Source organism: Vitis vinifera, chromosome 1, assembly GCF_030704535.1.
Source record: "Vitis vinifera cultivar Pinot Noir 40024 chromosome 1, ASM3070453v1".
Taxonomy (NCBI): domain Eukaryota; kingdom Viridiplantae; phylum Streptophyta; class Magnoliopsida; order Vitales; family Vitaceae; genus Vitis; species Vitis vinifera.
The window spans coordinates 21,927,107-22,047,985 of NC_081805.1; the positions used below are offsets into that span (position 1 = coordinate 21,927,107).

Below are 120,879 nucleotides of genomic sequence, written 5' to 3' on the forward strand. Positions count from 1 at the left end.
TTTTTGGTCAACTTGAGTTTAGTTTGAGGGAAAACATGTAGATAGACTATTGCATATGATATCAGCCTTGCAAGTTAGTTCCTTACTCAACAAAGATTATCAAGAGTTTTTGGCCTGTGTGGTGATTGAAAAGATACTATGTCCTATTATTGTCAGGTTGATAAGGTCTAGTAAAACAATCTTAGTATTCGAGAGGTCACCTATAGAGAAAGGGATACAAGAAAAACATCCTCATTTATTTCAAGACTCATGTATGTCAAGTTTAGAGGACTAAACTTCTATTAAAGAGGAGAGAATGTAATGCCCCAAACCCAATTTAAGGGTAAAATTGTAATTTAGAAAATTATAATTAATTGAATTAATTTAATAAGGGTAAAAAGGTCTTTTCATATTAAAAACCCCTAGATATAGATTAGATTTTTCTTTTCTTCTCTATCTAGAAATAAAAAAATGTAGGGCTAAAGATTTGGAAGTCTAGGGTTTGAAGTACATATTTTCCAGGTAAGATTTCAACCCTTAAATTATTTTTAAAAAAAAATTCATTCATTAGTTTTGATCCGTTTAAAATTTATTTAAAAGATTTTAATTTTAATTATGGTTTTTTTATTTAATCTTTTTAGATTAAAAGATTGAAAATTTATGAATGCATATTGATTTATTGATGAAGATCGGAAAATTCTAAATATTCAATTGAATAGATAATAAATAAATGAATAAAATAGTTCAATTATGTGGGCTTTAGATTAAAAAAATAATAAATAAATAAATCATTGATTGTGAGATTTTTTTTTTTTTTTGAAAAAGAAAATAATAAAAAAATAATTATAATAATAGGGATGTGGAATGGTAGTGTAGTGAAAGGTTAAAAAAATGGAAGAAAGAAAAAGGATGTGTGTGCCTTGGAAAGGAAGTTGGGTAGTAATGATGACATGGGAAGAAACTTTGTTTTTTATTTTGGGTTTTGTGTATGCATTGAATTTGAAAATTAATAAAAATAATTATTATTATTTTTAATAAAAGTTTTAATTTAGTTTAAATATATAAAAGAAATAAATTGTTAGAATTAGATTAGAAAGAAATATGAGTTTTATAAAAATTGGAGAACTTATTAATTTAAATTATTAATGTTTAGGAAGTTGGATATAATAATATTGAAATAGGAAATTAGTTAGGATTTTTAATACTAAATAAAATATTTTTAAAATTGTCAAATTTGGACTTTTAGATAAATAATCAATAATAAATGTTGTGTATGATATTATGTTAGGTGAGGAATAAATTCTTCAAGCTAAATTTTCCAAGGTTTTTAAGTGTTTTTTTAGGTAAGGGAAATCAATGTAGATTTTATAAAAGAAAATAATTTCATTTTTATATTGTATTTTGAAATGTGTAGAAATATTAATTTTATTTCTATGCATGGATCAAATATATGTTTTGTATGAAAAATATGTTTGAACATTTTCTTTGTTTATGAAAAATGAAAATTATGGAGATATAATATTTTGTTTTGTAAGTTTGAATTAATAAAATGACATGTTTGACTTTGGTTTTTATGACCCTAGTCAACGGGTTATAATTGTTGATATATTCAGTCATAATCAATAGATTATAATAGTTGATATTATATGACCCTAGTAAACGAGTTATAATAGTTGACTTTATGGTCTTAATGAACGAGTTATAATTGTTAACTTTTGGTTTTGTTCACCTTAAATGAAACAAATTTGAAACTAACCACTTATTTGTGGAATCCCGCCTAACTGGGAACCATTTGTTATTCAATAATAAGAGTAAAGACATTTTGAATGTATTTGATTTAGTTTTGAAGAAAAATTGTTTTGAAATAGATATGAGAAAGTTTTGTTGAAAAGTTTTCAATGTATTAGTACATCAATGTGGCTTAAAACACCAGGGTAGTTAAAGTTCTGTATGGCCTTACAATTCCTTTTAGTCATCTCAATTGACATGGATAGAAGCTCATCCAATATATACTTATGTTGGGAATTTTTATTATATCCATTAATTTTTTTTCTTTTGGGAATTTATCCATATAATTTTTTCTTTTCATAATGAAGTTGTGTGTATTGTTGAGATGGTATTAGCATTCAAACTGTCAGATGTAGATATTGTCATATTCTTTCAAAAGCTTCTCAACCTAACATAAGAATTAACAACAAAAACAGAAGAAGAAAACAACAAAACAAAACAAAGATCAATATGAATGAACATATAAATCAAAAGTTGTGAGATTGTTTAAGAAATCAACATGGCTTTGGATTTTGAATAGAAAGAACTAGTGAAATTGCATTTGTCTTCCTTCTTAAACACGATATATGAATCTATAGGATGTGCAACATCATACTCAAAAGTACAATGAGAATCATAATACATCATTAAGATAAGGACCACTATTGTATGTTACCCATGCACCTGAATGGAAACTTGGGCAATTCAATATCATATTTTCTCTCATTCCCAAACATGGCCAAACATGTAAGTTTTATTCATGTGGAAATTTTAATTTTCGAAATTTAGAATTTACTTCAAGTAAATTAGAAAACACAAATAATAGCAAATCTTCAAAATTTCTCTAATTCAACAACAATTCCTAAATCCACGTGAATATTTTTTTATTTTCAAATCAGGGTTATAATACCATATTAAGAATTTTTGTCCATAATTTAAGTCTAATAAGTCAATTAGATTCAATCCCCTCTATTAGTTTAATGTCTTATATGGTAAATAGTTGAATAAGACAAATACTTACAACTTAATATTAACTAATCCTAATTTAACATAGAATTAAGGTTAGCACAATTATGTACATTTTATTTATAGTATAGATTTATTCATAAAATATTTTAGAAAATAAATGGTAAGTTCATTCAATATTTATTAATTTGAAATCAACAAAATATATATTTATAGGATAACTAATTAAAGGGACAAAAATCCATCAATATTGTAAAACTAACCCCTCACTTTTAATAGCCTCCAAAATGACCCAATCTGGACAAAAATACCCCTCAACTACATCAACTCCTTTTTCCCTCTCATTCTAATTTTATTTCCCTCATTTCACCTCTTTTTTATTCTTTCTTCCACTTTTTTTTTTCTTTTTCTTCTATTATTCCCGTTTTTCTCTTTTCAACACATTTCTTCAAGTTTCACACATAGTTTCTCTTCAAATTTCTTCAACTTGAAGCGCTTAAAGTTGTGGCTGGATAAATAGTGCATAAAGTTATGACTGGATAAACAGTGTACGTTTATTTATTTTCTTTCATGTTTTATTTGTTGAATATTTTCAAACATTTAATGAGATGTAGTAATTATTTAAATAAGTTTGAAATTGCTATAGTTTTCTTAATATCATTTACAGTCATGAAAAAAAGGGTTAAAAGAAGGAAACAATCAACTTAAAAAGTGTAGTGTGGAGAAACATTGTCCATATGGAAAAATCAAATAATGGTAAGTAATAAAACTTATGGAATTTTGTGATGGTTTTGGTATTGTTTGCGTATTTGTTCTTTATATAGATGTAAATATATGTGTTAATAGGGTTTTGATATAATATATAAAGTTATCTTTTTTTAGTTATATACCAAAACCTTACGGATATTAAGTTGAACTTGACGTAAGTTAAGATTATATATACTTATTTCACAGTAACATTATATTATTGTTATTTTATTTAATTATACTCCATTTGAGTTGAATCATTTGCAAATTACCCTTGACATTGAATGAATTACAACATAACCAATCTTTTAGTAAATAAATATATTTTTATTGTTTAAAATAGTTGAGAGTTACAATATCTGAATTTATTTAATAACTATATACATTGTATTTCTATAGCATTATTGGTATTATTTGAGGTAGTAAAGATGATTAATACTATTATTTATTTGTTTTTTATTAAAAAAATAAATGTGTGTAATGCAATAATATGTATTTAATAATGAATGAGTTTTTTAAAATTAATACCCACTTATTGACGGTAATGGTATGATGTAACTAAAAAAATATTCTAATATTGTATGTTGATGCCAGTAATTGAATTATTTGTTATTTAAGTGGTTGATGAAGTAGGAATAATGCTTTTATATGAAGGTGAATGGGTACAAGATGGAAATGCTTTCTATTTCGAAGGAAGTAAAGGTAAAGGCATTGAGGTCCCAAAAACTATATCATATAAAGAGTTATTAGGAGTTGTTCATCATATTCTAAAGCTAGATCCAATGAATTGTTTTCTTTCAATGAAGTATGTATTCAATGCCAACATACTCACAAGTCCTATACAACTAACTAATGATGGGGATGTGAAATTCTTTATTGGTTTAAATTGTACAAATGGTAAGTTGTCTGTTCCATTGTGCATCACAATTGAAAAGAGAATCGATAATCATAGTCAGAAATCAATTTGCAATTCTTATTTCAAATATCATGTCTTCTGAGATTGATAAGGAATTGAATGATGACTCAATGTTGATGCATAAAAGTACACACATTCATTGTGAATCAGTTGAAACTCTTACTGTTGATGGTGAAAATGGACCAAGATTTCAAAATGAGTCACTTGACGAGTATAAAGTTCATGATTGGAACATGAATGAGATTGCAATTAATAGGGAGGATTATATGACGGATATTAACCCTACTAATGATAAGCAAGTGACCCAAATTAGCTCATTTAGAATTGGTTCAGCTCAAAGTGTAGAAATCTTAACCATGATTAATACAAATGATGGTTTCATACATGACAATCCCACTACAATCAAAGGTGTAGCAAATGAATGACAAAACATGATGCAACAACCTATAGTTAGTGGAATTAGTGATGACCATCTAGAAGAGCACCAAATATACTCAAGTAAGAAAGAATTACAAAGGAAGTTGTATATGATGGCTCTCAAAAGGAAGTTTGAGTTCAAAACAACTAAATCCACTACTAAGTTATTGCTTGTTGAATGTTTTGATAAAGAATGCAAGTGGCGAGTTCGTGCTACCAAGTTGGGGATTTCTAATATGTTTCAAATAATGAAATACTATTCAACACACACTTTTCGGTTAGATATGATGTCTCGTGACAATCGACATGCAAGTAGTTGGTTGATTGGTGAGAGTATAAGAGAAACATATCAAGGGGTTGGTTGTGAATTTCGACCAAAAAACATTGTAGCAGACATTCAAATGCAGTATGACATTCAAATAAGTTATGATAAGGCGTGGAGAGCCAGAGAACTTGCTCTAGGTTCTATTAGGGGATCACCTGAGGAGTCTTATAACACTTTACCATCCTATTGCTATGTTTTAGAGAAAAAAAATTTTTGGTAACATTACTGATATAGTTATTGATTGTGATAATCAATTCAAATACTTTTTTATGTCGATTGGTGCATCTCTTGTTGGGTTTCACACATTAAAAAGGCCTATGGTTGCAGTTGATGAGACATTTTTGAAAGCAAAGTACTTAGGGACTTTATTTATTACAGGGTGTAAAGATGGCAACAATCAGATATACCCTTTAGCCTTTAGGATTGGTGATTCAGAAAATGATGCCTCATGGGAGTGGTTTTTACAAAAATTGCATGATGCAATTGGACACATTGATGATTTGTTTGTGATATCGTATCGACATGGTAGCATTGAGAAAGCAGTACATAAAGTATTTCCCCATGTGAGGCATGGTGTCTGAACTTATCACGTTGGATAAAATTTGAAGACAAAGTTCAAGAATCCTGCAATTAGTAAGTTATTCCATGGTGCTGCCCATGCTTATCATGTTTCAGAGTTTAATTTTATATTTAGGCAACTAGAGATGATTGACCCAAGAGCAACAAGATATTTGATGGATATAGGAGTTGATCGATGGGCACGTTCATATTCTACCAGAAAAAAGATATAATATCATGACGATAGGGATCGTTGAAAGCCTTAATACTGTGTTGAAAAATTCTAGAGATCTTCCAATTTGGTAATTGGTTGAAGAATTGAGAAACTTACTTCAAAAATGGTTTGTGACTCGTCAACAACAAGCAATGTCAATGTCAACTGAACTTACCATGTGGGCTTATAGAGAACTTCGTTCAAGGTATAATATGTTAGCAACATATCTAGTGGAACCTATCAACTCTAAGGAGTGTAATGTTAAATATGTTGGCCTTAGTGCTCAAGTGAATTTAGATACTCGGTCATGCACATGTCAACAATTTGATCTTGATCATATTCCATGTGCACATTCTATTGATGCTTGTAGATTTTACAACATTTCAATATGTTACACTTCGTGCTCCTAGTATTTTACTACTAAAGCATTGTTATTTTCATATTCAGAGTGTATTTATCCAACTGGAAATGAAACAGATTGGGTAATATTGATCACATTCGTAACAAAGTTGTGTTACCACCTAAAATGAGATGCTCAACAAGAAGACCTAGAAAAGTAAGAATCCTTATGGTGGAGAGGGTAAGCGGACATCTCATTGTAGTCGATGTGGTCAATATGGGCATAATCGAAAAACATGCAAACGACCAATCCCTTGATATCATGATAGCTTTGGCACTCTATGAACTTACATGGAATGAAAATTGTAATAGTGAGCTTTTTTTTTTTTTTTTTGGTACCCATGTGAACGGAAATGTAAGTTACTTTTTTGTATAAGGTGATAGGATAAGCACATAGATGAATACTGTAATAATGATCCCTTTTTTTTTTTTTGCATACCCATAGAAATGAAGATATTTGTTTCTTTTGTACATATATATTATGATGAGTTATGTTTAAAGTATGAATGAAAATTGCATGTTTATTCTCAAACTATGAACTCAACTATCCTCACGTTTATTGATAAGGAACTTGACAATAGTTAAGTTCAAGTTTTGTCTGAAAACTGTGGACTTAACTACCTTCAAGTTTGTACATAAAACAACTTGACAATAGTTAAGTTCGGGTTTTGTTTGAAGACTGTGGACTTAACTATCTTCAAGTTTGTACATAAAACAACTTGACAATAGTTGAGTTCAAGTTTTATTTGAAGACTATCAACTTAACTATCTTCAAGTTTGTACATAAAACAACTTAACAATAGTTAAGTTCAGGTTTTTTTTGAAGACTATGGACTTAACTAGCTTCAAGTTTGTTCATAAAACAACTTCACAATAGTTAAGTTCAAGATAAAATGGCAACTGTAGACATAACTTCCTATGAGTCTATACTATATCAACTTCAACTTGATACCTGTTAAGTCCAAATTAAATATGTTATTTTGGAATAGACTTCGACTTAATATTTTTCAAGTTTGTTCACAGTTAACTTGATAGTAGTTAAGTTCAGGTGTTCTATTAAGATTGTGGACTTAACTACCTTCAAGTTTGTACACAAAACAACTTGACAACATTTAAGTTTAGTTTAAAAGGTCAATTTTATACATAACTATCGAACTACATTCATCAAAATATCCAAGTATATCAAGCTGTCCAACTACATTTATCAAAATGTCTAACTACATATATCAAGCTATCCAATTACATATAACAAACCATCCAACTACATTATCAAAATGTGAAATATCAACATGAATTCATTACATAGGCAAGTATTTCATATAAAATAACTCTGCTGCCATTTTTTTCCCGAAACTAGTCCATTCGAGCACTTGTTAATGACTTCAATGGATGGTTGTGCATTAAGTATTCAACATATTTGATAATAAACATGTCACAATCACCACTACATGGTACACATATAATTAATGTTAGAGCTATTATTAAAGATTAAGTGTATAAGATATGAAAGTAAATTTAAGATCACTTACACATGTTCCTGTTGAGGAATATCTTGCAGTCTTTCAATTTCCCATTCCTAGTAGTTAACTTTTGTGTCACCATAAAACCTATAATATGCTATGGCATTCAATATATGTGGCAACAATTTGGCTAATGGTTTAATGGCAACTTGCAATCTTGCATTATTATTGATGCCCATCAATGAGTCATATACATATATAATCCTTCGACGAAGGTGGACAACTCCTAATACCCAATGACTAGCCCGAACATTGATGGGGACATGCACAATGTCAACATCAGTCCATTTGACATAATAAAGAGGTTGCGAACCATTAGCATAATCAATAAGAATGTCATTCTCTGGTAATTTGAATTGGTTCCATTTCTTGTCATACTTAATCCATCTTACTTGAGCATTTTGCTACATAGAATAAAGTTAACTTGCATAAATAAATAATCAAGATCATAAGATTCATTATTACAAAAAATTAAAAATGATAATTGAAATTCAAACTACACATACCCAAAACATAATATCCATTGTGGTAAGCTTTTGGGAAAACATATGAGGATTTTCTATTCGCCGCTTTCGGAAAAAGAAGAAGGCAACATCAATGTGCTAACAATTATAATAAAGTAAATTAGTTATATTATTTAGTTGTAAGTTGAACATAATAATAAATAAAAATAAAAACAAAATGCAACATTTACAAATCGTGTCAGCAAGCCATGAACCATGATTAGACAGTGATTGAAACCATTTTTTATCTATATGCATGTAGTCAATGTCAATTGTGGACCTTTGACATCAAAGTATAAAAAAACATTAGTAATTCTATAACTTGTGAAGAACACAAATTTACAAGTATGGATGTATACAACTCACCCTTGGTCATCACTCATCCATTTTCGAAAGGACTCTAATGCTTCTTCAGAGGTTGGACGCAAAGGATCAAATAAAGTTAATGGTTCCTCATTTCTTTTCTTAGTTTCTTTCTCTTGGTGGGATCTGTAAAAGGGTGTTGCAAGATACAAGATTTTTTAATCTCACATCTTCGCTTAAAAATGGTAGAAGATAAATGGTGAGGTATGACATATACTGAAAACTCGTCTGACATAGTTGGGGTACCAAACAACTTGGCAATATCAATAACCGAATCATCATTAGAGTAATCATCTTTCAACTCTTTAGTCATGTGTTTTTCTACAAGCTGAAGGTTTCTAGAAGCTTCCACGCCAATGTTCACATCCATGGGAATGTCATTCTTCTCCACTTCATCATCTATTACATCCTAAAAAATTCTAGTTTGGAAATCAAAGCCCATATTGTCATTTTCCTTTGTACTAGATTTTGTGAATTTAGTGTCATGCATAACATGTTCCTCATTCGAACTCTTAACCTAAAATTGCATACACCACCAATAATAATAAATATGAGAAAACACAAATGTCAAAACATTGAAGTATTAGAAAATATAAACATAGTAAACATGTCACTAACTTCTAATAAAAGTTGTTTCAATTCATCCATCTTCAAGTTGAGTCATTCAATTTCTTTCTTTAGATGACTGAAATTTAACTTTGAGTTTTGTTTGAATTTCACAAACTCCATCCATAATTTCTGCACATATTGCACATAAATGAAATATATATATATATATGACAAGTTTGTTCACTTTGAAATAACACACTTGTTAAATTTAGGTTTTTCATGATCCCTACAGACTTAACTTCCTATAAGTTTATTTATAATGAACTTAACACTAGTTAAGGTCAGGTTCCACATGTTAATTATGGAGTGAACATCTTGTATTAAATAAAGTACAAAAAAAAAACATGCATGCATTATTTATGATGGCTAAGTTTAGGTTAAGTTACCTCTATTGATGGGGCAACTATATCATTTTTTGTTTCTTCTGCCATTGCAATAGTAGCAGCAACAACATATGTAGCAGTGTCAGATGAGTTTTTTTCATGCCTTAAGTCATCCTTCTTGGCATCTTGTGAGGCCTTTGATTGGTGCAACATTTCTGCTGAAACTCCTTGTTTATCTACATGCTTGCAATAGTCTTGTTGTTGCTCCTCTAAAGTGGGTGTTAGGAGCGAATGAAAAGTTAACTACAAAATCCAAATCAAATATAATTATTAATAAACAATAATACAATAATATTTACAATTGCATTCTTAAAATTTAAAGGTAAAGAATTACTTACATTAGGCTCTAGAAAGACCTTTTCATACCTTAGTAGAACTTGGAGCACTAGTTGCACTCCAATTTAATATTCGAGGATAGCTCTTAGATACATGAGTGACATATTTCAATCCAATAAGTGGAATAGCCTCGTATGCCCAAACCTAGAAGGTATATGGAAATCCAACAAGACTATATGCTTCAACTGCAACTTCTCCCTTTGCTTTCTTCTTATCTTGGTATTTGGATACCCGGTTCTCCAAAGCTCTTTGCAAACCAAATAGTGTTCTCTCATAACAAATCCCCCCCATGGATACTTGTTAAAAGCCTTCAAATTATCAACCAAAGCAACCCATTCCATATCTATTAAAATTTTTCCTTATTTCCCAAATAAAACATGCTCTAAAAAAATACAAAAGTGTCAACTTTATCACTTCTTCATCTTTAGATTCTTTTTTATTTATTTATTTATTTTTTACCTCTCCTAAAGAAAGAAAACTTTCTCCAACTCATCATTACGCACCTTGTTTTCTCCTTTAAAGTATGTGTCCCTTATTCGTAATGATTTTTTGTCACATTTTGGAATATGACCAAAACTTAAGTCTGTAATCAATGCAAACTCTTCTTTACTAAATCTTAAGCCCTTTGACTTTAATAAAATCAATATTTTATTGTCTTTTTTGGTTTCATATTGACGTAACAACAATTGATGAACAATTTGGGCTGAAAATCTAAGTTCGGGAAGGAGTAAAAAATGACCAAAACATGATTTTCTAAACATCTCCAATTGTGGTTCAGTCAATTTCTTCTTAATATTTTGAATGGCTACCAAGTGAGACAAACATGCAATTTTTCCAGGAAAGTACTCTTTAGGTATTTTAGATCAATCTACAAGATAATAACAAATAGTAAAAATATCAATATAATTTGAGTAAAATTATATTACCAAACTTATCCAACTATGTTAAATCCATCATTTCGCATTACTTCTTAACATAGACTTTATTTTCATATTATTTAAGGATGTCATGTCAAATGCTAATATTCTAAAGATATTATTTTACTAATGCAATTGAAGCTACTATATTTTACTAAGTTGCAGACAAAAAAAATGCAAACATTATTCTAATGTTTATTGAAATTTGAAACAAAACCAAACCATTTTGAAATTGGAACCTATTGACAATGAACTTGATAAATGTTAAGTTCAATTTTTTCTTAACATATATATTTAAATTAAAACTCTAAATATTTGGATAAAATAATTTCATAAAAATTATATTCAAATACGTTATAAATTCATAACAAATAACTTCATTACACAAAATTTCAAAACCTTTTGATTGTGAACTTGATAGTAGTTTAGTTTTTTCTAATCATTCAAATATTGCTTTAAACCTTGGACTATAACCTCACTGAGAAAATTTTCAACTTCAATTCCATAAAAGTTTTATTCAATTAGAATATCAATTCATGAAAAATAAATTCATTAAAAAGAGGATCATCGATTAAAAGGGTTAAAATTAAAAACCAAAATTTCAAGTAGAAAATTAATGTTTACTGAATCAGTTGATTTCTTCTCATTTTCTGATGACGATGACGAGGTTTCAAAACCTTGATTTGTTTCACTTCCCTTTTTTCCCAAAATTTTATACCTCTTCCGTTTCACATTTTTCATCAGCGAATTTTCTTCTTCCACCATTTTCATAAATTGAATCAACACACAATATCAGAAAGATGAAAAATAGGGTTTGATTTAAAAAAAATAAAAGGAACCAAAATAAGACACTTAGGTTTCTTCTCATTTCATAGATGAAGGTTCATATATATAGTTTGAAAAACTGAAATCAAAGAAAAAATAGTGAAACTTACTTTCTATTTTTTCCTTGTGTTGTGTTGTCTTTTTGTTCTCTTGCAATGAACGGAAAAGTCCTTCATGGTTTCTTTCTTGCAGGTTAACAAATAGAACAAACAAATGGGTTTGCAAGGTAATAAAGGGACGCAACACGGGGGAAATTGGAGTTGGAGAGAAAATGGGCTAAAGAGATAGATTAGGGGTATTTGTCGAGTTGAGTCATTTTTAGACTTAAATAATTAGGGGGTTAGTTTTACAATATGGACCGAATTTTTTCCCTTTTAATCTGTTAATCCCTATATTTACTAACTTGGCGCCGCTTGAGTTGCCATGTTAGAGTTGATATCATTGTCTTTACATCGAGGGATCATCGCCCGCCTGTTACTCAACCCACCAACCATTTTCCTTAATTTCCTAGAAGCAACTTCGCACGTGTACCAAACGACGCTTCAAACAAACCTCTGTTTGTTGTTCCATCACTTTCATTTTTAGTCCCTCCTTCAACCCCGCTGCTCTGCACCTGGTTTGTGCTGCACTATATTTGAAGATATTTTAATTTTAGGTTTTCCTTTTTCTGAATATCTAATAGATTTTTCAACAGAATTAGAATCTTTTAAAATTTCCCAGGCTCAAGAAACTTTAGAATATGATATTTGTGGGATATGATTTCCAAAACTAAACAAAATTCTTTAAATCCTTTGGGTAAAATAACATCCGGTAATTGATATCTTTGAAAATATGGTTTATTCACATAAAACGCACACAAAAAATATGGTAATTGAAATCTTTGAATTAGCATTTTTGTTGATAAATTCTCTTTGATTCAGAGAAATATACAAATTTACATCACTTTGGCTGCTGCTTTTTTGGTTTCCCTCCGTTTCCGCCAACTCTGTAACTATCCAACATGTCATTCCTAGCGCCCAAAACCGTATGAAACATCCCATTCACGCCGTTATGTAATCCGTCCAAACCCTCCGAAAAAGTTTTTGTTGCCGTTGCCAGCTCCTTAACGGCGTCCTTCAACCGCTCCTTTTTGTCCTTTTCCGGATCTCCTCTCGCCACGTCATCAACGGCGTCACACACTGTCCGTATCCTCGTCTCCACGCCGTTGAGCTCTCCAATCTTTGACCCCTTGATCTTTTCAGAGATCGTCGTCTGGAGTTCGGCGAAGGAGTCAGCCCATGCGAACTCGGCCGGAATTTGGATGGCAACGAGATCTGGAAGTCCGTACAGAGAGAAGACCACAACTCCGGCGAAGAACACCGTCATCGCCCCGACGGTGTAGACCGTCCGGCGGACGAGTCTCTCCACGCTGGAGATCTTGCCACGCGGCGCATTTCCAAGCCCTCGCGCGAGATCGTGGATCAAAACCTTGACATCGTTCTCGAATCTCCGTTTCGTGAACCCTCGGGGACAGTTCGCCCAATCCGCTAGGGAATCCCTAGCTTTCTTGAGCTTCTCCGGGGCCGGACCCTCGCCGGAGAAGTCGAGCAAGTGAATAACAAAATTGATCAACAAACGGCGTTGGCGAAGGCGTTCGATCTCTGACGAAATCGAATTACAAACGTCTAAAAGCTTCACGCTATCATCCAAGAAGCAGGCGAGGGAGTCATCGGACGCAGACGGCTTCAGATTGGAGATCAGGCTTCGCACCTCCGCATGAATGGTGGAGAGGAAATCGACAGCGAGGGAGAGCCAAGAGAGGGTAAGAGAAGGCGGATTTAGAGCTTTAAGGCGGCGGATGAGGGCATCGTCGAAGGAGCAAGAAAGGAGTTCAAAGTTGTTGGGAAGAGAGCAATTTCTTGACCCGGAAAACGGTGAAAAAGCAGAGAAGCGTGAGACGCCCACCTGAAACATACTGAAGTTTATAACAGGAAAGAACCGGCCGGCGGACCAAGTCGAAAATAGAATTGAGCGTTGGCTGCTGCAGTCGTATGATATATATATAGAGAGAGAGAAGAAGGGGGCTTCCAAGTGGGCGAGCGAGGGCAGTCACGATGAGGCTCGGAAGTTACAAAATCACCCCCATGACATGAAGCTGAAAAAGTAAAGGGCATTATTGGTAATTCGAAAAAAGAACGGACACACGGGAGGATGGTGGAAAGGACCGGGCCGTATGAAAAATAGGATAAGAGTGTAGAGGGGGAAAAGACGATGGGATTGCTGAATGGTGGGTGACGTTAGTTTGTTGGAATATTTTTTTTTTCTTTTTTTAATAAAGAATATTGAACTTTCATTTTATTCGCCAGGCCCTTCCTCGGGTGCGTGGACTGTTGTTGCATGCGGATACGGCGTTCGTGTTTCAGACCTTTTTGACAACCTGAAAGCCTTTTCTTTTGGGTGGCAGCTGGCAAGGACAAGTGGATTGGCGGCGTGTTTAGAGGGCTGACAACCTTTGCGCTTTTCAACTGATCATGTTTCAACAGCCCTCTATACTCATTCATACTATGTATTTCCATCTCCATCCGTCTAGAGTTGTTATACTTTAGAACATTTCAAAATTAATTTCATTATGCTGGAGGAGATTAAAAATTTTTGACTTTTGCAAATATAGTACCTGCAAATTTACCATATAAAAATTCTTGTCATATTCCTTCTCATAATTTCTAAATCACACAAATAAAACAAAATAATAAAATTTACAAGTGAAAGAACAAACTGATATATATATATAAAAGAGTAAATTGAAGACTTTGGCATGCATCATGTAGTCAAAGTCAAATTACATTCAAAATTTCCTTTAATGAAGCAACAATAAAATTTGATTCCCTCTAGCTGTGGAAAGACACTGTTGGCTTCCCATAAATGACCTAAAGGCATCTTTCATAAAAAATTTAATAAAAATTAAGTTTTCCTCTTAACACTATAAATTTTCCAAATATCTTTAAAAATTAATTTTGAGGTGGGAAATCTTTTTTGATATCTCAATTTTTTTAAAGCTATCTTTAAAATTATTACTTCTATAATATAAATCTACTATTTAAAAAAAATAAAAATAAGAAAGAGGTGTATCCAAGTGGATACTAAATTTTAAAAATTAAAAATATTATTTTTAGAAGAAAAAAAAGTTTATTCAAAGGATACTAAATTTTAAAAAATATTAATGAATTATGTATATTTATATATAAATAATTAATCTTGTTTTCATGATAATAAAACAAGGCTCAGATGTAATGTTTTATATTTGAGTGTATTAAGCAAGAATTATTTCCAAAGAAACAATCAAGAAAACATCAAATCCAAAGGAAATCAAGAAGAAAGAGAAGATGTAAAAGCAAAGGTTCATCAATTTTTTTTTTCTTTTAAGATCTGTATGTAAGGTTGAAGGTACATTATTTGTTAGGATAGAGCTCTCGAAAGTGTTGACATGATGTAATATTTGGATTTTATTTTACATGATATCAAATTTTCATTTACTAACCTATTATGCGTAATGATACATTTGAGTATATCAAGATTTAATCACTTGAATTGTGCATGGCTTCAATACATTGAGAGTTGTATAGAAGATTCAAATGATAGGTTCCTTACAAATTGATAATTTTGTTCATATCTTATTCATGGACTTTCATAATCCATTAGACATTGTAGTGCACCACTTCCTAATTGATGGGATGACTTAATTAGGTTATTGGAATGATTTTTCCATGGTAGTTATACTAGTTTGTATGCTTATACATTGGATGAGACCTACAAAGCGTCTTGACTTATGATTATCAAATTGTCATATCTTCTCTAAACTACAATGTTGCATGGGTTCTCAACCTTGAGAGAATATTGCATTAGTGTTGAGACTATTAGCTACTTTAACTTATGGGTAGGATCCTAGAGTGATCATAGATTCCCTATGGATTGAGTGACTAGTGATTTTAGGTAGGTGGTAACATATATTCTCAATAGAGGTACCATGATATCTCATGAATTTGAGACTGTATGTCCATTTGGATGATCTTAAGGATTCATGATCATGTAGTCTATGACCATAGAATTTCCTTTAATGGAATTTGACAGATATCCCATTATGGATAAGAGAATGTCAATTGAAAATGATATAAAAGGATATGAGACTCAAGAATTGAGAGGTAATCCTGAGAGGTTGATAGCTACTATTTTATTGGATTATAGATATCAATTCATAAGAAACTTTCATGCAATGAATAGTGAGTCATGAACTTGAGAAATTAATTAATTTGATTTGAATTTAACATCAAATGATACTACAGTGCAATTGACTCTCTTTAGTAGAATGTTGAGTCTTTAAAGTTGGATTATGAGATAGTCAATATTTTTTTATGAGTTGCATAAGGGTGCATAAGCGTAAGCAATTAAGAGGTTTTGTTCAAGGACAAGTTTGCATAAGTGGTTATGATTAAGTGCTTTTAGTTTCTACTTGGGTTATTTAATTAATTGGAGTCTATTATGACTAATTAATTAAATAGGACTCATAGATGCTAGATTAAGTGACCTAAGCCAATGATGGGTCATAACTACTGAAGCTCGGTTGCACTTTATATAAGCCTTTTGAGGTTTTAAGGCTAATTGACTTGATTCTATATTCTTTCATCTTCCACATTAGAGAGTAACAAAGTAGAAACCTTAGCCACTATTCTTAAGGAAGGGTAGCAACTTAACTCTAGTGCCAAGGAGAAAACAAACTATTATATTCTTAAACAGGATTGAAAAGAAATAGGTTATTCCCTTACCTCCAAGTATTGATATCATTTGGTAAAGTCCAAAGAGATCAACAACCTAAAAGGGCTCTAAATTATCTTGGATTTAAAGAAAGATTCTTTTTATCATAGTAGTGGAAGGTAATCGGTAACTCTTGATAGCCCTTCTTGAGTGATCAGGTGGAAGATATATGGTCTATGGAATCACCTTCAATACTTGGAATTTAAGGTTTAGGAGCATCTAAACCTAAAGTTTAGTATTTTAACCCTAAAAATTCAATTTACAAAAATTGACATTGCTTTTGCTATGCATAGATCTAAGATGCCAACACTATGATTATAATGTATGGGATTTTTCATTTATGCACCTAATTCTTCAAAGTTCATCTAAGTGCTAAATTGGTTGTATATTTTCATAAATTGAATGAAAAAACTAAGTTTAAATTTGGTTAAAATCTTTCTAAAAGGTTTTTCAAAAGTAAATGAGATAGTATTTATTATTTTTTGGTTTCGTTTCAATCTTAAAACTTACATTTTCTTCAAACTGGTTAATATATGGGGGAATTGGTTGAGCTAATTAAGCCTAATTGACCGAGGGGGTTAAATGTCCTCTTAGGGTCTAGAAGGACTTATTATCAATTGGTTGACTCCAAACTATACCTAACAACTAATTTGGGTCTCCAACTCCTATTTAAAGCCTTGAAACTTCTTTCATTGCATGGGAATAGTTCAAAATCATTCTTGAACATTATTTACTATAAGAAGGTGTGTTTGGGTGCATATTGTTTCAAAACTTGCATTTCATGTTACTGCACTTCAATCTTAGTTTCTTTGTATCTAATTGAGCTAAAAATTGTATTCTAGGATCAATCATCTTTCAGATCTAATCTTATGAGGTATTGCCAAGTGTAAGATCACTTAGGGAGCTCAAGAATATGGTAGAGGGTCCATTAAAACCATAATCCAAGGGTGATAGTTTGGAGAATTTCACTTCAAAAGTCTTATTATTGTAAAGGATTACTTGAAACCATAATTTAGGTATAAAACTTGAGGGCTTTGGTTAGAAGCCTCATTAATGGAACCCTTAACATGATTGAAGTTTAAAGAAAGTGGATGTAAGTCAAGTTGCATCAAATATAAAATCTTGTGTTTGCATTTTTCTATTCCTTACCTCTATTCGCTATTATATGTAACTATTGTAGGGAATCTTGAATCACTCTATTCCCTATCCTAGGACTAAGTTAAGTTCATGTGAATCTTGGTCTTTCTAAATCTTATACACAACAAAAACATGCAATGGAAGAACTATTCTAGGATTTAAATATTAAGCTTAGTGTGCTTACCTTTGATTTAGATGTTCCCAAATCAAATTCGTGTGGTGAAGATGAAGCTTGAAGTCTCCGAAGGTCTTGAATACTCAAGATTTTTTTCTTGATGACTCTCTCTTATTCCTTAACACTCAAACGATGGGGAGGTTTGGGAGGTTAAGGTTAAGGCTCTCTCTTCTCTTTGGATGGTGGAAGATTACTAACTTGAAATCCTAACCCTTAAGGGGGTATTTACAGGGTTCCCTAATTGGGTTTAAGTAAGCCCACATGGGTTTGGGTTACTTAATTTAGTCCAAAATGGGTCCCAATTGATTAATTAACCCTATTGGACCATCTAGCCCCATCCAAAGATGTTGTTCATCAACCCCTATGCAACCTTGTGTAATGACTAAAATGACCTTATGCACAAAAGTGAATAAAAAAGGTAATCCAACCTTCATAGACCATGCTAACATGGCATATGAGCTCGAGCAGGGACCATTGGGACTCATTTGATAATATTGACTTCCTCATAATTCAATTTTGAAGTTGATTCAACATTCTACTACAAAGAATCAACTACACTTAAATACCTTATGTAAATAACAACGAGACACTAAGTGCTCAGGTTCGTGACTTACCATCTATTGCATGCAGTTTCCCTATGAACTAGTGTTTACAATCTAATAAGGCAAAAACCATCAACTTCTCAAGACTTCCTATACTATCCTTGAGTTACAGATCCTCCTATTGTGTGATCAACTAACATGTCTTAGCTTACAAAAACCTTATGTCAAGTTCTACTTAAGGAACTAGTATGGTTATAGTTTACGTGAACACACCTTCTTAGGATCATCCAAAAGGGCACATTGTCTTAATCTCATGAGATCTCATAATTCCTTTATTGAGAATACCTATTACTACTTATTTTGATCAATAGTGATCTAATCCATAAGGAATATATGATCATTTTAGGATCTCATGCATAGGTTAAATCGTTGAGAGGTAATGCAATGATGCAGCTTGGTGAAGTCATGACTACTTGATAACCTCATGTCATGACTCATCATAGGTTTTATCCAATGTGTAACCATACACACTAGTGTACTCACCATGAGAAACCTATTCTAATAGCTAAAACCAATCATCCCTCCAATTAGGAGGTAGTGCACTACAACCTCTAATGGGTTACCTAAACCCATGAACCGACTGTGAACAAGTCATCTACTTATAAGAAATCTATGCCTTGGATTTTTCGTGTAATTCCTAAAGCACCCAAATCATGTACAATACAAAAGATGTAAGTTTGAATGCTTACAAAGTATAATGCATGAAATGAGTATAGATCAAAGTGAAACAAAACTTTATTAATAAATAATAAATTCCAAAGTTTAAATCATGGGTCTACAAGACTTCTAAGAACATTGATTTGATTCTTCAACACTTGGATTCAAGGTTTGAGAATATCCAAACCTAAATGTTAATGCTTTAACCTTAAAGATCAATTATTTAAAAAATTGGTATTGTTTTTGTTGCTTAAATCTAAGATGCCAATTACTGGTATCAGAATATAAAATTATAAGCAAGCTTAGATCATTGTTTAGGGTGTGCAAACCTTTTTTTTTTTTTACAGCCTTGATATTATCCCATGGCAAGGGATGCATGTATGTTTCTTTTTTATTATCATGTGTTGACTAAATGGGATAATTGTTTTCTTTCTTTGTTTCTGCACAGATTTGGTTGTAAGCTCCATTATAGGAGCATAAGATTTAATTTTATGATGTAAAGTTTTTATTTATTTTTTTATTTTTTAATCTATGGAAGGCTACATGAGGAGAATTCCTCAAGGATGTCAATAAAAGTTGATCTTTATCGGAGCATCATCTATGAAGAATCAAGGAGTTTAATAGTTGTAGAAGAAAGGATGAATCTTTTATTTGAATGAATTGAATAAAATAAATAAATAAAGAGTTTTATCTTGTAGATGGAGAGATCTATTCTCCATCACTAAGATATCCAATCATGGCCTCTCTCAGTATAGATTTACCTTCAACATTTTGAGATTAGACCAAGTTTTGTGGTAAAATCACACCTCTAATATGTTTGGATTATTGGCTTATTGCATTGATAGTAATGATATTTGGCATAGTGTGACCCCTTATTTTCTTCCACATAGTTGAGTGGTATAAGCCAAATTTAATATTGTGCTAGTTGGGTATGTGCCTTAGCCAATGATATTAGCATCAAACTACATTCTAACGACTTACAAGATTGACATAAGTTGAATTGGCGATTAAGCCTCAAGACTATGTTCGGATGTGAGAAAACATATCATTCATGTTGTTGATAGTAAGGTAGCATTAAGACTTATTAAGACCCTTTCATGCAGTGGCATCATTCCATCATAGATAGATTTTTTATTTGACATGCATTTTTTTATGAGTTAATGATTATTTCAATAATACTACTTCTTTGTTGCTTCTTTCACCTTTGTTTTTTTTTTTTTTTTTCAATTCTAACTACTACTTTAGATGTGTAGAGAAATAACATGGTCATATACAAGTTGTTTTATCCTTATGATCTATATAGAGCTATGAGACATATACACATGGTGTCAAACAAGGCATAGGAGATAGATCTATTGGCTTAGTTGAAAATTGACTCTTTGACTATAATTACTTCTCATGTGCCTACTCAAGGGGATTAGGGGGTGAGGCGGAGAGGATAGGACATAAGGAACTTACAATGACACAATAATATTGTCTTCATACTCCTATAGCACCTATTATTTAGGACTAGAGCCATATTTAGGATTAACCATCTATATCATTCCATACTCTTATTTAGCCTCTCAGTACCTCCACAACATATCATCTACTCCAAGTCTAGTTGCACCTAATAGAGACCGAGTGAGAGCATGATGCCAAGGACGAAGGAGAGCATGTAGATGATGCAAAGGATGTCCATGTTCCTCCTAATTTATAGTTTGATCTTGATGCTCACATTGCTCATAATTTCAACATTGCTCCTAATGTCATGTTTGATCTTAATGTAGTAGTTGAGGGACTCTTAGCTACAACATAGATATATCAAAAGCATCTAGCTCATAAAAAGAGATCTCACCACGTGATTTATGAAAATTAGTGCAATATTTGATAGGTTTATATTTCTTTGTTTAATATGTTGTTATGCTTTTATTTATTTATTTTGTATATAGTTTTTGATATGTTAGTTCTTTTAAATATAGTTTAATAGAATAGTTATGAGGATTATGCATTATTAAATTTGAGTTGATTGTGCCACATTGATTTTTTATTAGTTAAGAATAAGTCCACTTGATCCACATTGATTACTTGTAGAATAATCACAAAGGTTGAGTTCACTTGATTATTATGGATGACATGAGATTGAGTGATTTTTTTTATTTTTTTTTAAATCCAAATCGAGTTAGAATTTTATTTCTCAAATATTGAATGTTGGATGGGTTGAGCATTTATCTTGATTTCATTTGTAGATATTGAATTTTGGAGAGGTTAAGATTATTGTGATGATTTCATTTTATAGATGTTGAATTCTTCATAGATTATATGCTTGCAATAATATGTAAGTAAAATAAATTCCTTGGCTTTTAAGGACACAAGTTTCTCTTTAATAAAAAGAAAAAAAAATTATGTTGGACTTGTGTTAAAGTTGTCTTAGGAAGAAACAAGTTCAATGCAAGTGATTACTTTTGGTAAAACTAATATGGAACTCGTCTATTCAACAAACAAGTTTAGATTTTTTTTGTTTTTTATTTTTATTTTTATTTGCATTGTTTCTCTATGCTGACATAAAATGCCAATTTTAAAAAAAAAATTATTTTATTTAGTGTACCTGTCCATTTAGCCAAATGATTTACCATCAAACATACAAAATTAACCCAAGTGGTGAATGGTTGAGATTAGTCTTAATGCTGAATAAATTAGAAGATAAAATTGGAAAAGCAAAGAGTAAATAATGTTGGTGAGGCTTGTTAGAAACTTGTCTCAACTTGGAGCTTTTCATTTGTGAAACACTTTTTCTTGGGCGCGTGGATTCTTGTCACACGCATCTTATGATGCACCCCCCCACCCCTCCCACAATCTATATCTCCTTTTTGGGAAATGTCTGTTGCTTCTCCGATTCATTAGATGGGTTTCCTCATCATTTATTTAGAGGTTTCTTAGCCAACTTTATAAGAAGACTACAAGTGAAAATGAGATTGGTCCAATAAAATAAAAGTCTTACCATAAAAGCTCCCTCATACCAATTTCCTTCATCAAATCCATCATCACCCCATATTGTCTTTTAAACAAATGTGTAGGGAGAAACAATCTTGGCTTGGTTCATCATCCTTTCCTCTGAATATCTTGGCTTGGTTCACCATCCTTTCCTCTGAATACCTTGGCTGATCATATATATTTACTGTTGTTGAATGGCCTACCCTACATAACTCATCAATCATCCATAACCCTTCAACTGCTAGGTGGCTTGTATTGTTGCTTTTAGCTTTCAAATATGTGAGACTTGTGAAGCTGTATTATCATGTGGTTCCCATGGCTACCTACCATATCATTTATCTAAGCTAATGTATTACAAGAATACCCAGAACATGGCTGGTTCTCAGAAGCACACTACACACCCATCCTTCCAAGTGTGATTGATACTGCTTATAGGGTTGCTTCTCCAATTTGTTCTGTTTGAACATTTCCACAACATTCATGACATAAGCTAAGGTTTGACATTATGTAATTAACTCAATTAATATAATCATTTTTTTAATAGGAGGTTTCTTGGGAACTTAACAAGAGTAAAATTGAAAATTGAGGCATGGGGATAAGGGTTAATTTTGGGTTACTTGGAAGGATAAAGAGATATTGTTTGTAATTGAAGCTGGGGTGGAAAGACTGAAACATATCCTTAGTTTTATCATTGGTTATTAACACCTTTCCTGTTTTTATGGTTCAATGTTCTGATTGATAATGATGGGGTTCTCAATCTCAATTCTTGAGGTAGCTTCAAACTTCAGAAAAGAAATGTCTGTTGCTATTGCTTATGGGTTTCTTCTCCAATTTGCTTTTGAACATTCTTCTTATGTTTGAATATTTGAACCAACATTCATCATATCATGTTTGACCTGATCGAATAGAAGATGGCTTGAAAATTAGATAATCCCCACAGAAGAAAAAATAGATAAACCCTGTACTTAATCACAGATGAAACAATCTGGGAGAGATCTGACTTGGGTGGCAATGGGCTGAGCTGGGTGCAGGTGCAGTTTCTATGAGAACACCATAGACTCGATTCAATTACAGTAGGTTTACTGAGAAATTTGGAAGAGAAAGGGGGTGTTTTTCCGTAAAATATTTTCAGTAACAAAAAACATATGAAGAACACTATTATGTTTGGTTCTCGAAAAGTACCAAGGAAAGAAAAAAGTTATTAAAGAAAATAATTTTCTTATATTTGATTGTTTTATAGAAAATAATATATAAGTAAAACTAATTAAAAATTTACATATTTTCAAATTATTTAATGTTTATATTGGAAAGTGAAAATAAGTAAAAATGAGTTTGAAGTAGCATGTGAAAATAATTTATTGATTTTAAATCCATTGTTATTTTCCCTCGTTTTTTCTTTCCTTTCATTTTTCCTTTTTATTTTCTTTCCCTCGCATGTTCTCTTATATTTTCCAGAAATTAAACATAGCCTATAAAAACTTAAGCATTACACATAAGGGTGTAATATCTTCATGGAGAATAAACCGAGAAAACTGTTATTCACATTCACATTCCCAAACATAATTTTCTTCTTAAAAATAATTGCAAACCTATAGAAACCGTTTTTTAAAAATTGTTTCACACTTGTGCTTTGTTCCGGAAGAGTCCGGCTGCCACTACTAGTTATGGGTTGCTTCTCCAATTTGTTTTCTACGGTTTTGTTGTTGAATACTTGCCAAGCTTTCATAATATCAGGTTTGACCAAGTGCAAATAATTTAAAATTTTTTTAGTACAACCTTGGGCAACTTGAAAATATTACAACTCAAAATGGGTTGAAAATAAGATTTTCCCGGAAAAGAGAGGAACTCTATATTTGAGTAAAGTGGTTACCCTGGCAAGGAAGCCATCTTAAATGGGGTCCTAATGGAGACTACAACCTAGGAATCTTCTATTGAGACCCAAAAGATTAGTCTACAAAGAAAGCGTCTACCCATGAGCAACTGAACAAATGTGCAACTCTAATTTTATTGCCATCCTCTAGCTTAGTTGACCACCATTGCTTCCTGCCCGTGTTTTACATGATGTTTGCCCACAGCTCATGTTTTAACACTAGAGACTTCACAATGGGCACCAGATGAAAAACTCTAGTCCAAACAAAAAACATCTTATCCAAACTCAATCTAAATGGATTATCATTCTTAAAAACCATCAACTGCTGGACCGACCTAAACACATTCGCCCTGAGCCAAATGCATACCTCTAAGATGCTGATTGTCTAACTTAACTTGAGGAGTTCTCTCCTCCTACACTGTAAGCTATATCTTTGCATGCTTATTATGTACTACCCTAAATATCATATTAACGTATGGTTGCATCTCAAGTATGATGATTCCAAACTCATTGAAGTACCACATCAACACCCAAGTTTGACATAAACCAAGGTTTGAGTTCTGATGAATTTTACAGTTCCCATCAGCCATTTCAAAAGTTTTCAACATCTAATGCTTATACCCTTTTAACCCATAGTACACTTTAAAATCTGTTGAAGGCCCAGGGCTCCATTTTTCAAGCTTAAGTACTATTACAACAATGAAAACGAAATCTTAAATCCCAACTGGGGTTGGCTACATGAATCCTCTGTGAACTATTGCTCCTTTCTCTTTGCCTCCACCCAAGCTCTTTTGTATCTTCCCCTTACTGCTTGAGCATCTTTAACTTGAATCAAATCTCTCATCCTCACCGGGACTCTGTTGTACATGTTCAAACCATCATAAATATTTCTCACTGAATTATTTCGACTAAAACTCAGTCCTGCCCCTGCACACTTAAAAGATGGAATATATTTATTATTTTATGACAGAAAAATTTCCTTAAGTTCCCAAATTCAGGCACAGAGATCACTAGGAAGTTGAAGCACTTAGATATATGAGGCAAATATATTCATTTTTCCAATTAGGCAAATACAGTCTTGAAGTTCAAGAAACCAAAATGCTATCCATCATGATCTGAGCCAAATACTGAAATGGGAAGACAAATTTTCAAGAGGTGGACCAATATATAAATCAAGCATGAAGCTCATTTCATTTACCAAAATAAATAGTAAAGGTCCATATATGCAGTTTGTGTGCATATGACAAAAAAAAATTTAATAATGTATTTACAAATATATGATGGTCATGTTTTAACTCTGGTGAAAAATGCATCTAAAAAGCTAAGCCAAAATATTAAAATGGTACCTTGAGATTGATAATTTTCAAGGTACACTAAAATACAACCAAGATTCTGCCAGAAGCTCCGTTCGTTTAACAAAATCAATAGCAAAAGCCTATATATGCACTGCTTCTGCACAGAACATAAAATAGACAAAATATTACAAACATAAAAGAGCAACTTCTACTTATCTCTCTCTATCTTCTCCAGTGTTTGGCCGCTCTTTCAGAATTCCCATATGGGGAACTCCAAAGCTGTATAATGTTAGATATGACCCAAAGCTGTTAATTATCACCTCAATGGCCAATCTAACTGTCCCATATTATCATCAGTTATGTTCCAAGCTCCTTCAGCAATCTCATCAAATAGCTGGTCCCAACCCCAATTTGAAAAACCCACGAAAAACCAATACTCGCTAACAGATTCGTTTCCTGACTTCAGCCCTTCAATTTCCGAAACTGTGGCAGACTGATCAAGAAAGTAAACACCAGGTAAGACTTCTGGGTGCTGATCTTTAAAAACCCTTCGAGTTAAAGCAACAAGAGGCTTTCCACGTTTTACGACTGGGCCTCCAAAGGATAAAGGAGCCTCTTTCAGGTGATCTACACCTTCTGCCAATTCATTGAGAGATTCCCAATTGATATGTTTGTTGATAATCAAACCATGAAATCCTGTAGCCTGATCTGCCTTCACAATGAGAATTGTGGATTTATCAAATGGATGGGCATCAAGAAGCTTGTCAGTAGCAACAAGGATTGAACCAACAACCACATGATAGGCTGCTTCATGTGATCTGCTTGATGTGTAAGATCTTATCCGGTTGTATTTATATGCTCTTTTTGGATTTCTGTTCTTCAATAGGACTTCATGCTGTTTTTCCTTTGCGGCAGGAGCTTCCTCGTGAATTATAGTTGGGGATGCTTCCTTAAATAAATTCTGATTCCTGATTTTTTTTTCTGCTTTTGTCCATAAAATGCCTAGCAAAACCCAAAAAGCACAGCTAATAAAAAGAAGCAGAACTCTAATAAGCAAACATAAGTATACCTGTAAGGATTTAAAAAGAAAAAATATAAAAGAAAAACAATTGAAAGAATATGGAGAAGAATGGATGATTCCAGAAACCCCAACTCATCATGGTAAGCCTGCCATATAATTGAAAATTATGTTATTGTCCACATGATACCTTCACCTCTGGTTTATGCCAAGAAACTATTTTAATTCTCCAATTACATCATGTCCGCATGGTAATTACAACATGCAATGATTACACTTTTTTATGTACTTAATATGAATAGGGTAGCAAAATGTTAAATCCTCATATGCATACAAGTGCTATTGCATAAAGGTGGAACTATTCAAAAAAACCAGTGAACATAACCAAGATGTAATAAATAGCTACAGCAGCATGACAAAGGTGCAATTACACAACCAATTAAGATTGCAAGTTAATTCATCTAAGTCAAGATGAAAATGAGAAATTCAATCATTCATTGAAAAAGAAAAAGAGGAAGGGAATAGAATTGCATAATGTGACTAGCAGGGGAAGTTGTGATCCATGCTTTCAACTTATAGAGTTCAAACTGAAGTTCAAAGTTTGTTTGAACAGCAGAGAAGCAGAATACCAAAGGAACTGAAGTTGAAACTGAATAGGAGCTTGGAACAGATGCAAAGAGTATTGCCAGAAAGGTTATTATGCAAATTTGATAAGGCATTTTATATTGTAATTGTCTTCTAGTACTTCTATATGCATCATGCACAAACATTACAAGTCATGGGTAAACAAGAAATTCCTGTTAACAGTTTCTAGATGGTTTGCCTACTAAATTGCAGAATGGAGATCTTAACTAGAGTGGGAAACTCATTCGGCAACACAACACCCATAACATAGGTTATGAAAAATTCTCTTTGCATAGAAGGCTATAAGAATTTAGAACTGCATGTATGTCTATCAGATATGATATGTAAACAAGCTAATCATCCACAGAAGGGGCAAAAGGAAGCAGAGCAAAGGAAGCAAAACATGTATGCAACAAGAGATTAGTAACAACAAAAACAATGGATCAGCAAAAAAGTCCAAAACCTGTTATTGTTATGATATCATTATTATTAGAAGTACACAGAATATACGGGAAGGTGTAAAATGTAAGGTAACCCCTAATCTTTTCTAAAATACCCATTTTGATCCAATCTAATTCTAATAAAAATTTATAAACAAATTCTAATTACCCTAATTAATTTCAATGTAAACTATTTCTAATTACTCAAAAATAAATCAATAAAATAAACTAATTAGCCATTAATTGAAATTAGAATGAACCCTGAATCTGATATTTAGATATGACCAGCTACCATTTTCATCATCTTCCCTATCTCCAAAGCCCTAATATCCAAATCCTGCCATTCATCATCTTCTCTTCACTTTTACTTTTCTTTTTCAAATTGTTTTTTTCTTTTTTCCCCTTTGTCAGACTTTGACTTGCTCTACAGTGGCAAACCATGCTAGCTATGGTCTATTTCTTTCATTTTATTCTTGGGAGAAATTTACCCCTATTTTCAAAGATTATCTCATCCTATTAAAAAATTAACCTTTTCATCAGGTGTTTGGTTTACCTAAAACTTCATGAAACCAAATCATCTCATTTGCTTCCATATTATTTGTATTTACTATATTATTTTCTCTTCAAGTTTTTTCATCTAAGGTTTTTTTTCTTTTCTTTTCTTTTATTTATTTATTAATTTATTGTTGTTGTCTTCCCATGGCTGTGTGAACCTCTCCATTTTCCCCCTAACACTGTAAAACCTAATTTTATTTCTCGCTTTACAATCATTTTGTTGTAAAATGAGGCTTTGATTTCTTATCTAGATCCAACACCCTAAAGCCTTTTGACTAGTGCTAATTAAGTATATGTTGAATTTTCTGCATTTAAGCAAGAAAATTGTGATACAAAATTGGGTTCTTTTTTAAATTTAAGGATTTGAAGCATGCATTTGCAAAGGTGCTTCCAATTAAGATTTTTAAAGATGCAACATATGTCAATTTGTCTGAATGACCCTCATGTCTTTAGACCTTTCGTATATATAGGAACTATACAACAAGATTTCATAACGTTTCCGCTAATTACAATAGAGATTTTCTTCCAATCCCTTAGCTGTACATACTACTCCTATATGGAAAACCCAACTATACAAAATAAAGATAATAAAGACCTACCGCATATAGAGAAAAATAGGGCTTAAAGACCTACCACAAGCCTCAATGGGCTTGGGCTCAAGCTGCGGCAAACCTAACTAATAAGTTGCCGCACATCCTATTAACATCACCCCTCAAATTGATGCGGGCGGATAAAAAAGCATCAAGTTGTCAATCATGTATTGACGACGGTGCTGAGTAAGAGCCTTCGTGAACACATCAGCAGTCTGAAGAACGGTGGAAATATGAGGAAGATTAATCACACCCCCATCAAAAGCTTCATGTATGGAATGACAATCCACCTCAACATACTTGGTCTGCTCATGAAAGACGGGGTTAGCAGCAATCTGAATAGCACTCGTGTTGTCAGCATGAAGCGGAGTAGGCTGGAGCTGAGGAAAACCAAGTTCAGCTAACAACCCACGAAGCCATACAATCTCAAAGCAAGCACAGGACATAGCACAATACTCAGACTTTGTAGAAGATTTTGAAATGCGAGCCTGCTTCTTACTCTTCCAAGAGATAAGAGCATTTCCAAGAAACATGCACCACCCTGTGACAGAATGACGAGTGTCTGCACAACCTGCCCAATCAGCATCACTATAACCGGCCAGCAGAAGAGAAGAACCAACTGGAAAGAACAATCCACATCCAGAAGTCCCCTTGAGATAGCGAATGATACGTCGAACAACAAGAAGATGAAGGTGGCGAGGTGCTTGCATAAACTGACTAACCTACTGGACAGCAAAGGAAATATCAGGTCTTGTAATCGTTAAATAGTTTAAGCTCCCAACCAATTGCTGGTAGAATGAGGGATCAGAAAGAAGTTCCCCTTCCTCTTGTTGCAATTTCAAATTCACCTCCAAAGGTGTAAGAACCAAATTTTCGTCCTGAAGACCAGCCAAAGTAATCACCTCCTGTGTATACTTGTGCTGATGCAGATATGTACCTTCTAGTGTGGTTTGAACCTTAAGGCCGAGGAAATACTGTAGATGGCCAAGATCTTTCATATGAAAGGAAGCCTTGAGGTGCTGTTGTAACTGCTCAATCAACTGGGAGTCCGTTCCTGTAATCACGATATCATCCACATAGACCAGAAGCACAACAATCCCGATAGCAGTCTTGCGAAGAAAGAGAGATGAATCAAAATTGCTTTGAACAAAATGGAAATCAAGAAGAGTGGAATGAAACTTATCAAACCAAGCACACAATGCCTGCTTTAAGCCATACAGAGACCGTTTTAGGTGACAAACATCTGAAGATGGTGTAGAAAACAGACCCTGGGGAGGAGTCATATAGATGTCCTCCTTGAGATCCCCATGTAGAAAAGCATTCTTGACATCCATTTGCAAGAGAGCCCAACCTTTAGAGGTAGCAATGGCTCCGCACCATAGTCATGTTAGCAACAGGTGCAAAAATTTCCTCATAATCAACACCATACTCCTACTGCTTTCCAAGGGCTACCAAGTGAGCCTTATACCTCTCTAAGGAGCCATCGGATCGGAACTTAATTGAATAGACCCATTTACACCCAATAGGTTTCACATTAGGAGGACAAAACACAATATCCCAAGTGCGATTGTCTTGTAGTGCCTAAAGCTCTTCTTGCATAGCTCGTTGCCAACAAGCTTGAAAAGATGCCTGAGAATAAGAATGAGGCACGACAATAGTATCCAAAGTCGCAGTGAGTGATGTATGAGGAAAACCATACCTATCCGAAGGTCGAGTGACTCTACTAGACCGTTGAGGTTCACTATCCACTGGATCAGGTGGGGAATCAGTGGCAGGAAGGGGCGTTGTTGGGCATGGACAACATTGTTGGTACACAAAGCCCAGCTTAAAGCGTTCAACAACATGGGACACATCATCAAAATTGGGAAGCATGGCAAGATCAGATTGCGAAAAAAGGTGACTGAAAGAAATGTTGATTCTCAAAGAAAATCACATTTCGGGATACACGAAGTTTGTTAGCAGTAGCATCATAAAGCAAAACCTTTCTGAGCATTACTATACCCCATAAAAGCACATCGTGCAGATTGAGCAGTAAGTTTGTGACGTTCAATGGGTGGGAGATGGACAAAACAAACACACCCAAAAGTATGAAGGGACTGATACTCAGGATGATTACCAAACAAGCGGAGATAAGGAGAGTCATACTGCAAGGTTTGCATAGGCAAGTGATTAATCAAGTAGATAGCAGTAGACAAGGCTTCAACCCAAAATTTAGATGGAACGGAGGATTCAATTAACAAAGTACGAACAACATACAAGAGATGTCGATTCTTGCACTCAGCCATCCCTTTTCTGTGGGGTGTAGGGGCAAGAGCGTTGAGAAAGGATCCCCTTCTATTGTAAGTAGTTCTGAAAATTGTGAGACATATACTCTCCCCTTGAATCAGAATGCAAGACCTTAATACAAGCTGAAAATTGTGTTTCAATTTAGAGCAACAAAGGTTTGAAACACAGAGAACAAATTTGCCTTGGATCGACGAAAGTAGACCCAGGTGAAACGACTATAATCATCGATGAAAGTTACAAAATACTTGTACTGAGCATGTGAAATAACGGGACTAACACCCTAACCATTAGAATGAATGATCTCAAAGCATTTTGTAGCACGACTGCCATGCATAGGAAAAGGTAAGGTCTTGCTTTTGCCAAGTGTACAGGTAGCACAATCGAGACACAAACTAAGAGATAAAAACTGATCTTTATTCCCCAAATGACCATGTTTCATTAGATGTGTCAATCCTATAGAATTTGGATGGCCCAATCTTTTATGCCATACCTCACTTTTATTTGCTACTGTAGTGCAAGCCAAAGACATTAAACTAGGAATAGAAAAATGAAGAGGAAATAAACGTCCCACTTTAGGCCCATTCGTGATCATCGTCCCGGACACCTGATCCCACACAATACAACCACCACAAGAAAAATGAACATCACAGTTAGCATCCACCAATTGGCCGACAGAAATCAAGTTTGTAGACAACCCCAGTGACACAAAAACATCACTAAAACCATGACCAAGAGTGCCAACAGCAGTAATAGGAAGCGTACAGCCATTGGCAATCTGAATGTGTTGGGCACCTTCATACTTGCAAATACCATGTAACATATCTGTGCTGCCAGTCATATGATTTGAGGCTCCCGAATCCACAAACCAAGAAGGTGTGAGTTTCCAACTCTTACCTTGAAGTCCAAAAGCAGAGAAAGCTGACATAATCATTTGTTGCACCATCTCGGGTGTGAGTCCAAGTTGATTAATGCCAGCTGGTCCAATTGAAGTGGATGCAACATTCTGTGAAAGATCTGAAGCCACTGGTGGGATCTGAACATCCACATGAAATGCTTGTCCTGTTTGTTTTCGGGTCGTATTGGGCATTCCTTAATGATATGGCCATCTTTCCTGCAATAGTTGCAGAATTTCTTGCTGCAATTCCATGCAATATGCCCATATTCCTTGCAGCTGTAGCATATAATTTTTGCCTGGTTTCTTCCTCTTCCCTGAGCGGCATAGGCCATGTTAACCACCTCGGAATGAATCCTAGCTTGAGTCATTCCAAGTTGAGTGGACAACCACTACTCCTCTCTTAACAATTCACTAAGACAGACATCCAATGAGGGGACAGGATCACGGCTTAGCAAACCTGCCCGTGTAGTCTCAAATTCTGATCTCAACTTCATTAGATATTGATCTCTCTGACTCTCGGCATGAACATCCTGAAGTGCACTTAGTGCTGCTTGAGGAACCTTGGCATGAACAATGCTCAAATACTCACTCCATAAGTTCAGAAATCCACCATAAAATTGTTCTAATGGACAGATTTCCTTGGTTGTAGTTAGCAATCTCCAATTCCAACTAGAACCTTCGAGCATTGTTGTCTTGATTGTAGATACGCCTCAGATACTCCCACATCTCTTTAGCAGTCGTGAAGCAACAAAGGTTATTCACGATGTGAGGCCCAATAGATCCCAATAGCCAAGAAACAATTCTTGCGTCTTTGTTGTCCCATTGAGCAAGATCTGTTCCGCCAGCAGGAGCTTCGCTCTTGCCATCTATATGGCTCCACAACTCTTTCCCTTTCACAAACATCCTAAATTGGAACTCCCATGCCAAGTAATTTTTTCCATTAAAACGCACAATAGTGTTTTCTCCTGATATCATGCAAAAGTATTGACTTCTAATGGACAGAAACTCCAGAAACGAATTCAGGCAATCCGCAACACACTAAATTACCCTCTACAGATAAAAAAGAAACCCAGAAAACTCCCAAGAACCTCCATAAATCCTTCAAGAGAACACACCACCGAGACCCACAAAATTGACTAAAAAACCAAAGAGCCCAAAAGGCTAAACCAAGAGATTATGAGAGATTGAGACAGCAAAGAGTTCTGATACCATGTCAATTTGTCTGAATGACCTTCAGGTCTTTAGACCTTTCGTATATATAGGAACTATACAATAAGATTTCACAGCGTTTCCGCTAATTACTACAGAGATTTTCTTCTAATCCCCTAGCTGTACATGCTACTCCTATATGGAAAACCCAACTGTACAAAATAAAGATAATAAAGACCTGCCGCATATAGAGAAAAATAGGGCTTAAAGACCTACTGCAAGCCTCAGTGGGCTTGGGCTCATGCTGCAGCACTTAAAGACTTGCCGCAAGCCTCAATGGGCTTGGGCTCAAGCTGCGGCAAACCTAACTAATTGGTTGCCGCACATCCTATTAACAATAGAGGCCTTTTTCATCTCCTTCTCCATTTTTTTTTTTAATTTCCTGATGTCATAAGCATGACTGTAATCCTGGCAAGGTTGGGGTTAAGATAGAATTTTTTTTAAGATATTTCTTAAAATTTGGTTCATTAATTTTTGTAGAAAATAAAGGTTGGGATGGTTTTTGAATGAGATGAAACTAAGGAAGTGCATTTGAAAATAACATGTTGAAAAATGAAATAAAAAATAAAAAATAAAAATGGTAAGAAGACAGCAAAATGTGGTTGTTCTACTACCATTTGAAGAAGATGAAGTTTGTCATTTTATACCTCCATTAATGAAAGTTGGGAGACAAAATCTAACGAGGGAGGTTAATGTTATTTCAGAAAATGAAGGGAGGTCCGTGTAATTATCATATAATAAGTGTAAAAAGGAAGAAGAGTTAATTGACTATCTGCCTCTTTAGTGTACCAAAGCAATAAACCTATGGCAGCTGGTTTTTTCTCTATTTGGAGTGGGCTCAGGTGATTCACTTTTCAGTAAGACAAAATCTCCTGAGTTGACATGGAAAGAAGCAGAAGAAAGCTTGGAGTGTCACTCCCTTATGCATATTTTGAATGTTATGGAAAGAAAGAACTAAGAGGTCATTTAAAGATGTAATATAGTTGGATCAAATAATCAAATCTTCCTTTATGTGTAACTTTTTAGATTGGGCTATAAAGCGTACATAGATGATCATTCTATGACCATGATAAGTTTTGTAGATTGATTGAGCTCCAAGTAACCAGAGGAAGTTAGTTTTTGTTCTCTCTTCCTTTTTTCTTGTTGGCTGCTGCATATTACACAATGTGTGTACTTTGGTGTGTCCTTTCTCTAGTGTTTTTAATTTATTTTTAGGTTTCTATCATAAATATAAATAAAACCAAATGAATTAAAAAATAAAAACGCCACAAGAACACTCCAAATTATATAGGACATATACAAAAGGCACCTTAAAGCACAAAAACAAGAAAAGAACCCCAACAACAACCCTCGCCCTTAACCAGAACATAACCACTCAAAGAAATCGAACAAAGACAAAGAATCAATCTTTATATACTGCTAAACAAATTTCTAGAAAAGAACATCCTCAATTGAAAAATCCTCATTCTCAAAGGCCTTGATATATTTTTCCTTCCAAACCATCCAAAATAGACATAAAGGAGCTACACTCCAAATCTTTTTCCTCCTTCTACCCATAAAAGAACCATGCCACCTTAAAAGAGTCTCTTTTACAGTAGTAGATTGCACCCAATGAATACCAAAGAGATCAAATAGCACTTACCAACGGACCCTAACCAAAGAACAATGAAGGAGGATTTGATCTATGGATTTTGCTTCTTCTTTGCAAAGAAAACACTTATTGACCAAAGACCACCCTCTCTTCTGAAATTGATCTAAAGTCAAAATATTTCCGCAAGTTGTCTCCCACGCAAAAAAGTTAACTTTCGAAGGGACTCAAATTCCAAAGTACCTGCCTTGGAAAAGACACAACTCCTCCTGGTTCCAAAGCGGCATATAAGAGTTTCACAAAGAAGTTATGACCGTGCAAGTTCATCCACCATCTTATCTTCCCCCTCTATATCAACTGCCTTTCCTTGCAACTTGACAAATAAATCCCCAATTGCATCCACTTCCCAATCATTCAAAGGTCGTGAGAAACAAGGATTCCAATGACCACTCCCCATGTTGTACCCAAAGATCTGCCACCCAAGCCTCTTTTGCAACAACTTAGGCATATAAAGAGGGAAAAGAAACACATAATGGTTCATCCCCACATCACTTATCCACAGAACGTATACAATGAGCATCAAGAGGCAAAACAAAAAACCACTCCCTCCCTTACCCAAACTAATATACAAAATCAATTAAAGACGTAGTGTTTTCATCAATGTACACATGAATCCACAGAGATAGATTGTTAAGTGTTGAATATAATGTATATATAGTGTACAGTCTTTCCTTTTTTAATATAGGTTACATGTATGGTAGTTAGTTCTCCTAGGCTTGTATATATATATATATATACTTCTCAATTGTAAGTAGTTAATCACATGAATGAGAATTAAGGTATTTCTTCTTTTTCTCTCTCTCAACATGGTATCAGAGCTAAAGGAGAAAACCTAATTCTTTCCAGTTTCCCGTGTCATCAACTCCGGGAAACCTTCCGGTGACCGTATTTCATTCCGATCACCTTCCCCATCTCCCAATACTTTCCGGTCAGTCGGATCGTCGTCAGAAAACACTCACCGCCGGCAAAATTTTCCGGCGAACTTTTCCGGTGAACTTTCCGGCAACGTCTTTTTCCGACACCAACCATACCAGAAGGAGTGCCTGGAGGAGATCTCCAACTTTTGTGAAGGCACCGGAACCAAAAGCTCATCCACGTGCCGGCCACGCGCAATTTTCCGCCCGGCGACTGCATCTCACACGCCGGCGCGTGAGGGCGCGTGAGGCCTTTTCCGGCGACGCGCCTCCTCCTCCAGCTTCGCCTAACGCTGACCAACCTCCCTACATCCCTGGTTCTCCCATCCGAGCCCTGCACGTACCTCTTTTGGGGATTTTTGTCTCCGTCGGCCCTCCAAACAGTCTTTCCGGCGAAGCTCCGGCTACTTTTTCTCTACCCCAATCCCTGCACGTGCCTTGGGAAGTGTTCTTCTACCTTTCTGGTGGTACCACGCCGCGATCTGAGGCCGTCTCCCTTTTTCGGTGGTGCCACGCCGCAATCTGAAGCCGTATTAGGGCTCTCTTCGATCCAAACATACTTCATTCTCCAGATAAGTGGATATGGCTACTAAAACTTCCATTTTTTCCTCTATCATATCTAGATCTCCTATGATTACTTCGGAGAAATTGGTTGGCAGTGAAAATTATCTTTCCTGGTCTGCCTCTGTTGAACTTTGGTTTATGGGTCAAGGATATGAGGATCACTTGGTTACCCAGGAGGTAGATATCCCTGAGGTTGACCGCGTACAGTGGAGGAAGATAGATGCATAGTTATGTAGTGTATTATGGCAATCGGTTGATCCCAGGATTCTTCTCATCTTCGGGCCTACAAAACTTGTTTTAAATTTTGGACTCAGGTCAAAGGATTATACACAAATGATGTCTAGCGTCTTTATAAAGTGGCTTCTGCTATTGTCCATATCAACCAACAGGATTTGGATCTATCTACTTATATTGGTCAGATTGCCTCTCTTAAGGAGGAGTTCTTGACTGTGATGCCTCTTACTCCTGATGTTGGGGCTCAACAAACACAGCTTGACAAGTTCTTCATGGTCCTTACTCTTATTGGCCTCCATCCGGATCTTGAGCCTATCCGTGATCAGATTCTTGGTAGTTCATCAGTTCCGTCCTTGGATGATGTGTTTGCTCACCTCCTCCATATCTCGTCCACTCAGACTTTGCCATCTGATAACACTTCCGATTCTTCTGTGTTAGTTTCTCAAACTACCTCTCGAGGAGGACGCAGTGGTACCCGAGGTAGAGGCCAACGTCCTCATTGCACCTATTGCAATAAACTTGGCCACACTCGCAATCGTTGCTATCAGTTACATGGACGGCCTCCTCGCACTGCCCATATGGCCCAGTCCTCTGATTCTCCGCTACCTCAGCCTCCGAGCTCCTCCGCATCTCAGACATCTCAGGCTTCTATTGCCTCTGTTGCCCAGCCTGGTAATGCCTCTGCCTACCTTACCCACACATCTTCTCTTGGACCCTGGATTCTAGATTCTGGAGCTTCTGATCACCTATCTGGTAATAAGGATCTTTTCTCCTCTATTACTACTACCTCTGCTTTACCTACTGTTACCTTAGCTAATGGTTCTCAAACTGTGGCTAAAGGTATTGGTTTGGCCCTTCCTCTGCCTTCTCTACCTCTTACTTCTGTCCTTTATACTCCTAAATGTCCTTTTAATCTTATTTCCATCAGCAAACTCACTCGTACTCTTAATTGCTCTATTACCTTTTCTGATAAATTTGTGACCTTGCAGGACCGAAGTACGGGGAAGACGATTGGCATAGGACGTGAGTCTCAAGGCCTCTATCACCTCACCTCGGATTCATCTGCTGCAGTTTGCATTTCCACTGATGCTCCTCTCCTCATTCACAATCGTTTGGGTCATCCTAGTCTCTCCAAGTTCCAGAAGATGGTCCCTCGTTTTTCCACTTTGTCGTCGCTTTCGTGTGAGTCATGTCAGCTTGGGAAACATACTCGTGTCTCGTTCCCAAAGCGTTTGAATAATCGGGCAAAGTCTCCTTTTGAGCTTGTCCACACTGATGTTTGAGGTCCTTGTCGGACTGCGTCTACTTTAGGATTTCAGTATTTTGTCACTTTCATTGATGACTATTCTCGATGTACTTGGTTATTTTTAATGAAAAATCGAGCTGAGTTATTCTCTATTTTCCAGAAATTTTATGCTGAAATCCAAACCCAGTTCAATATTTCTATTCGTGTGTTACGCAATGACAATGCCAGGGAATATTTTTCAGCCCCATTTACTTCGTTTATGTCTCATCATGGGATTCTTCATCAGTCTTCTTGTGCTCATACTCCTCAACAAAATGGGGTAGCTGAACGCAAGAATCGACATCTTGTTGAGACAGCTCGTACTATCCTCCTCCATAGTAATGTTCCTTTTCGTTTTTGGGGGGACGTTGTTCTTACCGCTTGTTATTTGATTAATCGTATGCCCTCCTCTGTCTTACACGATCAGATTCCTCACTCCCTTCTCTTCCCTGACCAACCACTTTATTTCCTTCCTCCTCGTGTCTTTGGTTGTACTTGCTTTGTTCATATTCTCACTCCTGGACAGGACAAGCTTTCTGCAAAAGCCATGAAGTGCCTCTTCTTGGGATATTCCAGACTTCAGAAGGGTTATCGTTGTTATTCCCTTGAGACTCATCGATACTTTATCTCCGCTGATGTCACCTTCTTTGAGGACTCACCATTCTTTTCCACCACTTCTGAGTCTCTTCCTGTTTCTGAAGTCTTGCCCCTTCCTATTGTCTCCCCAGCTGATGTCGTGCCTCCTCGACCACTTCAGGTTTATCATCGTCGCCCTCGTGTCGCTGCTCCTCTCCCTTTTGTTGAGGCACCTGCTGACTCACTTCCTACCCCTTCGACTTCTCCTGCCCCGGCTCTGTCTTCTCCTGATGATTTACCCATTGCTATTCGGAAAGGTACTCGCTCTACTCGTAATCCTCATCCTATTTACAATTTTTTGAGTTATCATCGATTATCTTCACCTTATTCTGCTTTTGTTTCTGCTATATCCTCTGTTTCTCTTCCAAAGAGCACCCATGAAGCTCTTTCCCATCCAGGCTGGCGACAGGCAATGGTGGATGAAATGGCTGCTCTGCACTCTAATGGCACTTGGGATCTTGTTGTTTTACCCTCTGGTAAATCTACAGTTGGTTGTCATTGGGTCTACGCAGTTAAGGTTAGTCCTGATGGTCAGGTTGATCGCCTTAAGGCCCGCTTAGTTGCTAAAGGCTATACTCAGGTTTATGGTTCTGATTATGGTGACACATTCTCCCCTGTTGCCAAGATTGCTTCTGTCCGTCTGCTTCTCTCCATGGCTGCTATGTGTTATTGGCCTCTTTATCAGTTGGATATTAAAAATGTCTTCCTTCATGGTGATCTTGTCGAGGAAGTTTATATGGAGCAACCTCCTGGTTTTGTTGCTCAGGGGGAGTCTAGTTTAGTGTGCAAGTTACGTTGTTCTCTATATGGCTTGAAACAATCTCCTCGAGCATGGTTTGACCGTTTTAGCTCTGTTGTTCAAGAGTTTGGCATGCTTCGCAGTACAGCAGACCATTCAGTTTTCTATCATCATAACTCTTTGGGGCAGTGTATTTATCTGGTTGTTTATGTGGACGACATCGTCATTACAGGTAGTGATCAGGATGGTATTCGGAAACTAAAGCAACATCTTTTTACCCACTTTCAGACTAAAGACTTGGGGAAACTCAAGTATTTCTTGGGAATTGAGATAGCTCAATCCAGTTCCGGTGTGGTCCTTTCCCAAAGGAAGTATGCTTTAGACATCCTGGAAGAAACCGGTATGTTAGACTGTAAACCGGTAGACACACCTATGGATCCGAATGTCAAACTTGTACCAGGACAGGGGGAGCCTTTAGGAGACCTTGGGAGATATCGACGACTCGTAGGTAAATTGAACTACCTCACCATTACTCGTCCAGACATTTCTTTTCCTGTGAGTGTTGTTAGTCAATTCCTACAGTCACCATGTGATAGTTATTGGGATGTTGTAATCCGCATTCTTCGATATATCAAAAGCACATCAGGCCAAGGTGTGTTGTACGAAAACAAAGGTCATACTCAAGTTGTTGGTTACACAGATGCAGATTGGGCTGGCTCACCCACAGATAGACGTTCCACTTCAGGGTACTGTGTTTTTATTGGAGGTAATCTAATATCATGGAAGAGTAAGAAGCAAGATGTAGTGGCCAGATCTAGCGCTGAAGCCGAGTATCGAGCTATGGCTCTGGCAACATGTGAACTCATATGGTTGAGACATCTTCTTCAAGAGTTGAGATTTGGAAAGGATGAACAGATGAAACTCATCTATGATAACCAGGCCGCATTATATATTGCATCCAATCCAGTCTTTCATGAAAGGACTAAGCATATTGAAGTTGACTGTCACTTCATTAGAGAGAAGATCGCATCAGGATGGGTTGCTACAAGTTTTGTTAATTCAAATGATCAACTAGCAGACATCTTCACTAAATCTCTCAGAGGTCCTAGGATTAAATACATTTGTAACAAGCTTGGTGCATATGACATATATGCTCCAGCTTGAAGGGGAGTGTTGAATATAATGTATATATAGTGTACAGTCTTTCCTTTTTTAATATAAGTTACATGTATGGTAGTTAGTTCTCTTAGGCTTGTATATATATATATATACTTCTCAATTGTAAGTAGTTAATCACATGAATGAGAATTAAGGTATTTCTTCTTTTTCTCTCTCTCAACATTAAGAAAAGACCTTTTGAGTCTTTAATCTGATGTCTCCATCTTCAAAACACTCTTCAATTTCTTTCCTTCCAAATAGTCTAAAAAATACATAAAGGAGTGGCTCGCCAAGCCTTTCACCTTGTACGCACAAAGGAACCATGCCATCCTAGCCTTATCATAATGAAGAAGAATGTGATCAATGGACTCAATCTCCTCTTTGCACAGAACACACCAGTTGACTAACGACCAACCACTTTTATGGAGCTGGTCCAAATTCAATGTCTTACCCCAACAAGCTTCCCAATTGAAAAAGATCACTTTAGAAGGAATCCAAGAGTTCTAAATAATCCCTAAAGAAAAGGGATGACACAATCTAGTTCCAAAAGAGAGTAAAGGGGGAAAAGAGTCCCCTTGTCTCAACCCCCTAGAGTTTCAGAAAAAAAAACCCGTGGGAGAACCATTAACCTAAACAAACAAACTGGCCATAAAAATGCACCACTTAATCCACTCTAGCCATTTTTGCCTGAACCCCATTTTGCCCATAATCGCTATAAAAAAACCTCAACTGACATGGTCATAAGTCTTTTCAATATCAAGTTTACACAACAATCCCCAGTTCTTATTCCTCAACATTGAATCAATAGCCTCATTTGATATTAGCACCACATCAAGAATTTGTCTTCCCTCCTTTAGACGTTATTTGTATACTTCCTATGTACTTTGTGGCATCCTTGGGGTGTTTTTTATTTTTTAATGAATATGATTTTTATTTATCAAAAAAAAAAAAAAATTTGTCTTCCCTCCACAAAAGCATTCTCATGCTTGGAGACCACCCTTCCTTACTATCATAATTAGGACCTTCTTATGTACTCTCCTTTATCTTTTAATGATCAATAACTCAAGAGCATAGCACTCTATCAAACTATTGTAATGCATGTATGATCATCTTATACTTGTAGTAGCTTGATGTAGTAAGCATACAAAAGAACCTAGCAACTCTAATGACACAAAAATCAACTTATTGCATAACTGATCAGGTCACCCAAATAGATGTTTGGAAATAAAAGCGGGTAGTGTTAGAAGATTAGGCTAAGAAATTAGCAATTAATTTTTCACCATATATAATTAATCTCCTACCATATTTTTCCCTTTCTTCTAAAAGTTGACCCATGATTTTTATACCAAGAATTTGGGTAAATTCCATATAGGAACTTTGCAATCAGATTGTTTGATTTCAAGGATCCTTTTTTGATAGGTAACCTAATTTAAGGGATCTTGCCGATCCTTCTTCTGTATATATATTGTAAAACAAAATGTAATGAAATGTATGGGAGATTATTTTTCATCATGGCATCTAAGTAGGAAGTTTGACACTACCAAGATCCATAGAGCCTTCATTGTTTAGTCACATACAACTTTCATTGTTGTAACTTGTTCGCTTTTTTTTATTTTTTTATATTTTTTATTTTAACCCACCTTTATTGTTGATTACTTAGTTCCCATTATAATTCCCTCGAGGTTATCTCTTGTTTGCTCTAAAAAACCAAAAACCTTGTCATTTCCCCAAAATGTCTAAAACTAGAGAAAATACACCATCCTCTCAAACAACCCTACCCTTCGATGCCTCCTCTACATTCCAAACCTTACCACCTTTATCTACCATTCATAATGACAGCCCTACACTCCAAATCACCACTCAAAAACTCAATGACTAGAATTTCCTACAATGGTCTCAATCAGCCAAACTTTTTATTAAAAGTAAAAAAGAAGATGTGCTATATCACAGGTGCCAAATCAGAACCTGACTCCACTGATCCAAGATATGAATTGTGGGATGAGGAAACTTTAATGGTCATGCCTTGGCTACTACACTCGATGCAGCTGGAGATTAGCCAAACATAATTGTTTCTCTCCACCACTAAATAGATTTGGGATGTCATCAATCAAACTTATTCCAAGATTGGAATAATGACACAAGTATATGAGTTGAAGTGTCAAATCCATGCTACTAAGCAAAGAAGTTGGTCCGTGACTAAATATTACAATAAACTACGAAGTCTATTGTTGGAATAAAGCATTACCAGAACACAGAAATGGTAATCACTGAGGACACTACTAAGTTGAAGAAGATAATGGAGCAAGAGAGAGCATTTGAATTCTTAACTGGTCTTAATCCTGAATTAGACTAAGAGTACAAATATTGGGGAAAGAACCTTATCCATCCATCTAGGAGGTTTATGCCAATGTGATTGGAGACAAAAGTCATCGAGTTGTGATGCTTGGAGGCTATACTCCAGAAATTTCAGTACTAACTAGTGCTGGAAATTTCAGGCCAATGGGATCCAGGAGAAGAAAGAAAATCAGATGATAAAAATTCACTTTGATGTAATTATTGTCACAAACCAAGACATACATGTGAATCTGGCCAAAAACTCAATGGCAAGCCTTAGTTAGGAGGTAAAGGGGGGAGCAATAGAGAAGAAAAACCCACCATAACATTTGGACAGGCGCATCAAGCTGCCACTATTGATGTCTCTTGAAAATATCCTTGCCACTAAACAATAAACTATTTTACTAAGCAAGGAGCATTATGAAAAGCTGAAAACACTTCTCAATCAGCTTGACACACATGTCAAAATTCCCACTACAAATACTACCTCATTTTCTTTCCTCCAAACAGGTGATATTGAAGCTTTAAGTGCCTCCAAGGATTATTTATCGAACATTTGGATCATTAATCCTGGTGCTACAAACCATACTGGTGCTACTGCTACTGACCATATGACAAGCCACTCCAATTTTTTTCTAGTTATACAATACTTTCAGCTAAGCCAAAAGTAAAGGTTGTTGATGGTACTTCGTCTTCCACAATTGGTCAAGGCATAGCCTCCATCACTCCTTCTCTGACCTTGCAAAGTGTGTTCATGTTTCAAACTCGTGTTGTAATCTCTTGTTTGTCAATAAAATCACTAAAGACTTGAATTGTTTTGTAACATTTCCCCTTCCCATTGCATTTCTTAGGACCAGGTAATGAGGATGATTGGGTATGGTGAGAGGAAAGGTGGACTTTACTACCTCAATACACATTGGAAGATTGGTGATTCTATCCCACAAGCTCTTATTACCACCAACCAAGGTTTGAAATATTGGTAAATACGGATATATCGGTACTTAGATTTTACGAATATATCAAAAATATCATAGAAATATCAGTGGATATTTTAACAAAAATATCAGTAAGACAAAAATTATTTAAAATTCATGGAAATATTTGGAGAAACTCCAAAAAATGATAAAATAAATAAAAAATACACATGTTAAAGTTATTTTTAAGTGTAATTGACATAGGTATGATTAAAGAGAAAAATATCAATAAGAAAGGATATATCGGTATTAATAATTTATTATTTATCTAATCAAATTAATTTTAATTTATAAAATATTTGAACTTAATTATTATTTTTTTATATTTTAGTATTTTTTTTAATAAATTTATATTTTTAATATTTTAAAATAAAAACAGTCAAAATTAAATAAAATTAAAAGGATAAATATAAAAAATTTAAAAGCGAAGTGAGTAATTTTTTAAAATAGGATTAATGATATAATGATAATACATTTAATATTAAAACTATAATTTTTTTAATTCAAATGCATTCAATAATGTAAAATAAATGATGATGCATATATGAATTTTTAATATTTATATTTTTTATATTTAATTATCATATAAATGATATTAAAATATACTTGTTAAGAAAATTATAATGGTAGTTTTTATATATTTATTAATTAATTAAATAAAATTTAAAATAACATAATTAGAATTAATTTATTTATTTTTTAATAATGAACTTTAACATATTTATTATGTATATATATTAACAAAAGAGAAGATGGCCCAATGGTAACTAAGCTTGAACCAAGGTCTTTTGGCCTAGGTTCAAATCCCTACAATAGCATGGGCTAAAAAAATTTCAGCTTTGTGGCAGGGGGTTGGGCGCTGCAAGCAAAAAATTGAAATGGAGGGCACTGCAGGCAAAAATTGACGCATTGACTGGAGGTGGTTGTTTGACTTCCTGAAATATCGGGAAATTTCCCAAAAAATCAGCAGAAATGCCTATAAACGCTGATATTTCGACGAAATTCCAGAAAAATCAGTTGACCAATAATCGGTATGGAATGTCGTGTCGGCCTTGTTTGATAAGCGAAATTTTGTCGATATTTCGAAGAAAAATCGCGACATTTCGAAGAAAAATCGCAACATTTCAAACCTTGCCACCAACAATCCCTCAAAAGTTGAACAAATATGGGTATGACACAAATAGTTGGAACACCTACCTTTCTTCCTTTTGGAAAATATGTTTCTCACATTGTTCGACAAAACTAAATCCCATGATTTTCATTGTGAGGCTTGTGAGCTTGCAAAACACCATCCTGTACCCTTTCTAATAAGAAAAAAAAAAAAGGAAACGTCTCCTTTTAGTTTAATGCATACAGATGTTTGGGGATCCTCTAAAATTCCAAACATTTTAAGTTCTAGATGATTTGTTACATTCATTGATGGTTGTTCTTATACCACTTGGGTTTATCTCCTAAAATCCAAACCAGAAGTTAATTTTATTTTCCCAGTGTTCCACAAATTGGTTTGCACCCAATTTGGTACTGAAATTCATACCTTTAAGGTTAGATAATAAAAGGAAATACTTCAACCATAATCTTATCACCTATCTCCAAAATGAAGGTATTGTGCATCAATTTTCATGTGTAGATACCCTACAACAAAATGGGGTAGTGTAGAGGAAAAACAAACATCTCTTAGAGGCTTTTAAGTCTTTAATTTTTCAAATGAATGTCCTAAAATCATATTAGGGGGAAGTCGTTTTGACTACTACATTTTTAATAAATCGAATGTCTTCTTGAGTCTTAGACTTTAAATCCCTAGTTGATGTACTTTCAAAGTCTTTTCCTAACTTTAAGGATATTGGAACACTTCCTCCAAAAATATTAGGGTGTGTATCTTTCATTCGCATTTCCAAATAATCTATAGATAAACTTGACCTAAGAGCTCTTAGGTGTGTCTTTCTTGGATATTCTCCCAATCAAAAGTGATGAAAGTGCCATCATCCACCCACAAAAAGGCCATATATCACCATGGATGCTACCTTCTTTGAGTGTCAACCATTTCACACACACTTATCTTCAGGGGGAGGTTGGAGAAATTGAAGATAAGCTATCAGAAATTTTTCCTAGGAATGGTGAGAATGCCAGGGGTGTCCTTCAACCGGTTAATGTGCCAAATGTCTCTACCTCAGACACTCAATTTCCTCTACTGTCCAAGATGTTTCAACCCCAGAATTCTAGATTCTGCACCAATACTCCCTATTATTTCAAATGTTCCAACCTTGGAGTCCTCTAATGAATCAGCTAGTGAACGTTAGAAATTCCAGCAGACTTTTAATGAAGAGCTAATTGTAGAAGATTTGCCCACTGAAATTCCAACCACTGAACTTGAGAATCAGCTCAAGGAAAGGTAATATATGTTCCCAGCAAACAGCTCCGAACTAAAAGTGTATTCGAGGAAGGGAAAATCTATAGCATCCTTTCATATCCCATTATCCAACCTTGAACTAGGTAATGAAAATACTCATTCTAGTGTGTATAATGCTTTGTATTGGCTCATTGCATTGAGGAAAGGCACTAGAAAATGCAACCAGCATCCTATTTCAAATTTCACCTCATTAAATCGTTCATCATCTACATACCAAGCCTTTAGTACCCAAATGTCTTTTGTTGAAATTCCAAACACAGTCCAAGGGGCACTTAGAGGATGAGAATTGGAGGAAAGCACTTAATGAGGAGATGCAAGCCTTACAAAAAAAGGAGACATGAGGTATAGTTGAGCTTCCCAAAGGGAAGAAAATAGTAGATTGTAAGTGGATTTTCACAATTAAATTACAAGGCTGATGGGACAGTAAAAAGGTATAAGGCTAGATTGGTAGTCAAGGGATTCACACAAACTTAAGGTATTTGACTACTAAGAGACCTTTGTACCAGTGGCATAAATGAACACTATTCATGTTCTATTGTCTTTAGTTACTAATCTTGATTGGCCCTTATAGCAATTTAATGTGAAAAATATTTTCTTACATGGCAACTTAGAAGGAGAGGTACACATGGACACTCCACTTGGGTTTGGTGACAAGGTTTGGAGGAACAAAATTTGCAAACTTAAGAAGTCTCTTTATGGACTTTAACAGTATCCAAGAGCATGGTTTGCAAGATCTACAAAATCAATGCTAAAAATGTACTACCATCAAAGCCAAGGGGACTAGACATTGTTTATCAAACATGACTCATCTAGTAAGTTGACTGCCTTGATAGTTTATGTGAATGACATTATTGTTACTAGAAATGATGAGGGGGAAACTCAAAGACTAAAAATTGATTTGTCTAATCAACTAAAATATTTCCTCGGGATTGAAGTGGCACATTCAAAAAGGGGAATATCTATTTTCCAACAAAAATATATCCTCAATTTGCTAAAGGAGACAAGGATTTATCAAAAATAAAAAATAAAAAAAATTCTAAAGGAGACAGGGATGCTTAGATGCAAACCAATAGAGACTCTAATTGAGCAAAATCATAAATTATGAGGAAAATAGAAGATGATATGGTAGACCACGACCTCTATCAAAGATTGGTGGGGAAATTAATTCATTTATCTCCCACCCGACCAAACATTGCATATGTTGTAGGTGTTGTAAGCCAATTCATGCATTCACCACATGAATCTCACATGGAGACAATATACAAAATCCTATGTTACTTAAAGTCTACACCATGCAAGGGAATCTTATTTCGGAAGACAAGAAACATGGAATTGGAACAGTGATACTAATTAGATTGGATCAATAGTTGATAGAAGGTCAATTACTGGATATTGTACATTATTGGGAGACAATCTAGTTACTTGAAGTAAAAAACAATCAGTGGAGGCTAGATCTAGCGTAGAAGTTGAGTTTACGGCCATGGCTCAAGGGATTTGTGAACTACTCTGGATAAAGATCATTCTTACTGACCTTGACATCACTTTGAAAGGACCCATAAAGCTATATTGTGATAACTAACCTACTATAAATATAGGCCATAACCTCATTCATCACGATCGAACCAAGCATGTGAAGATAGATTGATGTTTCATCAAAGAAAAGCTTGATCGTGGGCTAATTTGCACTTTGTATGTCCCCTCTTCTAAACAGTTCACAAATATGCTAACAAAGGGCCTACCCAATTCAATTTTTTATGCAATCTTAGACAAGCTAGGAATACAAAATATCTTTGCATCAACTTGAGGAGTGTTAGAATATTAGGCCAAGAAATCAACAATTGATTTTCCTCCATATATATTAGATTTCTCCTACCATATTTTTTCCTTTCTTGTAAAAGCCGACACATGATTTCTATACCAAGAATCTAGGTAAATTCTATATTAAAACCTTTTGCAAATTCCCTGTAGACCCTTGCAATCAGATTGTTTGATTTCAAGGATCCCTTTTTGATAGGTAGCCTAATTAAAGGGATCTTGTTAGTCCTTCTTTTGTATATATATTGTAAAAAAAATGTAATGAAATATACAGGAGATTATTTTTCATCAAGTAGAAACAAAGTTTGGCCCAATAGATGTTTGAAAATAGGAGGTAATAACAAAGTATTAGTATTGCACTACTTTAAATAATGAATAATGAAAGTTAAAAACTCAAAAAGATGCAAGTGCTTATAATAAATTCACTGGTTGAGGAAAAAATACCATTATCTCCCATGAGATGATGAGAATTACTTCCATGACCAGCTATAAACTTGATAACATCAGTTACAGCCATATCCCCTTCATACGATAGAGCATTCTTTGTTTCAGCAGGAAATAAAACCAGAGCCGGATATATTTCTCTCTGCATGATCAAAATACCAAAAGAATACAACATAAATGCCCCACACAACACTTGGATAGAAGAATTTTTTTGCACAGCAATGGTAACTGGAAAGTGGCATGAGAGCTTGTTAATAACTGAAGTCCATATATAGATATACAAATAATAGAAAATAAAGTAAAATAAAGACCACTTGTATATAGGTTGTTGAATGCTGGGCACAAGCCTCTATCAGACTATTGGAGGAAAAGATGCTAGTACTACAGAGTTTTAATATTTCTGCAGCATCCAGAGGCAGAATCTTTAACTGCTAAAATGAATGGCTCCACTGCTATGCATAGAGTGGCCTTTCTGGTTTTGACTTACTATTTTTTTTTTGATAAGTAAAAGGATATGCATTAATAGAGAGGCGAAGCGCCACAAAGCATACATGGAGTATACAAGGCGGCTAGGGCCTCAAAAAACAAAGACAAAAAGAATCACTTCCCCTTAAGTGGATGCTACCCACTCCAGGAAGCCTATAAGGGAGAAAGCCTCCTCACGTAAATACAATTTGGCCCAACTCCACAAATTACAAACAAAAAAATTCTTTAACTTCTGAATATTCAACACACCCCCCCTAAAGGCTAATCTGTTCCTCTCTTTCCAAACCGTCCAAAAAATACACAACGGAATAGAGTCCCAAATCTTTTTCCTTTTCTTCCCCACAAACGAGCCCCTCCAGCTAATTAAGACCTCCTTTACAGTTTCTGGAAAGACCCATTTAACATCTACTAACCCAAGGACAATATCCCACAAAGCTCTAACCACTATACAATGTATAAGGATATGATTTATATTTTCTTCTTCACACCCACACAAAAAACAACAATTCGGAAGTTGCACCCCTCTTCTTTGAAATCTATCCAAAGTAAGCAACTTCCCCCACGTCGCCTCCCACGCAAAGAAGGCGACTTTAGTTGGCACCTTAGCCACCCAAATACTTCTTGAAGGAAATCTTGTATCATTAGAATTGGTCAACAAGCTATAAGTTTCCTTGACCCTGAACTTACCATTTCTTCCTTGCCTCCAAAAGACTGAATCTTCCTCCAAAGAAAGCCTATGACCCCTCAGCATATGGAGTAAATCCCCAACCATATCTAGCTCCCAATCATTGAAGTCCCTCAAAAAATTTGGGTTCCAACCTCCTTGACCAGAATTTTGGTCCCACATTTCCTCAATCGTTGAGCTCCTTTGGACAGCCATACCGAAAAGGTGAGGAAAACAATGGGACAGCGTTGTATCAGTACACCAAATATCTGTCCAAAATCTGATCTTGTTGCCCTTCCCAACTCGGAATATCATGTTATCCCAGCACCAATCTGATTCTTTCCAAATCTCCTTCCAAACCCCTACTCCAACCGCCCCATTATCCTTCTTTGGCCTCCATCCAAGACTGTCTTGCCCATACTTCACCTTAATCACTTGTTTCCAATGATTCTCTTTGTCACAAGCATACCTCCATATCCACTTGCCAAGTAAAGCTTTGTTCAACATGACTAGCTTCCTAAGGCCTAGCCCACCCTTTTCCTTGTCTGTACAAACCACCTCCCATTTAACTAGATGAAATTTCCCCTCCATATTTCCCCCTCCCCACAGGAAGTCCTTTTGCACTTTCTCTAGCCTTCTAGCAACAATCTTGGGCATTCTGAAGATAGACATTTGATAGATTGGCATGCTAGCCAAAGTACTTTTAATTAAAGTGATTCTTCCCCCTTTAGAGATATATTGTCGTTTCCAAAGCGCGAGTCTCCTCCTTGCTCTCTCTTCCACCCCATCCCACATATAAGGAGCTCTATTAGGAGCCCCTAGGGGAAGACCCAAGTACTGAGAGGGTAAGGACCCCACCCTACAGCCTAGCTCAACAGCCAACTCTTCAATCTCCACCACCTCTCCAACTGGAATTATTTCACTTTTGGCTAAGTTAATCCTTAGACCTGAAGCTGCTTCAAACCAGAGTAAAATCCAACTTAAATGAGTTAGATGCTCCTTACTAGCCTCACAAAATACAATTGTGTCATCAGCAAAAAACAAATGGGAGATGTTCAAAGGGGATCTACTGCCACCCCCAATGTTACACCCTGATAAAAATCCCCCCTCCACGGCTCTCCTAATAAGAACATCTAGCACTTCCATTCCCATAACAAAAAGATAAGGAGATAAGGGATCTCCTTGTCTAAGGCCCTTAGTGCTAGGGAAAAAGCCAACTGGCACCCCATTAACCAACACTAAGAAATTGGCTGAGGATAAGCAACTCCACATCCACCCCAACTACTTAGACCCAAAGCCCATCTTTTGCAGAACCTTCAACAAAAACTTCCAATTGATGCTGTCATAAGCTTTTTCTATGTCCAATTTGCAAATAAGGCCCTTTTCTTTTCGTTTCTGCCACGAGTCTATCACTTCATTTGCAATTAAGGAAGTGTCAAGAATTTGTCTTCCCCTCACAAAGGCATTCTGAGAAGTGGAAACCACCTTTCCAACCACTTTCTTCAGTCTGTTAGCTAGCACTTTAGCCAATAGCTTGTAGAGCCCCCCCAGAAGACTAATAGGTCTAAAATCTCCAAGATCCCTAGCCCTGCTTTTCTTGGGAATCAAAACCAGAAAAGTATTGTTGAGGCTCTTGAGGAAGGAGCTATGCTCGTGGAATTCCTTGAACATTTAACACAATCCACAAACAAAACTTGAAAATGACATGAGAAGGTAAAAGGTTTAGAAACAAAGAAACTTCTATGAAGGAGGAATTTCAAATAAAAAACTTCCTAAATTCTAAATGAAATTTAAATACCAACCACTAAAAAACTGAAAAGTTACCTAAATACCTTTGATAGAGTAATTTAGAATTTCTTTATTTCCTTTCATTCCTTTCTTAAGTAGATCTTAAATATTCATCCCCTTCAATTTTAAGTTCAATCATATTTGTTTCATAACACAATAATGACTAAACCTATACATGACCGATTTAACTATTAGATCATGTTAACATAATTATGATTCAATCTATATATAACCTTTTTAACCTATAATTTTTTATTGGGAAAAAAAAGGAAAAAAGAAAGGCCTAGACCACAAGAATGAGGACTTCAAAAATAACTCTTCAAGTCATAGCTCTTTCAAAATCCTCCTATTGCATCCTTGCAATGCCAAAAAATAAGGCAATGTAATACCCACAAAGATCCAATCACCTCATTAATGGAGGATTTGTGATTTGCATATTCCTCACCCTGATGACACAAATACCATCAATTCAACATAGCGCTTTCCCTCCTTATTAGCAGATCTATGGTGAGAATCTATTTTCTAAATAGTTTTTCCATGCTTTTTGTAAAAGTAACTGTCCTATTGCGTTTCCTTGAGCTAATTTTATTTAAGGAGCTAAAGCTCCTCCTACAATTAAAGCTTCTGCATAGCTAATTGCCTGTGAAAAGATTAATGCTAACAATTGTTATAAAAGGAGGCTTATTCCCTACACCAAAATTCAAGCCGAGATTTTGTTCTCAGCATATTCCCCATGAAGATACTAGTTAAGGAATGGAAGACATCCAACCTTTCCAAATTGCTTACCAAATGTCATAGCCTATCAAATCCCTACCTTCCCTTGAGCAACAACCCCCTCCTAACTCCCAAAATTCTCCTTGATAAAGAATCTGCACATGACTTATGCAGCTAATGGAGGATATATATTAACCAGTAAACTATGTAGCATCACTATACAGAAATTAATCAGTACTATGTTTGGCTGAAAACCAAATATTGCATCAAAGACCAAGCATGAAGGACTGATAACATGATAGCACACTAACACTTCATAAAGTATAAGGTACTTCAAAGAGGGGTGGGGGGGAGAGGTGGCAAAAAGGATAGATGACATGTAGCAAACTCACTTACAAAAAGGTCTGGTGATATAAAGTTTGAATTTCAGAACTATTTTGATATGGCTCATAAAGTTAAATTAAAGGGCTATGTTAGTATTCAAGGTCAACACTCATTGTTATCAGTGTAAACTAAAACTCCCTCACACCTCCCTAAATCTTTCTCCACTTATATGTATTCTTGAACAGGATGGACCTCAAGTGAGTATTTAGAATATGCAACTGGAATTTAGACGTACTGCTGTGGCAAAGCTAGCTAACAGTAAGTTAGATAGGCTCAAAGACCTTATATATATAATTCTCTCTTTCTTCTGATTACCCCTCCCATTCTAGATTTTTCTTGGAATGAAAACATCGTTAGAAGCATTAACAAGGCTAACAGACAGTCAAGGCAATGTCCAAACAGGTTCAATACAACAAAGACTCTCTTCATCTCTCCCATTGCACCCCCTTGATCTTTGTTGACCTTTTTATGAGAGTTTGTTTGGTCCATTCCATCCAAGAACGAATATAAGTGGAGAAAACTTTAGAGAGTTGGGCCTATCTAACTCACTGTTAGCTAGCTTTGCCACAACAGTACCTCTAAATTCTGGGTGCATATTCTAAATTCTCACTTGAGGTCCATCATGTCCAAGAATCTATACAAGTGGAGAAAGATTTAGGAAGGAGTGAGGGAGTTCTAGTTATCACTGATAATAATGAGTGTTGACCTTGAATACTAACATAGCCCTTTAATTTAGCCTTATAAGTCATATCAAGGTAGTTCTAGAATCCAAACTTCATATCACAAGACCCTTATATATATAATTCTCTCTTTCTTCTGATTACCCCTCCAATTCTATATTTTTTCTAGGAATGAAAACATCATGAGATTTTAATATGCAGCAGTTAGAAGCATGAACAAGGCTAACAGACAGTCAAGGTAATGTCCAAACACATTCGATTTCCTCTCCCATTGCACCCCCTTTTCTTATTATCAACATTACCCCTTTCACAACATGCCTGTGAATTTTTCTAATTTTTAAGTATAAACGTAAAATGAATGTGTTGTGTCCTTTCCATGTGTCAATTCCCTTTTCTTTTTTCAAGTTTTCCATGTTGGCCTGTCCTTGTTGTGGTGTATCTTATATCTCTGTTCGATGTCCATGTCAAATTATGTATTGCACTACAAATCTGAGTAACTAATAAGTAATGAAATTCCTAATTTTTGATAACTAGTAGTTTCTCTCTGCTCGAGTCCTTACCCTATTGCACTACATGCTAGGCAAGAAGCTTTGTGGTATCCTATTGCATTTTTTATTTCTTTTTTATTAGAAATATACTGATTCACTAATATGATTGTTTAAGTACAAATGACTGAAGAGAAGTGCTTCCAAAAAGATAACTAATCGAACAAAGAAAGAAAGTGAACTTCTCAAGTAGGAACAATAGGATAACATTACATCTCAAGAATATAACACGACCTTGTACAAGTTAGAGCAATTCTACACTCCTTAAGGAGTTAAGAAATCCTCTAGAAGAGAAGCCTGAAGCTAGGCCCCTTGTTTTGCTAAATGATAGACAACACGATTTGCTAAACGAGGAGACCAACAGAGGAGCAACCCAAATTGCTAGCAACATCTAGAATTTGACAAAGCCACCCATCATATTTCCAAGTGCAATAGTAGAATCCAAATTTTTAACAATATTTTATTCAATCAATATGCCATCCTGTTTTACTCTTCTTTATAAGGGAGGTTTCTTGTCTGCTACTAGCAGAAAATATTAAGTTGTTTCCATATAGAGGTGATTGGATGGTGGATTGTTATCCTAGGCAATTGAAATGCCTAGAGAAATTTTTGGCTTGGCAATGGTTGACCATTGGTGTGGTGGGGCTGACTTTTTTCTTGAGGATGAAGGTTTCTATTAGTAATGGTTGTCAAATTTTGGCTTGGCCATTGGTGTGGTGGGGAGCTTCTATATGAATGTTTCCTGAGGTTATTTAATTTTACAGTCCATAAGAAGACTTGGGTTTTAGATTATTGGGTTGGTGCTTAATGGAATCCAAGGATAAGGAGAAACCTTTTGGATAGGTAGGTGACTTTGGTGGACTCCTTTCTACATTTGCTGAGCACTTATTCTGTTTCTAGCAGCCTGGAAGACAAATTTACAAGGAAGATTGCTAATAGGAACTCTATCACAGTCAGATCATATCATAAGTCCCAGGTATTAGGAGACCTTCACACATTCCCTACTAAGTTGATTAGAAACTCAAGATGCCTTGCAAGTTCCATTCTTCTGTGTGGGAAGTGGCATGGGAGAAGATTTGATTGTTAATCGGCTAATGAGTGGAGGTTGGAGTATGCTTAAGCTGTCTTTGCAATCAAGATTTAGAGTCTGCTGATGACATCCTCATTCATTGTAGTTGATTAGTCCACAGTCCTTGGTGTTCTCCTTGTTTGATGTTTCTTCAATCTTTCCTTGTTCAATTAAAGTTTTTCATCTTAGTTGGTTTGGTGCTTTTGTGGGAGCCAAGGGCAAGTTGATTTGTAAAGTGATCCTCTATTTATTTAGATCCATCGGGAACAGGGTAATGACAGAAGTTTGCTGGTGTGAAGAGATCACGTTTGATAGTGAAGATGTGCTTCTAAACACGTTTTTCATGTGGATAACAGGGGGCATGTGTTAGCTACCTGGCCTTTCTATGAGTTTGATGATAGTATGAGGACATTAACTTGTACTGTTGTAGGTTTCTTTCTTTACCTTAGTGTGCTGCCTGTGTCCTTCATGTATACATATGAATAGAACCCCTTTTATGTTAGGGGCTCATTCTAATATACTTTCCTATTTGCCTAAAAAAATGGTTTGGAGAAAATATTACATAAGCAAGGTCCAAGAAGCAAGAGGAACCAAACAGTGGCTGAGCCAGTTGCAATGCCTAATAGAGCCTGGGTCATGAAAAACCCAGTGCGTGAACCCATGAATCCACAAAAAATCCTAGGAAAACAAAGCAAACAAAGGCATAAATACTATATAAAATAAGCAAAATGTGGATTTGACAAGATGCACCTGATCATTTGATTTTAGAATCAAACTACATTCATTCAATGTGCAATCCATCAGGTAAATCAGTGGGAGCTTCAAAGTAGCATCCTTTGAGTTATCTGTGACATAGGTAACCACTTGTTAGGACATAAAATTTCTAGGAAGTTTTTTCTTCATTCTAACATTTCTTCCATCAATAGTATTAGAGAAAAAAGATTTTCTTGAGTTCAAATATTAAATTAGGAAAAAAAAAATAACAAATCATATTATGTCTAAAATCATGCAGTGTGTACACCAGATCAATCACTACTTCAATAGGAAACCAAAAACTTCATTATTAACAAAAAGGGAGCAAAATAGGGAAGGATAAGCCATCCTTTGAACAATAAATATCCCTGAACACCCTCCATTTAGAGCTTACAACAATATAACAAAACCAACAGAATCCGCACTCATGCAGCCATTAGAAAAGCCTCTGTCAACGCACCTTAAACCTCTAGAGAGATAAAAGAGAAAACCAAGAATAAAACTTCCAAGGTTCACTCTTTCCTTGTGAAGCCCATAGAAGCACCAGTGTTGAATCCCCCTCCACTATAAAGGCTTTCATCATAACAAGGATTTCTACTTCAATAACTAAGTCAAGACCTGCTGATCTAGAGAATATTGCCCTCATGGTTCCCAAAAGAAAGTCTTTCTGTTAGAAAAACACAAGTCTAAAACTCTGTCCATGTTAAAATAAAATTTTCTTAAGCAAAAAAAAACTGTCCCTCAGCATATGTTCAAATGAGACAAGTTAGCTGATTACCATTCTCTTTAATGAATATAATAAATAATAAAAGAGGGAGAAGCCCCATTGGCACAGTCAAAAGTATAAAAACAAAGACTCAAAATAAAGACCTGATGTAGGAGCATTCAAGAAATATGCTAAGACCAAACTACCTTAGTGCTTTAAAATACAATTGTTTTAGCACTAGAAATTCACTTGAATAAGGATTCCAAATATTTAAGTTTTTTATTCTAATTATGATTTCATCATATGGAAAATTACATTAACCTCCTCTGAGGTATGGCAAAATTACATGCAGCAATCCTTTCTTTTCAAATATTATTACACAGACCTTCCCTAACATTCCAGTCGAACACTTTGATCATCAACTGTCAACTGACCTTCCCTAACATTCAAGAAATTCCAAGATTGCTCCTCTTTACATATATTAGTAAGGCTCAACAGTAACATAAAAACCAATAAAAAAGAAAAAACAACCTTAAATATTGCCAAACCCGGTTCGTATTGCAACCCTATCATCTTCATATTCTTATCCCTTATCTTGTTTATAACATTTTATGTTCATTATTTCCGATGGAACAACATTTATCACTTAAGACAAATCTCATCCACAACAACCTCTTCATCCATCTCATTTCTTTCAACTTGACTCATACCATCCTCATCTCCATAATCTCTATCATTTTCATCATTTTCTACAGTTGGATCAAACTAGGATCCCTACTGTCCAATGATATGAGGCATTTATGTAAATTTTATCTTTGAACTTATGAATCATTCTTGTTCGCTTTTAGTGAAAACGAGTGAACATTTTTTGGGAAAAGAAAAACAAAAAAGTGCAAATTTGCATCGGGGATTCAGCTTTTGAAAATAAGGGATTAGGGTTTTTTCCAGTAATTTTTTTTAAAATTTTTATTGTTTTTAAGAAATGATTTATGTTTTCATAATTGTTTCCCCTACTAGACTTTTTGTTTATAATTATCATATTAACAAAAATCATCTTTATTCAAAATTAGCTCATCTTCATCCATTTTTCTTTGTCAATCTTTCTTCTTTTTTGAGATTTTACTCAATTATTCATTCAATAAAAATGGTTATTAAGAATCTCTCTTTCAAATTTTTTTCCAAGAAGGGATTTTACTCCTTTTTTTTTCACTTTTTTCTTATATTTTCTGCTGAGTTAAGAACCCAGCTAAGTTTTAGGGGGGCTCCAATTTTTCTATTGGCACCAGATTTCATGCATCTTAAACCTTTGCAAAGAAAATAAAGGGGAAGAAAGGCAAACAAAAAATATTTTAAGGAGAATCAGTTCATTCAACATAGAAATTGGAGAGAGAGAGAGAGGGGGGGAGGGTGGGAGGGGAGCATTCATGAGGCATGAAGTTCAAATAAACTTAGCACATTAAAGATAATTGTTGTATCATTAGAAACGTATTTAGATATATTTTATGTATTCATATTAAGAGTATTTGATTAGGATTGTTTTCCTATTATATTCAAGTATTCATATGTGTGTGTGCATACATATGTATATATGCATTTACATGTAAGTAAAATAGAAAGTACAAGAAGATGAGAGTGAAGGAAAATGGACATAATTTACAAACAGCTGGAAGATGAGAATTGTGCAGCCTATAGAACCAAATCCATTTATGGCTGAAAGAAGCAGAATATTGCCAGATTTCTCTGCTAAACAATGTACCTTTCCATAGAGTTTCCTTTCTCTCTTTGCATATGTGTCATTTTAACAACAGCATGACAGTCATTTCTATCTATAGCATTTTTGACATTTCAAGATGGAATGAGTAAGTGGGAGACAGAACATTTCAAGAGTGTTCTCTAAAAGATGTTAATAGCTCTTTGAAAATTGGGTTTTCCAGATGGAAGAACTCATTTTGGGGTTGCAAATATAAAAATATCTTCTCTTCTCTCTTTTGGATTTGAATTTTTTATGGATTTTTTATTAATATTTTTCTTTTAATTCTTCTAATAGTGGTCCATGAATTCTGATTTCAATCTGAAGATATAGAGGCCATCAATAAATTACATGCATCAATGCAGCTATCAACCATTGGATTATTATGCATGACATGGCATTGAGAAAGATTCTACAGCTTACAATTACCAGAATGAGATGGATATACCATGATTTAAACAACAGTGAGAAAATATAAAGCAGAAAAAGATGCATTTACTTGGAATGCCAATATAAGCAAGTGAAGGAAAAAGAATTAATAAAAAGAGACAATAAACTTCAGTAATTACTGACAGAAGAAAAAGTACTTACTGCTGCTAAATATCGATTGTCCATTCTCAGATCCACTCTTCAACATGTTCATGTAGCCCTTTATTGCCTGGTATATTTCACGAACAACCAGTTCCATTCTCAGGCAAAATCCACACCAATTGTTGGTGAAAAGGACCAACACATCTTTCTTCCAAGCATGGCCACCATATTGACTGCTAGATTTGTTAAAACCAAGAACCAGCTCCGAGAACGTATGGGTTGTAACTCGAGGGATAAAATCCACCTCATGAAAATCCAGATTAACAAATGGTGGACGTGGGGCCTCCCTAGGGCTTAGAACAACAGAATCAGAGTGTTGATATGGAAGAAGGCTTCCATTACAAAAACCATCAAGAAAAGTAGCCAGTGAAGAATAACTAAACACTGTATTTTCTGGAAAAACATAATGCTGCTGTAAAATAGGATCAATTATTACTGCTGATGGAATCTTTGAACCAGAAGTTAGAGCTCTAAGTAACCTGTAGCCACCATCAGAAAAGAAAAAGGAACCTTTAAAACCCTGAGAGTATTTCTGTTGTTTCCCTAATTGGTCTAACTGTGAAAAACCTTTCTCTTCCACCTTCAAATCTTCAGTTATTGTAAGTTCATGACTTGCAAGAAATTGGGCAGGTTCTATAGATGGTGACTGTGTGCTTGTAACAACATGAGTTGTCCTCTCTTTGCCATGCTCAGAAGAAGGTTCAACAACAGTAGGTTTAGATTCTTCAGCCATGTTCACAGCAGATATGCCTGCAGTATATAGTGACTGATCCTTGTCCAAATCAGCACTATTTTCAACAAGGCCTTCCACAGACAGTTCTGGTGAAACTTGACTAGACTGAGGTTCAGCCTGTGATGTTGATGTATCAGCTATTTGGACATCAAAGTCATCAGATAGAAGTTGGAATCCTACCTCCTTCGCGAGTGAGCTTAATTTTGCCTTTTTCTTATGCTGAAGCAAGTATCCCAAGATCTCATTCAAGGAACTACCTTGTAAATCTGAAGTTATGCTATCCAAACGTTTACCCTTATTTATAACCATGACAGATATCTTATCCTTTGCTTTCATCTCTTGACTTGTTGGAGATACCGATAACTTAGGATGTCCAAATTTACTCCCTGATGCATGATAAACTTGGAGAGAGGGTTTATCAGGCTTATTGTCACTTTGTCCGCCCATTTGAAATGATATCTGATAGTCCAGTGCTAATTCTCTAAAAGCATTCAGAGCTGCCTTACTCTTTCGTCTAATTCTTGATGAATCGGATGATCTATCCACAAAAAGAACAACCGATGGCTCACTCGAAGGTAAAGTAGGCTCAGTATCATGCCCATCATCTTCCATCTACAAGATAGAAAGACAGGTGAGGAATCAAAATACAGAATAAAAAACACACTAATTAATCTAGAGAATAAGAGAGAAGAGGTAGAGGCAAAATGACAAATAAGGAGGCACCTCATGGATCAACAAACATTAGAATCTGTGGATTTCATAATTGGCATATGTCATAGTCATAATTGGCACAAATGGAAGTCATACTTGGCAATCTGTAGCTTATCTATACTGTATTATAAGAAATGAGTGTCATGAAAAGGGATGGCTTGTCGCATGTAGATGATATTTTTTTCTGAAATCATTACCAGCCAAAAACATGTTTTCATGCTGAAAATATTAATCAATTATTATTTTAAAATACCATGGCCCAGCAAGATCATTGTATTTCCTACAACCAAGATAAAATTATTCTAGTGCAGACTGTAGTTCTTGAAAGGATGCACTGTGATCTGCATACAAAGATGCATCAAAAAGCAACATCCAAAACAAGAGAGAACCAGATTAAATTGAATCATTCTAATAAGAGAGACAGGGTATTCACTATATCATTGGAAGTTATTGAAAGATATGGCCCTCTATCTATCATACACTCTGCCATAAATGCATATGCAGGATTTGATCAACTATGGGACAACCATCAGGTTCAGCAGATGTACCTTTTCAAGAAACTTACAGTTATTGAGGCCATAAAAGCAATTAACTATACAACCAGCAAAGTGTCCAGACAGGCAGCTCAGCTGGTTGGAGATGTGTATCATGGTATATAAGATAATCCAAAGACTGCAATCAGAAAAATGTAATTACCTTGGAAATAGACACTTGATGATATTGAGCAAGGTGCAGGATATCAGACAAGCAATACATGCCCACCACAGTCACAAAGATATTGCAACAGTCTAGCCATGCAGTTAACAGATCCACATATGATAAGACGAAGATACATATGATACAAGCCTCATCATTTAACTTGTATGAAGATGGTGTAGTTCAGGTAATGGTCCAGATTTCACAATGAGTTAAACATGTCATACATCTAACAAGATATGGGCATACAGGATTCTGGAAAAAGACAGGCAGTATGATGCAAAGAATTCTCATGCACCACTTAGATTAACAAAAGATTACTGCAAAACAGGTAACTTACCTCTGCAACAAGTGAATTTTGCGTCTGTAAAACACTACGGAGGTCATCCCCTTCCTTCAGAATCTTTGAACAAGAGGGACATCCAGCAAAGTAAACCATTGCAAACCATGAACCAGAATCTCCAATATCCAGAGATGAAAGCAGAGATCTATTAGAAACTAAACCAAATCTTTGCCGTTCTAAGGGCAGGAAGAACTCTCCTGCAACTGTCATGAACTTCGAGAGAAAAAAATCAAACTGCTTAAACTCTTCAATGGTACAGGACAACTTAACCCCAGGTGTTATATTCTCAGTTTCCAGGTAAGGATCACTGTCATTTACTCTGCTGAAATCTCCAAGCCAAGGAATGTCATTAAACCCATTTTCAATGCCACAGTTCAGCTTTTCATTTTGCATTCCCTGTTTTTGAGAAAAAAGGAAAATATGAGGAATACATTTCCAAGACATGCACCTCCATTTTTATTCCAATCAGCCTTGTAATGAAGTGCAATTAGAAAATATCATCCACCTTCTGGTTTTCGTTCCCTCTTGGTTCAAGTGTTATATTTGTCTCTCCCTTGAAATCTAATCCAAATGGAACCCCTGCAATGCAAAGCTTTTGTCAATGTCATAAATGAACAAAATGACAATGCAATAATTATATTCAATCTTGATGTGGACTGAGATACTGAGACTAGGGAACATCAAGTTCTCATCTTTCCAATAATAACATTTATTTGGTAAAAAAAAAATTATTTAATAAAAACAATATAGAAATATAAAATGAAACTTTAAAAGAGATCAATAAAAAGTAAAAATCATAATTTAAATTCAAAACATCATAAGCTAAATGTGTGCACAATATTATATGATGGGTAGGGTGTTAAAAGTAAGTTCTGCTAAAGATAAATATATACAATTCCAACAGATATACTGCCATATGATTTAAACTATTAAATAACATACAGTGTCCAAAAGCAACCTATTTACACATTAGAAGTGTAATACAACCAGACCAGTACCAACTACCATTGCTACCTCCACCTGGAGAAATATCAAAAGAGAGATCTCAACTGAAGAGATCTCGAGACCTGCAGAGAAGAGAGATCTTGATGGATGCTCAACCAGTTTTGAGAACATTAAGACCATGCATGCAACATCACCTATATATCGGGAATTCATATATTAGGCAAACTTCATTTTGTGTGACCAGCAGACTGTCCATTACTTTAGTTCATGGTGGAGACACACACATGCTTGCTAAGACACAACAGGATCAGCAAACTAAGATGTGTCACTCAAGCATAAATAGGAGGAGAAAACACCAAATGGAGTTCAGACCAACTAACAAAATCTCATCATTCACAACAAAATTTGTCCTATGATCTCTTCAAATATTTCCTGCTCTATAATTGTATTATATGGTATATCCCTCTCCACTAAGATTTTATTACTAAAATATACATGTCAGGGCATATTGATATTGCAGTAAAGGAGTAGTGTTCTTCTAGGCTCTCTTACAACATACACAAACAAGAACACAATACAAGTAAAGCATGGAAGCTAGGCAAAATCTAAACAAGCTTCCAAGCAACATGGACAATTAACATATGCATTGTCCAACCATTCGTTTGAGTTATACACCAAAAGGGGAAAGGGACAATTAGCCATAAAAAGCATTCTGGATAATATTGAGCTTGAATTTCATTCAAGCTGATGTTAAGAACCACACATGCATAACAGATGCATTGGATGAAGAAAAAAGACTTTAGTTCCAGAGTTTGAGACACCTTGTTCACCAAAGGCATCTTCAGTTCCATTGTTCTTCCCCTTTGCCAACAATCTGGGGGTCCATCCACAAAATTCCAGGAGAAGTAAAGCTTTGTCAGTTGATTCAAGAAACAGTTTCAATTCCTCGTGAGTTTTTAGGGGTTTGAGGGGAAGTTCTTCAGGAAAAAATGACATAAGAGAATAAGCAGAAGATAATATGTTTTGTGGTCGAAGTCTTCCTTGATACTTATAAGGCACAGAATGGTGGTAGTTTAGAATTGTTATTTCCTCCATAGCACCAAGGGCATCTGCCAGCACCTTTTCACTATTTCTGTATATAAGCATCAGTTTTATGGCACCAAGTTTCTCTTGCTTCTCAGTAACTACATTAGCTAATTCCTTCATAAGGGATTGAGCCTCACCAGACCCTGCATATCAAACATCAAGTTTATCAGCATTATCATAAAGAATTCTTTCAAATGGTAAAATATCTAAAGCTTACAACTAGCTAAAAAGTGTAGATGCACAAGAATAAAATAGTATGTTGACATAGAGGGCAAACAGTTAGCGCTCAAGAACCAAAGAAAAAGACTTCAAACTTGAGAATCATGTATATAGCCATATACATGATTCCATTTATAAGCCAACTTCATACAAACATAAGTATACAAAAAATATTGAGAAACAATAACATATAAGAAAACCTAGGGGAAGGATAACAAAAGTTATTGATCATGTAAGATAATGCGATTCTACTGTTAAAAAATGAAAATTGTGAACTGAGGCCCCTTTGTCCCACTACACTAGGGGTTCAGATTGTATATGTTACCGCCACACCCAACTTTGTCCCAAAGAATTCCCCTCATGACGCTTTTCCATTACCCCTTCCCATGAGAGTAGCTCATCTCTTTTAGAACACAATCACATTCATCCACTTCATTTTTAACAACATAACTTTCCCCCACAATGATATATGACTCACCTCTCTCGAAGCCTTATTGAGTTCAAGCACGCTCCTCTCCTAGAAGAGCCCCTTCTCTCAAAGTTAATCAATCATATGGTTTCTTATTCCACTTGACCAAATGGAAAATTTCCCAACCCCATGTAGATCTCCCAAAAAATGCCCCTCTCAACTTCTCCAACAGATTGTCGATTGAAATTAGGATAACCAACAGACATGTATTATTATAACAAGAAAACTTCAGAAAATGCTTGTGATGGGGATTAATGTGCCTCCTTGTGATACATCTTTTCTTTTCCAGGTTGCCAATATTCTTTTAAACACACCCCCACCCCCACCCCACCCCACAGCTAGGTTGCAAACTGCCTAGGCTTGAAATTGGCCTCCTAAGGAAGTCCAAATAAGTCAATGATAACTTACCAAGCTTGCAACCCAAAACCTCAGAGAGTTTATATCCCACCAAAGTAGCTTATAGATCACTTGGTTCTTGCACCCTAAATCCCAATTCATCCACATTTGCAACAGAAATGAATAAAACCTTTTTTTTCTAATACATGATCCACAGGGCCCCAGTCCACATTATCATAGGCCTTTTCAAATCAATCTTCAAAATCATATAAGCAAAGACAAACAAAGTATTGAGGCGTGATTATGGAGAGCCTAGGAGGAGGTTTTGTGAGATGGAAAAGAAGATTTTTGATGTAAGGCTCAAAGGAATTGATGGGGGGAAGTGGATTTCAATCACAGAAAGAAGTTATAGCAATATCTTCTCTTTGGATTTTGAAAAGGAAGAGATTTGTTGGCTGTTGGAGCAATTGAAAAATGCATCTGAAAGATCCTTAGGTTTCATCAAGAAATTCAAAGGAAAAACATAGACACATCATCTAAAGGTATGCTTTAATAGAAAGGAAGGCTCATCACGTTGTCGAAGTTTGCAACAAATCAAAGAAATATCGTTAAGGTGATTTCAAAGAGTGTTAGAAGCAAAGGGTGGGAAGGTTTAAGGGTAGAGATATCTTCAATGGCAAAATTCCCTTCTAGTGCATTTTTGGTGAGTCAAATAGAGGTAATGTTACCTAAGAAGTTAGCAAGTTGTGGTCATTGTGGTGTAAAGTGATCCTATGCAAGTATTGTTCAAGAGGAGGGCCTAAGGTGCTAATGTCCCAATCGAAAAGTGGACTAGAGTTGTGGTTTGAAAAGCAGTATTAGGATGGAGGATTGGTTAGAGGTAGGAAGAGCTATTGCAAGTATTTTGGATATGAATGGTATGGTGTCCATTACACCATTCTCGATCTTCAAAGAATTGTTCTTCATGGATTCCATTGAAAAAGCATGTTGGCTTCAAGAGTTAGGAAGGGTTTCAGTGAAGAGAGGTCTTGCAATAACTTTAAGGAGATTATCATTAAGGGCAAACACTAAGTACTCAGAAATCTAGGTGACATTGGATAGAACTAGAGGCCTTCCCTTCCATTTATGGTCCAAGAATCACTTGCATCATTTGATGAAGGGTCGGGGAAGAGTTACCAAGATAGATGATGCTTTTTAAAGCTAGTTAATCTTTCAAAAATCAAGATGAGAATAGAATTGGAACCATACATGGTGTTACCAATGCTATTAAAGGTGAAAGATGGATTCTGATGTTTCATAGTGTCCATTTTAGTCATCAGAGAGGAAGACGATTGTGTGAAATATTAGCCTTGTGGATGCTACTTCCTATGTCTTTATGATTCAATTCTCTTTATAATGTCACCATGAGAGGAGGACAGTGTTGGTTTACAATGGATTCAAAGTCCTTTGATCTTTCTATAGAGGAGGTTGGTGGGAAGTTGAGAGGTGTCATTGTGGAATGAGGCAAAGGCTTTTTAGTCTAGGTGAGATTCAGGGAGCTCAGTTTAGGATGCTTGTTAGAAGGGGTGGAAGCTTCTTTTGAGACAAAGAGTTGCGAAAGTGGAGCAAATGATGGAAGAAGGGAGGTAGGGAGTTCAAGCTGGAGAGTCAATCAAATGGGGGCAAGGAGGTTCATTTTCTGCTTTGTTATCATGGCAAATGCAAAGTGGTTTGCCTTGATCTTTCTAGAAGGGAGGGGTCTCCATGGGGGTTGGTCCATTTTGACAAAGAAACTTCGTTCGTTAGGGGTTGTTCTTGCAACTAAGGCCAGGTAAGTGGTCATTCCAACAGAGAAGAGGAGTAGCTCTATGGTCATCTGGAAATGAGACTTTCGCAAATGTAGTTAGGAAGAATATGGGCTTGGTGGGAGATGCGGTCTAGCTCCAACTTGGGGAGAGTGAGGAGCAAAGTAGGGAAGAGAAGTTCAAGTTTGTCTGGTTGGGAGGTTTGGAGGTTTGGGAGTTATTTTGTACAACACGTTCTCTTTTAGTTTCCAGTTCAAATAACGATAGTGTTATCATGCTATGGCACTATTGTCAAGGTCATCCAAGTTTAATGTATCTTAAACAGCTTTTTCCTTCATTATTCAATAAAGATTCTAAAGTGTTCCAATGTGAGATTTGTCAATTATTTTTATTTTTTTTTAATAAGTAAAGAGGAATTTGAGATTTGTCAATTATGAAATCATGTTCACAATTCTTATCCCCTTCAATCATATAAATCATCTTATCCTTTTTCTATGATCCATAGCAACATTTGGGGGTCCTCTAAAATAAAAAATGTGACAATTTCTAGATGGATTTTTTTTTTTTTTTTTATGGATGATCATACTAGAATTACTTGGATACATCTTATCCTTTTTCTATGATCCATAGCAACATTTGGGGGTCCTCTAAAATAAAAAATGTGACAATTTCTAGATGGTATTTTTTTTTTTTTTTATGGATGATCATACTAGAATTACTTGGATATTTCTTATGAAGGAAAAATCGGAAGTGGATCAAATTTTCAAAAATTTTAATAACATGATTCAGATCGAATTCCATGCAAAAATTCAAGTGTTGAAAACTAACAATACTAGAGAATATTTCAACTCCATTATGGGAGATTTCCTCTTAAGCGAAGGCATTGTTCATCAAAGTTCATGCATTGAAACTCCTTAACAAAATGGGATTACTGAGAGAAAATAGACACCTTTTAGAAGTTACTAGGTCTATAATGTTCTCCACCAATGTTCCCAAATTCTTTTGGGGAGAAGTTGTACTTATTAATAGAATGTTTTCTCGTGTCCTCCGTTTTCAAACCCCATGCCAAGTCCTTCTCAAATCTTATCCAGATACTCAACTTCTATCCACTATTCCATCAAAAGTGTTAAGTAAGCTCAATCTTCCAGCAATCAAGTGTGTATTTCTTAGGTATTCACTAAACCTGAAAGGCTACAAATGTTACTCCCCAGTAACCAGAAAATTCTATAATAACTCCATGGATGTAACATTTTTCGAAAATCAATCATATTCTAAATCTGATATTCAGAGGGAGCATACCACTAAAGAATATCAATTTTGGAAAACAGAAATCACAACCAGCAGTCTTCAAACACTTGATTCTCATATTCCCCAGTCCCATATCCCTCGTAGTCAAAGTCCTCCAATGATCGAGTCTTTAGACACCATGGTTGAGCCACCTAGAACTCGTCCTCATTCAATTCACTCACAACCTGCCAACAACAATGACTTCATTGTCTACTACAGGAAGAAGACTCAAAAGGAAACAGAGCAAAGAACATACCCCGAGCAAGTTCATGAGGCAGAACCGAATTCAAACCACAGTGAAATTTCCCCAAGTAACACAAATTCTGACCCTGTCACTAATGAGTTACAGAATGACAGTCTTAATCTGCCCATTGCCAAGAGGAAAGGAGTATGATCCTGTATAAATCATTCGATCTATAATTTTTTATCTTATGATGGATTGTCACCTGTTTTTCAAGAGGAAAGGGGTATAACCTTGTATAAATCATTCAATTTATAATTTTTTATCATATGATGGATTGTCACCTGTTTTTCATGTCTTTGTGATTAGTCTTATAGACGTCCAGATTCCTAACAACATCCAAGAATCTCTTTAAATTCCTGAATAGAAGGCTGTCGTTGGAGAAGAAATTCGAGCTCTAGAAAAGAATGGGACATAAGGAAATTATGGAATTACCCAAAGGGAAAAATCCAGTTGGGTGTAAATGGATATTCACCATAAAGTACAAGGCAAATGCAAGTGTGGATAGGTTCAATGCTCATTTGGTTGGAAAGGGATTCACCCAGACCTATGGAATTGACTATCAAGAGACATTTGCTCCTATTGCCAAGCTTAACACTATCTGGGTTTTGTTATCATTGGATGTTAACTTAGATTGGTCTCTCCATCAACTAGGTGTCCAAAATGCATTTCTAAATGGCTACTTGGAAGAAGAAATGTATATGGAAATCCCTTCAAGCATTGAGACAAGATCAAATATTAATAAAGTTTATAGGCTCAAGAAATCCTTGTATGTCTCAAAAAGTCTCCGCCCACTTGATTTAACAGATCTACAAAAGTTGTAAAAAGGTATGGATAGTCTCAATATCAGTCTGACCACACATTGTTTGTTCAAAACTCTCTCAAGGGAAAGATGGCCATTATCATTGTATATGTAAATGATATCATCCTAATTGGAGATCATGAGGAAGAACTATGCAAACTTAAGAATTTTCTTGCTAAAGAGTTTGAAATCAAAGATACAGGAAATCTCAAATACTTCCTTGGAATAGAAATAACTAGGTCAAAAAAGGGCTTTGCAGTCTCTCAATAAAAGTATATCCTTGATTTACTAAAAGACGAGGATACTCAGATGCAAGCCTGCAGATACTCTTATGGATCACACAATCAAACTAGGAACTAAAGAACAAAGTGCCCCTATGGATAAAGAAAGACACCAGCGTCTTGTGGGATTTTTACTTTTCTCATACTAGACCTAACATTGGTTTCTTAGTCAGTGTGGCGAGTCAATTTGATGCAGCACGCAATCATCATTAGTTTCTTATTTTAAGTTTATTTGCTTTACTATTTTGTTTAAAATTGATTTCCTAGTTTTCCTAATTTTCAATTATCTTCATTTCTTATTTCTAGGAAAAGTTTCTAATTATCTTAATTTCCTATTTCTAGTTTCTTATTTCAATTATTTCCTTTATTTTGCATTACAAACATTATTTAAAAGTTTATTATGATTGTTAGAATCAGTTCAATATAATTTATCAGAATTATTCCCTAATTTTCATATCCTATTGTGATCTTTGTGTTTGTTCTTGAGTGTTTTTCCGTCTCTTTTCCAAACCTTCCGCTACACCAAAATTGGTATCAAAACAAGTATTTTTACCTCAATCTGATGGTTGACAACGATTCTAAAGGGAAACGAACCATCAACGACAAACGGAAATTCGAAAAAATCAAGCAACAACTCGACGGGATCGATGAAACTCTTCGCAACCAAACATAGATGGTGGTTGTGTTGACTGTCGAAGGGAAGCACAAACCCATGGAGCGACTACCAGACCAATGTGGCAACCAGCAGGAGGGCAGCTACGAAAACTAACACCAGCCATAGGTCGGGGCACAAATCGATGACGGAGGCATGATTCACACTGGTCCAACTGCGAATCGTGATTTTCACGAGCCCCTTCCATTACAGGTGTATGAGTGTCAAAATTAGGGAGCTCCTAAGCAGTGTGACAACAACAACCTCCAACAAGGGGTTTCAATCAGTGACAACGGCAAGTTCGTGGTGGCTTTCCACGAGCAGTTACAAGGGTTTTTTATGAACAAGATGAGTTTTTTTCCACCTTTTCAAGATACTGATGATTTTCGACTTCCACAACGGAGGAATATTCAACAAAGGTAGCAACGGAAGTTGGATAGTTCATCTAGAGAAGAAGATGATTTTCATTTCGATTATCGGGCTAACAATCATGGTCAAAATAACCAAGAATTTAAGATGAAGATGGATTTACCGAGTTTCAACAGTCGATTACACATTGAAGACTTTCTTGATTGGGTCCATACCTTCAAAAACTTTTTTGACTATTTGAATATTTCAAAAGAAAATCAAATAAAACTCATGACGTATAAGTTGAAAGGTGGAGCTTTTGCATGGTGGGAACAACTTCAATATAATCATCAACGGCAAGGAAAACAACATGTTCATACTTGGCCCAAAATGAAGCGGTTGTTACAAAGGCGATTTCTCCCTCCAAATTATGAACAATTTTTATATCAACAATATCAAAATTGTCGACAAGCCAACCACACTGTAAACAAATACACGGAGGAATTTTATCAATTAAATGTCCATTGTCCACGTTAATTTGTCTAAGTCGGAGGATCAATTAATTACTCATTATATTGGAGGCCTAAAGCTGGTTATTTAAGATCAACTGGCTCTTCAAGGGGCTTAGACCATGACAAATGCAGTTAATTTGTTGATGAAAGCGGAAAATCATATCAATAGGTCCACGACGCGTGCTCAAAGTAACTTTCAGCAACCAACCCAAAAAGCTTCTTCTACTCCGAAAGGGTCAACAACTTCAGGCATCAACAATGATAGCAATAAAGATGCCCCTTCCACTCAAAATTCGGCGTAGAATCGAATTGAAACTTCAGCCTCTATTCGATCTAATACTCAAGGTCGAAACCAACAGCAACAACTAGTCAATAATGACCCTTATGCGCATCCAAATCTTAGGAAATGTTTATGATGCAACCAGTCAGGCCATATTTCAAATAATTGCCCGAACAGACGATCCGTTAACCTTACAAAAGAAGGAAGCGATGAAGAGGAACAAGTTCTCGAAGAAGATATACATGAGGGTGTTGAGTTTGCAGAAGGAGATGTAGGAGAAAAAGTGGTGTACATTATCCAACGAGTTTTGTTTACCCCAAAGAAACCAAACGACTCTCGATGACACTAAATATTTTGGATTCAATGCACTATTCGTAATAAAGTGTGCAACATGATCATTGACAGTGGAAGTAGTGAGAATATTGTTTCCAAGGTTTTGGTGAAAACACTAAATTTAAAGATTGAGAAGCATCCTTCTCTATACAAGATTGCATGGATTATGAAGGGCCCAGTAGTTCAGGTGCTAGAAGTTTGCAAGGTTCTTTTGTCGATTGGGAAGTATTATAAAGATGAGATAATATGTGACGTGGTGGATATGGACATTTGTCATATTTTATTGGGGAGGCTATGGCACTATAATGTTGATGCCACTTATAAGGGTCGAGATACTACTTTCGTTTTTTGGTGGTTTGACAAGAAGATTGCTTTGATGTCAGAGTCTCAATCATCATAAAACAATTCAGTTACTTAGGAAGATCAACCGCTATTCCCCAACATAACAGGCCCAGATTTCTTTAAGCAAGTCAAGGAGCCGAATTTTGTTATAGCATTGGTAGTTAAGGGTCAATCTGAAGCAACTATTGATATTCCCACCAAGTTTCAAGAGGTACATGTTGATTTTCCTGACTTATCTCCTAATGAGTTACCTCCTATGCGAAATATTCAACACCATATCGATTTAGTAACTGAAGCTAGTTTGCCTAACTTGCCACATTATCGTATGAGCCCAACTGAGCATAAAGAGTTGCAGTGACAACTTAACGAGTTGCTTGATAAGGGCTTAATTCGTGAGAGCATGAGTCCTTGTGCAATCCAAGTTTTACTCACCCCAAAGAAGGATGGTAGTTGGCACATGTGTGTGGACAATCACACTATCAACAAAATAATGATCAAGGATCGCTTTCCTATCCCACGTCTTAATGGCATGCTTGATAGGTTAGAAGGTGTTATGGTGTTTACCAAACTTGATTTACAAAGTGGCTATCATCAAATTCGTATTCGACTAGGCTATAAGTGAAAAATGGCTTTCAAAACTAAAGATGGCCTTTATGAATGGCTAGTGATGCCATTTGAGCTATTAAATGCACCAATCACATTCATGTGGTTGATGAACCAAGTTCTTCGTCCATTTATTGGAAAATTTGTGGTGGTTATTTCGATGATATTCTCATCTACAGTAAGAATGAGGAGGAGCACTTATCACATCTCAGGAAAGTTCTCTTAGCCTTACGAGCTAATAAATTGTATATCAATCTTAAGAAGTGTAGCTTTATGACTAACCATCTTTTATTCCTTGGATTTATAGTGGGAAAGGATGGTATTCAAATTGATGAGATGAAGGTGACAGTAATTCAGGAATGGCTAGCTCCTAAAACCGTGCGTGAAGTGCAAAGTTTCCACGGTTTAGCCACTTTTTACAGGCGTTTTCTTTGAGGACTTAGTACAATCATGGAACCTATTACCAATTGTTTGAAGAAAGGCTAGTTCCAATGGGAGAAAGCGCAGGAAGACAACTTTGAATTAATAAAAGTAAAGTTGTGCGCTACACTAGTGTTAGCACTCCCCAATTTTGAGAAAGTATTTGAGGTTGAATGTGATGCATCAGTTTTGGGAATTGGGACTGTCTTATCCTAAGAGGGTCACCTAGTGGAATTTTTCAGTGAAAAGGTTAGTGAACCTCGACAAAAGTGGTCTACTTATGAGCTTGAATTTTATGCAGTTGTTTGAGCCTTAAAGTATTGGGAGCATTTTTTGTTTCAATGAGAGTTAACGCTATTTGCGGATCATCAAGCTTTAAAGTTCATCAATTCTCAAAAGACAATGAATTGAATGCATGCTCGATGGATTGACTTTTTACAAAAGTTCACTTTTGTTATCAAACATGATCCTAGCCAATAGAATAAAGTAGTTGATGCATTGAGTCGACGAGCCTCTTTATTAGCTACAATTAGTACTAAGGTGGTGGGGTTTGATTATTTGAAGGATACTTATACTATTTATGAGGATGTTAGTGGCATATGGACATGATGCAACAATAAGGAGTTTGTTACTGACTTATTCAGGATTGATTTTTATTTTGGGGTACACAATTATGTATCCCTCTTTCTTCTTTGCATGACCATTTTATTGCATAATTGCATGTTGGCTGATTAAGAGGACATGTTGACCGAGATAAAGCAATCACCTTGGTAGAGGAGAGATTTTATTGGCCCCAACTCAAACAAGATGTTGGGTGTTTCACTCAGCATTGCCCAATGTGTCAAAGAGTCAAAGGACAAGTTCAAAATACTGCTTTTTATACTTCTTTACCTACTCCAGAGATGATTTGGCAAGATTTAACTATGGATTTTGTTCTTGGCCTCCCAAGAACTCAACATGGTGTTGATTCTATTTTGGTTGTAGTTGATCAATTTTCTAAGATGGTTCACTTCCTCCTTACGCTTCTTATGTGGCCAATTTATTTTTCCGTGAAATTGTTCACCTACATGGTTCAATAACTTCTGATAGGGATGTGAAATTCCTCAGTCATTTTTGGAGAACTCCATGGAAATTGTTTGCTACTTCTTTGCAATATAGTAGCACGAGCCATCCCCAAACCAATGGGCAAACTAAAGTGGCTAATCGCACTTTTGGCAATATGATACAATCTATTAGTGGAGATAAACCAAAGCAATGGGATGTTGCCCTTCCACAGATTGAGTTTGCTTTTAAGAGTATGCCTAATTGTTCTACCAAGAAGACTCCTTTTGAAGTTGTCTACACTAGTGTTCCAAGGCATACAATGGATTTGATTCGTCTTCCTCCTTCTCATGATGTCAATCATAACACTGAGGAGTTTGTAGAGCGTATTTAATGGATTCATCAAGAAGTGAAGAAGAATTTAGAAGAGGTTGATCTTCGTTACAAGACTGCTGCAGACTAAAACCGACGCCTTAAGTTGTTCAATGAAGGTGATTTAGTGATGGTCCATCTCCACAAAAATCGTTTTCCTGCTAGCATGTACTATAAGCTTAAAGACAAGAAATTTGGTCATTCTTGCGTCTTTCAAAAGATTGGTGATAATGCTTACAAGATTGATCTTCCAACTAATATGAACATTTTCAATACTTTCAACATTGCTGATATCTTTGAATACTTTCTCCCGGATGAGTTTTCTTCACAACCACAAAACTCGAGGACGAGTTTTCTTCAAGTGGAAGGGATTGATGCAACACACGATCATCATCAGTTTCCTATTTTAAGTTTATTTGCTTTACTATCTTTGTTTCCTATTTCTAGGAAAAGTTTCCAATTATCTTCGTTTCCTATTTCCAATTTCTTATTTCAATTATTTCCTTTATTTTGCATTACAAACATTATTTAAAGGTTTATTATAATTGTTAAAATCAGTTCAATATAATTTATTAGAATTATTCCCCAATTTCCAAATCCTATTGTGATCTTTGTGTTTGTTCTTGAGTGTTTTTCTGTTTCGTTTTGAAACAAACCTTCCTCTACACCACAATTCATGAATCATCCAATAGAGGAACACGTGGAAGTTGTGTATCGAATACTAAGACATCTCAAGATCACAGCTGGCAAGGGCCTATATTTCAAGAGGACAATGAAAAAGAATGTTGAAATCTTCTCAAATGCAGACTAGGTTGGATCAATTATAGCCTGAAGATCCGAAGATCAACTCCAAGGTATTTTACTTATGTGTGGGGAAATTTAGTTGCTCGGCAAAGCAACAAACAATCCGTTGTAACTTGGAGCAGTGCAAAGGTAGAGTTTAGAGCTGTGGCTCATGGAATTTGTGAGGGAATATGGTTAGTAAGGTTACCAGTGGAATTAAAAATTCCATTAGAAAAACCTATGAAGATGTTTTGTGACAATCAAGTTGCCATAAGCATTGTCAAGAACCTTGTTCACCATGACTGAACGAAACATGTGGAGACAAATTGTCATTTCATCAAAGAGAAGATGAAGGAAAGAATAATCACTTTGATTTACACTCCAGCAGGTCTTCAAACAGTTGATGTTCTCACTAAAGCACTTCCAAGATCTAATTTTGAAGACTTGAGTTGCAAGCTAGGTATGATCAATATTTATAGTCTAGCTTGAGGGAGAGAGTGGAATTTCAGTTTTGCATTTTCAGTCATTTTACAAATGGTTTTTACAGTTGTTTATTACTTTTGTATTTAAGCCTTCTTTCCTTATTTAATAGGATTTGGGCTAGGATGTAACCCAATTTTGTTCCCTAAATTAATAGGAGATTTATCTCCTCTACACTAGGATTTTAGTTAGCTAATTTTAGGTAGTGTTTCTCTACCATGTATGTTAAATACCTATGTATTTTTCATTAAGGGAGGTACAATAAAAGAGAGGGAGGGGGGGAGGGGGGGAGGAGGGAAGAAGTAAATAAACTATAGATTGAGCAAGTATAAGTCATTAATTTCTTAATATAAAAGAAAAGTCAAAAGCCAAAGTTTAAGAAACAAGAGAGTTAGAACAAGTCTAAAGATGAGATATAGGAAAATCTCTAACCCCAAGTGTGCCTCTCCTCTTTTAATGGAGCCCTCATGTGCTCCTTCCTCTTCCTTTTCCCTTGCCCCCAAAGATGAAAGAAGTCTGGAGAAGCAAAGCAGTGGGATTGGGGGTTTGCGCTTGGAGGAGAGGAGTTGGGCAGCCCCTATCCCATTGCTTATTTCACTACGAGATGGGGTGCTCCCAAGGACTGACATGCAGACGCAAGGAGGCCTCTTGCCCTCTGACAACACTTTGTTAAAGGAAGTCTGATGTAAGACAACCCTAGGATGGTTGCCTATACTCAAAAGTAGGTGGACTAAGGTTTTATTTTTAGGATGTAAGGAGAGGAACAAAGAATAAATTTTATGGTAGAGAAAAACATAAGATAAGAAATAAAGAGAGAAAAAACAACGAAGAAAAGATGGAAAAACTTAAAGTCTCACTAAGGCCTTCTAGGAGTCTCACCTATAAGAAAATCAATGAGGATTGCAACCCTTGTAATGAAGAAAAACATAATATTAATATCAATCAATTCATTCCTTTGATTTATATTGATTAGTCTATTTATAGGCTTCTCTAAGAAATCCAAAGTCTATTGGGACTCTAATAACCTATTATGACTCAAATTTTAATTATAACATCCAAAGTCTATTAGGACTCCAATAAACCTATTATAACTCAAATTCTAATTATATTATAACTTAACTAGCTAATCCTAATTAGACTCCAACAAAAACTAATCATAATTCAATTCTAATTAATATTAATCCTACTTAAAGTTTACTTAGGTCTTCCCTTTCTTCCTTGAATAGACTTTAAAAGGCTTTCCCCCATCAAAGTCACAAGGTTTCTAGGTGTTTCTCCTTTGTCGATTATTCCTTTGGGGGGTTTGGGTGCTTCTTCTTCTTCTTCTTTTTTGGGTGCTTTAGAGGCTTCGATGGTTAGGAGGAGGTCCGCAAAACCTAGGCTTTTAGAAGATAGTTGTGGAGTGGAGGATTCTACTCCCCTTTCTTCTTCTGCTAGGTTGCCCACCCTTGATAGTGGTTCAAAGTTTCAATCAAAGGCAAGGCAATCCTTGGGGCCTATGGGTTCTTGATGTCAGCCGCTAAGGATGATGCTTCAAAATGGCAGTTTGTTAGATTGTTCGAGAAGTGATGCAAAGGATCCTTTCGGTAAGGAAATGGTGATCAAGGCTGAGGAGTTGGAGTCCTGTAAGGCCTTAGGGTTTAGATGCGGTTTGATGGGAAAGGAGCATAACTTTGATGACCTTCCCAATATGTTTGCTAATTTCAGTAACTTCATGGGAATGCATGTTGTAGGTTTTGAAAAGGAGATCAACACCTTATTGAGAAAAATGGAGGCAAGAAAAGGGCATAAGGTTAAGGTCTCAAAAGGAAAGAGGAAAACTCTCTTGGCATCCCGTTTGGAGAGGAAGATCTAAAAACTAGAATGCTCGGTCAATTACAATAGTTTTTTGCTCATTGTTAAGGGAAGGGAAAGGAGCAGTAGGAATTCAACACTAGTATTGTGAGACTGCTTTTTCGTTTCTTGTTTGTTGGAGAGAGATTGGTTAAGTTAGGGTTTTGGGAGAATTTTTTATTTTTCCAAATATGTATCAATGGGTGTAGGTTAGGGGCATTCCTTGGTTTTAAGAGCTCCTACTAAGGGCATTCCAACTCGCTTGGGGGTTGGTCATTGTTAAGGAGGTGGTGGGTGTTTGTTTTTCTTTCTCCTCTATTACCATTTGGAATGTTTGCCATTTGGCCCTAATTGTATACTTCGTGTGTAATTGGATGAGCCTTCTTGTAGGCATCTTTAATATATTATCCTTTTTACCTATGAAAAAAATAAATAAATGCAAGAAAGCATAAGGTAGAGAGTATGAAAAGGTCGATTCCTAGGTCTGCCTATAAATGAATTTTCAAGCCACCTCCCATTGAGAAGAAAACAAAAAAAGGAAAAATGTAAGAACCTTTCAAAGATGTATTCCAAGGGGCATCTGTGTTACCACCTAACCACAATGTTGGAATTGCATCTTTTGTTAAGCCACTGTTAGATACTTCCGATGAGCTATGTGACAATGGATCAATCTCCCTAAGAAACCTCCAAGGCCATAACCTAATATGGTCTATTCCTAATGGAAAACCCTCAAACCCCAAATTTTCATCCTTTAACTTGCAAACTTGATTCCAATTGATAAGATGATCTTTGCTCTTTTCTCCAAAGAAATTCAAAGTGGATTTTCTCAATCTAGAAGCAAAAGCAATTGGGATTATGAATATAAAAAGATCATGTAAGGGGATATTAACCAAAAAAGATTGAATTAGAATGCTTTTAGTCCAAGAGAAAGAAAAACTTTCCTCCAACCATCCAAGCTTCTCAAAATCCTATCAATCACGGGTTCTAAAAATAAAGCCCTAAGGTTCCCTTCCAAAGGAAGGCCTAGATTACATGAAGGCCAATCACTTGCTTACAACATACGAAGGAGGCTAGAGAGGAAAAGCTATCTTGGTTCACATTTATGCCAAAAAAGGTGCATTTTCAATGTTGATTTTAAGGTCTAACAAAAAACCAAGTTCAAGGAGAACAAGCTTACTTCTATTTGCATCATTTACATTTACCCTGAACATTTATCCAATGTGAGTGACTTCTCAAAGAAAATTCCAAGAGATCTCCAACTATTGGAGTCAAGTGAGGGTTGGAAAGATAACTAAGGGCAGAAAATCAAATCTCTACATAAATAGAGGTAACATGATGAATTCTTTTTTTTTTTTTTCTTTTTTGATAGATAAGAAGGTAAATATATTAAAAAGGGCCACTAAAAGAGTGAACCTCAATATACATAAAATTTACACCAACCGCCAAGTGGTAACACCAAAAGTCAAAGCTATAAAACAATAATTACTAAAACGACACCAACCTCAACAAGATCTCAACCAATCAAAAAGACTAAAAAGAGTTGAGCAAGCATCATTTATAAAAATGTTGATCTCCAACCACAGAAAACAAACAAAAGAATTTTTTAGTCTTTAGAGGGAAAGCCCATCTCCATCAAAGGCAATTTTATTCTTTGCCTTCCAAACTATCTAAAAGATGCATAAGGAACCTACTCTCCAAACCTTCCTATGTTTTTTACCCACAAAAGAACCATGTCAATTTAGAAGTGTCTCTCGAACCGATGAGAGAAGCACCTAAAACACTCCAAAAAAGGAAAAAAGCAACTCCCATAAAATCGTTTCCTTTACACAATGGATAAGGAGATCTCTATGGACTCTTCCTCAATATGGCATAGAAAACATCTAATTCCCTAAGTTGCCTCCCAATAAAAGAAACTGACTTTAGGTTGCACCCACACCTTCCATATGAAACTCAATGGAAAAGAAACTGACGTCTCCAACTCTAAAGTGGTGTAGAGAGACTTCACTGTAAACTTACCGCTCTTTATCTCTCATCCTTACACACCCTCAACCCATACAAACATGACAGAAACCTCTCTACACATCCCACCTCCCAATCATTGAAAGGGATAGAGAAACAAGGGAAGGGCTCCAACCCCCATCCCCCTTAATCAAAAGAAGGAAGGAGAGTAGTTTTACAGTGGAGTCCAAGGCGTTTGAGATTGTAGTGGAAGACAGAAGAGGAAAGATCCAAGGATGCATTGTGGAGAAGAAGGGAGGGGCCTCGTCATGGGTCCGACTGGGAGCGGATAGTTTAGCGTTCTTCTTGGAAGGGTTGAATCTCTGTATCAAGGGTGAGAAAGAAACCAGATGGGGAAGGGAATGGAAGGAGCAGGGGAGAGTGTACTCCATGACTCGAGGGACAAACAGAGCGGGGGGGTTTATACGGCTAGGGGTCTCCGATGTAGAGGGGAAGAGGTTCTGCATCTTCGTCCCAAGAGGCCGTAGGGATAAGAGGGGGTGGACGATCATGGCGGAGAAGCTTAAACAGGTGTTAGGGTTTTTTGGTAAAAATCCTGAAAAACACAAGGGAAAGGTTGTGGAGAAAGTTGCTATGGGAGGATCATATGCAACAATGGTGAGAAAGTCACCGACGGGTAACTCAAATGCCGTTGCAGTGAAGGTGAAAAAAGAGGAGTCAGAAGGTTTAAAAAAGAAATTGAAACATTGTGTTGTGGCGAGCTGGAGAGATGGGTCAGGGGGGGAAGATGATATTGAGAAGTGGGGGAAATTCTGGGCAAAGTCTTGGGACCTCAAAGGTAACCTAGGGCTGGCTAAGTTGAACAAGAGGAAAGCGCTGCTGGAATTTGAGGATTTGGAAGAGGCCAGACGAGTCGTTTCCTCTGGGAGCTGCGCGTGGGAAGGAACCCAGGTAAGGTTGGAACACTGGAGCCCTAGGAGCGGATGTTGGGCAGAGGGGGAAGAGAGAAGGGAAGTCTGGGTAAGGATTGTTGGGCTCCCAATCTCGTTATGGAGCCCAGAAATTTTGAGGAGAGTGAGGGATGCATGTGGTGGTTTTATCACCGTCGATGAACATACGAGATCGATGAGAGATCTCCAATGGGCCAGAATCCTAGTGAAATGGAGAGGGGAAGCTAGACCAAGCGTACTGGAAATCGAAGGGGAGGAAGAAAGCTACGTTGTGCCCCTATGGTGGGAATGTTGGCCGGTGTTGAGGAGGAAGTGCAGGGATGAAGTTGATCGCCATAGCAGGTAGGTTAGGGGTGAGGAGGATTCACGCGCGGGGCAGCGTGTGATGAAGGATTGGGGGAGTGGGAGGCTTGAGATGCTGCACCCGTCAGACGATGGGACGGTGGTGCAGGGGGTCGGGTCGGGTCGGGTTGAGATCAGTCCAGATTTAAGCCCGACAACCCGGACTTGGGTCTCATCTGGGGAAATGAAGTCTTTAAGCCCAATCGCGGGCCCAAAGGAAACAAGGAGGGATGGTGGGCCTAGCCTGATGTTTGGGTCCATGGACTTGAAGAAGAAAGGGGTGGCTGCAAGTGATGTTGGCCCAGACGCAGGTCCATCATATGGCAGGGAAGATGTGGGCTGCTATTCTAAAGGCCCAGCTTCGCCTTTAGCCCAGTTGTCAAACAAAGGCCTGTTTTGGTCAAAGGCCTGCACCCAGCAGCTCGATCAAGGTGGAAAAATAAGGGAGGGCCCAAATTCATTAGCAGTCCAAGAGGTGACGGGCCTTATTTTGAAGTGTTCTGCGCCCAGCTATCCTCCAGAAGCAGAGTTCTTTGTTGCGAGGGAGACTAAGGACACAAGGAAGCTACAAGGAGTGGTGAGGCTGACAGAGACGGATAGGGCGCTTGAAGAGGAATCAATGAGGTATGGAATGGGGGTTGGTTCCTAGGGGAAAAGGGAAATGGGGAACTCTCATCTCAATTCTTTTCTTTTTGATCGGACTCTGGGGGGGGAGTTTTTCGATCATTCTGGGGATTTGGATGAGGAGGGTCGGGCCGATAATTCAATGTGGTTAACAGTGTATAAGGCTTGCAATGAACGGATTAAGGAATGTAAGGAACTGAGAGTCATCCACTGCAACAGTGACAAAGGTAGGGAGATGGAAGGGGTAGGCGATATAGATGATGCTCAAGTTGAGAGAAGTGAGCTGGAGGGTAACTGGGAAGAGAGTGGCTTGGCAAGATTCAGCAAGTTTCTGGGCTTCCCTACGGAGGGATTGGAGAAGGAAATACTAAATTTTTTGACAAAGATCAGGAAAAGAAGGGAGAAAATACATAGCAAAGAGTTACTGGAAAAGTCTAAGTTTGAAAGGGAGTTAAAACGACTAAAATGCTCCATAAACTATGAGGGAGGGGTAAAACAGAAAGGCTCGGTACAGGGCAAAGGGCGCCAAATTGTAATTATCCAATGAAGGTGAAAATTTTGAGCTGGAACGTGAGGGGAGCAAATGATAGCTCCAAAATAAAAGTGATTAAGACGTTCATAAGAAATCAGAGGGTGGACTTAATGTGCATTTAGGAGACAAAATTGCAGTGTATGACGGATAGCATTGCGAGAAGTATAGGCTCCGGGAGATTCCTAGGCTGGAAAGCAGTGAATGCGGAGGGAGCTTCGGGAGGTATTTTTATATGCTAGGATAGAAGGACTCTGGACATGCTAGATTGGGAGGAGGGACAGTTTACCTTGTCCTGCAGATTCCGTAATGTAGAAGATGGGACTGTATGGGTTTTTACAGGAGTGTATGGCCCTTTCTCTAAGGTAGAGAGGGATGCTTTATGGGAAGAGTTTGGGGCGATTAGAGGGCTGTGGGAGGATCCTTGGTGCATAGGGGGGGATTTTAACATTACTTTGTTCTCGAGGGAAAGGAGTAGTCAGAGGAGAATTAGCTCAGCAATGAGAAATTTTGCTGAAACTGTGAATGATCTTGGGCTGGTGGATCTTCCTTTTCAGGGGGGAGAGTTTACTTGGAATGGGGGTCTAAATAATCAGACTTGGGCACGTTTGGACAGGTTCCTTGTGTCTCCTAGTTGGATAGATCAATTCAGTGGGATTAACCAGTGCAGGCTGCCCCGTCCGGTTTCCGATCATTTCCCAATTATGCTAGTGGGGGGTGGGATAAGACGAGGCCCGACCCCATTCAGATTTGAAAATATGTGGCTTAAGACTGAGGGTTTTAAAGAGCTTGTGCGCAGCTGGTGGCAAGGAATTGATGTTAGGGGCAGTGCTAGTTACAAGTTGGCTACTAAGATGAAGGAAATCAAACAGAAGCTGAAAGTGTGGAATAGAGAAGTATTTGGTAAGCTGGAGAGCAACAAATCTGCAGCTTTGCAACAGGTGGAATTCTGGGATAGGGAGGAAAATGATAGAATTCTGACTATGGATGAATCAGAGCTTAAGAAAGAGGCAAAAGAAAATTACAAAAAATGGGTGATTATGGAGGAAACTCACTGGAGACAACTTTCCAGGGAGATATGGCTGAAAAAGGGGGATAGAAACACGGGTTTCTTTCATCGCATGGCAAGTGCTCATCGTAGAAATAATTGTATGGAGAGAATTAAGATCAATGGAGAGTGGTTTCTAGAGGAGCAGGAAATTAGAGAAGGAATTGCTAATGCGTTTAAAGAGCTACTTTCAAAAGATACGGGGTGGAAGGCGGATATTGGGAGTCTTCAGCTTGATCAGATCAGTCAAGAAGAGGCTGAGATACTGGAGAGGCCCTTTACAGAGGATGAAATTCATAGGGCTCTGATGGAGATGAATGGGGATAAAGCCCCTGGTCCGGATGGTTTTACTCTGGCTTTTTGGCAAAGCTGTTGGGAGTTTATTAAAGAGGAGATTATAGAAATGTTCAAGGAATTCTATGATCATAGCTCTTTCCTCAAAAGCCTTAACAATACTTTTTTGGTTTTGATCCCCAAGAAATGTGGTGCTGAGGACCTTGGAGACTTTAGACCTATTAGTCTCTTAGGGGGTCTTTACAAGTTACTGGCTAAAGTGCTGGCTAACAGATTGAAGAGAGTGGTTGGTAAGGTGGTCTCTACTTCTCAGAATGCCTTTATGAGGGGAAGACAAATTCTTGACGCTTCTCTAATTGCAAATGAAGTGATAGACTCATGGCAAAAACGAAAAGAAAAGGGTCTTATATGCAAACTGGATATAGAAAAAGCTTATGACAGTATCAATTGGAAGTTTCTATTGAAGGTGTTGCAGAAAATGGGCTTTGGGTCTAAGTGGGTGGGGTGGATGTGGAGTTGCCTATCTTCAGCTAAATTCTCAGTGATGGTTAATGGAGTGCCTGCAGGTTTCTTTCCTAGCTCCAAAGGTCTTAGACAAGGAGATCCCTTGTCTCCTTATCTCTTTGTTATGGGAATGAAAGTGCTAGATGTTCTTATTAGGAGAGCTGTGGAGGGGGGCTTCTTATCAGGGTGCAACATAAGGGGCGGTAGTGAACCTCCTTTGAATATCTCTCACTTGTTCTTTGCTGACAACACCATCATATTCTGTGAGGCCAGAAAGGACCATTTAACTCATTTAAGTTGGATTTTATTTTGGTTTGAAGCGGCATCAGGTCTAAGGATTAATCTAGCCAAGAGTGAAATCATTCCAGTGGGAGAGGTGGTGGAGATGGAGGAGTTGGCTGTTGAGCTAGGGTGCAGGGTGGGGTCTTTACCTTCTCAGTACTTGGGTCTACCCTTAGGGGTTCTCAATAGAGCGCCTTATATGTGGGATGGGGTGGAAGAGAGAGTCAGGAGGAGGCTAGCTCTTTGGAAAAGGCAATATATATCTAAAGAGGGAAGAGTCACTTTAATAAAAAGCACTTTGGCTAGCATGCCAATCTACCAAATGTCTATTTTCAGGATGCCCAAGATGGTTGCGAGAAGACTTGAGAAAGTGCAAAGGGACTTTTTGTGGGGAGGAGGAAATATGGAGGGGAAAACTCATTTGGTTAATTGGGAGGTGGTATGTACAGATAAGGCTAAAGGTGGGCTAGGCATTAGAAAGCTAGCCTTGTTGAACAAAGCATTACTTGGCAAATGGATATGAAGGTATGCTTGTGACAAAGATAATCTTTGGAAACAAGTGATCAAGGTGAAGTATGGGCAGGAGGATTTTGGGTGGAGGCCAAAGAAGGCTATGGGGGCGGTGGGTGTAGGGGTTTGGAAGGAGATTTGGAAAGAATCAGAATGGTGCTGGAATAACATGATCTTCAAAGTAGGGAAGGGCAACACAATCAGATTTTGGACAGATGTATGGTGTTCAGAGACAGCGTTGTCCCATTGTTTTCCTCATCTCTTTGCTATGGCGGTTCAAAGGAACAAACGGTTGAGGAAATGTGGGATCAAAATTCGGGACAAGGAAATTGGAATCTAAATTTTTTGAGGGATTTCAATGATTGGGAATTGGGGTTGGTTGGGGATTTTCTTCAGATCTTGAGGGGTCACAAACCCTTTGGGGAAGAAGATTCAGTCCTGTGGAGAAAAGGAAGAAGGGGGCAATTCAGGGTCAAGGAAGCGTATAACTTGTTGGCGAGTTCTGATGATTCAGGCTTTCCTTCAAGAAGCATCTGGGTGACAAGGGTGCCAACTAAAGTTTGTTTTTTTGCATGGGAGGCGACGTGGGGGAGGGTGCTGACTTTGGATAGACTTCAAAGAAGAGGTTTACAACTTCCAAATAGCTGCTTTCTGTGTGGTTGTGAGGAAGAAAGCGTAAATCATATACTCATACACTGTACAGTGGTTAGAGTTCTATGGGATATAGTGTTTGGTTTAGTTGACGTGAAATGGGTGTTCCCAGAAACTGTAAAGGAAGTCTTAGTTAGTTGGAGGGGTTCGTTTGTGGGAAAGAAAAGGAAAAAGATTTGGGATGCCATTCCGTTGTGTATTTTTTGGACGGTGTGGAAGGAAAGGAATAGATTAGCCTTTAGGGGGGGGGGGGTGTTGAACGTTCAAAAGTTAAAGAATTTTTTTGTTTGTAATTTGTGGAGTTGGGTCAAACTGTATGTAGGTGAGGAGCCGTTCTCCCTTATAGGATTCCTTGAGTAGATGGCTTCCACTTAAAGGGAGGTGATTCTGTTTTTGTTGTTTTTTGAGGCTTAGCTGCCTTGTATACCCCCTGTATACTTTGTGGCGTTTTGCCTTTTGATTGAATATACTTTACTTATCAAAAAAAAAAAAAAATTATATAAGCAAATCCCTTCATGCCCTACAGAATACCTTTTTATATGAAGCATAAGCATGTTAGCCTTCCTACAAACATGTTTTCAGTAAAGCCCCTCAAGTTTGGATAAAACACACTAATAACTTGAATAAACATGAGAATGCACAATGGTGTAGGCTTGACATTATCAAGAACAAATGTCAATTTTATAGTCGCCCTTCAATCTTGTAATGCCATGCTTAATATTTGAAGCCTATAATTTCAAGTAGGTCACGTGCCTATTTTAGCACATACCAATCCCTTCCAGTGGGATAATCACTGTACATGGTCCTTCTGCAGACAGCCATAACTTTTATGCTTACTTTTGAGATCAAAACACAGAATTCTACCTCATATCCACTACATTCCTACTGAATTGGTTGGTATTTTTACACCAGTTATCGCAAAACCGTTGTTCTAACACTCCATCGGCTTCCACCAAAAAAAGAACTCAGAAAAAATCAATCTCTTTGCAACAGAATTTAATTTTTTTATTTTTTCGTGGAAAAAAAATACTCCAAAAATCATCTCCGGGAAAAGCAACGGAGCCCCAGGTCATGAAAACTCAAAAATTCATCAATGATCTTTGTCAACGTCTTCTAGATTATAGTTAAGCCAACAAATAAATAAAGGGAGAGACAGAGTGAAAGAGAGAAATTACAGGGAACAGTGATGAGAAGGAGAAGGTGAGGGTGGAGTCGGATCTGAGAAGAGAAGTTTGCTTTGGTGAGAATCTGCCATTGGGAACTCCTTTCTCCACTTTGTGATTGTGAACCAAGTGCCAGGCTTGAGACCAAAACACAGGAAAAGATCACCGCCAGCGTTGTCTTCATCGTAATCCCACACACTTCCTTTGAACAAGGAGCCTCTCCTTATTTTCTCCAATTTGGGCGGCTTCCACAGTTCCACTGTCCCAAAACAACCCAACTTCTGCGCTAGGCTGCAACTTGACCCGCCTGACCCAACCCAGATTTTTCATTTAAATTTTTTTTTTTTAAATATTAATTAAAAAAATAAAAATAAAAATGGGTTATTAGATTAAAATGATCATTAAAAATTCAATTTTAGAAATTTATCCCTTCATCATTTTTTTATTTTATTTTAATAAAAATATTCTTATTATTTTCTTATAAAAAAATCATTTCTTTTAAAAACATATTATAAATATTTGAAATAATTAAGGGTATTTACTCAAAAATTGTTACTTTTTAAATAAAAACATGGGAAATGATAAATTTATAAATATGAGAATATTTTGTTTCTTTTAACCTATCATAATTTTTTTTAAATAGTCATTTTAAAAAACATTTTTATTTCTCAAATATACTTTATCTTTTATTTTTTATTCTCCCATTTGAAGGTTATTTTAAAATATAATTTTATTATCAGTATAATTTATAATATAAATCTGTATTTAATTATCTTTTTAAAAGATGATTTTGATATCATATGAAATCATTTGTAAAAGCATTTTTTTCAAAATGAAAATTTAGCATAAACAAATTTATAAATTTGTTCTAAAATCCTCTATTGAAAAGATGATTTTCACATAAATATATATAGAGTGTGATTCATAACTACCTTTTATAGATATTTTTTTAATCATTTGTTGTTTTACAAAAATAAAATAAATAGATAAAAAGTCATCCCAACCCACCTCCATTAAGGATTTTTTTTATTTAAATATTATTATTTCTAAAAAGAACTTTATAAAATATTTATAAAAATATACTACTTTAATTTTTTTTAAATGATTTTACATACTAAAATCATATTCTCAAAAGATGATTTCTTTTTCTTATTTCAAGTTAATTTATCCTTTCAAAATGAGATTTTAGTACAAACACAATTTATAAATTTATACTAAAATAGATTTTTTAAAAACATATTTTTGACATAGATGTAAAGTGTTATTTTCGAAAATAAATTCATCACTACCCTTCTTATGTATTACATCTCCAAGATTTTTAAGCCAAGCTAAAATTAATTGATCCGAGAGTTATTTCAATTGAATAAATAATTAATTTTTCAATTAATTAAACATACTTAAAATATATATTTTGCTAAATAATAGAGATCGATCTAAGTTAAAATAAGATATAAAAAAAAAAACCATAAGAAATTTAGGGTTAACATCATCATAACTATTATATATAATAAAAAATAACTATTATATATAATAAAAAAGTTTAATAATAATACGAATTTAGGTTTCCATTTGGATAGAGGATAGATCATTCTTTTCATACTTACCTTAATTTTTAAAAAAAAATAGTGCATAAGTGTCATAAAAATAAGAGTTAACTTTACTCACTTTTCCTAAGGTTTACATTGAATACATCTAGTCCTTGTTAGTTTTAAATTTCGTCAAAAAAAACTCCCTTACTATTCTTATTATTTATTTTCATTTACCTACCTTTTAACTCAAAATAAGAAATATTTTTTTATAAAATTTCAAATCAATATGGACTAAGGTGATGTTTGTTTTTTGGCTAAATAGAAAAAGCCAAAATATTTGGCTTTTTTATATTCAATCAAAAAATAAACACCGCCGAAGTGTATTTAGCTTAAACTTTAGGAGAGGTGAGTGAAATTAATTCTAAAATGAAAGGCCTCACTTTAATAAGAAATGAGATCTTTTCAAAACTATACCAAAAATGCACTAACTTGCCAAACAAGGAATGTCATGTGTGCACCTTGATTCCTATTTAGATCTCATTGCTTTATACCTGACATCTTATCACTCAATAAATTATACATGATTTTATTATTTTATACCATGATCTCATTTCTTTGTACCTCAATCACATCTATTGTAGTTTAGTCTCATATGTTTATATCTTCATTCAACAACTCAAATTTCACCATGTACAATAATTTGGATTCAAAGTTCAATATGTTAACTAATCAATACTATAAATTTTTTTAAAAATAAAAGTAAATAATAATAATAATAAATATCATATGAAGGTGTTGGTTGTGTTCTCAAATAAACACAATTGGACTTATTATGCTTAAACAATTTGCATAGCATTGGAGTTGACTTCCTCAACCAGAAATGTGGCCCAACTATATGAAAGTTGTTCGCGGGGCTGTTTAGACAAATTAACAAAATAAATAATAATAATAATAATAATAAAATGACCTACACAACGAAATAACTATATTCATAGCAAACATGAGAAAACAAAAATACAATCCAAATAGTCTTGCTTATGGGGAGTGCAGATTTATCATTCATGTTCCCTAATGCCTTTGACTTTTGCCTTACATTAAAGACCTTAATTTCATTATTGATAACCACTCATTTTCCCTACTCTTATTTTCAAGTTGAACTCAAGTTTTCATTCCATCCCCTAGTTTAACATTTGCTGATTATTTTCAATCTTCATCCTTATTAAGTTGATTCCAATATTTTTCATCTACTCGTCGGTTGCTTGGACATGAATTCCTAGTCTAAATTGGACATTGGTACTAGAGAAATTTTGTTTGTCCATATATTGAAGAAAATGATGCTTACTCCCCCCATCCCCACAAACATAAGTGTGCTCTTTATTAGGCATAACCTCTCTAACTATAATAAAAGGTAGAAGTACGGTTATGCTAAGGTAATAGATGTTGGGATAGAGCCTTCAAATGTAAGATATGATGTAATAAAGTGAGACTGAAGTTTCCACTTATCTATTTGTTATTTGTATTAATATTGATTTGAGCATTCAAGTATGCATTATATATAGCTTGAGTGTAATGGGAGTTGTATGAAAGATTCAAGTTATGAGTTCCTTATAAGATTGATGAGTTGTTCATAGTTGGTTTATGGACTTAGACAATCTATATGAAGTTATAGTGCACTAATTCCTAATTAGAGAAATGATTTGTCTTAATCATCGAGATGAGTTTCCTATAGTGAGTGCCCTAGTGTATATGGTTACATATTGGATAGAAATTATGGTGAATAATCATGAGATTAATTATTAGATAGTTATGATTCATCAAGCTACCATACTACCTGGACTCTCAACCTTGAGGTGTATATTGAAGTCATAAAAAGGATTTGACCTATGGGGACCCATAGGTGGTCATATATTTTTTACAAATGGGTCACTGTTGATGAAGGCCGGTGATAATAGGTATTCTTAATAAAGGTACCATGATATCTTATGGGATTAAGACAATGTATCTCCTTAGGTGATCTTAAAGAACTGTGATCATGAAACCTATGACACTACGATAATTCCTTTAATGTAATTTGAAATATGTACTTTGTGAGCCAAATTATGCATTTGATTACATAAGAGGATCTATAACTCAGGGATTTAAGATGTAATCTTGAGACACATACCTTGTTAGATTATGAGGGGTTGGGAATAGAGATATTTAGGTTTCCCTACAATAGGAGAGTGAGAATTCGTTGCCTAAGATGAGCCAAAATTGTATGATGTCCCCAATTGCTTCAACTGTGTAGGTAGGTTTCATAGATAAATGCTTTGATTCTCATTAACATAAAGTTAGAGTTTGATGATTTAGACTTTTTCTAAATTCACAAATGAGCAAGGTTGATTCTATTTTAAGCTAGCATTAGATAAAATGAAGATGCTAGTGATTGTTTTGGGAAAGGAAGGTCATGAAGAACACCTACTTCATCATTTAACCATCAACAAAACCCTTTCACCCTTAGTATACACAAATTTTATCGAACCAAAACAACCATTAAGAAATAAAAAACATCGGTTCCCTTGAATTGAATTTTCTCCTAGGTTTGATTCTATTCAAATTCATGAAGACACAAAATTATTTGAGATGGAGAAGTTCTTGTTGCCAATCCTAGCTAATAGGAGGCCTAACAATGCCCCATCTTGATGAGCTAAGAGAAATATTAATTAGGAGGAATCTAGTAAGCCAAGTTCAGGCAAGAGAGGAAAAGTGTCTAAGAAAACTAAAGTTTCTAGTATTGCATCACAAAATATTCCTACAATTGAGTTTGGGTAGGTCTAGTTCTTTGAGAATGTAAAGGAAAAGTTTGATAAAATTGACATGGTGGAGGTATAAGATAATGATCTTGACATGAAAAATGATAATAATGAAGCTATATTAAGTGATGTTATTCCTAGAGTAACCTTGGATGACAAAACATTTGAATTGCTTAAGGTTTTTGAGGTTGTCACAAGCTTCAATTTTGAAGATGCTGCTTTGAGACCTCTTTCTTTGAGCCGAGAGGAACGTGGCAAGCTGGAGGATGTCTTTTTACAAAGTCTTTCATGGCACCAAGAGGACTAAACTTCTTATCTCCATTGCCTAGGCTCAAAAGGAAATTGAATCTTGTGAGAAAGAGCTAGTTAGGTTTTAATTTATAGTGAGGGCCCCAGTAATGGAAGAGAAGAACAAGTTGAAAGCTCTGAATGACAAACTACCTACCACCTCTATGGTTGAGAAAAAAAAAGTTCAAAGGAATCAACACATAGTCATTACTATTTAGACTTAGGTGACTTTCTGAGTTGATGAAAATCTAAGTTTGAATCTATTCTTAAAATGATTTCAGTAGAATTATTTTAGTATATATTGTTTATGTTGGGCCATAGTTTAGTTGATGCATCCTATTTGATTTATTAATTTATGCATACCATAACTTGTTCTCCTTTAGTTACTTTGCCATGCTTGCACTATCTCCTACATAGTAAGGTAGAAATCATTTGCATGGTTTACTAGTCTACAAACTACTCCTTATTGATGTATGCTCTAAATATTGTCACAATGTTGGGCAATTGGACTAGCCACTTCAAGATGAAGTCTCCTCCCACAATCTCCTAGGTAATGATACTAAATTGGTAAGTGTTGATCAAACTCTTTCCGTAATAATGGTTTAGAATTGAATGTTACTTTTCGCTCAATTTATTAATTTAAACCTAGGAAATAGGAACTAATGGTAAGATACTCTTTCCATTGATGAAGTTGTGACTAACCCTATTACCCTACTACTTGAAAGAGAAAGGGTAGTTGGGATTGACAATGAAAATATAATTTTGATAGAGCATTTCCATTGTCTCTACTTAGGTCTAAAACTCTTTGATGTATAATTTGTTAAACATTCCTATTTCCTCTTCTTTTTTTTTTCTTAGATTAATTTCATAAGAATGCACTTGACCACATTTGTAACCATCATTGTGTTAAAAAAAAAATGACTATTAACTTATAACCATCATTGTGTTAAAAAAGGGTTATCTCCTTTTCCTTTCCTTTTTATAATCACTTTGCCTTATTAAATCCCCCATTGACTACCACTTGACTTTATGTAAAATGTGTATTAAATTATGTGACCATAATAAATTTTAAATTTAATTACTCCTAAAAGTTCATGTAGGCCATTTGTTAATTTATTCTCCTTTAAACACTTCTAATATTTTCCATCATACCTTCAATTCTCTTTACGCCATGTCATCTCCCAACCCAACCAACTTTGTGCCCCCAAATTTGATCAAGACACGTCATACCCCATCTTACTACATTAACCAATGCAATCCAAACCTCAATACACACCAATCCCATGTCAACTTCTTCCTTCTCTTGCCAAGTTAGTAAGCTCCAACATGGATTCATTACCTTGGTATTGGGTAACGGTTTTTAGTGTTTAAGAGAACGTTTGTCATATTTGATTTAGACATAAGAAAGATATAAAATAAGATAGGAGGTAGGATAATATATTTTATCTAATGTTTGGTTGAAAATGAGATATATGATAAATGGAATAACTTATCTATCTTCTTTTTTATAAGATATAGTAATTTAAATTGAGATATAAGATATACGTATTATATGGAGCATAAATTCATTTTCTCATTTCGTTTTTCAATTTTCTTTTCATTTTTTCCCCACGTTTACTCATTTTGCTTGCAAAACAAAAACCTAGGGTTGACAATTTCAAATTTTTTTGGCAAAATTAGCCAGAGCATTTAATTGGGTTTGCTGGCTGGTCTTCATGGCCTGGCTGGGCTTTAGGCTCTAAGGCATGTCATGATTGAAGAAGGGTCTTTAAAGCCTTCTTCATCCTTTTCCCATGTTAATGTGTTATCCTTCTCCCATCCAGATGTGGGATTGATGCTTGAGACCTTAAATAAAGGAATAAGGAAGATACCAACTGTCTATTGATGCTATATAGCTTAAATTTGTAGAAAAATAAATAAAATAACATAATACATATTAAAAAAAATTTGTAATAATAAATATGTAGGTAATATATGTAAAATAATATAATATTTTTTAAAATTATAAAATAATAGAACATAAAAGCATATAAGTATATAATTTCCAATATATAAGAAAAATTGACTAACATAATTTTTCTTTCATTTTCAATATGTATTTTCATATTTAAATATTATATTTATTTTATTTAATAAAATTTAATATATTAATAAATTTATATTTATTCATAATTTAATTTGATAATATTAAAATAAAAAAATATTATTGGTTTTTAATATCTTTATATATATATATATATATATATATATATATATATATTAAAATTTTATATTTATTTTTAATTTTAATTATATTAAAATAATATATTTACAATGTCATTGATTCAACTACGGTTCAACCATTGAACCGTGAACCACTAACTTTTTTTTTAGTTTAAAACCTTTAATTAAAAGAGTTAAAATGCTCTTATAAAATTTAAAATATTTTAATCATGAATATTATAAGAAAAAAAGAAAAAAAAATTACAAGTTAAAATATAAATTGTGGAAAGATTTCTAAATAATAATACAAGTGAGAGGGATTTCATATTTTTAATATTAAACATTGAGATGCAATATATTTTCTGTTCTATTTTTTTTCCATATATAAATCAAACTTGATTTAACATATCTTATTCGATACAATGTCTTAAGATATAATTTTTATTGGATATAATATTAAAAAATATCACATCCTATTGAAAATAATACTTTAAGATATTTATATCCTATACTATTTTACAGGGCCAATCAAGGATCATCTAGAAGATGGTTATAAAATTGAAATAAGAAATGGAGATTCATTATCAATGAGTAAAGAAGGGGATATCATTTTGATAATAAAAACATTATAATTTGAAACTAATTTCTCACTTTGACATATAGTATCTTATTCTAGTTTTGTTAAGCAAATTTCCTTTAGTCAAGAATATTTCCTTTAATAGGGTAATTTATATGGATGTACTCATGTATATAAATGTTAACCCAATTAAGATGTATTCAATAGAATGGCTATGAATGTATAATTTAATAAATGTTTGTACCTTTTCTTTTACTAGTTTCTTAGGGTTGGTCAGCATTTTCCTTTTCAGAAAAAAAAATAAAAATTTAAGGTTATGTTTGGTTTCTAGAAAATATTAAAAAAATAAAAAAATTTTAAAAAAATGGTTTTCTCATGTTTGGTTTTACTAAAATATAAAAGAAAATTAAATATAATTAAATTTAGTTAAAAAATTGTTATTTTAAATTTTTTTAATCTTTATATAATAAAGAAAAATAAATGAAATGAATTTAAAAAAATATATAAAAATAATTTATTGACTTTGAATCTATTTTTTTTTTATTTTCTTTAATTTTTCCTCTCTATTTTTTTTTCCTCAAATTTTCCAAAAACTAAACATAACCTGAAGTATTCAATTAATCTTAAAATTTTAGTGATCACCTAAGTAAAAATGCTTGAACCTTTTATAGTTTTAAAATTTAAACTTAGACCTATGAAAAATTTTAAAATCCAAATTAATAACTCATTATATCTAGAAAAATCTACATCTATAGCTGATAATACACATAATTAAACTTATATAGTAGTTCTCTTTCTGGTTTAAATTTTTAATTCAAGACTTTTTTAAAATTGAGAACTTAAAGAGGGGCCATTCATGTGGAGGTAGATCCCAATTCCCTACCTTTTAAACCTCCATCTTCTTCATTCTGATAAAATTTTCTGCCCATTTTGCTTTAGAGAAAAGAACACTAAATAAAGGGTTTCTTGTGTATTTAATGCAGTCAAACTTAGTAGTTATAGTGTGACTTTGTAGATATTAGTGTGATCCTAGTATTAAGTTCTTTTGCTTTCTTTTTTGCAGTGGGATACAACTAGACTCGCCTTTCAGAAATTCATTTTCTCAAGGAATTTTAATGCTTGGTAGATTCCCACTTATAGTTCTTAGATACCTTCACCTATAAGTATAAGTCAGATGGAGGAGCAAACATCATATATTCATACATATGGATAAACTGTAACTCACATATCAAGAGATATGGAGAAAGCTTGGCTCAAGTTTGCTCTCCTAATTGGCCTCCTGGTTATTGCATCTTGTTTGTCTCTTTTTCTCTTTCTCTATTAATATTTTTTTGGTTGTTTTTTCTCAATTTGACATGTAGAGTAATGGAGAAAATTAATGGTGGCAGGTTTTCCATTGGGAGCAGAATCAAGGAGAGTAGTCAGTCTGCGTTGTAAGGTTGCTAAGGACTGCAAATTTCTTTGTCCAACCTGCAAATTTTGCTTTTGTTTTGACCACTTGTGCGCCTGTAGTAATAAGGAGCTCACAGCGCAAGCCATCATTGGTCAGCAGGGAGATTAGCAACAAGTTCCTTTGCATTATTATATTGCTAGAGCATAAGGGATGTGAATAGACAAAGAGTTGATCAATATATAATAGAAGTTGATGACTACTTTGCAGTTTGGTTATTCTCTTTTACTTGATTGTTTGTTTAGTTTTGTGTATAGAAATTTAAACTCCCATTACTCAATCCTTGTTGAACATAAAATACAGGTCCTATTATAGATATGAAAGGTACTTTTTCGATAAATACCGAAAATGTATCACTAATCAAGTAATACTATATATACATTTACCTTTCCGATAAATACCCAAAAGGTTTCACTAATCAAGTAATACTATATATACATTTTTAAGTTATTTTGTAACTTTGTACTTGAGTCCCATTTGTTTTTATCCTTATATTTTGATCATATTTGTTTATATCATCACACAATTTAGATTTCATCACACACACTCAATGGAGCTTTGACCCAAAATACTATGTTTTAAAAAAAAAATTCATAAAGTACCCCCATTTCCAAAATAATGTCCAATCTAATGTGTTTGCGCTACGTAAATTGTCATGTCATAAAACTGTAGTTGGTAACTACGATTTTAATTTTTAAAAACAATCAAAACTGTAGTCACCAATCACGGTTTTAACTTTAAGTTTAAAACCGTAGTTGGTGACTACGACTTTAACTTTAATTTTATATATAAATATATATATATATATATATATATATATATATATATATATATATATATATATATATATTTAACTTTAATTTTTTTAAATAAAATATTATATTATTTTGATTAAAAATATGTAAGTGGTGTAATAAAAATATTTAATTTTAATTGATCTCATTATTTAAAGAATAGTAATATATGAAATTAAATAATTGATGTCTTTAATTTGATATAAAAATATATTTTGATAATTTTATTAAAATATTTGGCACTACGCTCAATATAAATATAATTAGTTATAAATATACTATTTTATACCCTCATAATGAAGAATATTATATTATGTTATAACTTTGTGTAAAAATTAAAGGCAATTATGTACTTGTACAAAATATAATATGACTTCAAGTGGGTAAATAATTGGAAAATTACTTAAATACAACAAAAATAATTTTTTTTCCATTTTTCTCCTTTCAAAATGGGATCAAAATGGAATGGAAAGGCTTAAAATGTTAAACTTAAAATGCCAACCTAAAAGAATTTGTTTTTCCACTTCTTAAAATATAGAATTGTGGAAATAAAATACATTTGTTTTTCCAATCAATTCACTATTTAGTTTAATTGTTTTGGTAAATAGATGAAAATGCTTTTGGAATATTTTTGTAAATTCATTGATAATAAGAAAAATGTTTCTTATTGGGTACTAATGGGAGTTTTGGGCAAAAATGATTTCTTTAAAACAGAAAATTCATAAAATAATTTTATTCTCAAAATAATTTTCAATGTGATGTGTGTCTTATTCATGTGGGTATTCACATCACAAAACTGTAATTGGTAATCATGAATTTTGATTTTTTTTTTTTAAAATAGTCAAAATAGTAGTTGGTGCTCATAACTTTAAATTTAAACCTAAAACCAATTTTTTAAGTTCAAATTTTAAATCATGTGAATGTTCATTTTTTTAAAAAATTATTTTGATTGGAGGTTTAGATTGTAAATTTTTTTTTAAAACATTATTTTTTCTATATCAATATAGTGTTGTTGTAACTAATTAGTTATAAATATAATTAATTTAAATTTAAATCTAAAACCAATTTTTTAGATTGTCAGATTGCTATATGTAAGTGGTATATATATATATATAAGTTCAATTTAAGTTTAAATTTATCATATTTTCATTTAAATATATAATAATTTGTTCATAATAAAATAAAGTTAACAATATAATGCAAATGAAAATAAACACAAAAACTAAAAAACAGTCCTCAATGAGTGCCACATGATGGGGTCTTCCTCTTTCTCTGCGGATGCTTATGATAAAGAGACATCTCTGTGGAATCTATCTGTGCAATCTGCCATGTCTCAGTATGTATAGGTTGAGATGGAGCTGATGGAGGCAAGACTCGACGTCTACGTGGACCACGACGTCTCCTAGGTGGACATACATCTAACTGTGTAACATGTGTAAGGGTATGATGCATGGTAGTCTCTATGGGAAGACGTGTAGGTGATGGTAAAGTGGTAGATGGTGGGGCGATCTCAGGTACAGTGACATCTGATATGGTAACATCTAGAAGATGTGATATAGGAGATGGAAGAATGACATCTGTTGTAATGGTAGCTGGTGCAATAACATCTGGTATAGTGGGCTCGAGTAGAGGAGATATAAGTGATGATGGTGAGGTGACATGTGGTGTAGTGGTCTCCTCGAGAGAAGGTAGAGGTGATGGTAGACTAGTAGATAGTGGGGTAGTCTCTGGTATAGTGACGTCAGGTATAGTGGCCTCTATGGTAGGAATTACAGGTGATGGTAGAGTGGTATCTAATACGACATGCCCTAAGGGAGAAGGTCTAGGTGAAGGTGATGGTAGGGGTGAAGGGGGAAGTGTGGAAGCCTCAGGTGCAAATGGGGTAGATGATGTGGATGGTGTTAACATGGTCTCAGGTGGATGCATAGATCGTCGAGGCTGTCGACCGGCTCACCCATCATCTCGTTTACTACCTCTCCATCGGCCTCGAATAGGCTACATCCTAACTGTAGTGGCTGACACAGGTGGGCTCATGGATGGGTATGATGATGTAGGCGACTGACGTAGTGAATGTATGCGATGCTCCTCTCCAATAACATGCAAAATATTAATAGCAATCCAATGAATGTCGCCTAATGCACCTGAAGTAGGCCCAGCAGATCGACTAGCAATCTCAACCATACCAGTGATCTAAAATAAAAAAAATAAAAAAAGTTAAACAAACAAAAATGATTTTTAATTAATTATAATTTAATAAACCATTTATAAATTAAAAAATCTTACTAATAACTGATTAGCTACTGCTGTACTATGATACCTCATCTGATCTTTATGGAGAGGGGGTGTGATCAAACGTCGTGTAATACGTCGGTACCACTCCATATATGGATCATGAAACTGCATAACACCCACTATAGGTGGTGCCGTCGCAATACGCTCCTCACGACTACCCCATAAGGTAATATACTATGCATGGAATGCTCCCCAATCACACTTATGTCATCCTCGCCTATCCACGGAATGGAGGTTTAGCTCTATGGAACAAAATTGAGGTATCTCTTGTTGAAGGCCAAACTGTCGCAGCACTCGCTTCGGTCGATGCCACTCGACAATGTCAAAGCAAATAAGAGGTGACATCATCCGCCAAATCTCCTGGTCTGCTAGAGATATCGTCGGAAGATGGGCAACTAAGTTTCCCATGTAAGGCTCTCATAAAACCTATTAAAATCAACATTTGACATTAATACTGAGTACAGGTTTATATGGTTAACAATAGCACATTACATCTTATATGTACCTAGTCATGGGTCTGTGCATCTAACTGGTCTCGATAAAATCTCAACACACGTGATGGGTTTTGAGCCCATGATAAAGGTACTCTCCACCTACATCCTAATGGATCAGCTGGTAAACCCTTGTGTAATAATGCCTCATCCTGTAATCCGTGGTCTAACTGCTCAGTTGGTAAATCATCGGCTGCATCATGCTTTAAATGCTGGGTTGCTGGAAGGGCTGGTGGTCGACCAAAATCGGGGCAACCCACGTGGAGTCTCTCTCAAGACCACAACTGGAAAAAAATGTAACATTAAAATTTTACTTAAATTATAAACTTGAAGCAACTAGAAATTTTAATCTAATGTGAATAATTAATTATACCTGTAATAGTGTGACACATCCAGCAATATCGGTGGCATCATCCAAACTCGCTCGACACAACTCCCTATATAGGTGTGCTAATACTGCACTGCCCCAACTATACATAGATGTCTGAGTCAAGTCTTTAAGCAATGGGAGATAACACATATGGATGTGGGTACCCTTCTTGTCTGTAAATAGCGCTGAACCTATGAGTCCTAATACGAAAGTTCGTGCATACCGCTCTAATGTGGCATCATTTAAATCAACTAGTGGATGAGAGAATTGGTGACATAGCCATCGTGTCGATATCGCTGAGAGAATTGGTGATTAAACCAAAACTATTTTAGAATAAGTCACAACTTTGGTAGTGCATGTAATTATATTTTTATGAATTTTTTCATTAAGCAAATGAATTCAAAATGAAGTGAGATTTCATGTTTTAATTTTTTTTAAAAATAAATCTATTAATTTTTCAGAATAATATGAAATATGTAAAATTTTTCCAATTACTTACATATTGAATCAATATCAGGTAGCTCTTATATGTTCTAGGTTTGGGACCAGGTCAGGGGAAGGCTTCTACGAACCTGAGTTTTTGACTCCTTGTCAGATGAAAATTTGGTGAGGGAACCTGGTCAAGAAGAAGAGTCTTCCAAAATTGACGCCTTCACAGAAATCCTTTTCATCACTAGGTTCATGAAGATGCCCAATTGTGAGGAATAAGAAACAATGGGAACCTAACATCCGTACCATACCCCTAAATTCATGGAAGCCTCAAGTCTGAGGAATTCATTGATTAATTAAATACTACTAACAAGCATACACAAATTTTTGTTTGATCTTTTATATCGAAAATTTTTAAGATATAAGGCTTTGACTAAAAAATCTCAACAATGGGTATGAACATTTGGATACAACAAAATAGAAGGAAAAACTATAGAATATTTAATTAAACATCATTAAAAAAAACAAAAATATTTTTAATGAGAACTCTGTGTTTTATTTTTATTTTTTTGCTGTTATCTTTATTCTTTGTTTCTTATTCCCAAATATTTTTATAAAAATACACTACCAACAAAATCAAAATTTTAATATAATTATCTTTTAAGGTTAATTTCACTCACATCCCCCCAGGATTTGGCTAAATACACTTTATCCCCATTGATTTGAAATTTCATTAAATAGGAGGAGAGGTGACTGAAAATAATACTTATTTTTTAATAAGAGAGGAGGTGACTGAAAATAACAAATGAGAAAAATAAGGGAGATATTTGATCAAATTTTAAACCAATAAGGATTAAGTGTACTTAACCAAAACTTCTAAGAAAATGAATGAAATTAACCCTTATCTTTTAAGAAAGTTGAAAATATAAATAAATTAATTAAAATCAAATGACTTGCTTTAAAGCAAAATAGGAGTATCATATAAGGATCTCATACCAACACTCATATCATGTCATGTCCATACAAATACAATGGATGAAAATAGAAGATGATGGTACCAAAGGAGCACCATATGCAACTTGCTTAGCTTGATTAAGACATCTGAACTTTGCATGTCCTTTACTTGGGCTGGGTGTTTTGGCCACATAAGACTAAGAGAGGGCATAATTAACAGGGCCATGGAGTTCCAAACAAGAACACATCCAAAAGGGTAGCTGAAGTTTGAATAAATAATATATATATATATATATATAATTTGAGTATTTAATGCAGCCATGGCACACGAAAGTGAATTTTTTAAGGTGTTGAACCACCTGGAAAGGTCTAGCTCTCTATTAAGGAAGCTTGAATTCAATCGAAATATTCATAAGTAGATAATGAACATTTGGATGCAACAAAATAGAAGGAAAAACTATAGAATATTTAATTAAACATCATTAAAAAAAACAAAAATATTTTTAATGAGAACTCTGTTTTTATTTTTATTTTTTTGTTTTTATCTTTATCCTTTGTTTCTTATTCCCAAATATTTTCATAAAAATACACTACCAACAAAATCAAAATTTTAATATAATTATCTTCTAAGGTTAATTTCACTCACGTCCCCCCAGAATTTGACTAAATACACTTTATCCCCATTGATTTGAAATTTCATTAAATAAAAGGAGAGGTGATTGAAAATAATACTTATTTTTTAATAAGAGAGGAGGTGACTGAAAATAAGGGAGATATTTGATCAAATTTTAAACCAATAAAGATTAAGTGTACTTAACTAAAACTTCTAAGAAAAGGAATGAAATTAACCCTTATCTTTTAAGAAAGTTGAAAATATAAATAAATTAATTAAAATCAAATGACTTGCTTTAAAGCAAAATAGGAGTATCATATAAGGATCTCATACCAACACTCATATCATGTCATGTCCATACAAATACAATGGATGAAATTAGAAGATGCAGGTACCAAAGGAGCACCATATGCAACTTGCTTAGCTTCATTAAGACATCTGAACTTTGCATGTCCTTTACTTGGGCTGGGTGTTTTGGCCACATAAGACTAAGAGATGGCAAAATTAATAGGGCATGGAGTTCCAAACCCTTCAAGAACACATCCAAAGGGGTAGCTGAAGTTTGAATAAATAAATAAATAAATGTATATATAATTTGAGTATTTAATGCAGCCATGGCACACGAAAGTGAATTTTTTAGGGTGTTGAACCACCTAGAAAGGTCTAGCTCTCTATTAAGGAAGGCTGAATTCAACCCAAATATCCATCAGTAGATCCCAACTTAGAGAAAATGCAGATCCATTCTTAATTTTATTTTTGGTTATATTTAGGATAAATATTCTCCTGTTTTATTTTCAAGTGGTCCGAAATTTACAGTAAGATTAAATATCTTTTGTAGGAAGCCTTGCAATACGATTAACTCATCTGTGGGAAGTCCTATAACTACTTAATTTATGTTCGATTCTTTACGTGGTTACTTTACTTTGAAGCTCATGTTGTTGGATTGGGGTGTCAAGTTCTGAGGAGTCGGTGCAAGAAGAAGAGTCTTCCAAAATTCAAGCCTTCACAGAACTCCTTTTCATTACTAGGTTCACGAAGATGCCCAATTGTGAGGAATAAGAAATCTCCTAGCTTAAGATAAATCTAACCCTTGAAAAGTGGAGTACTCTTATTTTTTCTATTCCTATAACAAAAATCACCACTCCTCTCGTTCATTTTTGGAGTTTTTTACAGTGGTCCCCTCCATTTTTGGTATCTTTAAAAAAAAAAAAAAAAATCCATGCTGGCCCTCATTCCATATCCGTTTTCTTACCAAAAAACTTTTTTTTTCTTTCTGATAAGCTCACAATAACAAAAAAAAATAAAAAATTGAACACATCTTTACCAAATAGAACCCAAACACATCTATAACAACAACAACAATGTGAAAACCAAACAGATTTACAAAAAAAAAATTAAAATTTACGATAAACTGAAAAACTCATAAATCTTACCTGACCAATGACTTCCAAACTTTGAATTTGAGCCAAGGATGCAACGGGAATGATGAAACCCTAAAGAGACGAAACCCTAAAGGGAAGAAAGGTAACTGGGAAGGAAGAAAGGTAATTGGGAAAATGAATAAACCTAATCGGGAAAGGGGGAAAAGGTAAAGGAAAGTTAAAGCCGTAGTTGGTGACTACGGTTTTAAACTTAAAGTTAAAGCCGTGGTTGGTGACTACGGTTTTGACTGTTTTTAAAAAATAAAACCGTAGTTGCCAACTACGGTTTTATGACTTGGCAATCTACGTGGTGCAGACACATTAGATTGGACATTATTTTAGAAATGGGGGTACTTTATGGATTTTTTTTTTTAAAAACGTAGTCTTTTGGGTCAAAGCTCCGCTCAATGATGGAAATAAAGGGTTTGATAGGTATTGATATCGCACCTTCGTGTTTTCTTAACGTATAAGATAATCCTCAACACATGCGCCATGCAAATTAATTTTTATTCTTCTTTTATCAACACCAATATCTCTTTAGTATGAATGAGTTGATACAATATGCATTTTTTTTTTCTACCACTTGCTTTTAAAAATATATAAAATAAAAATTTCAAATTAGCCATGTTAAAGAGAATCAAGCAGTTTAACATCTGGCATGAAGCACTTTCAAATTATTAGGGTTAGGAGGGAACTTTGTGATTGAGGGAATCCCTTCTTTTGGATCTTTCAATTACTTACTTCTAATATTGATTAATTACATGAATTCGATTGTAACACGTTTGAAGAATGTTGTGATCTTCTTAAAAATCCATCCTAAGGCCATTTTCAAAATAAGTAAAAAATGGAAATTTCTGACATGGAGGATAGTGGTGTTGATTTATTTTTGGGTGTAGAAGATGCATGACTCTTACGCATATGCATATATACCATTAATTCTTTCTATATTTGACATGCATGGAACATATGCTATATGGGTTAGAACCAAAATATTTACAGAACAAAGAGAAAATAAAAAAACTTCTTCCATGTAATTTTTTCTTTCCGTATAGATTATAAACATTTTTTTGTTCGAGTGTTGCAATCACCTTGTGCCATAAACTATATATGCCCAAAGAAAAACAATATAGAGGCAAAAAAAACTTTCACATAAGAGTTAATGCCTTTCTCTTTTTCCCAAGCCAATATTCAATAGTACATTATTGATTATTTATAGAAAATCCACAACTTCTTACTCAAATTGATTTTAATTGTCAATACAACCTTTTGAGTTCATTGTTCCAAAAAGAACTACGAATAGACCCCTCTTATGAGCTGATCTTCTTCCTCTTCTGGATGATGATGGTGTACGAGCCCAAGTTCACGTGGAAAAATTCTTCATTGTAGTTCACCTCCTAATCCAATGTAGTCTTGTCCCAAAGAAATGTGATTCCAACCTATTCTTATAGTCAAACATTTTCCCTAAACCACATAAGAACAAAAAAGCCAAGTAAAACTCTTTTTAAAATCTTAATTCCCAATTATCCTGGTTGGAACTTGTACGCAGCATGGATAGATACATTTTAACTAATTTGTCTACCTTTAATATCATGGCTCCGTAACCAGTTGGTCTTGAGTTTAATTTCATAGCTTAGAGATGGTTACATGATCTATAAGAATTAATCCTTTGCCCATTGCATAATTTTAGGTCTAAATTTTTTAGTTACTCCAACTAGGACCATGGCTCAGAAACTACTAGTCCTAGGCCTAATCACATGGCTTGAAAATGATTATATCATTCATATCAAGTAGTTTTGTGATCAATACAAGTGTAAGACTAGATACCCTATAGTCCAAAAAAATTATTTTGGTCATTAAGTACTAGGGGGCACAACCTCACCTCAGGCTCAAGTATCTGTATTGTTTCAATTGATCGATGTAGCCTAATAATGATTTTAGTACTCCACCATCTTCAATGGAGAATTCAAGATCTTTCTCCCCCTTGAGGCCACCAGACTGGATCAGAATTTATGATAGATTCATAGTTGGGACATGGATCAAGAATAATGATGAATTGCTTCCTTGAGATATGTTTTAGTGACTTTATCAAGGTGAGCAAAGTTAGTTTCTTAGGTCAGCAAAGGATATAAGAGTATGTTGTGGTAAAATCTCCCATCTCTTGACTAGGAGTGGCTTTGTGTGGATATGTTAGTTTTATATGTGAGCATGTAGAGTGATTTAATATGAAAAAAAAGTGTCAATCTAGTCTTATCAAGGGCACATTCTAGCCACTATCCTCAAATATTTTAGTTCCTCTAGGTAGAATATGGACCTGGGAGAAAGCTCTCACAATTTTCTCCCTAGGATGACTATGCATCTATGTTGGCATACTTTAATTGCACTAGGTCCTTTTCTATGCCCAAAGTTAGGACTTTTAACCATCTTATCTATCATAGCACAAAGAATGTTAATAAGATAGAACAATTATCTACAAGAAAAATAATTGACCATGAGAATAAATCTATTCGCCAAGGGTTCTTCTAGGTCTTGCTTACAATATACTAGACTTATAAAGACTAATAATTTGATAAAAAACCATTTTTTTATCTATGAAATTAGTTGAGAGAAATTACACCAAGACTACTACTTAATATTGATTAGATCACATTACCTTAGACAATGCCCTAATGCACTATATGCTATTTTATAACATTTTGATTGCAATATCCCAACTATGTAGCTTCATAACTCCTTACAATAAACCCTTATAACATTAATCAATCTACACCTTATGGCTAGAGAGCTTACATATGACATTGATGTTGGTCTATTGGCCACTCTCCCTTAAGCTATGCAATGGATACTACGATAGTGGTAGTTGTCATAGGCACAAAAACTCTCGTATATTTTTTCACATTAGTGCGGTGCTTAGACACCCTTTTAAACCTGTTGGATTGAGCCCCTAAAAACAAGACATGATGTAACAAAGTTAGAATTAATTGTCTCCTTGCTAGCCCTTTGGTGTATTGACATTGATTTGAGTATTCAACTCATGTCTCTTACATTATACATGACTTGGGTGCATTAGGAGCTAGTAGCACAAAAGATACAAGTCATAGGCTCTTGTAAGTAGTTAAGTTGTCCACAATTGGTCCATGAATTTGGGCAATCTAGTAAAGATTATAGTGCACCACCTCCTAATTGGAGGGATGGTTTATCTTGGCCGTTGAGATGAGTTTCTCATGGTGAGTGCATTAGTGTATGTGATGCACACTAGACAGGACCTATGGTGAATCATGATGCAAAGCTATCAAATGTCATGATTCACCAAGCTACTATACTGCATGGGCTCTCAACTTTGAGAGGATATTGAGTTTGTGTTGAAATCAATAGGAGACTTTGACCCATGGGTGAGAGTTTAAAGTGGTTATATATCTATGGATTGGGTAACTGTTGATGAAGGCTGATGACAACAAGATATTCATAAGATTGAGATAGTGTGTTCCCTTGGGTGATCCAAAGGACATGTGATAATGAAATCTATGGTCACAATAATTCCTTTAGTGGAATTTGACATATACTCTTTAGAGCCAAAGTATGTTATTTGATCATATAATAAATGAGATCTATAACTTAAGAATTGAAGATGTAATATTGATAAGTGATAGCACTATCTTGTTAGATTACATATACCAGTTCATGTGGAGTCTACATGCAGTGGATAGTAGGTCACGGACTCGAGCACTTGGTGTCTCATTATAATATACATAGGGTATTGGAGTGTAGTTGACTCTTTGTAATGAGATGTTGAGTTAATTTCAAAATTCGATTACGGGGGAGTTAATACTCTTATGAGTCCTAGTGGTCCCTACTTTAAGCTCATATTCCTTGATGACACGGTTTATAAGGGTTGAATGAGTTTTTAGTTTACTTTTGTATATAAGAGCGCTTTGGTAACTACGAAAGGTTGCACAAGGATAACTGAATGGTATCTCTGGATTGAGTTAATTGATTAATTAGGGTCTTGTTTGGTTAATTAATCAATTAACAACCTTTTTGGGCAAGATTAAGTGATCTAAGCCCATGGTAGGCTTAAGTCACCTAACCCATGGTGGGCTTAAGTCACCTAAGCCCATGGTGGGCTTAAGTCACCTAAGCCCATGGTGGGCTTAAGTCACCTAAGCCCATGGTGGGCTTAAGTCACCTAAGCCCATGGTGGGCTTAAGTCACCTAAGCCCATCGTGGGCTTAATTCACTTAAGCCCGGTAGGAAGATTATAAATACCCCTTTAGGGGTTAGGGTTAGGGTTTCTATGTCTTGCCATTTTTTCCTACAACTTAGAGAGTGAACCCTATCCTCTACCCTTGAGATTTCTATCATCTCAATGCCTAGACACAAGGAAGAGTCATTGGGTGGAAGATCATGGTATTTATGAGATCCATTACGACTTTGAAGTTATCTATATTGATTGGAACTGATTTACGAACATCCAGATCAAAGATATGTGACTCAATTCTCTAGATCTATGATTTTTATGGTATCAATCTTGGTATTTGAATACCTAGTTTTCCATTGTGATAGATTTAGAGAGCTTAGGATAAATTTTTCATGCACTTTATGAGATCTAGGGCATGAGAACAAAGTGATCCTTGGTTCCTAACAAAACCATCTTTCCCACAAGCCATATAAAATTATAATAAGAAAACCCACACAAGGCATACACTAGATTACAGGTTACCAACCCCAACTTGCATTTTATTGCTTCTTTGAATAAGAATACAAGACATGTCCTTTAGCAAGACTCCAATAGCACTAGTAAGTTCATGCTCTCTAGATCCGTTAGGTGGCTCTCTCCTCCTCCCTATTAATTAGAAATATTTTATTTGTCAATTGAGGATCCACAAGAATTTTTCCAAAATGATTTATATCTCACATTATATAACAAAAAATTTATAATATATTTATTTGTAAGATACTTTTATCAAATTAAAATGATAAATTAAATTTTTGATAATTTTATGTAATGTTATCAAGTAAGAGGATGTACATTTCAAGAAATAATTATAAAAGTGCATGTATTTTTAAATGGATGAAGATAAAACTGATTTATAAAAGTTGAGGTTCCTTTTTCTATATTTTTCCAAATTAGTGAGTCAAAGCCCACTTTTTCCAAGAAACATCCTTAAGAATATTAAACAACAATAAAATAATAATTTTTTAAAATTGAAAATACAATTAAAACTAAAATAGTTAAAAATTAAACACAATTAAAACCAAAATCTTAAAAATTTTAAAAAATAAAATAAAATATTGACTCCCATTGTATTTCTAGTTCTTTATTGATATCTATATTTTCAACTAGCATACTTTAAGAACGACATGAAAATCAATATTTTATTTTTATATTTTTAGCTTTTAAGTTTTTTTATTAAAAAAGATACGAAGATGAGTAGATTTATGTAATATAAAATATGAAATCATTATTAACTAGAGAAACACAAAAGATTTTATTTATTGCTTGAGGATCTTAGAGAATTTTTTTACAATGATTTGTATTATAATATATTTATTTATAAGATATTTTAATTAAATTAAAAGGATAAATGAATTGTTTGATACTTTATTTAATGTTATAAAGTAAAAAAGTTATTTTAAAAAATAATTATTTGACTTATGAAAAGGTAGATGTATTTTAAAATATTTTTAAATGAATAAAAATAAAATTAATTTATAAAATTTGAGGTTGGTTTTTCCTATATTTTCAAATTAGGGAAAAACCTACTGTAAACCGTCTAATTTGTTCCCTAATTGTAGACCCTCCATTTTGTCCTTCTAGCAAATGTCCTATTAGGTATTTGTTCGGTACTTTATAGCAATTCCCTGGTGGCCCATTACTACTTGTATGACCTATATTTTATAATCCATCTTAGGGACATTAGTTGAGGGATTTATATAACCCCATTGTGACTCTTGGCAACCCTAATTTAGATTTAGGCTCAGTTAGGCACCTTAGTGTCACGGACTTAGTCGTTCACTAAGCTCGTGCGGCACTTAGGCAAGTCAAGACACTTGATCTTGCTAAGTCAGCCTTGATCCCCAATGCTTAGCTTGCTCGGCTAAGACACTTGCGACTCGAAAGCTTAAGAAGCTTGGTAGGCAACTCCTTAAAGAATGGAAGCTCTTTATTACTCAAAGAAGCTTTTACAAGTGCTTGGAAGCTCACTTGCTTGGTTAGGAAGTGATTTGGGTGGTGCCTTGGCCAAATGAGGCCCTCACCTATTTATAGGCACTAAGGGAACTCTCTAGAACTTTGGAGGGTTCCCTTACAAATCAAGAATATTCTAGAACATCCTACCCTATTCTATGTACAACCCTATGTACAAGAATATACAAGAGATTCCTAGAACTCTCTAGAAAGCCTTGGACTCCTCCCATGCCTTCCACCATAGTGTAGAGATGTGTGGACATCTCTAGGCATTTCTAGAACCTTCCACACTCTTCCCACCAATGGCTTAGTGTAGATGGCTCCAGGAGTCTCCAGAAGCTTCCCTCCTCCTATATAAGCCCATGGGGAGGGTCATTTGAAACATCCTGTGACACTCTCCCCCACCTATGCCATCGACGTCCTCGTCGTTGCCTCTTTCTGAAACCTCTCGATGTGTTTCCAGAACCTTCTCAAGGCATCCGCATGTTCCCAACTTGCGTGCCTCTTAGGTAGTCCTTTCCATTGGACTAGATACTCTATCACAGGAGGGACCCCTTGTCTCCTGGTGACCCGTTCAGCCAGGATATTCTTCACCTCCTTCTCCCGTGAGGCTTCAGATGGATGTAGACCCGTGCGCTTTCGATGCTTAGAGTGCTGCTTCCTCTTACCCATTGAGTTCACCTTTTCCTTGGTGACCTCTTCCATGTGTGTGCGAGCTACCTCAGCTCGGTCCCCTTTTTCCTCCTTTACTTGCACCCCTGCTAGTAAGGAGGTCTTAGGCGTACTAGGCTTTGGGTTGAATTGGGGGGCACCTAGTAGCTGCATTGAGCCCATATGTGCTTCGTCCTCCTGCTCCCTCTCCTCGATCATGGCATTGAGAGCCTTCCTCTTTGGACAATCCCGTGCCCAATGTGGTCCGTCACACAGGAAGCATTTGATTTTAGGCGTAAACTCCTTTCTTTCCGCCTTATCCCTTCCTTCTCGGACGTTAGACGTCTTGCCTGATCCCTTTTTAGGAGCATTGTGGTCCCTTGGAACCTCGTCTCCCCCACCCATGGCGTGGCTATCCTCTAAAGACTCATCCTTGGAGGAGTCTCCCCTCTTATAATCCGTTAAAGATTCTGCTATTGCCATAGCAGTGGCTAAGTCTTGAACGCCTCGGCGCCTTAATTCTTGCTCGGCCCACCCTTGCAGGTTATCCATGAAGTTGAATAGCAACTCTTCCTGAGTCATGTTAGGAATCTCAAGCATGAGCGAAGAGAATTCCTTGACATAGTCGCGTATCGAACTTGTGTGCTTGAGACGCCTCATGTTTTTCCTAGCCAGGTAAGCCACGTCCTCGGGGTAGAACTGCTTCTTAATCTCCCTCTTGAAGTCCTCCCACGTCTCTATGGTGCAAATGCCTTTCTCCATATCGGCAAACCTTCGACGCCACCATAGAGTAGCTGTGTCAGTAAGGTAGAGGGTCGCAGTTCTTACCTTAGCCGCCTCATCCGTCAATGCGATAGCTTCGAAGTATCGCTCCATATGCCATAAGAAGTTATCCAACTCCTTGGCATCCCGCTTGCCACTAAACCTATGTGGCTTCGGCACCTCCACCCTAGATGCCTCCTGTGTGGCCATGACCCGTGCCGACACAGCAGCCTTATAGATGGCCAACTCCTGCCTAACTTCCTGGTCTCGGGACTCCATTCGAGTGGCCAAGGCCTCTATCCTTGACTCCATGCTAGCAAGCATGCTCAAGACCTTTCCTTGGAAGGACACAAACTCCTCGTGCGACACTGGCTGAACCTGTGAGACTAGCACCCCCTCGCGAAGGTCTTGGATCTGTTCCCTTAGATCTTCTAAGCCCTTCTCCATGCCTTGCTCGATCAAGTCCAACCCCTCTCGAGTGTCCGCCATGGCTAGCTCCACCTTGGCTAACCTTGCCTCCATGTTGGCAACGGCATCACGAGATTTATCCTTCTTTCCCCTGCCCCGTGCAGTAGGCTCGGTCTCCCTCCCACGGGTTTGCTCACTAGTCTCCTCCACGTTGGAACCCGACATGCTTCCTTCGCTATGCCCACCTCGTAACCGCGCTCTGATACCACTTGTCACGGACTTAGTCGTTCACTAAGCTCGTGCGGCACTTAGGCAAGTCAAGACACTTGATCTTGCTAAGTCAGCCTTGATCCCCAATGCTTAGCTTGCTCGGCTAAGACACTTGCGACTCGAAAGCTTAAGAAGCTTGGTAGGCAACTCCTTAAAGAATGGAAGCTCTTTATTACTCAAAGAAGCTTTTACAAGTGCTTGGAAGCTCACTTGCTTGGTTAGGAAGTGATTTGGGTGGTGCCTTGGCCAAATGAGGCCCTCACCTATTTATAGGCACTAAGGGAACTCTCTAGAACTTTGGAGGGTTCCCTTACAAATCAAGAATATTCTAGAACATCCTACCCTATTCTATGTACAACCCTATGTACAAGAATATACAAGAGATTCCTAGAACTCTCTAGAAAGCCTTGGACTCCTCCCATGCCTTCCACCATAGTGTAGAGATGTGTGGACATCTCTAGGCATTTCTAGAACCTTCCACACTCTTCCCACCAATGGCTTAGTGTAGATGGCTCCAGGAGTCTCCAGAAGCTTCCCTCCTCCTATATAAGCCCATGGGGAGGGTCATTTGAAGCATCCTGTGACATTAGGCCCACTTAGGCACCTTAGGTTCACTTAGACACCCTAGGCCCATTAGCCACCACCTTAGGTCCACTTAGATACCCTAGGTTTAGTTTCACTTAGATTTGTTTTCTTGTTTTTCTATATTTATTTATCTTATTGATTGATTTTAGGAGTAAGTAAGTTTTGATTTATTTTATCTTATTCCATTATTACTATTATTTATATTTTATTTATTTATTTTATTTTGTGATTGCAATGCTTAGATATGAAATAAATCTTCCCCAAGTTGTTGGATAGTTTAATGGTAATTATGTTATTATCATAGCTTTCATGGGTGTGATATCAACTTCTGGCATTCCAGGACTACAAGAGTATATTTCAACCTGTTGCTGTTACACCATATTTTGACTTAGAGATCATTGAAGGACAAACACGAGTCTCTTTAAATTGCCCCATAAGCTTCAGCCGAATCAAGATTTCTGTGAAGGGACATCTTTGCAAGCATCATCAGGAAACTTACCAAAGCAGTTTGACATAGGAAAAAGGAAAGATGCAGCATGTATGTAGACGGGAAGGAGGGTTGTGTTCAGAATGAGGAGACATTCTGAGTGTGATGAGAAGGATCATTATGGGAAGGAGGGCTGTGAGAGGTAGGAAAGAAAAAAATTCTGATCCAGCATGGAGAGGACGTTTATGGGAGGGTGATTCAGCAGCACGTGGAGGAGGGATCTCCAGCGTTCTGGTGGATGAATGAAGTGGGATTTCAAGGGAATATACAGGGAAGGATTAGAGTTTTTGGGAAAAGGAAGGAAGAAGAAAAAAATGGAAGGGAAGAGAAAAATGGCTGAGAGGAAGAACACTCGGGCATCTATCAGAAAAGGGATCGTGGAGTAGAAGCTTCGCTTGGTGGGGTGTTTGTGACTGAGCGGCATAGCGGGTTTGATTGCCTACAATTGGTCTCAACCCAACATGAAAACCATCGTTAAGATCATTCATGCCAAGCTGCATGCACAGGCACTTATCCTGGCTGCATTGATTGGGGCTGTAGTTGTCGAGTACTATGATCACAAAAGCGGGATAAAGACAGATCGCTACGCAAAGTTCCTTGATATGGACACCCTGGCACACAAAGATTGAAGGGCATACATCCATTAGGAGAGAATAGACGCACCATTCAACGAGATTGATGATCAGCAGCACCACAACTGGAAGGGGATGGTGAAAAGAGTGGACTTACCTGTGAAGATGCCTTTGCTAGTTACTCGGACTCATCTAATACTGACTCCTCTGGAGAAATTGATAGCATACCTCTCTTAACTGCTGAAGGAACTGAAGAAAATGATCTTGGTGATCATGCTAAGGAGAATTCCTCTCCATCTGAGACAGAAAGTGGCTCCAAATTCTGCATGAATGAAGATTTTGCAAGATGGCAGTGGATCATCCACCTTGATGTTGTGCGAGCGAATGCTGAATGGATCATTTATTCACCATCTCAGGCTGCCGTGTCAGAGATCAAGGCACGGAGATTTGCAGAGAGTGTTGGATTGAAGGATTATGATCACCTGGAGCCATATAGGATTTTCCATGCTGCTCGCTTAGTCGCCATTCTAGAAGCCTATGCACTCTATGATTTAGAAATTGGTTACTGCCAAAGGATGAGTGATTTACTCTCCCCAATAATTTCGGTGATGGAAGAGGACCATGATGCCTTCTAGTGCTTCGTAGGTTTTATGAAGAAAGCTCGGCATAACTTTTGGCTTGATGAAGTGGGGATTCGAAGACAATTGAGCATCGTGTCCAAGATTATTAAGTGCAAGGATTCTCATCTCTTTGGGCACTTGGAGAAGCTTCAGGCAGAGGATTGGGGCCAGTTTGTGGAGTAGTAGTTTCATCAATTGACAATGGAAGAGCTTGAGAAAGGAAAAAAAGGCCAAAACGATTAATCGTGTTGTTCTTACACCGGATGTTGACCAAGAGAATCTAATATTTGAAGGACCAGTTTCTGAGAAATAACAGGCCGACCCAAATAGCGTGGCTGCAATCATACTGGGTGGAGGTGCTGGGACTCGATTATTTCCTCTTACTAGTAAAAGGGCGAAACCAGCTGTTCCAATTGGAGGTTGTTACAAGATTATAGATATCCCTATGAGTAATTGCATCAACAGTGGCATAAAAAAGATATTCATCTTGACACGGTTCAATCCTGCATCCCTCAATAGGCATATTGATCACATATATAACTTTGGAAACATGATGCATTTTTGGAGACAGATTTGTGGAGGTTCTGGCTGCCACTCAAACACTAGGGGAAACAGGACAGAAGTGGTTCCAAGGAACAACAGAAGCCGTGAGACAATTTATATGGGTTTTTGATGATGCTAAGAACAAGAATGTGGAGCATATATTGATCTTGTCTGGTGATCATCTTTATAGGATGGACTATATGGATTTTGTGAAGAAGCATATTGACATAAAATGCTGATATTACAGTTTCATGTGTTCCCATGGATGACAGTCGTGCATCAGATTATGGATTGGTGAAGATTGACAATATAGGACGAATCATCCAATTTTCTGAAAAACCAAAGGGGCCTCAACCTGAAAGCAATGAAAGTTGATACCACCCTCCCAAGTCTTTCTGAGAAGGAAGCCGAGAAACCACAATGTTCAAGCATACTTATTCAATGACTATTGGGAGGACATTGGAACAATAAAATCTTTCTTTGATGCCAACTTGGCTCTTACAGATTAGCCTCCAAAATCTGAATTTTATGATCCAAAGACTCCCTTTTACACATCTCCATTAGGAACTCTCCAAGACAGCCAGACCAAAGACTGGCAAGAAGCTTTTCTAAGGACTACACACATTCCATAGGAGATCACATACGACTGTCATCCATTGAAAAGAAGCACACCATCAGTAGAGATTCAACCTGCATGCAGGGAGAGGCCATAACGCCTTGATAGGAATTCTCCACCAAAGAGGTACCCGACCTTCAACATCTTCGGGGTAGCCGATACGCACTTTCGGAGAACACAACACCAAGGAGACATCAGAGGAGGGAATTTGAAAGCTGATGCTAGGTTGATGAGGACACGGTTCAGGAACTGAGTGGATCATGCACAAGCAACCTACACATTCCATAGGGGACCACATACGACTGTCATCCATTGAAAAGTAGCCCACACATGAGGCCGGAGCCGACATTTATAATCAGATTTTTGGGGGGAAAGCACATAGGCCGCACCATTCTCCAACGAGACCAACAACATGCATTCTTGAAGGTAAGTTCTTTTTAAAATTTTATTTTAATTTATTTCGTTAGTTTAGATGTTTTTATAATTAGTTTAGTTAATTCTACATGATAAAATTCTAATTTTCCATTCCGATCTAGTTTAATGTTGATATTTCTTCATGATGTGTTTGTGAGTTTCTAATTTTTTTTAGTTTAATCAATTTTATGTGAAGAAATCATGTTTTTAGTCTATTTTGATTAAATTTAATTCATCTATTTAGTTTAAATACTTTTGTAGTTTTAGATCATTAATAAAATCAATTCTATATTTGAAAGTTCATGCCTTTAGTTTACTCTGATTTAGTTTCACACATCTATTCAGTTTAGGTATTTTCTATAATATTAGTTCATTAATAAAATTAATTCTATGTTTGAAAATTATTGTTTACCTTGATTTAATTTGGTTCATTTTAATCAGTCTAGATGTGTTTGTGTGTTTAATTGATCACGTGCTAATTCTTGATTGTTATTCTTAATTGATGTATTTCTTGAAAATTAGTCATTAATTCTTGGTGGGTATCTCATTAGCTTATTTGATCTAAGTTTGATTAGTTTATTGCTTTGGTAGTTTCTGGTAATTGTTATACTCAATTGATATGTTTCTTGATTATTAATCATTAATTCTCGATGGGTATCTCGTTAGCTTATTTGATCTAAATTTGAATAGTTTATTGCATTGGTAGTCTCTAAAAAAATTTACTTTTCAGAGGCCATCGGAAAATAGTGAAGATTGACCTTCATTCTCACTACTTTAATTTGCTTGGTTGTCAAAAATTCTACTTTGTGATTTTGTTTTCTTTTGTTTTGTCTGGTATTTTGTTTCGTATGTTTTATTGTTTCCAAATTAATTTATTTTATTTTTAAAATAAAATACTTTTTCTCAAAAGATCCCTTTGAAAATCTATTTTAAAAATTCATTTAGAGTCTTTAGAATCAAAATCTCATTTTCTTTTCAAATAATATGGAACCATGTTTTGATCGGTTCACATCTTTCTCAGTTTTCAATAAAAACTACAGTTTTGAGTAAGACACGAATCCAAGCTTACGGTTCCAAATAAATGGGATGATTCTAGGTTAGATTTGTGTATATCAATTGGGGAATTGATGAAACCCCTGCATAAAAGAATCTTTTCAAAACTCATCTTTGTTGGCACCTTTGCCACTTGTTGAAATCGTATCTATCTATTTTTTTAGGAATTATATACAAGATGTGTATGATAATTGATGATTTAGTATACCTTGATTTTTTTTGCTATGCTAATTAGACAATAAGCATGCTAGGATTTCTTTATTTTATTATTATCTAACCCCTCATGTCTTGTGGAAGTGCATTATAAGTTATCAATGCTATCCAGGTACACCCTCTATCAGCCACCTTTTAAATTCTATGAATATGCTTGTCACTGTGAATTGCACCTATATTTGATAGTGCTTGGGTGTTTTGATATATATGTTTCATTGTTTTATTATTTCTGATAAAGCGCATGCATGATATATATACTATTTGAACTAACTTTGATGTCTTGTGATAGCGTTTAAAAAACAGTCCAGGCACGCACCCTAAATCTCTTTTATAATCATGATTTGATTTTTTTTGTTTAACATGCTATTTTTTGAAATCACCTCAGTCTACCTAGGTACCCTCAGTCAATCAATTAATTGCCCAATTTCCCTCAACTTAGTCAGTAGAGACCTTTATAGGGCTTAGAGGGGTGCTACCTCTTAGAGGTACATTCCCAATAGGTAACCTGATCCTTGGACATAGACTCGAGTTTTTCAAAGACACACTTTTCAAAAAATTATGGAGTCACTTCTTTAGGGTTTTCTTTCTTGTTTTATTTTTCCCTTCTAAAATAAAATAAAATAAGTGACAATTCTGACTTTTCCAAAATTAATTTTTCACCATATAAAAGCGAGCATTGCCGATCGAGTGGGAGCGCACGTGAAAAATGCGGGTCCACACTAACACATGTATTATTATTATTAGTTTTGTTCTCACCCTGCTTTTTTTAGCACATGTTTAGAACCTTTTTGCTCAATTTTTCATCATCTTCATGTTTACTCAGCTTATTATTATTATTTTTGGACTATATTTTGGAAATGATTAGAGAATTATTTCAAGTCCTAGCATGACTATTGGGCGACTTGGTTGGGATGAGGGCACGTGTCCTCAACCTAGCTGTCCATTTCTCTTTTAAAGGCGTTTGTCTCATGTTTTGGAACATGGTGGCAGGAGTGATATTGCTAGCAATGGTGATATGAGGGAGAAAAACCAGAGAAAAAAATGAAGAAACTGAAGAGAAGAGGAAAAGAGAGAGAGAGAGAGCTTTAAAGGGAGTTGCAAAGAGTTTTGGAGGAGCCTTGGGAGATTTTTAGCCAGTGAATGGATATCCTTTTGAGTCGGATGGCTCCTTTTGGTGGGTTTGAGAGTTAGAGAAAGATAGAATAGAGAAAAGAGAGAGGGTGAACCTGCAGGGGACATTCTCATCTTTTGGTGGGCCTTTTGGTTTTTAGAGGGAGAAGAAAACCAGAGTGGGTAGAGTTCCTCAACTTTCCTTGTTGGTTTTTGGGAGTCGACATATTTAGCTCGAAGCCAAATAGACGCTTGTTTGGGAGGAGGATCATAAGGTAAGTGTGAGCTTTATGCCTCTATTATCTTCATTGCTTTACCTTACTCTTTGTTGGTTTTTTTGCACTGTTTGGATTGAGTGTGGGTTCAAGGTTGTACTTTTGATCTTCTTGTTATATGAGATGATTGTAGGCTTGTTTTTATTGTTTTATACATGTTATTCCTCTTGATTTTATTAGAAGATGATTTCACTTTGTTTTGCCTCCACTATTAAGTGCTAAAAAATCATGTTCTGTTCATATTTGATTTGATTTCTCCCACTCGACCAACAAGCTTACTTCTAATCCATGCAATGGAGCTTCAACTAATGACCTATGTTATTTGTTTTGTTATGCTTTATTTCTGGAGACATTTGTTTGCTATGGTTTTCCTCTGTTTCTAGTTCTTATGCAAATGCATGAGCCACAAGGAAGGAGATTGTGGGCATTATTGAGTCTAGACGGTTTGTCTAGTCTGGATTGGTTGCTAAATCTAAAATATGCTTTAGAGATAAATGGTGTAGAAATTAAGTTTAGACCTGTTGTTCATCAAGATATTGATGGTAGGGCTACGAGTGGTGTTTTAGGATGGTCAGTTGCTTTTGGTCCTCCTTTGCATTTGTCATTACCTCAGAATAGGAGTATAAATGTGGCATTTCTGGGGAACAGTTTGAGAAGAGACCGCTTTGTGGGGTTTTGATTTGTGATATGAGTAGAGTAGTGGAAATGGAGTCTATGCTGAAGAAGATGTTCAAGAATCTCAACTATAATTCTGAGTAGATGAGCTACTTTAATGGTGGCTACAACTTTGAGAAGATGTGGCCTTTATCTTAAAGTCTTGAAGCTCTTCTCATCTTTTCTAATCAATCTTGGGACACCTCGACCTCATTGAACCTCAACAAATTCCAATGCGCTATTCTCCAGTGATAATAGATCCCGATTCTTGAAGTTTGGAAACACCCAATTACCAAATGTTTTCTGATTCACAATTTTGCTCTCCTAGCTCCAGATGGAACCATTCAAGTAGTTGGTTGTGGTCCATTTATTGTATCTTTGAGCATTCTCCCTCTTTCATATGTGCAAATGGCTGATATGGAGAAGAAACAACAATTTTGTACATAGGAATAGCATTCTTTATATTCTCAACTCAGTCAAATGCATTTTTTGTCATCTATTCAGTTGATTGGTTGTCATTATGGGGTTACTTCACCCTGGTGTTTTTGTGAAGCATGGAACTTTAAGGCTTTTCTTGGAGGAACTAAAGTTCTTGGTCTCCTTCATAAGTGCTTTTAACCATACTTTTGATTCGAGGAAGCAAATGATGTATAAACTGGCACCCTTGAAGCAAGAAATTGGAGTTTGGTGAGAGCTCAAAGTTTATTCAAACTGGTTCAATTACCTTTAGCTTGATGTAAAAGGTGAACTTTTTGGTAAAGTAAACATTATACGTGATCTAAGGAGCTAGTGTGCTACTGAAGAACACCAAGGTTCCTTGCACCTTGATGATACACTTGGTCCAGAGATTGCAGGAAATTTGACTTGTATGGATGAAAGGACTATGTGGAAAAACAATTTCCAACTAGAGGACGGAGGGTTATTTTCATATTATTCAATTGGTTCTTCATATAACTAATATGTGGATTTGTTTGGTACTGGTCAAACTTAGCAAGTGTTTGAGGGCTTTGTTATGCAAGAAGGGAATGAAAACCACAGATTGTTAGAGATGGAATCAATTTTGATAAATTGGATCTTCTAACCACTACAATTGAACGTGCCAGTGTTTTGGAGCAACTTTGCCTATATGCTATCATTCGTATCCCATTGCCACATTTTTCAACTATGAACAAGTTGCCCAAAGCACCAAACTTTTACCAATTTGTACCAAACGAGCTTCTAGAAGGCATGAATCAGTGGAACACCCTGTTTTTAAATGATAATGCCGGTAAACTACTTAAGGCTAGTTATAGTTGCTTGAAAGACAAAGTCAATCATGTTTTTCAAGGAGTTCCAATTCTGATCACCGATCGACCATTTTCTAGCATCTGGTTTGCTTGGAACATTAGCACACCATATATGTCTCTAGTTAGGAAACTTTGAAGAGGGCCTTGGAACTAAGGACCAAGATGTTGAATTGCTTGAGAATGCCTATTGTAGCTGAGCTACTCACCCATTCAAGCAAGTACCACAACTGTTTTCCCATACAGGAAACCACAGATGAGGATTCCTATTGTGAGGCAAAAGGAAAGGTCTCTTTGGTGTCAAAAGAAGAGATACTCGGATGCAGTTCCCATGATGAGGAAATAGATGGCTTTGGAGAAAAGACAAGTGTTAGAGCTACAAATTGATTTGGCTTGGTCCATGACTTGCTTCTACCTGTGTTAATGAAAGGCTCCAATAGGAGTGCTTTAAGCCATCAAGAGAATCGTATCCTTGGGGGGATTAATGATCAAGTTGAGCTGATTCTTGCTTTGGTTTTTGAGAACTACAAGTTCATTGATGAATCATCACCATCAAGAATGTTGGACGTTTTCGTGTCTGCAATTAGAAATGCAGCTTCTGCCTTAGAACTTGCTATAAAGCTTTACACTCTATTCCATGACATCTTGACTTCTGAAGCCTAGTTGAAGCTTTGAAAACATTTTCAGGCTGCTGCAGAGAATCTATCCCCATCATTGAATTCATTCTAGTATTAGAAGATTTATGTTAACAATTTTCTTTAAGTCTACATTTCTTTTGTTGAAACAGACCCTTGACAACATCTCTATGAAAAGAGTTCGTGTTCTGAATGTGGCTATTAGTCTAGATGAACCACATGCAATGAGCACAACCCAAACAGATGGCATTCTGGAAAAGTAAGAGCCTTAGTTAGGATCATGGATGAATTATTGTTTTCACGTGGAAATAATAAAAGGGTTGTGGTTGCTACCTCGAATATTCTCGTGCATGATGCCGAGGGGTCTGAAAGTCTAAAGAATGATTTCATCATGAAAAAGTGCTTGAAAGTGTTTTCTATAGAATCAATTTTCGATTTGCAAAAGTGTTGAGAGTCAATGTCTACTTCAATGGCAAATGCATATGAGAGAAACGACCAGAACCTACACCCGTCCAAGCTCAAGAAAGGCTAATGGCTTTGAAAGGCCGTGATGTCATTGGTATCATTGAAAATGATCAGGAAAAATGTTTACTTATCTATTGCCTGCAATCTTCCATGTAAATGCTTAGCTAATTTTAGGTCTGAGAGATCGAGAAGGCAACTTCAAGCATATATCATTTATAGAACTTGTACATTTGGAAAACTCAAATCTTGAAAGCTCCTAAGTTTGATTTTGGAAGGTTGATGGAAGTTCCTGGTGACCATTTAGAAAACATTAGCACCTAGTTGGAAAAAGTTGGCCTTCTGATAGTGGTTTAGAAATGTACTCTCAAGATATTCGACTTACCAAGTTATCTACTACTGCTAGTTTTGCAAAAAAAATTGCATGGTCTTGCAATTCAGAAGAAGATGATGTGGACGGTATTGGTATTGTGCCAACTGGATATAGGTCTGTTTAGCTTCACTAGAGTCAGACAGTCTACTTTCCTATATAAAAGGATGTTTGGACAGATGGTCTGGGCACGCCCCTCCGAAGCTCAAGTTAGAAATTGGCAAGGATGAATCCAACTATTTTGAATGGCTATGTACTCACGTACATTTTTCATGCTTCTCGAGGGGTTTTTATAAAACATATGGCACCATCGTCACAGTGTTGATTGTGCATTCATGCCTTTCTTGCGATGATGGTTACCATTAGGGCAGATATCAAGTCTTAATAAGACAGTCAACGCCATCATCTCAACGCGGACTGGGCAATCATACCAAGCAAGAGCTACGAATTGGTGCCATTTTTTAGTTGTCGTGCAAGAATCTCGGACCATGTAGTTGATTGTGCATTTACATTTGTCAATGTCGCTAATTGTGTGTAACGACTAATTGACATTGATTTTTGGGTATAAATGTCGTCTAGTCCGTTGCTCAGGCATCAGGTATGATTAATCATTTGTTCAATGCCTGGAAATTTCGATTGGGTTGGTTTGTCTGTCTGGAAGTCCCAGTCGACTTGGTCTGTCAATTCCATCTAGCATTGAGGAAGAAGAAAATCTCTCACCTTTTGTGCCAGATAGAACTTATCTTGGTCCAGACGGATTGATCTTAGATGAATTATTTGTTTACTTAGGACACCCCAAAGACCTTGAATTGGAGAAGTACACATGGAGATAAGCTCCCTACAATGCCTCCTAATCCGCCTGCCTCTATCTAGTAAGGTAGTTGACAAGTTGAGGCAGAATGTATTATATGTTTTTTCAAGTTTTTGGGTGTCAAGGGATGCGTGTCATTTAGAGCTTTAATGATGGGTCATATCGACCGAGGCAGGCTATCATGTGGCGTGTCTCTTCATTAGCTTTGGTAAGTATTGCCAAGCAGCGTGTCTCTTGGGTTGCCTAGGTTTTTAATTCCTATAAATAGCAAGGTTCCACACATTTGGGTCACATTTTGGTTTTCTCCTTCTTAGAGTTCTCTTGTTCGCGTTGCTCTTTCACTATCACTACGCTTTCTACTGGTTGCTCCCCTTTGTTTTCATCATCGTTGATGATTGGTTTGCTACCAGAGGATCTCTTCTTCGCTAGATAGCGCTTCAATCTTAACTTTGGTATATCGTCCACTCATTCCGTTGCTGTACTTGCTATTGTTCCTTGGATAGCATTGGTCTTGCTTGTTTAGAGAGAAAATTGATATATCGCTGTCCAGATTTAGGGTTTCTTAGTTTCTTTGCTCATTCTTATTGTTTGTTTGGGGAGGAGATGGACATGTTGATGTCCAAATTTGGGGCTTTTCGGTCTCCCCGCTTACTCCTGTGTCATCATTGTATTTATGTTAGCTATTTACTCTTTCGCTGTAGTTGCGATGGTGTGATGTGCGCGATTTTTCCTTTACCGTTGGTGAAGAAGCTTGTTTTGCAAGTTTCTACA

General features: G+C 35.7%; 2 protein-coding genes, 1 long non-coding RNA gene and 2 pseudogenes across 7 annotated transcripts; 3 read left to right on the forward strand and 2 right to left on the reverse strand.

Moving 5' to 3' along the window:
• Positions 1-12,683: 12,683 nt before the first annotated feature.
• On the reverse strand, positions 12,684-13,697 carry LOC100242760 (UPF0496 protein 4). Its single transcript, XM_002273149.2, has one exon. The coding sequence runs from the start codon at positions 13,695-13,697 to the stop codon at positions 12,684-12,686; it is 1,014 nt and encodes a 337-aa protein (XP_002273185.1).
• Positions 13,698-25,114: 11,417 nt separating this feature from the next.
• On the reverse strand, positions 25,115-85,226 carry LOC100854034 (uncharacterized). 5 transcript variants are annotated; one of them, XR_009466278.1, is made up of 9 exons: positions 84,941-85,219; positions 62,390-62,797; positions 61,129-61,202; positions 60,621-61,019; positions 58,141-59,485; positions 55,091-55,185; positions 48,011-48,152; positions 28,512-29,522; positions 26,123-26,243 (listed from the first exon to the last, which is right to left on the reverse strand). XR_009466278.1 is itself a non-coding variant. In XM_003631261.4 (8 exons), the coding sequence occupies exons 1-8, from the start codon at positions 85,110-85,112 to the stop codon at positions 25,558-25,560; spliced, it is 3,321 nt and encodes a 1,106-aa protein (XP_003631309.2). In that variant the 5' UTR covers positions 85,113-85,226; the 3' UTR covers positions 25,115-25,557. The 5 variants fall into 5 exon arrangements, 3 of the variants coding, with proteins under 3 accessions (XP_003631309.2, XP_059594721.1, XP_010654448.1); XR_009466273.1 differs by having other exon boundaries at positions 28,478-29,522; XM_003631261.4 differs by lacking the exon at positions 28,512-29,522 and having other exon boundaries at positions 25,115-26,243; positions 84,941-85,226.
• Positions 85,227-93,525: 8,299 nt separating this feature from the next.
• Positions 93,526-93,968, forward strand: LOC100855122 (uncharacterized). The gene is made up of 2 exons (XR_786533.3): positions 93,526-93,611; positions 93,705-93,968. It is a non-coding gene; the product is annotated as an uncharacterized LOC100855122 (long non-coding RNA).
• A 16,970-nt stretch (positions 93,969-110,938) lies between these two features.
• LOC104880661 (rab GTPase-activating protein 22-like) lies at positions 110,939-111,989 on the forward strand (annotated as a pseudogene).
• On the forward strand, positions 111,871-112,844 carry LOC100265099 (glucose-1-phosphate adenylyltransferase large subunit 2, chloroplastic-like; annotated as a pseudogene).
• The last annotated feature ends 8,035 nt before the right edge of the window (positions 112,845-120,879 follow it).

Bases quoted from the DNA above. Each gene is read 5' to 3' on its own strand.
- LOC100242760 (XM_002273149.2), bottom strand. From the start codon at position 13,697: ATGTTTCAGGTGGGCGTCTCACGCTTCTCTGCTTTTTCACCGTTTTCC.
- LOC100854034 (XM_003631261.4), bottom strand. From the start codon at position 85,112: ATGAAGACAACGCTGGCGGTGATCTTTTCCTGTGTTTTGGTCTCAAGC. The intron at 61,203-62,389 runs GTGTCTCAAACT...TTTGCATTGCAG, and splicing joins AGATGCCTTTGGTGAACAAG to GGGTTCCATTTGGATTAGAT. The intron at 59,486-60,620 runs GTAAGTTACCTG...TCTATCTTGTAG, and splicing joins AAAATTCACTTGTTGCAGAG to ATGGAAGATGATGGGCATGA.